Source organism: Adiantum capillus-veneris, chromosome 18 (genome assembly GCF_014529385.1).
Source record: "Adiantum capillus-veneris isolate H3 chromosome 18, ASM1452938v2, whole genome shotgun sequence".
Taxonomy (NCBI): Eukaryota; Viridiplantae; Streptophyta; class Polypodiopsida; order Polypodiales; family Pteridaceae; genus Adiantum; species Adiantum capillus-veneris.
This window is the reverse complement of record NC_140948.1, coordinates 73,290,296-73,434,474: the sequence shown is the minus strand read 5'-3', so window position 1 is coordinate 73,434,474 and position 144,179 is coordinate 73,290,296. Positions and strand designations below refer to the sequence as shown.

Genomic DNA, 144,179 nt, shown 5'->3' with positions numbered 1-144,179 from the left:
CATTGATTACATTTTTAGAGACATTTGATACATAAATCATGTAAAGTCCTCCAGACTTTACTCCATGTGCTACTGTCATAGAACCCTTGGATATCTTCCACATGTTCTGTCCAAAAGTGGTGACGTAGCCAGCATCATCAAGCAAACCTGTGCTGATCAAGCTCTTTGTAATTGTGGGAACATGTCTCACATTCTTCAGCGTGAAAGAAGAGCCATTCTGAAACTTCAATTGAACATCTCCAACACCTAAGATCTCACATGTCTGCCCATTGCCTAGCCGAACATGATCTTTAGTGGTCACATAAGAAGTAAACCACTCCTTGTTTGGAGACACATGAAGTGATGCCCCTGAGTCTATTATCGAGTCACTCAGTGCATTTCCATCAGATGCTGTAAGAAGAGCTGATTCCATTGTATTCTTCAAGAAGTAGATGTCTCCTGACACTAGACTGTCATCCTTTGCAACAGTGTTTGTCACATTTATTTCTTGAATCTTTACTAAGGACTTGTTCTTCTCACCATGGTCTTCAGCTTTCTCTTTGCCTTTTTCTGCTTTCCATTCTCTGCAGTCTCTTTTCATGTGACCCTTCTTGCCACAATGGTAGCATTCTGTGTCACTCTTGCCTTTAGCACTGCGGGACTTGCTACAAGACTGATTCCTCTTTCCACGTTTGTACTTTTCTTTGGTCCTTCCCCTGACAACTAAGGTTGTTCCTTCACCTTTGTCCATTGTCTTTCTATTGGTTTCTTCAGTAAGCAGACTTCCTTCTACACCTGCTATGTTCAAACCATCTGGAAGTGCATAATTACTCAAAGCTGTGCGAAAAGTGTCCCAACTTTCCGGCAATGTGATCAACAGGAACATAGCTCTAACAGGTTCATCAAACTTGACACCTTGAGCTGACAGCTGACTATAGATTGTGTTGAATTCATTCAAATGATTGGACATAGGTGTCCCTTCTTTCATCTTTAAGTCAACAAGCTTCTTAAGCCAGTATACCTGTGAAGTTGAACTTGCTTCTCATAAAGATCACTCAGCTTTAACCATGCTTGATAAGCCGACATCTCGTCTGCTACATTGAAGTAAACGCTTTCTGCCAAAGTCAGCATAATGGTAGAAAGTGCCAATTCATCCATTTCGCTCCATTCATTTTCGTCCATATCTTCTGGTTTTATCCCTTTGAGCTTTATAGGTTTTATCTGCTTCTTTTGTACCAACACATGCCAAATCTGCTTCTTCCACAATGGGAAATTGGTTCCATCCAGCTTCTTGATAATGTAAAGAGCAGTGTCCTGTGATCCAGCCATAGCTACGCTTCACAATAGTTTACTTTTCTAGAAAAAATTCGGCAGAGTTTCCCCTGTAAACTGACCTCTGAACCAATATCAACCTGTCAAATGAACCAAGAAAGCTTCAGATTCTGCAGAAATTTTGGCAGAGTCTCTTTTGTAAAATGGCTCTTGTGTACTAAAAACAGACCAAAAAACAGCTCAAAAAACACTGTCTCTCTGACACTGTAAGCTGCGGGTAAACCTGTCTTGCACCTGTATTGTCTCTCACTGTCCTGTCACTGTCCTATAAGCATAGATTGCGACAATGCCTCAACGGCAGTAAAGCAAAGATGCAATCCCAACTGTCTAACTCACAATCAATACATCCTAGCTCCAAGACCTGTATCACCGAAAGGATCTCAACATTCGAGAATCCCCCAGCTCAACAAAGGCTGCAGTAAATCTGACAGTACATATACTTCCCACAAAGTCATACATCCACAAATTTTCCACTCTATGCTGTAACCGCTGCGGTGGTTGTTTGCTGCGTGACTCACAGCCAGCAAACCCTCAACAGACATACATCATCTCTGACAATACATCCCATGTGGAAGTACCTGCAATGTCAGGATGAAATCTGGAATATCAAGCAGCAAACACAAGCTACCTGATGAACTAGTGGATGTCGCCTACAGTCTGTGTGTAGATGCGCCCGTGTCGTATGTGGCACGCCTCCAAGAACTGTGAGCCGTCCTTCGATGTGTAGACAGCCACAAATCAACACTCTGGGAGTGTCAATATCCTCAACACTTGCAGCCATAGGCCAAAAACCCCAAATTTGCAGAGTCGGATCTGCACCCGTCGAGACCACGTAGTCAAAAATGGCATGCGCAGACCTTTGTCGAAGCCGAACGGTGGTCGAGATGACCTCAGAAGGAAATTCTGACAACACCAAGCCCTTCGGGCTCACCCACGAGATTTGGGGCCGTGTCTTCGCCTGTCGAATTTCACTCCAATCTGAGTTGGTGGCTCTAGCCTCCTGCAGTGCTGCCTCGAGCCTCGATCTGAGCTCTGATACCAGTTGAAGGAGTACGAGCGGAAGTGCGACGCGAGAGTGAGAGAAGAAGAGCACGACGATATGGTGAACTCGCTCTACAGTAATGTGTAGAGCATAGTGAGTTCTTATTAGGTTTTTACAAAAGAATATGTGTACATACCCGACGGCCCGCCCACTTACCTGGGCGACCACATTGGGCTTTATACCCCAACAATGCATTGGCCAAGGTATACAACGTCTCATGGTAAAAGGGGATGCACTTCTCATTGTGAAGCAGATTTTAGGCATTTGGGCATGCAAGAATGAAAGCTTAAGGACAAAAGTTCATGCCATTCGTAGGATGTTTAATCAGTTTGAAGAAGTGCAACTATATCATATTCTTAGGAAACAAAATGAAGATGCCGATTTACTTGCACAACAAGCAGTTACATGTGTTGAGAAAGAAGTGCAGGTCATCATGGTGGCAGCAACTGTCAAGCAACCGAGATACCAGGGATTGGAGTCATTGACTCCCATTATTAGCTACATTTTGGAGGGTGAGTTTCCACAAGACTTCACGAAGGCTCAGAAGAGGAGACTCATGAAAAAGGCAAGCGCGTATCTCTTTCTAGAAAGATCCCTCTATCAAAGAGGGAAGGATCAAGTGTGCAGAAGAGTACCAACTATCAAGGAAATTCCAGCCATTCTTGAAGGTTTGCATGAGGAAGCGTGTGGTGGTCATTTTGCGCAGGAACTCACTGCAAAAAAGATTTTTCTTGCCGGATATGTTTGGCCAAGCTTGCACATTGACGTTCAACATTTGTGTAAAAGCTGCCACAATTGTCAGATTAATGGAAACAAGAGTCTGTTACATGGTCCACGTCAGTTAATCCTTGCAAATGGTCCATTTCAAAAATGGGGCATTGATGCTATGGGTCCATTGCCCAGGACTAAAAATGGAAAATTGTATATCTTGGTGGCTATAGACTACATGACTAGGTGGGTAGAAGCTCAAAGTGTGGCAAGAGTGAATGAGAGGACAGTTAGCAAGTTTGTGTACACTCACATTTGTTGCAGATTTGGCACACCTTTGGAGATTTTTTCTGATAATGGTCCAGGGTTTAGGAAGGGCTTGCTCACGGAAGTTTGTGATGAGCTTCACATTCTACATCGGCATAGCACACCCTACTACCCTCAGTCAAATGGTTTGGTAGAGAAGGTTAATGATATCATTGCAGGAATCATCCGGAAGATGGTAAAGAACAAGACAAAGCTATGGGATGACTTCTTGGATGGAGCATTGTGGGCCTATCGGACTACCTACAAGGAAGCGACAGAGTTTACACCCTTCCACCTAGTCTATCGTCAAGAAGCTTTGCAACCCATCGAGCTCAACATTCCAACAATGCGACTTCATGGAAAAGTAGCACAAGATGATTAAGAATCATGGATGGATCGACTTCTTACCTTAGCTGAGCTTGAGTGGAAAAGAGAAGCAGCATACGAGTGCTACAAGAGGAAAGCTACGCAGGCGAAGGAGAAGCTTGACAAGAAACTAAAGGACAAAGGCATCAATGAAGGAGATCTTGTGCTAAGGTATGACAATCGACTCAATAATCGTTTTGATGCCAAATTTGAAACTAGATGGCAGGGGCCATACATAGTTAAGAAGCCTTTCAATTCAAGTTACTATCAACTTATGGACTTGAATGAGAAAGAGCACGCGAGGAAGGTAAACGGGTATCGCTTGAAGCCTTATTTGAGTCGCCTTCTACCAAAGGATCTACCAAAGATCTTTCAACAGGCAGCTATCTCATGTAGGTATTGTTCCATGAAGCATGTTTGTAACTCAAACCAAAATTCTGAGGGGCCAAACAATGAAGATCTCGTCAAGGACTCTGAAGCACTCTCTTTGGAAAAGATGCTCTATGATGGTACATGAATATACCATCATCCTGGGGGAGAGCTAATGATAGCCGTTTTTCGGCTCTCCGTAATTGCCATAGTGAGTTAACCCACCCTACCAAAATCATCCAAACACTGTGGCTATCCCTACCATTTCACTGTATATAGGTGTGTGTGAGTTAGGGGACTTTTCCCATATCTTCTTAAAAACCCTTAATTAGCTAGTCACTGGGCTAGTTGAGCCAAAAAAATAATAAAAATAAAAAATATAAGTATATTATGGCCCATTTGTGTGTAAATATTTCATTGTATATAGGGCCTAAATAAAAGGATTTCTCATAATAATTTTGATATTTATTTAAATATTTCTACCTATGGTGTGTTATTTATGCTATGTACATTGACTCACCATTACCATATTTTTTCTTACCATCTTGCATACTCTTTATTCCATATAAAAATAATTTCATGCAAGCTTCTCTTATTTTTGGTGTAACTCCATCCCAACAAAAATCCAAAAAAACTAGTTTATTTATGTGTATATTTTTTCACTATTGTCATTTTTTCCTTCCTACATCTATTCTCTATTACTCTCATAAATTAGACCACAAAAAATATTTATCTTTTTATGGTAGACTTATAATGAGAGAGATTTATTTTGACCCCTTTATATTTTTTCCACCTATATTATTTATATTTGACATATATATATATTTTTTAGACCCCTCAATATTTGATTTTCTTAGTTGTACTATTCACTTATATCATGATCTCCACAATATCTTCAATTATAAACCTACCAAATAAGGTCAAGGGTATGTGGCATGCAGGCATGCACCATGGGGAGTTCACTCTTGGAGGTATTCAAAAGAATCATCCAAAGAAGAACCTTGTGCAGTGGAAAAAAACAGTCGGTTTTGCTGAATTTTTAAAGATCACATGCTCCCCGAATTTGAAAAGGTGATACAAACAAAAGTTGTAGCTCGTGAGCTGAAATTTTACCTCAAATTTTTTCATATTTTTTTGAGCTACGAGTTGTGAGCTATGATTTTATTGGTGGACCCCAGTTTGCCCATGCTATGCAGCCACACTTTCCACTTTATCATTTTCCTCTTTCACACACACTCCTCCCTCTCCTTCCCACTCCCAAACCTGCAACTCCCATGTCCTAATTCACCCTCTTCACCATTGCCACTTCTCTCACACCTCCATAGCCTTCATCCTCCATTTCTACACCCTAGGTGTCCCCCTTTCTATCTACATATATGTCCATATTACCATACTCTCTTTAGCTTTGTAAAGAACTTCAAAAAATCAGCAAAAATCCAAGGTTAACCTCTACAAATGAAGTCTTTATCATGAATTTTCCAAGGTTTGAAGATAACATAGCTTCATCGACACGCGTTACTTCGCCATGCTGACCGCTTCTTCTACCGGTGCTGTAAAGAGGCGAATGTCAACTTCTCCAAGCTTCAACCTTGCTTTACAAGCTTATCCGTTCTCTAACTTTTCTCATCATATATCTCACCATTTGGTGAATGATTTTGTAAATATTTTGTAGTGATAATTACTAACTACTAACCACTAACCTTATTGTAGAATGCACCCTCTACTAGAGAAGGCACTCCCAAATTATTCACTCAATCCTCTCTCCTTTCATCCTCAATAATTCTCTTCCCTTGAGCCCACATCCATGTGACTCAAAGGACAAGAGAGACCCACCCTCATTAAAAATAAATAAAAATATGCATAATCTTTTATTCCTTCAAATAAACTTGATTAGGCCTAATCCTAATCGGGGCTTCTAAAACCTATAAATAGAGCCCTTCTCTCCCTTGTAAATCATCACATGATCACACTACACCACACCATTCTCAACACATAACACATCACTCTTCAAGCCTAGTTGTGTAGAGTATGTGCATCGTGAGTGCTCTATTCCATCATTACACATAAATGCATGGAGAAGCTTGAAGTTAGTTATGCCATCTAGAGGAGTGGAGTGTATGCCATACTCTTCACCACACTTGTAGCCTACTCTTGTGCATAAATAAGATTTATAGTTTTGGGTGCAATTGTATGCTGCAACTACGACTCTTCTCTCCAAATTGACTTGATAAGTTGGCTCATCAGGTGGTTGAAGGTATAGTGTCCTTGAAGTTTGTTGTACCATTTCATGCTTGGTGGTTTGAAGGCTTTTTGAATTGTTTTCCTAAAAGATCAATTGTAGGAGGGTGCTCGGTGAGAGGGCTCCCGTGGCCCTAAGACAATTTGTGTATTGGCAACAAGGTCAAGTTTTGTGTTGTCTCTCTATTTCTCATCAAGATTTGTGTGCATCTAGTCTTTAAGGCTAAGACTGAGTTTCTCAAGTTGATTTGTTCTCTTTACCTCTCTCTGGCGTGGTGAATGTTTGTGTTTGGTGTGTGTGGCTATCTTGCGTTCCCCTCTCTTTGTGTGTTTGAGTACAAGGAGATATCACGTGCGTCCTAGTTCGCATCTACAACTAGGTGGTGCCCCTTTTCTTGTTTGGTTTCTGGCTGTGGGTTGTTTTTTAATCTGATTGTGCTTGCCCCATCCCCAATTGAGCAGCACGGGAGCCTCGAAGGGTGTTTAGAGGCCGCTCTTCTTGTTGCCCGCCCCGGACCGCCTCAATATCTTGGATGAAGCGTAGAGAACCATTCTTCTTTGGAACTGTGAACCACCTGTTTGAGTATGGAGCACAAGAAGGCTCCAAGATTCCCATTTTGATTTTCTCATTCAGTAGCTCTACTAACTTTGGCAAATGAGCCTTTGGAACCGGAACAGGCCGCAGATTCCAAGGCACATGAGGTATTGTGAAAATTACCATAGGAGCTACAATAGAAGGATCAACACATCCTATCTCATGTGGCTCAAATGCAAAAGCCTTACCATGCTTTGAAAGTATTTCTTTGAAGCACTTTGTCACCTCCTTTGTTAGAAACTCCTTGCAACCAATCTGCGACTCTTGAAAAGACTCCTTTGTGAAGGTATGCCCGATCTTTTTAGGATTCCTCAAACTTGGTTGTGAAGAAGCTTGCTCAATCTTTTCCCGATTGTTGGGTGGTAAGAGTGAAGCTACTGGTTTCACCTTCTTTGCTACACTCTTGTATTTAGTTTCAACATGGACTTCTGGGCCAATTGTTTGGTTTTCTTTAAAGGCTTCTATTACTTGATACATTTTCATAGAGCAAACTTCCACAACTTCATTTTCAAGATGCAAACTAGACCCCATTAGAGCATCAAGCTCACCCATAGTATCTACAAAAGAAACTTGTTCACACAAACCCAAAACATTTTCAGTAGGCTCTAGCAACCCACTCTTTTTCATGCCTATTTATACAGTATGCACATATTGCCTCTCACATCTCTTCAAATATTCAAGTTTTGTAAAACATACTCGTTGAAAAAGTTTCACCTATTTTTGGATCAGGCGAGACCCTTTTTCTTTCTGTACCACTGCAATCCCGCTTTACAATGGTACTTGGCCAAAACCCATCATTTCTCTATGATCATGAAACTCTTTGCTCACCTTTGGTAGAGGATGTTCTCTGAGGTTGTCACGATTTCTTTCGTGGTTTACACAAACTGTGAGGAATTGGACAGCACGTTTACCATCTTTGCTGCGTATCCTAGCATATGTTGAACCATCATCCATTACCTTAGTTTCCATTCGAACTCCCACAATCTAGGGTTGTCCAAGGATGAGATGATATGAAGATGTATCATGTACAAAGAAGTTTTGGTCAATCTTTACATCACCTATTGTCACCTTCACACCTGGACATGCTGCATACAATTCACCGGATGAATTGTTTGCCACTTTTACCATCCAACCATGATCTGTGTCCATCGGCCATTTGCACTTGTTGTAGAGACTCTTTGACATTATGTTTATTTCTGAACCATGGTCAATCAAGGCAACAAATGACTCTTCAAGATCACCTACCTTGACCAAAGTTTCTGTAGTAGCCCTTGCCTAGTGACTTCGTGAATAGTAGCTCCTAGGAATATCTTCAACTTCTTCATCATCATTTGAGAAATGCACTTGCTTCACTCTCCCACTAGATTGGTAGCATCCTACCATAGTTCCATCATCCTCCTCCTTATTTTGTAGCTGTATCCCTTGTGTCTTTGAGGTTTCCCCTTCAACCTGTGGACGAGAAACTTCAGCAAGAGTTTGTCTCTTCCTCTTGATGATGTCAATAATCTCCTCATGGAATTTACGCTTTGCAATGCCAAGAACTTCTCCCAGAGTAAACTCAATCTTGCTATTCAAGATCCTTTCCTCCAGGACTTTCTTTAAATCTGTAGCAACCTCAATATCATATTGTAGTTTATAAGTTGGGCCTTTTGTCTTACCTTTTGTTGGCTCTTTCTTCTTTCCTATTGTAGACTCCTCCATGAGTACTTCAGGTGGAGATGCTCCTTGTGTTGAGGGTGTTTGAGAAGGCATTGAGTCTCTTCTTCCCCCACTTCTAGAAGCTCTTTTTGATGGTCCTTCATCAGCATTCTCACGTCTGCGCTTCTCTTCTACAATTGCCTCATTTTGTTGGCATTTTGTAATGTAGGCATGCACTGACAATGAGTCCACTGGATCATTCCATCTTGTTTCTAGACGTATGCAATCACCTGCTTCATGTAGAATCTCTTTTGTAAGCTTTCCCTTTTTAGCTGATTGCATGACATTTGGCCAAATTTGACCATGATGGTCACTCACCTCTGCATCACAAAAATGATCAATTTTTACTCCATAAGTAGCTGTCTCAACTGAAGAGCTGGCACGGTTAGTTGCCATATCTTCAACTAAGGTTGGCATTCCCCCCTTCCCAAAGTTAGTTCTCAAGGATAGACCAATCTCTCTTAAGTGGATTTTACCATCCTTAAAAAGACAACATCTTTTGACAAAGCATCACTAAAATCATCACAATCCCTTCTTACATGGTCTGTACTATCACACCAAATACATCTATTAACAAACCCTTCTTTGGACTATTGTCTTTGCCTAGAAAGTGGCCCTGACAGTTGGCCTTTTTCTTCAATCTTTGCAAGCTTCACCTTCATGTCATGCATTCCCTTCACAAACTCATCTAGCATGGACTCATCAAACTTCGGAGTGATAAAAGTAGGCTTTACCATTTTGTCAGGAGTTGAGGTGGAAGGACTTGTAGTGTTTACTACCATCTTGTCCCTTCTTCTTTGTCGTTTGGCAAGCAGTGAGACAGCACCTTCAACCTCATTTCAGTCGGTCTTTAGTCCTTGCTCAGCATCTTTATCTTCAAGAAGAAGCTCCAAATTTTCTTGAAACTCTTTACCTGCAGCTTGTAAGAAAAGATCTGTCTTCTCTGCATCTAGTGTGGCCCTTTCTGTCCTTGTGAGTTGTGTGTAGCGCCACTCAAATTCCCTAAGTAGCTCTGTTTTATTGATAGTCCTTGCTTTGGCTTGACTACCCATTCTAAGAATGTCCTTTTGTTCACTCTCTCAAAGTCCTCCATGAAATATTCCTCCTTTAAAGCTACTTTGAGTTCTTCCCAATTTCTCCCATGCCCATCTTTAGTTCCCCTAACATGTTCTCTAATTTCTGGAGCAACAACTAGCTCAAAGCTTTGAATCATCTCACCTTCTGACACGCGATGCAACTCCATCTCCTTCACATACTTGCGTAAGTACTTGGTTACATCTTTGCCCATTGAATTGATCCATTCTGTTGACGACCGCTTGTATGGCCTTCGTTGCTGAAATCTCCCTTCTTTCAGTAGCATGTTGTTGTTGCATGAACATTGCAAATGCTTGAAACATTTGCATTGTTGTTGGGTTAAAAAATGCATACCCTATTGCTCAACATGATCACCCATGGTTACCCACAAACTCTCACCCTAGCAGTTTCGCGTCGGGTTCACCAAAAATATGTCGAGAAATTTGCGGTCTTGCCAGGAAAGCACCGGGCTTATGGCTGTGAGAGTTTGTGAGAGAACTCCAAAAAACTATATGAAGGGGTTAAACCATAGATGCCATGAAGACTAGGGTTTGGAAAGAAGTGCAATCAAAGAAGCCCCACTCTTTCTCTCTTGCACTCATAGACACAAAGAAAGAACACAAAAGAGAATTTCAAAATAACACAAAGATGAAAACATCAAGGCTATGGTCATATCGTATCATGGGTAGTATGAAAGGGTTAATAGATGAGTTAATGGCATTCAATCTTGGCTGACCAAATAGGCTACGAATTGTTCTTTGGAATTGTAGTTTTGTGCTTACCATATTATATATATTTTGTCTAGTAATTGGGATTAATTGTGTGTACAAATCCTCTTGGTTCATAGCAAGATAACTACGCTTACGTCAAAAGAAAAGTTATAGTCTATGAGAGATAGTATGATGGGATCCGGTGATAGAAGTATTTCATTGAGCCTTTCTGGGCCAAAGAGAAACACTATACGTTGTTGAAAGTGTATTTTACGACTAATCCATACGTTAATTCTAATAGATCATACAGAGTGAAAGCGATAGAAATTATTATCATGTGGATTATTCATCTAGGATAACTCTAGTATGTGTAAAATGTAGATATGAGAGAAAAGAAGGGAAGAGAAGAGAAGAGAGTTTCCCTCCCAAGCCCTATTCTTGCCCGTAGGCAATAAGGATACTCCGGGGAGAGATGTACCTGTAGCAAGGAGAACCTAAAATTTGTAGAGAGGATGAATTACTAAGAGTGAGAGAGATAGGTTTGGTCAAGGAGATGAGATTAGATATATATATATATATATGTTGGATTAGAGATGAAAAAGAAAACAACAAGGAATCAAGAAAACATCAATGTAGAACACATCTTACTTGACAAACCCTTCGGCACCATTATTGATGGAGAGAGAAGAAGAGGGGAGAATTCAAATTTGATTAATACGCCAAGTCCATGACCTTCTTTGATTAGAGTTTATCTTCCAAGGATAGCATGCAAGAATGGCTAGTCTTCCTCTAGGAGAAAGTGTAGGCTTAGGCTTATGTTAATGGCTAAGTACAATTTGGCATTACTACTCACTCCCTCATGAATTCATCTCATCAATGGCTTGAATGCTTGAGTTCTTTTCAAGGAATAAGAGGTCCCCTTTTATAGATGAAGGGAACCCCCAAGGGTTTAAACAAGAAGAGAGGAGCCAGTGTGAACAGAAATTGGAAAAGTTGGAAATGAGCTGTCCCTGCATGATGTGGGCAGACTGGGGTCCAGTATTTTGATCATATCTCCTCAATCGTGGCTCCAAATAAAAAAGTAAAAATATGGGCAGAAACTTCAGCTCATTACCTACGACTTCCTTTTTATATGCATTTTTCAATTCGGATTGGAACCTTGTGTAAAAAAACATCAAAATAGGGTACAGTTTTGGCAGCAAAAGTCTTCTTGTGGTCCCCTTAGCTTAGACTTTTATTTGATTCCAATGGACACCTCATGCCATATGAAAGCATGACATTGCTCCTTGACAAGGTTTTGTAATCATGCTTGCAATAATGCATTAAAATAAGGGTATCTTTGAAATCATGCCACCTAGTGTCCCACTAGGATTTGATTCCCTCCTAGTAGCTATTTTAAAAAAAATATAAGAAAAATATGAAAAATACATAGAATATATATATATATTGGAGTTTACCCTAGATATAGGATCTAGCTAGGGTTTGAGATAATAATGAGATAGTAGAAATAAAGAATCAATGCTTTTTGACCCAAGTAAAAGAGGCGGAGCTACTAACGCTTTTTCCATAGTACTTTTTTATGGTAAAGTAAGAATACGTTACCCTTGAGATAAATAATAGGATGAGATAGAAAGCTTATTGTTATACTGACATATGCATATGTACATTATAGGAGATATAATTATGTATCTAAAATGTTACAAGATAGATCTTGTAGCATGCGTTCCCACTATGTACGTGTCAGTACGACAACGTACATACTTGCAGTACGTGTGCGGTACGTCGGGTGGTGTATGGACTTACACGGGAGCAGGACAGCCGGATGCACACGATCACAGTCAGCCAGTGGACATCAGTTGAGAGCGGTTTTCTCTCGCCTTTTGTAGTCTTTAGACTAGGTTCCGTTGCTTAAAGGCACAGTCGCCTTTAAGTGGGAGGTTGTTGGGGTATAAGTGCATGTGCCTTGCCCGGCCGCCCAGAGTCTGGGCGCCTACTGACTTGTATACCTTATACATAGCATAAGTGTATAGGGGGTTTCTCACTCTTTGAGTTTCCCCACCCATATCTGTGTGTCATGTGTCTCCTTCTCTCTCTCACTCTCCGTCTGTGGTGCTCTCCGATCCCCTTCAACATCAACCTCACCAAGTCCATAGACCCTTAGCCATACCTAGTTTCATCCAAGAAGAAAGTGACATAAAGTCATGGGAAAGTGGGCGTACTCACTTCTTAATGGAAAGAATGTTTACAGAGGGACTACTTGATCCTATCGAAGAAATGGAGATCCCATCTTCCCCACGTCAAGGGACTGAAGTCCAAAAGGTGTCGTTAAACATTGCCAAATTGATGGATTTCATGTCTTCCGAAGTAAGAACCACCATCATGTCCAAACTATATAAAGATCCTGAGCTAGTCCAAGCTCTTCGAGCCTTCCTCAATGGAGAACTAAAGTTTGGGCTACCACAATTTGCACAGATGGATGGAGCTGGGGAGATGCCAATGGAGGAGGAACACTTAGATCCACAACCCAACCTCAACCTAGATGAGAACCTTGTTATAGAAATACTTGTTAACAAGTTGGGACAATACTTTGAGGGTGATGAATCCAATGCGACCATACCAATCACTACTAAGGGATTAACTATGAAGGGAATCCTTGATGGGGCGTTGGGGTTAGCATTGTGACTAAAAATTGATGGGAAACTATGGGAAGACCTCACCTTGCGACCACAACCATAGTAGTGAAGATGGCCAATGGGTCTATTGTTAACCTTATTGGGATGCTAGAAGATCTCAAGATCAAGGTCTTTGGACATAAAATAAGGATTACCTTTATTGTTATGGATTTCTCCAAACACACTATGGTATCGGAGATGATATTAGGACGTCCTTTCATGAGGGAAGCAAAAATGGTGCATGACTTGTCTAAAAACCATGTCTACTTACAGTTCCAAGATTCTGTCATTCGAGTGGATCTTGTGACTGGTCGAGCACATCCCCTAGGAAACAGGTTTATAATTGATCATAGATCTGACACCACAGTTCACTTGGCCCCATTGCAATATTGTTACACGTGTAAAGAGGACACTGATGTTGGGGAAGATTCTTCTTATATGGATGTACTACCTGGGATGACTGAGTCGGACAATGTGGATTGGGTCCACCTAGCAGAAACCATAGACACTTGGGGAAATAGGGGGATGACATGGGTAACACCTGAGGGGGATAAAATGCCACCACTCGTACCCTTAAACATGCTAGAAGCAATGCATATAGCTTCTGATGACCTACAAGATGAAAGTTTGACTGGCATTGGAACTAGTAGTGCCTCACAAGACTATAGCCCACACGATTTGGGGTCAGAATCATCAATTTAAATTGACTCTGAGGACGAAGAATCTGAGTTAAATCTTAGTGAAATGTGGGGACAAACCATTCAGGTCCCAGTGGTACCCTAGATGACAATCTATCCAAGGGAGCAGAAGACACAAGTAGTGATTCATCTAGTGACTCTTCACTAGAGATCTGTTGTAATCAAAAATTAAACCAGAAGAGTAAGAGATATAAGAGGCGACGATATCGAGTAAATGTGCATGCTAGAATAAATGAAAAGAAATCTATCGCAGAATGGATTAATTATATAGGGGCATGTGATGCTCATCGGAAGTTGGTGGATAACTGGGGTGAATACCTTCAAAGCGTTATGTGGTGTAGTCCACAACCCATTGACATCGCACAACTAGAGGCTACAGAGAAGCCAAAGTTGAGCCGTACTGTAAGGAGATGACAAAATCGAGAGTTAGCTCAACAACAAAAGGAATCAGAAGTTAAATCACAGTCCATAGAACAACAGGACCCCACAGACTTACACCCTGCACCTGAACATTTCAAATCCTATACCACAGAGGAACGTAAGGTTGTGTATACAAAGGCTCAACAAAAACCTATCGATGGGAGCAATGGAGTCTATAACGGTCCAGCGATAGTTAAGGAAATAGAGTTAGCAGACCCAGGAGAAGAGTCTAAACCTGTTTTCATTGCCCAAGATCTGATCGAGACTGAGGAGTGTGTACTTAAAGAACTTCTCAAGGAATTCAGGGATATGTGTCTCCAATAGTGATTGTGCCAAAAAAGAATGGAAAACTCAGAGTGTGCGTGGATCTCAAGAAGGTCAATGCCGCCACTAGGAGGGACCATTACCCCTTGCCATATTCAGAACATGTGCTTGAAAGAGTTGCAGGGAAGGAAGCTTATAGCTTTTTAGATGGGTACTCTGGCTACAATCAAATCACAATTGCGCTGGAGGACCAAGCTAAAACAGCCTTTATAACTGAATTTGGAGTGTTCGCATTTAGTGTTATGGGTTTTGGCTTAACCAATGCCCCGGCTACCTTTCAAAGATTAATAAACACTGCTTTTAGAGAATATTTGAGGGAGTTTTGTGAAGCTTTCTTAGATGACCTTTGTGTTTATTCCTCTTGGAAAGAACATCTATCATGCTTACGAAAAGTGTTTGAGAAGTGTAGATAGTATCACATCTCCTTAAACCCTTTCAAATGCCAATTTTGGGTTAAGCATGGAGTCATTTTAGGACATATAGTGTCCAAAAATGGGATTTCCACAGATGAGAGCAAAATTAAAGCCATTGATGAATTGCCACCACCTACAAACTATAAAGGAGTTCAAAGGTTCATGGGCCATGTTGGTTATTACCGATGGTTTATTTTAAACTTTGCCGAGATAGCTCGTCCTTTGTACAAGCTTCTTATCGAGTTCCAATGGACTGCGGAGTGTGACCATGCTTATGAGTCATTGAAAAAGACCTTGACTAGCGCTCCTATTCTACGAGTGCCCGATTGGAATGTAATTTTCCATGTGTATATTGATGCATCAAACTTTGCTATTGGGTGTGTTCTAGCTCAACCAGGAGAACATAAACTAGACTACCCCATTAGCTTTGCAAGTCGTCAATTGAATGATGCCAAGAGAAACTACACCACTACAGAGCGAGAAGGTTTAGGTATGATTTACGCAGTGAAAAAATTTTGCTACTACCTTCTAGCCAACAAGTTTGTGTTCTATGTTGATTATCAAGCCTAGTAAATAAACCTTGTTCCACGAAAAGAATTACACGATGGTTGTTAATTCTCCTTGAGTTTGATTTTACCGTTGTGGTGAGACCTGGTAGAAGACATGTCATGGCTGATCATTTGTCTCGCATACCCAATGGTGAAGCCCCTACTGGAGTCGATGATGAGTTTCCCGATACTTCTCTATTCCTAGTCGAAACCATACCTGAATGGAGTGAGAAAATTGTGAACTTTCTAGTTAATGGTTTTTCACCCAAAGAGCTTCGTAAAGACATAGCTCGAAAACTGTTAAAAGAATGCGAACCCTACTCTCTCATTGCAGGAACTCTCTATAGGCTAGGGAAGGATGATATTCTTAGACATTGTGCCCGTGAGGATGAGTATTTATACATACTGCAAGCAGCCTACATGGGTATAGCCGAAGGACATTTCTTAGGGAAACTAATAGCTAGAAAGGTGTTGCAATCAGGCTATTGATGGCCAACCTTATTTAAGGATGCATCACTTTTTGCAAAAGGATGTGATGAATGCCAACGTTACAAGATCACACAAAGAAAGGGTAGGATGCCCGTACATCCTGTTAAAGTGACTCAACCATTTGAAAAATGGGGTTTGGACTTTGTAGGCCCAATTAGTCCGAGCTCGTAGCACTCAATCTCGATATATTATCGTTGCCACTGACTATGTGACAAAGTGGACGGAAGCCAGGGCGACACGTAAGGCCGATGCGAGATCAACTGCCAAGTTTCTCTTTGAGAACATTATTACAAGATTTGGTTGTCCCTTTGAGATTGTGAGTGACAATGGTACTCATTTTATAAATGGAGTAATAAAAGAACTCACTACCAAATTTATGATAGCTCACCATAAGTCCACACCTTATTATCCACAAGCAAATGGCCAAGCTGAGAGAACCAATAAGACCTTAATCTCTATCTTAACCAAAACAGTGGAAGCTCATCGCATAGATTGGGATTTAAAGCTTGCATCGGCTCTATGGGCTTATCATACTGCGTACAAAGTTGCTATTAACTGCACACCATTCAAGATGGTGTATGGCCAAGAAGCGGTTATGCCATGGGAGTTTGTCGTTCCTAGTCTTCGAGTAGCTTCTCAAGAAGGTTGGGATGGTAACCCCTTAGTTGAGCGATTATATATCCTTGAAAGGCTAGATGAAGAGAGGCAATTAGCTGTGCAAAATGCACTTGTGGAGAAAGATAGGAGGAAGAAATGGTTTGACCGTCATCGAAAGAACAAAGATATCAATGTTGGTGATAAAGTCCTTATGTATGGAGTGTGTAACGAAAATAAAAAGTTGAAATATGCAGGAAAAGGACCATATAGAGTATGTAAGATCACCCCACAAGGAACCATTTGTGTGGAGACTCTTGATGGAGTTGAAACCATTGGATTCCTCAATGGGAGCAAATTTAAAAGATACTATGATCCTTTAAGCCAAGAGGAGCCACGTGCCATCCATACAAAAAAGGCAGCCAAGGCACAAATAGAATTGAAGAAGATACAAGCTCAAGCTGAGGCTAAGGAGCGACAACAACGCACAAGACGAAAACGAGAGGCTAACCTTGGAATCACACATGCATTCCACATGGAAACCGACAAGGATTGGTTGGACTCTGACACACCTCTATGATACCCTATTGAGCTAAACAGTACCTATGGAAAAGTGCTATATAACGCCTTATTGGACACGGGTGCTAAATATAATCTGCTATCATATGGGGTGTGGTGTCAGTTAGGGAAGCCACCTCTATCTGAGAGTATTATCCAAGTCAAGGGTGTCAACAAGAAAAAAACTTTGGTTTTTGGAATATGGCACACTTCTATTAGTTATGACAATGGGGTTGTAGCTCAAGATTTTTTGGTCATGCCTGTTGGAACTATGGAGGGTAATATAAATCTAGGACGCATGTGGATGATAGCTACCAAATGCACTATTGATTGGGGGACAGGGGGTGTCACAACACAGAAACCAACTCTTAGCCCTGCCACGCAAGCCATAGTTCCTGAGATATTGCCTTTTAAGGAAATAAAACCCAAAACATTGCATGTCCAAGATGTTGAACCATATGTCCCCATAGCACAAGACCCATCCCAATATAAGAAAGAAAACATACAAGTGGGTCCCTAAAACTTCTTTAGCAACCATAACCAGTGCTAAAAGACAGGAGCTTGGTAAGAGACGTCCCATTCAGCCCAAGAAATGTAAAAAAACGTTGCGTTGGATTCCTCAAAAACTATTGGAAGCCCAAGGCTACTATGAAGGAAATGATCAAATCTGGGTGCCAAAACGTAAATTGTGCTCTTACTTGTCACCGGGCCCATGTGAGCTCAATCATGTGGCTCCAAAACAAATTAAAGATCGTGGAAAGGAAAAAATCACAGAATGCTACACACCTGCTCCAGAGCTAGTTTGGGTACCAAACAAAGAACGATTTGTTCCACCTAGCTCAAGAACAGGGAAATCAAATGAAGTTTCTTGCTCTTCAATTAGTTCCTATACGGAAATAGAAGCTTCAACACAACCTCCACCTACCATTATACATATCCATACAAGCAAGAAAGAGTTTGCACCTCCCGTTGTAAGTTCACCACCTACAACAATGTTGCAAATAAAATCATGGGAGAGTATCTTACCACCCTTGCAACTAGATGAAACGCATAGGGCGTTCGAAAACTATTGGTTAAAGCATTCACCTATAACAACTTAGAACAACTGGTTTCAAAGGGTGACGACAACATTCCAAAAGGTATGATCTACCCAAGGAAGGGGGGAGTGTTTGTTGACATCCATCATTCACTTGCTTCCCTCTCAACCTTCCTCCCTAACCTCTTAATCTCCAATCTTAGGGAATGTATATATAAAGCCTTATACTCACAAAAACAAGATAAAAAGTAAAAGAGCAAGAGCCATAACACAAAATCATAAAAACGCATTATGCACAAGAACATGACCCTTGTAATATTTGCACTCTAACCATCATCTATTTGCGTGTACCGATATGGCTAGTACACTAGAGTCATCCACTCCTGCCTTGGGTGAGAGGTACCCTCGTTACTTTTCAGAAATGTTTCACATGGTCTTTCCGGTGCTTGCATGTGAATGGGATTTGGTAGGTACGCTAGCATGTGAGAGGAATTTCAAGGAGTTAGAATGGCTGATACATCTCTTGACCACGACTGACCCATACTTAGTAGAGAGCGTTTCTCCCATTGCACAAGCCTACCCTTTTGACCAAGATGACTATAGGCGTCTAGTGACCTTCTAAGTAAACATGGGTACCTATGATGAAGAAGAAGATTTACATGACTACACGGATGGCACATATGGTCTCATGGATGATGACTTTGTTTATCTCGACGAACGAGGATAGGGGTTTAGCCTTAGGGTTTTCCCCCAATCTCTACAATATCTTATTCCCTTGACTCTCTAGGGGGAGTGCAAATAATTAGGTTAGGGTTTCTTACGTTTTTTTGTTGTGTTCAATAAGTGTTGGTATCTTTTCCCACTAATGTGCCTCCTAGAGCTATTCTTTTGTGTTTCCTAGTGTATACAGAAACGTGTTGCTGTGGTTAGGATTTGGACCTTCATGGGATCTTTCTCTGGTTCACACTTCAAATCAAGTGCGACCATCAACACAAACAGGTGTTTCTTGTCCATTAGCATTACCCCTTCTCTTTTTTGCATCCATGTTTGTTTGCTTTGATTGTGATTGGTAGCATAATATTCAGTGCCTTTGTTTAGTACCAAACATTAAATTCAATGTAATTTTTTGTCATAGTCACTTGTCTAGGTTTAAAAATCAAGCAGTCCCCATTGTTATTAAGAGAAACCTAAAAATCTCACACACACACACACACACATTCTCTCATTGTGTGGAGTGCAAAGTGCAAGAGCTCAATCTCCTTCTCCAAGCTTGTTGAGAAGTGGAGAGCTACACCAACACTCTTGGCTATGGAATGCAAATCCAACCAAGCGCCATGCTTCAATGCTTAAGCTTGCCATCTTCTTCATCTTCATTACTATTCTATTATGCTATGCTAAGCAAGAAGAGTGATGCTAAGTGAGGAACTATTTCTTTCTCCTATGAATGATTCTTCTTCCTCTTCCCTACCCTCATTCCCCGCTAGTTCTCTCCACCTTTGAGGGTGTTTGAGGCCTTGCGACTAAGACTTAGTGTTGGGGTATAAAGCCCAATGTGGTCGCCCAGGTAAGTGGGCAGGCCGCCAGGTATGTACACATATTATTTTGTAAAAACCTAATAAGAAATCACTATGCTCTACACATTACAGTAGAGCGAGTTCACCATATCGTCGTACTCTTCTTCTCGCACTCTCTCTCGCGTCGCACTTCCGCTCGTACTCCTTCAACTGGTATCAGAGCTCAGATCGAGGCTCGGGGCAGCATTGCAGGAGGCTAGAGTCACCATCTCATATTGGAGTGAAATTCGACAGGCGAAGACACGGCCCCAAATCTCGTGGGAGGGCGCGAACGGCTCGGTGTTGTCAGAATTTCATTCTGAGGTCATTTCGGCCACCGTTCGGCTTCGACAAAGGTCTGCGCAGGCCATTTTTGACTACGTGGTCTCGACGGGTGCAGATCCGACTCTGCAAATTTGGGGTTTTCGGCCTACGACTGCAGGTGCTGAGCATATCGACACTCCCAGAGTGTTTATTTGTGGTTGTCTACACATCGAAGGACGGCTCACAGTTCTTGGAGGCGTGTCACATACGACACGGACGCATCTACACACAGACTATAGGCGACATCCACTAGTTCATCAGGTAGCTTGTGTTTGCTACTTGATATTCCAGATTTCATTCTGACATTGCAGGTACTTCCACATGGGATGTATTGTCAGAGATGATGTATGTCTGTTGAGGGTTTGCTGGCTGTGAGTCACGCAGCAAACAACCGCCGCAGCGGTTACAGCATACAGTGGGAAATTTGTGGATGTATGACTTTGTGGGAAGTCTATGTACTGTCAGATTTACTGCAGCCTTTGTTGAGGGTCGAGTGAGGTTTTATTGAGCTGGGGGATTCTCGAATGTTGAGATCCTTTCAGTGATACAGGTCTTGGAGCGATCCCTCGAGCACCCTTAGATAGGCAGCTAGGATGTATTGACTGTGAGTTAGACAGTTGGGATTGCATCTTTGCTTTACTGCCGTTGACGCATTGTCACAGTCTATGCTTACAGGACAGTGACAGGACAGTGAGAGACAGTATAGGTGCAGGACAGGTTTAGCCGCAGCTTACAGTGTCAGAGAGACAGTGTTTTTTGAGCTATTTTTGGTCTGTTTTTTTAGTACACCAGAGCCATTTTACAAAGGAGACTCTGCCGAAATTTATGCAGAATCTGAAGCTTTCTTGGTTCATTTGATAGGTTGATATTGGTTCAGAGGTCAATTTACAGGGGAAACTCTGCCGAATTTTTCCCAGGAAAGTAAACCACTGTGAAGCGTAGCTATGGCTGGATCACAGGACACTGCTCTTTACAATATCAAGAAGCTGGATGGAACCAATTTCCCATTGTGGAAGAAGCAGATTTGGCACGTGTTGGTACAAAAGAAGCAGATAAAACCTATAAAGCTCAAGGGGATAAAACCAAAAGATATGGACGAAGATGAATGGAGCGAAATGGATGAATTGGCACTTTCTACCATTATGCTGACTTTGGCAGAAAGCGTTTACGTCAATGTAGCAGATGAGATGTCGGCTTATCAAGCATGGTTAAAGCTGAGTGATCTTTATGAGAAGCAGAGTGCAGCTTCACAGGTATACTGACTTAAGAATCTTGTTGACTTGAAGATGAAAGAAGGGACACCTATGTCCAATCATCTGAATGAATTCAACACAATCTATAGTCAGTTGTCAGCTCAAGGTGTCATGTTTGATGAACCTGTTAGAGCTATGTTCCTGTTGATCACATTGCCGGAAAGTTGGGACACTTTTCGCACAGCTTTGAGTAATTCTGCACCTCCAGATGGTTTGAACATAGCAAGTGTAGAAGGAAGTCTGCTTACTGAAGAAACCAATAGAAAGACAATGGACAAAGGCAAAGGAATAGCCTTAGTTGTCAGGGGAAGGACCAAAGAAAAGTACAAAGGTGGAAAGAGGAACCAGTCTCGTGGCAAGTCCCGCAGTGCTAAAGGCAAGAGTGACATAGAATGCTACCATTGTGGCAAGAAGGGTCACATGAAAAGAGACTGCAGAGAATGGAAAGCAAAAAAAGGCAAAGAGAAAGCTGAAGACCATGGTGAGAAGAACAAGTCCTCACTGAAGATTCAAGAAATAAATGTGACAAACATTGTTGCAGAGGATGACAGTCTAGTGTCAGGAGACATCTACTTCTTGAAGAATACAATGGACTCAGCTCTTCTTACAGCATCTGATGGAAATGCACTAAGCGACTGGATTATAGACTCAGGGGCATCACTTCATGTGTGACCTCCAAACAAGGAGTGGTTTACTTCTTATGTGACCACTAAAGATCATGTTCGGCTAGGCAATGGGCAGACATGTGAGATCTTAGGTGTTGGAGATGTTCAATTGAAGTTTCAGAATGGCTCTTCTTTCACACTGAAGAATGTGAGACATGTTCCCGCAATTACAAAGAGCTTGATCAGCACAGGTTTACTTGATGATGCTGGCTACGTCACCACTTTTGGACAGAACATGTGGAAGATATCCAAGGGTTCTATGACAGTAGCACATGGAGTAAAGTCTGGAGGACTTTACATGATTTATGTATCAAATGTCTCTAAAAATGTAATCAATGTAACCGAGCAGCTGAACGTTTCTTTGTGGCATAGCCGGCTAGGACATATGTCCAAGAAGGGAATGGAAATCTTGTCTCGTTCTCGTTATTTGCCTGGATTTTCATTTAATGATTTTGAATTCTGTGAACATTGTCTGTATGGTAAGCAAACACAGCAGCCACATAAGCATAGAAGCAGTAGAAGAGATACACAGTTGGCACTTGTTCATAGTGATTTGTGTGGACCTATGCCTAACCTATCTCTAGGGGGAGCTTCTTACTTTATGACATTTATAGATGATTACTCGAGGAAAGTATGGGTTTACTTTCTTAAGCACAAGGATGAAGCGTTTAGTGTTTTCAAAACGTTTGTGACACTTGTGGAGAATCAGAGTGGCAAGAAGCTTAAATGATTACGCACTGACAATGGTGGAGAGTATGTTTCAAAGGCCTTTCAGGACTTTTGTGAGTCAAAAGGTATAAAACGTGAACTTACTGCTCCTTACAATCCTCCTCAAAATGGTGTTGCTGAGAGGATGAATAGGACCATACAAGAGAAGGTCAGAACTATGTTGTCTAATGCACAGCTGCCAAATGGGTTTTGGGCTGAAGCTGTATCAACAGCTCTTCATCTTGTAAATAGATCTCCTAGCAAGGTTTTGCAGAAGGATTCAGTGCCAGAGATGGTATGGTCAGGCAAAATGCCCTAATACAAGCATCTCAGAGTCTTTGGTTGTGAGGCATATACTCACGTTCCAAAGGAATTTAGGAACAAACTTGAGCCAAAGAGTAGAAAGAGCATCTTTCTAGGCTATGGTAATTCTGGTGAGATGGGGTACAGACTTTGGGATCCCGAATCCAGAAAGGTTGTCCGCAGCAATGATGTTCACTTTAATGAATCCAAATATCATTCTACACCAGAGAGGGTTGAAGAGATTAGAAGAGTTGTCTTCCAAGAAGATGGACCTGCACGTGCAAGACAAAATGTCAGGGCTCAAGAGGAGCAAGGACAGGATAGAGTGGAACCACAGGTTGTGGTTGAGCCTGAGCCACCTATTGTGCGTCGATCTGGACGTATCACGCAACCTCCTGATAGGTTTGTTCCATCTATGAACTATGTCATGTTGACTGATTCCAATGAGCCTTCATGTTACAAGGAAGCAGTGCAAATGAAGGACTCCGGGAATTGGCAATTGGCCATGCAGTCAGAGATTACAGCTCTGCATAAAAACAAGACATGGAAGCTAGTTAAATTACCACAGGGCAAAAAGGCTCTACCTTGTAAATGGGTTTACAGGTATAAGATCACTGCTCATGATAGTCAGCCAAAGTACAAAGCAAGGCTTGTTGCCAAGGGCTTTAAGCAAGAACAAGGCATTGACTTTGATGAAGTCTTCTCTCCAGTGGTCAAGATGACTACATTGAGATGCTTTCTTGCATTGGTTGCCATATTAGATTTGGTGTTGCACCAAATGGATGTCAAGACAGCGTTCTTGCATGGTGATTTAGATGTGGAAATTTACATGCAGCAGCCAGAAGGGTTTGTTGAGAAAGGCAAGGAAGATTGGGTATGCCAGTTGTTAAAGAGTCTTTATGGCTTAAAACAATCACCGAGGGCATGGTACCATAAATTCCACAAGTTTATGCTTTCTCAAGGCTACAAACGTAGTGAGTTCGATCACTGTCTATATACAAAGAAGGCTAAGGATGGTAGTTGGTTGATCCTTATTTTGTATGTGGATGACATGTTGATTGTTGGCAAGCACTTGGAAGAAATTTCAGCTTTGAAGTCAAAGATGGCAAAATCGTTTGACATGAAATACATGGGTGAGGCAAGTCATATACTTGGTATGCGCATGGAGAGAGACAGATCAAAGAAGTTGATTTGGTTATCTCAAACAGAGTATATTGACAAGGTTTTGCAACGTTTCAATATGGAGAAGGGAAAGGCACTGAGTGTTCCATTGCCACCATATGTGAAACTTAGCAAACAAGATTGTCCCGTGTCTGAGGAAGAACAGGCTGAAATGGATAAGATTCCATATGCGTCTGCAGTGGGTAGTTTGATGTATGCAATGATTGCTACTCGTCCAGACATTGCATTTGCAGTGCGAGTAGTAAGTCGATACATGTCAAACCCAGGCAAGAAACATTGGGAGGCAGTGAAAGGAATATTGAGATACCTGAAAGCTACAAAGAGTATGCGTATATGCTATGGGAGTCAGGAGCTAAGTATAAAGGGTTTTACAGACTCAGATTATGCAGGTGACTTAGACAACCGAAGGTCTACGTCAGGGTATGTCTTTACATTGGCTGGTGGAGCAGTATCATGGCGTTCTAGATTACAAGATTGTGTTACTCATTCTACTACAGAGGCTGAATATGTTGCAGCATCAGAGGCATGCAAAGAATCAATTTGGCTTAATCGACTAGTAACAGATTTGGGAATCAAAGAAGAGATGCCTGTGTTGTATTGTGATAGTCGAAGTGCTATACAATTGGCTTGCAATCCAGTTTATCAATCAAAGACAAAGCATGTGGATGTGAAGTATCATTTCATCAAGGAAATGCTCGAGGATAAGCAACTTCAGCTTGTCAAAGTTCACACCACAGAAAATCCTGCTGATCTACTTACAAAAGGACTTCCCTCAGAGAGCTTTACGCATTTTCGCAAGCAGTTAGGTGTAGGGTAGTACATCACTTCTCTACATATCTTGTATATTAGCTTGTATAGTAGCTTCTCTCACACTTAAAGTACCACATTGGACTTTAAGTGGGAGGTTGTTGGGGTATAAAGCCCAATGTGGTCGCCCAGGTAAGTGGGCGGGCCGCCAAGTATGTACACATATTCTTTTGTAAAAACCTAATAAGAACTCACTATGCTCTACACATTACAGTAGAGCGAGTTCACCATATCGTCGTGCTCTTCTTCTCGCACTCTCTCTCGTGTCGCACTTCCGCTCGTACTCCTTCACTTGGGATAGTTAATGCTTTTTGAAAATTTTATGTTATGCTCGTCATGTATGAAGCTTTCCATCTTCATAGCATCACCAAGGTCATAAGGAACACAGAAATTGTATTGTACCAAGTCTCTCTTGATGGGAGAATCTATAATACAAACGCCTTTTGGAGGGGGGACCGGCTCCAAGTAAATCCGGTCCTCAACTATTGTCATGTTCTCTAATTATCTCTCCAAGTCAATCAAGTACTATGTTCATGTTGCTACCATCAATTAAGTTCGCCCTCTATGTTCTCAAAGTGATCTCACAAAAATAATCACTTTAATTCTCTTAATTCCGCTATTCTCAAAGTTCATAGGCCATTTCCATTACATTAGTATCAGAGCATTTGGTTCCCTCTTTCTTGCTTAAGAAGAGAGGTCCTTAAGTAGCCTATTAACGGTTGATTTTGTTAATTATATTAGGGTAAGTGGATTTGGGATCTATTATAGGTTTTGTTGAGCCCACTATGTGGGATATGGTGCACACCTCGAGAGCTTTGGTGTTAATAATGGGGTCTTTTTAGAATTGCCTACGGCTTTACCATTTTTGAGCCATAAGAAGTCCAAAAGGAGCTATCCCTCAAGAATTCTGCTATGTTAGACCCATCCTACTACTCTCTATAATTAACCAATTCGAGCAGTGGGTGTAGATACTTAAGTGCTTATTTTCAAAGGCTAAGAGGAGTAGAAACTAAGGTATTGAATTGCCAAAGAATACACTAAGTAAACACATAAGTATAATTAGCATGGCTGACAATAACCAAGAGAGTAAAATGAACATTGATAACTTTGATTTTGCACGGGAAGGTGCTAATGATGATGCCCCCATGTTTATCAATTATCTTGTTACTAGGTTACATCAAGCTATGGGAAGCTATGGGCAACCCTACTTTGCAAGACGAAGTTACTCTAAATAACTTCGTGCTTATGGGATTTTCCTTCCTCTCCAAGAGGAGAGAGAGCTTAGGAGGCCTCTTGATGAGACCCCCAAAAGAATACTCTCTCCCATACGAGAGGAGGAGTCCAAAGAGCAAGAAAACAATGAATCCCTAAGTTCCTCTGAAGATGTGGCTCCACCAAGACGACGGTCTAGACGTTCGCCAACTCCTTCCATGAGGAAACAGTAAACACACAGTCCTTCTCCTCGTCACTCTGAAAGGGAAGAGAGGAAACAAAGGAAGAAAAGGTCAAGAAAGAGGTCACCTTCTTCTTCACCTTCCTCCTCTCCCGACGAAAGCTATGGCTATTCTCCTAGAGAATACAAGAGGGGAGGGCATCACAAATCATACCCTGCATGGCAAAGATCACAAAAGCTCATGAAGTTCAAAGAGGGAGGAAAGAGTGAGTCTTTTCTCACCTATGATGGCACCTTTGGTGCCACCGACAAAGTATTGGCCTTCATCCAACAATTTGATGCGGCCTTTGGAGACGAGGGCTTCACGGAGTCCTCCAAGCTACGCCATGTAGCTATGCACTTCCAAAAATCGGCTCGTCAATGGTGGGCTAGCCTTAGTGGAAATGGTGAAGCCCCAAAGACATGGAAAACTCTACGAGTTTCTATCATGAAGCAATTACTTGCAAGCGATGCAAAAGACAAAGTACTTACCGAATGGCCCAGTTTGAAGCTTCTCTCACATGAATCCATTCACAAATATGTGGACAAGTTTTGGGATTTACCTCTCAAGGATATTGTCTTCCAAAAGATAGACTTTGTCCAAAAAAAGCAACAATTTTGTGTGGGATTACCTGAAGAAATAGCCGAGTATGTCAACTCCCAACGGCCTGGTTCTATCACCGAAGTAATCCACCACACCATGGTTGGTTCCCGCATCAATTTCCAACAAGGGGCTAGACGGATGTCAAACCCATGGAAAACAAAGACAAAAATGATGCAAAGAGGAAAACCAATGCCCAAAATTCTTCCCAAGGCACTTCCTACAACAACATTAATAGGTCCAAGGAGAAGGGAGTTTACAAAGGTTTTAAAAAAAATTCTCTCATGAAGAGCTTGAAGCTTTTTGTAAGGACCATAAGTGTTTTAAGTACGGGGAGCATGGACATGCCTATCGTTCGTGCGCCAAGAGAAACGCTCGCAATGAGACTCCTAGGGCTTCCACCATTGAAGCTCCAAAAGAGGATGCTCATTGCAAATGATCATCTCTCTCCTATGCTTGGGAAAAGATAAGGGACCATGATGCCTTCATCTTGTTTGACCCTGGCTCTACTTACAACTTCATATCAATGGAGTTGGCCACCAAGTTGGGCAATCAAGCTTTTGAGATGGGAGATATTATAACGGCTGACACATCTTTCAAGGGACAGAAAGCCTCTGTTACTCCGTTGATTGGGAAGTTGAGGCTTCATGTCCAAAGCTATGTCGACAAAGAAAACTTTTTTATCTCTCCTCTCCAACATGAGGATGCTATCCTAGGGGCACCATGGTTATGGCTGCCAACATGAAGTTCCCTGAAAGGAGAATCTATTTCACCCACAAGGAAAAGAGCATGTACATAGATGCTAATGATTCGTAGAACACCATATCCCTGGTAAATACTCTTGCTTTTGATAATTGAATGAAAAGCTCTATTTTTGCATATACGATTTTTGTTAGAGAATCTGCAAATGATTCTGATGTTTTCACAAGTAACAATAAAGGGAATCAAGAGGAATTAGAGTTGTCTAATTTCCTAAATGGATTCCAAGATGTTTTCATGATGACATCCCTAGTTAGCTTCCTCCAAAACGAGGGGATGATGACCATGCAATAGAGCTTCTACTATGATGCTCACCACCTAATAAACCTCCTTATTGAGTTTCACAAGGTCAAGAAGAGGAGATCATGAGGCAAGTGCATAGAATTGGCGGAAAAAGGGATGGTGAGGCCTATCTCCTCTCCATTCTGTTCACCAGTACTTTTAGTGCAAAAGAAAGATGGCACATGTCACATGTGTGTCAACTATAGAGCACTAATAGGATCACCAAGAAAAAAAAAAAAAATTCCGTGCCACGGGTAGAAGATCTATTTGATAAGTTACAAGTTTTGGCCTGACAAATGCTCCATTCACATTCAAACTCACGATGGACAAAAATCTTCAGGCCACTCAAATTCTCTTGAGGAGCACAAGTGACACCTCCAGGTAATCTTTCAAGTTGTGAGAGAGAATAAGCTTTTCATTAATTAAAAAACAAGTGAATTTCTTTCTACAAGAGATTCAATATTCAAGTCACATTATCCCTCAAGATGATATCCGTATGGATCTGTCAAAGTTGGAGATAATAAAAGCATGGCCTAATCCAAGGAATCTACATGAGCTAAGAAGCTTTATTGGTATGTGTGCATACTATAGACGCTTCATAGAAAAATTATCTCAAATAGCAGGACCATTGCATGACTTAACAAAGAAGAATGTTAAGTACTCATGGATTGCTAAAGAACAAAATTCATTTGACAAGCTCAAAGAGAATCTCACCTCTCAACCAGTCCTCATGCTTCCGGATCTCTCAAAGCCATTTGAGGTCCAATGTGATGCTTGTGGTCATTGCCTTGGAGCAGTTTTGCTTCAAGAAGGGCATGCCATAGCATATGAGAGATGAAGGCTCAATGTTGATGAACGGATCTTGGGCATATACGGAAAAGAGCTTTTAGCTATTCTACATGCTCTAGACACATGGAAGCACTATCTCTTGGGGGACTCCATTCATCCTACGAATGGATCACAAAGCCTCAAGAAATTCATGACGCAAACCAAGCTCTCCGACAAACAGATGAGGTGGGAAAATTTTCTTTCGTAATTTAAATTACATATTGCTCACATTGCTGGCAAGCACAATCAAGTGATCGATGCACTTTCACGACGGCCAAGGGTAAATGTGGTGTCTATAGCAACTCTCAATGATCTATCTTTTATGATAGATGAGTGTGCTACTATCCAAGACTTTAAGTAAGTAATTACAGCCTTTGCATTAGGGAAGAAAAAAGAACGGCCATTCACCTTGAGGGATGATTATCTTCCAAACAAAAATAGGCTATGTGTTACTCACCCATACAATAAGAAAGTCATGTATGAATCCCATGCTTCTCCTTATGTGGGGCAAAGAAGTGAAGGGGATCGGGGAGCACCACAGACAGAGAGTGAGAGAGAGAGAAGGAGACACACACTATGTGGGTGGGGAGACTCAATAGAGTGAGTAGCCCCCTATACACTTATGCTATGTATAAGGTATACAAGTCAGTGGGTGCCCAGACTCTGGGCGGCCGGGCAAGGCACAGACGCCTATACCCCAACAACCTCCCACTTAAAGGCGACTGTGCCTTTAAGCAAGGGAACCTAGTCTAAAGACTACAAAAGGTGAGAGAAAACCACTCTCAATCGATGCCCACTGGCTGGCTGTGATCGTGTGCATCCGGCTGTCCTGCTCCCGTGTAAGTCCATACACCACCAGACGTACCGCACACGTACTGCAAGTATGTATGCAATATCTGCATATCTCCCTCGTGCACTATGCCATCATCAGTCAACAAACGACTGACAATCCCAACTGCAAATGCTCCCACTGCAGCTGCGATATCCGGTCTCAAGATCAACATCTCATACATGAGACCACCGAATGCCGATGCAATGCTAGCGGGCCCTGCTAGCTCTACGGAGCATGCATCAACATATATATCCCTGGCAATAGGCATCTCTGACTGACAAGGCGTGTCAGCCACATGCATCTCCTGACTGTCCACAAAAGACGCATCAACCTGTCGTGCAACCTCAGAGCAAACCAACTGCTCTAGGTGTCTGCTGGAAGACATATCCTGCACAACTATATCCCCATGCTCATTGTCGAGCATAGAAAGGAATGATTGCATAATCGCTGACATCTCTGTCTCCTCTGCAATCATCCACTGCAAACATGACCACTCAATCTGTTGTCACTCACTAGAGCTCTCATGCTCTAACTCCGTATGCATAGACTCTTGCACAACGCCCTCCTGTCGTGACTCACTAGAGCAAGACCGCTCTACCTGTCTATCCTGCATAGAAGTATCTCGCACAACTGACTCTCTGCTTTGCTCAGTCACTAGCAAAGCATGCATGTCTGACTCTGTCACCTCTCTGTGTGACTGCTCAAGTCGTGCCCCAGCTGTGTGCACAACGAGCTCACTACTGTGCACTCCATGCAAAGCATCCTGCAACCCACAAGCAAAAGAGGCTCGCCTGCTCTCTCGTTGTCTACCTAGCTGCATGATCACAGAGACAACATTGTCTCTCCCATGATCCACATGAAATGGGTAACCTGTACCACTCCTGGCACCTCTCGCAATCACTAGCGAACCCAAATGCATCACAAAATCTCGCTCTCGTAGAGAAATCTGACATCCACAATCTCTAAGCTGACCAATCGAAATCAGACTCACTGTCAAATCTGGTACATAGCGCACATGTCGTAACAAGTAAGATGCACCACTCGGTAATGACAGTCTCACATCTCCTGCACCTGCTCTGATACCAATTGAAGGGGATCGGGGAGCACCACAGACAGAGAGTGAGAGAGAGAGAAGGAGACACACACTATGTGGGTGGGGAGACTCAATAGAGTGAGCAGCCCCCTATACACTTATGCTATGTATAAGGTATACAAGTCAGTGGGCGCCCAGACTCTGGGCGGCCGGGCAAGGCACAGACGCCTATACCCCAACAAGAAGGATTCCATAATCTACTCTTCAAGGAGTAAAAATGCATTTATGTTGGTCTACCATGAAAAGTAAACATACAAGAGTATGTTTCAAAATGCGTGGTATACCAAAAATTGAAATTTGATCGAGGGAAGCAACTTGGATTGTTTCACGCGACAGGCTTAGCAAGAAAACACACTCTATGCCAGTCAAAAAGACTATTAAGACACATCAAACAGCAACCCTCTTTAGATCTCAAATTTTCAAGTATCATAGCTTGCCAACATCCATAGTGTCGGACAAAGATCCTAGAATGACCAGTAATTTCTAAGAGGGTCTCTTTGAGAATCTAAGAAGTAGTTAAATTTCTCTTTTGGCCTATCATCCACAAACGGATTACCAAAGTGAAGTAACTAATCTAACAATTCTTGAATCTACTAAAACCCTATGTCATGGAAGTAGATCAACGTTCTCAATGAGAGAAGTACCTACCTCTTATAGAGTATGCGTACAATGACATTGTACATACTTCTATGGGGAAAGCACCTTTCGAGGTTAAAGAGGGAAGATCCAAAAGTCCCTTACTATTTAAAGTATATGGGAAGATCTTTTTTGTTGTTGATGAATATAGCCGAGACTTACAAGAATATTTTTCAAAGATTAAAAAGGTTATATCCATCTCAAGGCAAAGGCAAAAAGGGTTGCTGCTAATAAGCACTGAAGAGCCTTAGCCTTTAAGGAAAATGATTGGGTCTTTGCTAAAGTTTCTCAAGGCTCGTCTAAGGCATACTCCGGGCAAGAATCCTATGGGCTACTAAGAGTAGTATGCTAAACTAGCAAAAAGATACTATGGTCCTTTTTAAATTCTTAAGCCAACCAATGAGATGGCTTATCAATTAAAGTTGCCCAACCATTGGCTCATTCACAATGCTAACCATGAGAGCCTACTCAAGCCTTACAAAGGAGAGCCACAAAAAGAACCAATAATTGAGGACCCGCCACAGATCGAAGATCAAGAAGAGGTGTTCCAGCCCGAATCGATTCTTCGACACGAAGACAAGGTACTAAGAAACGGTAAGATTATCCAATGATATCTTGTTAAGTTTAAGGATTATCCTTTTAAAGATGCTAGATGGATGCAAGGAATACATCTTAAGGATAGTATGAACCTTGTCAATGTTTATAATGCTGCACTAGAGTAAGCAAATGTAAATGCTTTCTAAATGAACAATGTTTTTATCTTATAAGACTAATCCTCTTTTGTACACAAATTTAAATAGTATGCATGCTTAGAATCATGTTTGTGATGACGAAATCACTCAAACACCAAGTAGAATTTGTCACTCTACTTTGGGACTATGATATGGACTAAAGAGCAGACATGCTTGTGGAAGCTACGTCTCCCAAGCACCAAAAGGACTAGTCATCCATTCTAGAATGATGCCGTAGGGTGAAAAGGGATCCTCTACCCGCTCAGAAACGTAAACTAAGGACTAAGGCTTTATCTCTTCTACCTTATAGTCGAGGATGACTATGATTTCAAGAGAGAGGTAATGTCACCAAATCTAATATCTAACCAACCCAAATGATTTTCTCATATTGAACTGATCATTTAATGTGGGAGAATAAACAAGAGCAAGGGTTAGAATATAGACATGTGCTTATGGGTCTGTCTCAACACGGGGACAAGGTTAAAGGAGTCCAAATGAGAGATGGCCTATTAAAGAGCAATGCTACCTAATGGAGTCTAAAGACCTTACTAGAGTTATCTTCATTAAAGACCTCCAAAAGTTAAGTGTTTAAAAGTCCTTTGATCTTAGGCAAGCTAGTGGAGTCTAAAGACCTTACTAGAGTTATCTTCATTAAAGACCTCCAAAAGTTAAGTGTTTAAAAGTCCTTTGATCTTAGGCAAGCTAGGGCTAACCTTGAGGTGGGAATCCTACCCAAGCATGAGGTGCTTGTCCGCTTCTAAGTGTTAGTGGGAACTTTGCCCAAAAGCTTGAGGTGCTTCTCGCACGTTTAAATGACTAAGGTTCTTGAAGTTTTTAATTCAAAGATAAACTCTCAAGAGGTATCAACGTTTCTATGCTTGATTGACTAAGTGCTTGAAGTATTCAATTCAAACCAAATAACTTAATAAACATAAAAGACACATGTTCAATGATCCTCCACATGTGGCCTTCATGATGTGCTTGAATGCTATTGGGCAGGTTTTAAAGGGGTCCAATGAGAATTTACATACATAAAAATAAATAATTAAGTTCTTTCTCTCAAAGAGGAAAAAGATGACACGTGTACAAATGAAATAATTAAATAATACGCAAGAGAGAGAGAGAGAGGTGGACCAAGCATGAGAGGGGGGTATACTCTCCCACACACACATTCTCTCATTGTGTGGAGTGCAAAGTGCAAGAACTCCATCTCCTTCTCCAAGCTTGTTGAGAAGTGGAGAGCCTACACCAACACTCTTGGCTATGGAATGCAAATCCAACCAAGAGCCATGCTTCAATGCTTAAGCTTTTCATCTTCTTCATCTTCATTACTATTCTATTATGCTATGCTAAGCAAGAAGAGTGATGATAAGTGAGGAACTATTTCTTTCTCCTATGAATGATTCTTCTTCCTCTTCCCTACCCTCATTCCCCGCTAGCTCTCTCCACCTTCGAGGGTATTTGAGGCCTTGGGACTGAGGCTTGGGATAGTTAATGATTTTTGTAAAGTTTATGTTATGCTCGTGATGCATGAAGCTTTCCATATTCATAGCATCACCAAGGTCACAAGGAACACAAAGATTGAGATTGTACCAAGTCTCTCTTGATGGGAGAATCTAAAATACAAACACCTTTTGGAAGGGGGACTGCCGCCGGCTCCAAGTAAATCCTATCCTCAACTATTTCATGTTCTCTAATTCTCTCTCCAAGTTAATCAAGTACTATGTTGATGTTGCTACCATCAATTAAGTTTACCCTCTATGTTCTCAAAGTGATCTCACAAAAATGCTCACTTTACTTCTCTTAATTTCGCTATTCTCAAAGTTCATAGGCCATTTCCATTACAAGGGCATCTACCAAGTGTTAATACACGAGGATGATTGGTTCGCCCCATTGAACAAGCAGTGGAAGAAGCAATGGATGGAGGCTAGATGGATTGAGATCAGGAAGAACATTAGGAGTCCACAATGGCCTAGTTTTATGAATATATTTCTATGGAAGGTATTTGGGCCTTGCTGACAGATGTCAAGCTACAAGCATGCGGTATCGGGTCTGGGTTCAGGATGCACATTGGCTAGTGAAGACCTCGCCCACCTGTTCATAGAATGTCCGGCTATTAGAGGCCTACCAAGAAAAGTGTGCAAATGGATACAAAGAATGTGGAAGATAGGGTTTTTCCAGAAGGATCTATGCCTTGGTGGGAAATAGTTTCGAAGTTTTACACTGCTTATATGTACTCAAATTGTCAGATACTGTTTCTTCAGTAATATTTAGAAGCCCAAGAATTGTTGCGTATTCCATAGCGACCTATTTGTGGCTAGATTTTTAGAGATTGTACAAGAGGTAAGGAGATAATATGTGTGGTAAGTGAAAGGTATAACTCAGATGATCGGATTAGGGTGATTGGTAACAGTACTCTATCGGGTCTGATGTAACCCTTTGTCCATCAAGGCTCAGCAATGAGCTTGAGGCTGCTTTGCAATTTTCTTTATGAAATTTTAATACAACCACCACTCACAATTATGAGTTTTGTAAAAAATAAAATAAAATAATATTGTCAGTGATGGTCTATGAGCCAGCGTTGAAACTCTAGAGTTGAAGGTGGGAGGTGAACGGTGAGGTTTTGAGCAGGTTTGGACATCCATAGGGTTTGCTCATGGTTCTCCAGGCTAAGGTCACCGGAGTACTTGGTCGTGCTTTGGATGCCAATAAGCTCTTCTGCAAGGGTGCTTGGCTTAGATCTCTCTAGGCTCGAGGCTTGTGTTGCTTTCTCTGGGTGTTTTTTTTTTTTTTTAGAATTACCTACAACTTTAAAATTACAACACACACACCAACCCTCGTAGGTGGAACAACCCCTTGTGTCTAAGGTCTTGGGTTCAAACCTCCTTGATAGCTCGTGTGACATGTAGCACTTAGGGGCTGTTCCCCTAGTCCATATAACGGGTTGGCCATTCTTTTCCGGCCGGGTGCTTTGCTTCTTGCGATAATAAGCGCATATCTTTTTATCGATCATAAGTGCTTTCGTGGTGAGCACTTATAAGCGTTTCTTTCATAGCGATTATAATTGCTCTCGTGATGAGCAATTATAAGCGCTGGTTCTCTTGGCAGTAGTAAACGTTGTTTTGGGTGGTCGACTTTGACTAGTGGGGCATTCTTCCTTAGGCTCTGGTGTCGAAAGATGCTCTCCTCTATGCCATGGCCCATGATGGGGAATGGTGGAACACAAAGGAAACTGATGGGAGTGAACCCTGTGGTGTTTGGTGATGAACAACGTGTCGCGGAGCCGAATTTTGTCTTCAGTTCAAAGGGTAGCAAGCGTGCTTGTAACAATAGTTTTGATGCTAGTTGGCACGAGAAAATCTTGAAGCCCTCTTCTTTCGAAAAGTAAACTTTGCCCGAGGAGATGCTTCTTGGGGCGGTTTTGCTCAGTGAGAATAAGGAGCAAGACGGCTATGTTATGAATGTGGATTTGAGTTTGAAGTTGGTTTCACATATCTTGGAGGCTTGTTGTGTCAGATCTGTGGTTCTGTATTTCACGGGCCAACAGACAACCACTCAAGGCTTATGGGAGTGGGCAGCTGCGGTGCTAAACAGTTGGAATGAGATCAGCCACATTACAGCTATGGGCAAAGGGTTTTATGTGGTGGCGTGTACCTCTGAGAAATCAGGTCAAGATCTGTGATAAGAGGAGGAGTTTGGGGGGCATCCTTTTACGCGTATGTCATGCCGTGAACGTTGGAGTTCTGTACCAATGAGAAGATAATGGCTTTCTACCCTGTGTGGGTTAGGCTCAAGAGTCTTCCTATTTGGCTTCACGATCATGTTCTATGTAGTTCCAAAGCTATCTTGCATAGAACCAAAGCCCCTGTGCAGTACCAAATTTGGTGTTCAATTCCCATGTTGGGACAAGTTCTGTTTATCCTGAGGCTGGCATTTTTGTCCTTCCCCAATGCTTGCCAAAAATGTCGTAGAATTGGTGACTTTGCAAGGAGCTGACTTGAGGAGACACTGATTAGAAGGCGAGCGATCAAGTCAACTTGGAGGCGAGTCACCAGAGAAGGTCAGGCACCTATGGTAACAGAAGAAGGCATTCCAGTGAAAAAGCTGATACTCATATCGAAAACGAGGAGTCAATGAGGAAGGATTCTGGTTCCCTGGCAACAGAGAAACAAGAGGAAATGATTATGGTCGAAGAATTTTCACATGAGGTCTTGAAGGATGATAAATCTCCAACTCACACAGCCATTGGTGAAGACACTTCTAAGGCTCAAGATTGATCTTATTAGCCAACTAATCGACGTTTCTAGACCAGCTTACTCAAAAAAAAAAGTAATGAGATGCCATGTGGCAGTGGGGTATGTTAGGGGATATGGTCCTTCCCGCTTTCAAATTTATCTTTATATTTTGAATGGCATGGTGGGCAAGGGGGTTGATGTGGCAGGTCACTTTCCTTGGTAGAATTCCCCTGGCCGGAATTGGTTGTAGAGGTCTCTCTGCTTCGGCAATGTGTTCCCAAGTAGCTACTTTTAGTCTCATGGTAGCTCCCTTTGTCAGCTGATGTATGTGAACTGGTTTCGCAAGTGTGGTTTGGGTTGATACCCTGACATGGGTTGAGCATGGCTTACTATAAATTTTTTGGTTTTAATATAAATCTCGCTCACAAATTGTGAGCTTGGCCAAAAAAGAAAAAAGCATTAAGATATTAGTTACTGAGCTCATGAAATCATCAACATTGTGCACCAACTACATCAAGAAATTCTTGCAACAGGTCAAACAAGTTTGCAATTGTTATTAAAACCTATGGTAGCTGCTATGGAATTGTGATTGTGCAAACCAAATTTCCTCTCTACTTTGGCCACTCGCTAGAATTATGATGGTCCTAGATCTTCTCCATGCTTTCAGTTTGAAAATAGTACATGAACCCATTAACACTAATGTCTACTGTCCACAACCTGGATAGACACTTACAACGTGTTAGACGATAAACATCAACTAGATAGGATGGATCTAAGAAACCACCCGCCACCATAACTCCCCACCAAGCAACGAGACACAAGACATCTCCATGGTTCATGGCACCAAGGCTGAAGACAAGCCTCCTCCACCTATTCAATTTGTGAAACTAATGGTGTCCATACGACACACCTAGAGAGAAGACAATTTGCGCCTAATATTAAATAATTTGGTTTGTTTGTCCATCTGGCTCTTGCGGCAAGCTTTGAGGGGGAAAAATCTCCCTCTATCTCTGTCGCCTTCGACGTGACAGATGCAACAAAACTTGCTCTAACTCCTCCACGCGCAGCAGACTGAGAAAGAGGCAGACACTGCGTGCAGAAGCAGGGGAGAGGCAACAAGGCAATGGCATCACGAGGGGCAGCGACAGAAGAGCAGCATGACACCATAGCGAGGCACGTGATCTGTGGCTCCTCTATTGACAGGCAGAACGAGAGACGCTCCGCCTCGCTTTTGTGCGTGATGTCCAGTCCTCTACTCCTCCCCCTCATCATACTATCGAGCACACACCTGCAACTGCAACTGCAGCTTGTAGAGCACTACGGAGCACCTATCGCATGGCCTCATCCGCGCTTGTCTTGACGCACAGGTCGACCTCTCTCTCCTCGATCTGTCCCCTACCCTTTCCACATCAGAAAAGATTTTTTCTTCTTTTTTCATTTCTCTCCTCGCCCTTGGGATAGTTTCCTACGACTCTTCTTCTTCCTCCTCCTCCTCCACGTGTCATCTGGCCTCTTTTGCCTTGCAAAACATCTCTCCAGATTAGCAACGGTCTAAGCAACCTACTACATTATCCAGCTACTGCTATATATATTGGCACACCAGTAAAGAAAGTCGAAAGTCAGTTTCTTTACCAGCTACTCCGTTGCTCACGCACGTGCTACACCTGCAGCGCCAACCCGACGCTTGAAGCTGAGCAGCCCAGACCTTTGCCTGCCATCGTGCCTGCCCAAGTTCACAGTCCTCTGCACCTGCGACCCTATTCCCATCCTCTTCACTAGCATCACAAGCACGTAACAGAGACGGACACAGCCTGCCCCACCCCAGTTGCCCAGCACCTGCTGTGCCTTCAGCGTGGAGTAGCAGACCCCTCCCTCCTCACGCATCTGCTCCGCCTGCATCGTACAGCAAGTCACGCAAGAGAGAGAGAGAGAGAGAGAGAGAGAGGGATTCTAGGAGCTCTCTCCTGCAATTGGCACAAGCGGAGAGAGAGTGAGAGAGACAGATAGCTCTTGGGCTTCTCGCCATGCAAGAGAAACAGAGATAGAGGGAGATAGGGGGCTCGCAAGCAAGAGACCACCGCCTTCTTGAGAGGAACCGCCCACCGCCTTCATGAGCATCGGAAAACTTCTCGAGAGACCCAGAACAAAGGTCGATCTCCACGTCGCACCATGTCCAATGCCCACTTCGCAAAAATTTCTCGAGAGACTCAGAACAAATGTCGGGCTGCACGTCGCACCATGCCCAGTGCCCACTTCGCATGCACCAGCTTCGCAGCGCTTACGTCACCACATGTGATTAAAAAGCTGGTATCTTCAATAGATGCTCCCTATTCACAATCGACCACACATACAGCTACATACATATAAATAAAAATAATATATGTAAAAAAAGAAACCAAAAGATCCCCCCGCGAACCCGCGCCTTCTGCAGCGTCGCCTTCTCCCCATGGTAGCGACGCAAGGCACAGCAGGAGAAAATAAAGCTGAGAGAGAGAGAGAGAGAGAGAGAGAGAGAGAGAGAGCGCTATGCGCAGCAGAAGTGAGAGAGAGAGAGAGAACTCTGCACACGCAGTGCTCCAGGTTGCCCCTTCCCCCCCCACTCTGTATGACACACACACACACACACAAAGAGAGAGAGAGCTTGCCTTGCATCTGAGTGAGAGAGAGAAAGACAGAGAGCCACAGGAGAGAGAGAAAGAAAGAAGCCCGGGAGCCGCCCACCACCTTCACAAGAAGCTTCGACGAGCTATGGGAGTTGAGAGAGAGAGCTCTAGCACAACGTGCCGGAGGGAAGCTCGGCAACCAAGATTTGATGCTGGGGATCCTCCCTTGCTGGCTGCCAATATTGACCACGTCGTCTCCATCCGTAGCTCCGCCAGCGAGCCAGTGGAAGAGCAAAGCACACTGTTGATTGGATGGCAAGAAGCTGTCGCAGAAGCCGGGGGAGGTGGGGCGTGGGCTACAACGGCTAGCCAACCACTTGCTGGCCAAAAAGGGCATGGGTGAAAAGGGCATGGGACACGTAGGCTTTCGCCCCCGCAAGATTCACTTTGGCTGGTCGATTGACTCGTTATGCTCGTGCTAAGAGACAAAGACAGTTCCGGAACTGATCAGCATGTGGAAAGAGAGACAGAACGTCCACTGGATTCGATTTAAAAATTGGCATATAATAAACTTTGATTCACAGACATACGACATACAATTATAGACACATACCATATTTGGCTCAACGTTAAATAAATTATTTCTTAGAAGATTCCCACCCCTTGTCTCCTCGGTGCCATCAGACCTCCCCTCATCAAGCCTCGTGCATCCTCGCCCTGAATAAGAGAGAGTGCATCCTCGCCCTGAATAAGAGAGAGAGGCTCTCAGATCGCTGCACACAAAGAGAGAGTCGATGTCCCTGGTTCCTCCCTATCCCTCGCCCATGCCTACCCCTCCATAGACACTCAGTGTCGTGAAAGTGAGGTAATTGCAACTGGAGAAATTATTTCCCCTCCCACCAATATTGCAGAGAGAAACAACCCCTATAATCTCCTCGTGAGAGTTCTCACCCATGCAGTCAACGTCTTGCATAAGGCCACACGTCTTCAAGATGAGGGCACATATAATTTCATAAACAACAAAAAGTAAAAGACCTAGACACAAAACCGCCATGCATGCATGCAAAAAAAGAGAGAGAGAGAGAGAGAGAGAGAGAGAGAGAGCAGCCAAACGTCAAGATGTTTTATTGAAAGAGATCTTGCTTTTACATTTAACAGATATAAGAATAGAGATTAGAGGGGGCATACTGGCATACATTTAAATAAAACCCCTTAGGCCTATTTGTTCCCAAGATTCCTCATCCACTTGCACTCCCCGTGCCCCTCTTTTGTTGGCGCTCTCTCCTCCCCCGTCCGCCCCCGTCCCCTGGCTGTTGTCTCCACCCCGTTGACGCCAGGGGCCTCGCTCACTCTTGGCTTTGAAGTCCCAGCCATGCAACAACCCCTGACCCCTCTACACACACCAGCTCCAAACTTCGTCTTCATCATCTGCGTGATTTCCAAACAGGCGCAACCCCCTCCCTCTCTCTCTCTCTCTCTTTTGATTATTGCACTACCTTTCAGCACTCAAACAAAACGTGATGGTGCCGGCTCTCTCTAGATATTGGACTCTCAAGGATGTGGCACCCTTGAGAGTCGTCCAAGTGGCGCGCATGTTGACTTGCTGGGCCGGATCAGCAGGTCATTTTCGACACTTAGTTTTTTTCCAACGGCCTTGGTTTGCACAAAAGGCCAAATGCTCAATCCAACTCGGGTACCCGCGGCGAGAGACGTGATGCTCAACCACTAGCATAGCCACGGTGGTTTGTTCCAAGCCCGTGTTCAAACGGTTATATGGTTTAAACCGGGGGGGGGGGGGGGGGGGGGGGGGGGGGGGGGGGGGGGGAAAACCTTTTTAAATGGGGCCGGTTGCCGGTGGGCGGACCTCCCTGCCACGTCGGCAGAGAGTCCGATATCTAGGACAAGCCGATGGTGCCCTGGGCTTATGTGTTGTGCAACCATGGAACTAGCCATGCTCTGCTTTTGACGCAGGCTCTCCTACTTCTCCCCTTGGGTTGATGGTTAAACGAAGACCCTAGCCTAGTGCAATCGTCGAAGCAGGCGTGTTGGCCATGGATGCACACATCCCCTACCTCCCATATATATATATATATATATATAGCAAGAGAGAGAGAGAGAGAGAAAGAGAGAGAGATCTATGCTCTCTGTCTCAAGCCCGTCTAACGAGCCCATAGATGGGGAAAGACCTCAGCTTCCTATTTAGGTAGGCGACGAGAGAGAGAGAGAGAGAGAGAGCGCATCTCCCATTTAATTTGTGCTTATTTGAAATTTTTTTTATTGCAGCGGCCCTTGCAATTAAAAAAACTCGTCAATTGATCCCTCTGCGCTCCTCATTTGCCCACCACCCTCATTCCCTTCGCATTGCATCCTCCTCTCCTGCACGTCCCCTGCTTGTCTACCAGCCGCCTTCCTTGCACAACTGATGGCCGTGATGCCCGATACCTGGCATCGGATCTCTTTTGATTCCGTGCAATTTTTTATTTTCTACAAGTGGGTATCCCCTACTCATTGATTACTCATTTTCTAAAATCGTAGGTACATACTACTCATGGTAGTCATCAACAAGACAAATTGACCATAAACTCCGTCATGGATAGGATTGACTTCATACTAAACCATTCCCACTAATGTTATCCAATGTCCCAACAGTGGGTGATCGAAGGACGAGGCATCAATTTATGCCCCCACAAACACACATAGATACACATGCACATTGAATGTACTTTCATGCAAATCCATGTATGAGTGTACTATATTACAGTCATACGCATATGAGACTACTTTGATACAAAATCACTTTTCAAAAATGTATCATATCATGTGAGGTGCTTTAAGGATTATTTTTTTTTCATTCTTTTTTTTTTTTTTTTTGGGGGGGGGGGGGGGGATCTGAAGAGATGTTTAGTTTATGTATTCATTGAAAAATGGTGGGATCTTTTAAATACCCCATTGTGGAATCTTGTCACACTTATAATAGTACTGATGGTAGTTAATAATGTCCTAAAGTGCATAATTTTTTAATGGGTGACCTCCTCAAGAATACAAATTGAACTCAATACTCATCTTTGTGTTTATTTTGTATATCTTTTCACAAAATTTTGGGGGGATTCAGATCAACACACTAAGGAACACCATCCAATGACAACACATGTCCTCTTGCTCCTTGATTCATATCTCAAATCAGTTTTACCAATTGGAGAGCTCATTACCTAGAAATGAACTTTTAAGGCTTTTATTGTTGCTTCCAAAGCAAGCCATGAGCATTTAGAAGTATAAAGAACCTAGTTGATTTGTGACCTTACTTTTGTCATTTTTACACAAATTCATTTTGATCGCTTTTACGTAGTACATCACAGATCTACGCTTGTTATGATCAATGAGTACCGCCAACACACATATTCCAAAAGCATGACAAAAAGACTTTTGAAACATGGATAACATACATGTAATGTGTTCAACGCTCAATCCCACGGAAAAACCCAATGCTTTGACAAAGTGTCTATTGTTTACAAAACTTAATCAAACATGTAAACATCATCTAGCTCCAACCATAAGCCAAGAAGCTTTCAAATGCTAATCAATCTCCATACGAGCACAATCAAAATTATCGCAAAATATATTTATTCAAGTGTTCCAAATTGCAAAATTCAATCTTACTTCTTGGTCAAAGCTTGCAAGGCAACCTAATAGATATTGCTCTACAATCAAGCAAGATGATGTGAGTGTTGATAGCTTGATACCTAGTACAAGCATCACAATTTAGAAAATTAGCCCATTAAGTTTCATATGGCAATACCAATTTCTCTACCCTGCTATGACATTGTACTTATTGTGTCATAGTCAATGCTCACGATCAAAAGCCAACGCTACTTTTCTTCACTTTTACTTCTCCATGCAACTCAATATACATACTCTATAAAGTAAAGTCACATGATTGTAAGGAAAGAGGATGTCTTCATGCAGAGATACCCATCTTTTTATTGGCCCTACAAGTGATATAAGCGAGTTGTGACGCTCATTGTTGCCCTGCACACTTCTATTTCTCAAATGACATGCATCTCTTGGATTTGTCCATTCTCGGTATGGACTACACAAAGGGATAGATATGGATGGTGAGAGACTCAAATATCATTCCACATGATGACGACACCCTGGGCTTTCAAACTAGGCATAAGGCTAACACTTGAGACTTCCTTGGTAACAAATTGACATTGGTCAAGTGGTTTGCTGCCAATTGCATGCCAAAATACATATGGAAGATGCTTAAGGGCTGTTGGGACTACTTTTACTAGATTACGATATTGAACTGAGCCCAAAAACACTTGTTAGTAGAACATTGTACTATCCTTTTTAATTCATCCTTTCACAAACTCTTGTTATTTTAGGGAGCTCATGTAGCTATGTTGTCATGATGATGGCACAAATACTTGCATCCCAACGTGCCTACATCCTACAAACTATTCAATTGTCACGTGCACACCCATTTCCTCACATCACAATCAAGTGTGATAATGGAGATGTGAGAGGTTAAGGAGATGATAAGCACTTTGATACGTGGTCAAATCAAGGTTCTAGGCTTTGGTATTCTTATAGTCTATCAAAAATCAGGCCAACACATACGATTATATCTATCCTAACAAGTTTGATTAAAGAAATGCATACCAGGTAGAAACAACACGTGCCACAAGTTTACAATTTCCTCCATATGCAATTTTCAATGGCTTAGCTAAGAACCTAGAGGATGAAGGTAAAATAATTTTCCTTTTTAGAAAACAGGTTTCAATTTAACTGAATGCTTTTTTAACAATCAAATTTTCTTCAACTAATTATGAGCACCTTTTAGCAATTCATCTCTGATGCTTTGCATCAGCTAGTTTTACAGGATTGTGCCCGCACACCCACACCTGCATGTTGCAGGGGTTGAACCATAGCGAGCAAACCTCGCCTTTATCACTAGGCCAACTCCCCTTGACCTGTCGATTGGACATTGCACTCAGAAGATAGGCCCACAGCATGAATTGTTTATGGATGCTTCTACAACCATTTACTTAGTATCTTAAATTCAAGTATCATGCTGGTACTATCCTCGAAATTCTCCGAGCCAGCTCATGCATCTTGGTTCTCCCAGATTTGGTTCCGAAGTCCACAAGTATATTATTTTCCTTTCGGATGAACTTACCAAGGGTGATATATCTTTGACTCAGTTTTAGGCATAGCTAAAGAGAGCGGCCATTTTCCGTTCCTGTTTCCATTCCCATTGAAGTCCCTATCTTTGTTAGTGTGTTCCATTATGCATTCCGTGTGACTATGTTCATAAGTAAGGAGTATTGTACCTTTGAAAACAGATTTGTTCAAGAGCATTACTTTGATACTTTTGCCCATAATCAGAAGAATGTATATCCTTCACAATCTGGGCTTTGTTCAAAGGCCATGCCTTTTGCCAACAATCCGAAGAATGGGCATCCTTTGAAGTTACAATTTTTGTAGGACGGGACGCCTTTGATGCTCTGGCAAGTCATGAAAAGAAGAATGTACATCCTGCATAATCTGGTAAGCCCTAATGATTACGACTACAATAATAGGCGCATTTAACCTTGCACCTCACGTGCTCTAGCGACCCGACATTAGCAAAGCTTGGACATGGGTGATTAGATTTTCAAAAGCAGAGTCACCATCCACCATTGACAGCCTCACGTATCGATCAGTCATACCGCACCTTGCACCACCACGTGCAACAATACCTGCCTCCTTGAAGATTTCAAGACAGGACTTGTCCTCTTCTCTTTGACAATGGATCCATGCAAATGCTGTACAAAGCACAACAATTCATGTCTTCAATAAGTCATAATGGCTTCTAACCAGGTATTTGCGGGCAAGCAGAAGTGCACAAGCAAGTTTGTAGGGCATAAATGGGTAGGAGCCTATACCTGGGCCTGGTCGTACAATCTCTTTAAAGAAATTGCAGTATTTTGGATCACGGTCTTGTGCGATCAGAAAACGGTTGGATGCTTGAAACAGTTGATTCATCCTATCCCATCTACTTCGCAGCTTTGTGTGCGCAAAGTGGAATAGAAGTTGCTGTGCTGCATAGTCTGTCGGAACACCATCAAGACCCACATTTTTGGCTTTCTGATAACCTTCCCTTGCTGACCGCAGCAGTTGTGCAGCTCGTAGTTGAGCTTCATGAGATACACCCACAGAATTTAGCACCACAAACAACTGCATCTTCTGATACACCTCATGATCTTTGATGATTGCCCAGCTGCAGTTGGGTAGTTAATGTTTACTTAGTCATTGGATACTACTTTGGATTACTTTAAGAGCCCCACCAAAACACTGCAGTTTTTTTGCTTACCCGATACGGCTGCCTGCGTGACCGGTAGTCTTTGAGAGGGTGAACAACATCAAATCATCATCCAGGGGGCCTGTTATTGGAGTGTAGTGTGGCCAATAATAGGCATGGTCATAAACAGTCCTTGTCCTTGGGTGCTTCAAAGCTCCTGTCCGAATAGATCCATCTGGGTTGTTGGGTGAAATGACCACCTCTAATGGGATCCAATTTTCGGTGTTTTGTAAAGTCAAAGAAGGCATTCCCCATGTAACAGTACCTGGCTTTATTGTCTTTACTTGTCGTTCATATGCCTGAGCATCATTGTCAAACATGAGAGAAGGCCCAAATCAGACCAAGAAGTTGTAAGGCAAGGAAATCCTGCTCTTTACATGCTGGCACAAGCAGGGCTAATTTTCAAGAATTAGCCCCAGTGACAGTAAAATTCCACTCAAAAAAAGGATGGTTAAATCGTCCTTAAAATCAGATAAGCAATAGGATAAGTGGATCGTTGATACATCATGGCCGCTCTAAAATAGGGAAAAGAAAAAACTATTCCAAATAGATGGCTTAAGTATTGTAAACTTTAGAAAATAGGAATCCTAACTCTCATCAGATAAAATGTCACTTTCCTCAGCATCAGCACTAATAAGTGAGACCCCTCGTGCATGAAAGTGAAAATCCTGTGCAAAGTTTATTTTTCTCACATCATAATATGGCGGGGGGATTACGACGTTGACAGGAAGCCCTTCTGCTTCCATAGAAACGGTCGAGTATGCAGCCATCATTAATTGCATTTCCCCTGTTCCAACCACCAGGTATCGCCCATCAATAACAGCATTCCCTACTAGTTTATGCAAAGTTCGAATCTCCTTCTCTAACCCTGGTATTAATCGTTGGGTCAACTCATATCCTATACGGTACCATCCGGGGATGAGGACTGCACTTGCTGCAGAATTTTGTCTCCAATAGGGTACGAACATTAATGGATCTCCACTGCACAAGAACACAAATGTAAAGCATGAGCTTTACATCGTCATGCATTGCAATACCCTCTCTCTCTCTCTCTCTCTCTCTCTCTCTCTCTCTCTCTCTCTCTCTCTCTCTCTCTCTCTCTCTCTCTCTTTGCATTACATAAAATCAACCATAGGTCCATCTACAAGATATATGAGAAAAATCTTGGAAGATATACAATGAGATCATGGGGAAAAATCCCTAAACAACCATAAAATGCATCTAGGGAACCGATGTCATGTCAGAATAGGCAGCAGAAGATGCAATGAAGACAAGAACTGGCCTACGATCCAGTGGACACCTCGACTCTGATCTAGAACATCTGCAATGCCACATGCATGAACAAGGCAACTGTGGAGAAGAGAGAGGTAGAAAGAGACAAGACATCTGAGAGAGAGAGAGAGAGAGATTGATTTGGGAAAGGCTCTCCATGCTGATAACAAACTGCTCATACAAGTGACCAAGGGTGGTCCGACCATAGTAACATGGAATGGCAGGTCGGGGTCGGGGACGGGGACAGGGATGGGGACGGGAAAAGTTAGGGAACATGGACGGGGTTGGAACGGCAAAAAAAAAAGAGTTTTTTTCGCAGTTTTTGACCTACACACATGCCACACACATAGAGCATCGCTTTGACCACAAATTTACACTAAATAGACCAAAGAACAAGAGTCATATAGACGCAAACGTACTAATAAAACATCGAGAAATGAGGACCCAAAGGGTGGCTTTTATAGCCATTGGGGTGCTTCAAAGTCCAAAAATATGGCTGTTGGAGAGGAATTGGCCGTTAGAAACGATCAGTTTTTCAAATTTTAAAAAAAGTTGATTGCCGTCCCCTCCCGTCCTCGAGACGTTTTGGTTGCGTTCCCACCTGGCAGGCAGTTTGCCGCCCGTCCCCACCCATCCCCGTCCTGGAATCGGGCATCCCCTGTCTCCAGGGTCCGTCCCCTCCGTCCCCTGTTACTATGGGTCCGGCATAGATCTCACATGCCCCAATGGATAGACCCGAGATACAATTGCGACTGCTATTGACACTGCCAATTGGTCCTGCACATGAGACCTCTAGCAACAATAGGAAACCATTGAGCAAGCACGAGGAAAACAAGTCCATTCTCCTCCTAGCATAGGAAGACATGCCTTGAGGATCATCGGAACTAGGACTGCTGCTCTAGGCGCATGGAGAACTGACTGCAACGGATGTGGAAGGCCCATCGTGCACCTAACTTGCTGCCCCTCCTATTGCACATCTCCCTAACCTCTGCTCATGGCTGGCTGTTCAAAAACGCTTGGTGTGGAAGGCTGCCCAAAAACGCTAGGGCTGCCCCCTCCTGCCTGCCGACCCACAGTCTCCTGCTGCCCACTAGGGCACCCAAGGGAAGGCGCGCTGATCTGCATGCCTAAAAGCTACTCTCCTAAGGGCCTACATATAGCTCCCTCCCATCAGCTGCCGACCCACACTCATGACACCAAGTGGAAAAAGACCCTATAATAGGGATAACTGCCAGAAATGGAGTATACAAGCCCATAGGGCCTGGGAAAGGCAAGGTAACTACTGGGGGAAAATAGCCTAGGTGTTAGTCCTTCGCCGGATCCATCCTACATACATGGCATGACACAAGCCAAATTTGGCTTGACACAAGCCAAACTTGGCATGACACAAGCCAAACTCACACCTAGACAGACGTAGTGAGCGGACATCGGGCTCACCTCCCAGCCATAGAGCCAATACGGGCTCACCCCTCCACATTAAACGCTTCAACAACCACAAGTCAGACATCGGACCCTCCGCAGAAGAAATCAAAGAATGACGGCAAATCAAAGGCAGCTCGTATGGAGGATCAGAAGAAGAACCTTTGTTTCGACTGCCATCCGGCCACTTCTGTGGCGACAAGGCGTGTCCTAAACAAAGGAGGAAGTCGATAATCTCCGCACCGACGACTACCTCAATAAACATCGTCGAGAATCCAGGTACTTTTGTCTTTTTTGATTCAGAGATTCTTCATGTAAATGCATGTAGTTGCCTGGTTTGTCGCATTAATAAGGCTGTATTTGGCCCGCACCATCGTCTCCCCCTTGAAGGAGAGATCAATGGCCACGCTGTGACGGTCTTACTCGACAACGGCTATACTCATAATTTTATTTCTTCTCGTGTGGTACAGGCACTTAAGTTCAACACGTCACCCGCAGACCATCCGTATGTGGTCCGTTATGCGGAATGTAGGAGCGATCAATGGACTAAGGTTGTGCCACGACTGGACCTCCGAATTCAGCGTAACCACAAAGTCTTGTACTTCTGCATCAAAATGTTATTTTAGGCATGCCATCATTTTATGATAAGACAACTTCTTTGTCTATCGATTATGCATCGCATACAGTTTTCTTTGAACTTGACATGGTGTATACCATGTGGTCGAGGGATCTCCTTTTTCCTTGACCGCCGATTATGATGTAAATCTGCTTTCAGCTAATGAATTCAATGCGTTGTCTCACGATTCCAGTGTGCAACTTGCAGTTTGTTGGATTAAAGACTGTGTTGTTAATTTCTCGTCCCAATGTCATTCTCTTGTTTTAAAAAGTGGTGTTACTACATTGGAAGTTCCTGATTCTCTGTGTGCTCATGATGTAACTGTTCGAGGTTTCATAGGTATGAAACATGTGTCAAATATCTTTTGAAATATAAGAAACACGGTGTTATAAAAACTCAAAAATATAACCATATTCAACTAATCCAATAAAATTTCCTATAAACATGGTTCAAAACCCTCTACCTTATAGACACAATTAAGCAAAAAAAGTCAAAGAACACGTCACGTGATGCATCTCATTGGCAACTACTATCAATCTAGTAAAATTTCAAGATTCAAACACACACAACTACAAAGCTAGAGCATGTCACAAACTGTAATCTTTGAAATATTGATATGATACAACATAGAAAAAAAGATATCTAAGCTATCAGCCAATGAGCTTTCAAATCCTCAAAATAAGAATACTTCGTATTTGGCAAGCAAGAGAAGTGACGCTCGCTGCTGCTGCTCTCCTCGCGCGCTTCACCCACCCTACCTCACCATCGTGACAGCCAGCCCTTCCCCCCCCCCCCCCCCCCCCCCCCCCCCCCCCCCCCCCGCACTCCCCCGTCGCCACGCTTCCCTTCTCACCTCGCCACGCTGCCCCCTCCCCCCGTGTCCCGCTGCCCTCTCTCACGTCCGTGTGCCCCTGCCCGCCATGTTGTCCCCCCCCCCCCCCCCCCCCCCCCCCCGTCCCGTTGCCCCACCCCGCCTTCATGCTCGAGTCTCTGTCAGAGCTGGTTCACAGCAGCACCAACTCGCTTCCCTCGCTTCGACTCCCCTTCGTTCGCCCTTGCAGCAGCAGACACAGGAGGATTCTGCTCCGCCAGAGAGGGACTCCACTGCAGGTCCCTCGCCCAACCTCGCAGAACCCACCATCGGACTTGCTCTCTCGCCGACAGAGCAAGCGAGCTTAGAGGCAGAGGTGGCGCGCCTTTAGGCCACCTCTGTTATCTGCAAGATTCTCGGCACCAGACCCAGCAGACGGAAAGTGCGTGATCTCCTTCACGCACGCCTTCTCGTAGAGGTGGGCAAGATTCTCGATGTTGAGCTTCTCGGACGTGGCTACTACCAAATAGAGTTTGAGACTCCCGAGATGGCGTCCAAGGTCATTGCGATGAGCCCCCTAGCCATCCGAGCAGTTCCAGCACACTTTCGACAGTGGCGCCACAATTTCGACCCGCTATCAACGTTCTTGTCGAGGAGGCACACCTGCCCATCTCAGTCTGCTTCCCCGGCCTGAGGAGGGAGTACCTTCCGCTCCTTTCTAGGATAGGCTCAGCGATTGGGACTATCCTGGAGACACCTCGCACGGCAGCCTCTGTAGCTGCCAAGGCAACCGACATCCCCACTTCTGGTTCGGGACACCCACACTCTCCCGAAGGTCATCCTACTATCTCGGGTGAGTGGAGGTTGGTTCCCTCAGAGAGTGGAGTATTCAGGCCTCCCGAATCAGTGTTTTATTTGTAGTCAGATGGGCCATCTTGCGAAGGCCTGTCCACGGAGGAGACACCGACCTACACCAGAGGCTCAGTCAAAGCCTTCAAGGGCTGGCAAGCAGCAACAAACAAAGTCACAGGGTACACAAGCAGAGCCACCCTCCGAGCCTAGGGCTCAAGCGGAGGAGGGCTGGCCGTAAGTTCGTGGTAAACATTGACAAGGGCCACCACGCCAGCCTCGCACTAAGAGTGGTCCCCATACTCCAATCCAGCAGCAGTGGGTTCCCACAAGAAACCGTTTCGACCATCTTAACAGGACGAGGTCCCTGCTCCACCCTCCACCTCAGCCTCACCTCCGACAACCCCTCCTCCCCCGAGTTCCCCTCCTCCCCTCCACCTCCACCTCCTCCCTCCGCCTCTCCCCCCCCCCCCTTCCTCTTCTCCTCCCACGAGCCCCCTTGCTTCCACATCTCCTATCGCTCCTTCCCCGCAACCTATTTTGTGAGTCTATTCGTAGACCGTGCATGCCCAGTCACTTAGCATAGATGCATATCCTCCGATTGCACACAGCATGATCATCAGAATCCATTAGCATCAGTTAGGGGAATTTTCTAGTGCATTTAGCCTATTTTCCTATTTATTGGGATTTTCACTTATTATTTTTAAGTGACTTTCCAACAAAAGTAGGTAGGGCAATTTTGCTAAGTTAATATATAAGCAAACCAATGTTCACACTTTCTGGCAGAAGAGGTAGCAGGAGCTTCCCGCTCAACAAGCAACTTCTCAACAGTAACCCCCAAAACCTCTGGCGTTTTGGATTTCCCCATCCTCGCCTACCCTCCAAGACCTGGCGTTTCTAGCAGTACTTGATCGCCAGCCTCCCAACACCCTAGCGATTGCAGATCCCTGTGATCGCCAGCAGATTCATCAGCATCATCGTTTTTGCTACTTCAGCCATTAGCGTTTTTGTCTTCAACAGGCCAGCGTTTTTGGCAAGGTACAAATTCAGCCAGCGTTTTTGTTTTCAGCCTTCATCAACATCAGATCCACAGCGTTTTCAGCCTACTACACAGTAGCAGATCCCCCCCGGATTGGTTGCAGATGTTCCCCCATTTTCAGCCATAAAAACGCAGCCAAAACAGTCATTTTCAGCCACCAAAACAGTCCCCGAATTCAGCGATTAGAAGATCTCAGATTTCAGCCATCAAGTCGTCGTCGTCGTCACCATCGTCGTCATCGGCATAGACCAAGTTGCATAGTCCATTGCATACGCATTGTACACCTTTGTGCAATCAAGACATAGACCACTCTCGCCGACGAGAGTGGGGCCTTCGGAGGAGGGTTTTACAACCTCTCGGTGCCGTATCTCTTCTCTCTCCTTCTCTCAGTCTCATTCACTTGCACACACAATCCACTGACTTTGTTCGTGACCACAGCACCCTACAAGACGGAAAGCTCTCTCTTTCCCTAAGAACTAAAAGGAACCTTGAGCAATAAAGATCACTAATCTTGAGAAAATACAACATTTATTCCGCTGCACCTAACATTGGTATCAAAGCTTTGGAAGTGTTCTGCATTACTCAAGGAAAGAACCACAAGATTTTATTTTATTTTTTGCTTGTTGCGATCGCACGAACAAGTTTACTTGGGCGTGGCGATTCCTAATCGTGTTTTGTTGAAGAGTGACAAGAATCCCAAGAAAGAAGGGCTTTTCCAACCTCCCCTTGTGTCTCTTTTCACTCATTGAGAGCGGACCGTGCACTTAGCGGCCGGCCAATCGACGTGAGGTGGGAAAAAGCAACCTTGGTGTGAGCGCAAGGCCACCAAGGAGTGCGCCCGCAGAAAAGGGTAGAACTCGGGTGAAGAGAAGATCCTTCTCCTACGCGATTTGCAAGCGAAAGAAAACCTCAAGAACCCAAGTTCCTCGTGAACTTCAGAACCCAAGACCCTCAAGAACCCAAGTCCCTCGTGGACTTAAGAACACAAGAACCCACAAGAACCCACGATTGCAGAATGGTCATCACTCGAAGCGGAATGGATACTTCGCTTGGAGGTGATGAGCATGAGAGAGGCGAAGAAGAATTTTCCCCACCAGGAGGTTTTTCCGACCCTCCCCCTTTTTCATTTACGACAAAGATTGCACTAACTCCTATGCAGGAGTTGAAACAAGAAAGAGAAGCAGACAGAAAAGCCTACGAAGAAGACATGGCATCCATCGAGCTTAAGTACCAAGAAAGAATGGCAGCCATCGAGCTTAAGTACCAAGAAAGAATGGCAGCCATAGCGCGCGAGAGCAAAGCAAGACAAACAGATTTTGATCGCAAGATCAAAGCACAAAAAGAAAAGAGCGACCAACACATGAAAGAGTTCTTGCGACTCTTTTCTATTGTGCAGGCGCAATTCGCACAAGAGCAAGAAAAGGAGACTCTCTCAGTCTCTACTTCTCCACAGCATGACACACAGGATTTGCATGATTGTGTGAAGCATGATGAATTGAATGATAATGATTTGCATGATGATTTGAAGCACAATGATAAGCATGATGATTTGGATGCCAATGATTTGCATAATGATTTGAATGACAATGATAAGCATGATGATTTGGATGCCAATGATTTGCATAATGATTTGGATGACAATGACAAGCATGATGATTTCCATAAGCAAGATGTGATTTCTCACAAGCATGATGAGTTGCATGAAGATAATGTGATTGTTCACAAGGATGATGTATTAGTGGATGCTTTTCCTAACGAAACTAACCTCGTTGTAGATTCGATCAATCACGAAGATCCAATCTTGGCTTTCGAGTGGAGGTCTAAAGAACTCCCACAGAACGATTCGATCATTCAGGAAGAATCGATCCTGGCTTTCGAGTCGAGGTCCACAGATCCCCCACAAGAAGATACGATAGATCCCGAAGAAGCGAACTTGGCTCTCGAGCCTTGGTCCAAGGAACCCTCACAGGAAGTATTATGTGTTCGCATGATTGATACGCACGCATTGTTCGAGTGTTTCATTCATGACGGTTTCCTGTATTTTAGTCAGCAGCGTTATGTGATCCCTTTTCCTAGGCATGACATATTGTATGTTGAGCACATTTCTATCATGGATGAGCACGAATGTATGTGGATTGTTCATGAAAAGCTGAAAAGTTTGTATGTAAGGAAGCCGCATTCCATGTCTCTTCCTTGGCATGACACAGTTTCCGAACGAGCACATGATCGTATGAACACCAAGCATGGGCATTTCCATTGTGATTTGCCACAGTTGATTGATTTCGATCAAACAGAAAAGATTCGACCTCATTGTTTGCATGTGTTTGATGAACGGGTTGTCACTCCGTCTCTATGTTCATCTACATTGCATACACACTCTTTAGAGAAGACAAGATTTTTTTCCTTCACTTTACATGGAATGGGTATGTTCATGGTTTTGTGTTGGAGATGGTTTCAAGAATTTTTAGCCATGGAGATTCTTCAAGACGAAAGAAGCAGGACTCTAGACAAAGTTGAAGCAAGAGAGGAGATTCAGAAGACTTTGTGTCGCTTTCGGCGCGGCCCAAAGAAGCAAGCGTTGCAGACCTTTATGAAGTTCAAGTACCGCACGACCCACACATCAAAGTGGGCCGACGAAGAGTCCCTTCCAGGATTCCAGATGCTGTTGGCGATCTCCCTCGACGCCATACAGTTCGGTACCAGTAGCTCACTTTGAAAAGGAGGGGATGTCACGTGACACATCCCAACCCTATGTGTCCGTGGACAAGCTACACCATAGAAGGGTTCAATCAAGTCTAGATTAGCAGTGATCTGGCATTTTTGTGAGTCTATTCGTAGACCGTGTATGCCCAGTCACTTAGCATAGATGCATATCCTCCGGTTGCATCCAGCATGATCATCGGAATTCCCATCAGAATCCATTAGCATCAGTTAGGGGAATTTTCCAGTGCATTTAGCCTATTTTCCTATTTATTGGGATTTTCACTTATTATTTTTAAGTGACTTTCCAACAAAAGTAGGTAGGACAATTTTGCTAAGTTAATATATAAGCAAATCAAAGTTCACACTTTCTGGCATAAGAGGCAGCACGAGCTTCCCGCTCAACAGGCAACTTCTCAGCAGTAACCCCCAGAACCTCTGGCGTTTTGGATTTCCCCATCCTCGCCCACCCTCCAAGACCTGGCGTTTCTAGCAGTACTTGATCGCCAGCCTCCCAGCACCCTAGCGATTGCAGATCCCTGTGATCGCTAGCAGATTCATCAACATCAGCGTTTTTGCTACTTCAGCCATTAGTGTTTTTGTCTTCAACAGGCCAACGTTTTTGGCAAGGTACAAATTCAGCCAGCGTTTTTGTTTTCAGCCTTCATCAACATCAGATCCACAGCGTTTTCAGCCTACTACACAGTAGTAGATCCCCCCCCCAGATTGATTGCAAATGTTCCCCCGTTTTCAGCCAAAACATTCATTTTCAGCCACCAAAACAGACGGAAAGCTCTCTCTTTCCCTAAGAACTAAAAGGAACCTTGAGCAATAAAGATCACTAATCTTGAGAAAATACAACATTTATTCCGCTGCACCTAACATCACAAGACTTTGAGGTAGCTTGCTTCAGAGTTCATGTATGGTTCCTTGCAGCTAGAGGGATAGAGGCCCTGGACTTAGCGGTTGGCTTCTCTTTTCCCCTATGCGGCACGGACCAGTCTGAGTGGACTTTAAACTCAGTGTCGGAGTGGCTACAGGCACAGACCCTCGAGTTCTGTCATCACACAAGAGACCTAGGGGTTACAGACTTGGTTCAGACTTAGTGGCCGCTGGCCAAGTTTTCAGTGACACCTCCAAACTTAGCAGGATGTAGACACATTGTGATTCACTTCTTTGCTGACACACAAAACCTGCCATGTTATGTACGCATACATGAGGACTCCTGGACAGAGGAGGTTGCTTTGCGCACGGCTCGTTCTTCTTGGGCTTGGGCTAGACACTCTTTGAAGTCACGCCTATCTCGGGGACACTCAGATGCGGATTATTCCCCATCCAAGTATGCCTCAAAGATAGCACGGTTAGTTGTTGCTGCAGCATCAATTCTCTCTCGCTCCCCATGAGGATCGTCTCATGGAACGTGCACGGATTATGTGGGCCCCAATTTCAACGCTAGAGGGGCCGACTACGTCACGAGCTTCAGCAATGCCTTGTGGGAGAAGAGATTGACCTTCTTATGCTACAGGAGCATCATCTGTGTGGGAGCCGCATTAGACGTTGTGGTCAGCTTTTGCGTGGGCGGTATGAGACATTTTGGTCAGCTGCATTTGGATCTGGTGGCATCCAGGGAGGGGTATGTATGACTATTGCGAACTCTTGGCAGCAGGCCATTGTGGACAGAGGGATTATTGTGCCTCGCAGGGCTCAGTGGATCACTATGCAAGTTCACGGGTGCCTCTTGGGCTTCCTAAACATTTATGCGCCCATGTGGCAAGTGCACGTGCAGAGTTTTGGTCTCACATTGTAGAATCTCTGCCGCAGGCAAAGCAATGGTGCATTGGGGGTGACTTCAACATGTTGGAGGACCCCTCTGACACGATTCGAGGTAGCCATACTACTGTGCATGGAGTTGAGTTGGCAGCTTGGGAGAGGTTATGTATGACTGCGGGTTTCAGATGTGTGGCAACATTCTAGCTTTGTGAGGCCCCTTGTCACGTGACACATCCCAACCCTATGTGTCCGTGGACAAGCTACGCCATAGCAGGGTTCCCGTCAGTTCAGTCAATTCAGATTAGCAGTGATCTGGCACTTTTGTGAGTCTATTCGTAGACCGCCCATGCCCAGTCACTTAGCATAGATGCATATCCTCCGGTTGCACACAGCATGATCATCGGAATTCCCATCAGAATCCATTAGCATCAGTTAGGGGAATTTTCCAATGCATTTAGCCTATTTTCCTATTTATTGGGATTTTCACTTATTATTTTTAAGTGACTTTCCAACAAAAGTAGGTAGGGCAATTTTGCTAAGTTAATATATAAGCAAACACAAGTTAGCACTTTTTGGCAAAAGAGGCAACAGGAGCTTCCCGCTCAACAGGCAACTTCTTAGCAGTATCCCCCTCAGCATCAAGATCCCTCGCCATCCATCTCCCATCTCTAGCGTTTCCCCACAGCATTCAGCCTCGCCGTCAATTTGCATTGTCTGGCGACTTCCCACAAGCCATTCAGCCCAGCGTTTTCATTGCCAAAACGCCCCACTTTCAGCCACCGTTTTTCATGCAAAAACGCCAACATGACCTCAGCCTTTCTCAGTGTTTTCAGCCCCAACACTAACACTAGCCTACATGCAGTTTCAGCAGTGATAAAAACGCAGAATTCAGCCTATAGAAAGGTAGCAGTTCCAGTCCCTCTTGGTTGCAAAGGATCCCCAAGTTTAGCCCCGAAAAACGCAGCCAAAAACTAGTCATTTTCAGCCACCAAAACAGTCCCGAGTTTCAGCGCATAGAAGAACTCAGATTTCAGCCATCAAGTCGCCGTCGTCATCACCGTCGTCGTCGTCGGCATAGTCCCTTTGCATCTGTCCATTGCATTCGCATTGTACACCTTTGTGCAATCAAAGTAGACCACTCTCGCCGACGAGAGTGGGGCCTTCGGAGGAGGGTTTTACAACCTCTCGGGTGTCGTATCTCTTCTCTCCTTCTCTCAGTCTCATTCACTTGCACGCACAATATCCACTCACTTTGTTCGTGATCATAGCATTCTCCATAAGAAGGAAAGCTCTCTCTTTCCCTAAGAACTAACAGGAACCTTGAGCAATAAAGACCACTAATCTTGAGAAAATACAACATTCATTCCGTTGCACCTTACATTGGTATCAGAGCTTTGGAAGTGTTCTGCATTACTCAAGGAAAGAACCACAAGAACCACAAGAATTTTTTTTGCTTGTTGCGATCGCACGAACCCAAGTTTACTTGGGCGTGTGGCGGTTCCTAATCGTGTTTTGTTGAAGAGTGACAGGAATCCCAAGAAAGAAGGGCTTGTCCAGTCTCCCCTTGTGTCTCTTTTCACTCATTGAGAGCGGACCGTGCACTTAGCGGCCGGCCAATCGACATGAGGTGGGAAAAAGCAACCTTGGTGTGAGCGCAAGGCCGCCAAGGGGTGCGCCCGCAGAAAAGGGTAGAACTCGGGTGAAGAGAAGATCCTTCTCAACGCGGTTTGCAAGCGAAAGAAAACCTCAAGAACCAAGACCCGCAAGAATCCAAGCTCATCGTGAACTTAAGAACCAAGACTCCCAAGAACCAAAGTTCCTCGTGAACTTAAGAACCCAAGAACCACAAGAACCCACGACTTCAGAATGGTCATCACTCGAAGCAGAATGGATACTTCGCTTGGAGGTGATGAACATGAGAGAGGCGAAGAAGAATTTTCCCCACCATGAGGTTTTTCTAACCCTTCCCTATCCACGACAAAGATTGCACTAACTCCTATGGAGGAGTTGGACCAAGAACGAGAAGCAGAAAGAAAAGCCTACGAAGAAGACATGACAGCCATCGAGCGTAAGTACCAAGAAAGAATGGCAGCCATAGCGCGTGAGAGCGAGCAAGCACGCTTGGAAGCCAAAGCAAGACAAGCAAAATTTGATCGTGAGAACAAAGCCCTAAAAGAACAGAGCGACCGACAAAACAAAGAGATGTTGCGACTTTTTTCTCAAGTACAGGGGTACTTTGCACAGAATCACGAAAAGGAGACTCTCTCAGTCTCTTCTTCTCCAAAGCAGTATACACAGGATTTGCATGATTATGAGAAGCATGATGAATTGAATGACAATGATTAGCATGATGATTTGAATGACAAGCATGATGATTTGGATGACAAAGATAAGCATGATGATTTGAATGATATTGCTAAGCATGATGATTTGGATGCCAATGACAAGCATGATGATTTGCATGATCAAGATGTGATTTCTCACGAGCATGATGATTTGCATGATCAAGATGTGATTTCTGATGAGTTGCATGAAGATGATGTGATTGTTCACAAGGATGATGTGTTAGTTGATGCTTTTTCTAGCGAAGCTAACTGTCACAAAGTGATGACGTGGCGGACAGCAAAAACCCTAATTTCTGCCAGAAACCCTAAAATTCCTGCAAACCCTAATTTCTGCCAGAAACCCTAGTTTCCGAAAATCGCGGAGGCGGATTATTAAAAATAAATAAATAAACAAATAAAAATTGGAAAATGATGAGCGACGCAAATTTCGCTTTTTCTCTACTTAAATGAGAAGGAGAGAGAATGCTTTTGCTTTCATGTTTTGACTCTCTGTGAGAGAGAGAGAGAGCAATTGTTTTTGATTTGAAGCTTTTGGGGCTCTGCTTTTGGGCATCTCTTGTAACCTTTAAATTAGTGGTGAGGGCCTCACTTCTCAGAGCATCTGGATGCAGAGTCTGAGAGTGAAACCCTAACCGCTCTCTTGTACTTTGATGATTGATTAATATAAAAAGAAATACCGAAAGGGGCGCCAGTCTTTGGGGCCAATATCTCTAGGCACGGAACTCCGCCGGGCCAGTGCAAATCTATTGTGATCTGTGAATTGTTTTAAAGTGGTTATTTGGTGCTGTCGCGGTTGATTCTTGACTTGGAGTGTCCAAGTCTGTTACAGTGGTATCAGAGCACGGCCGATTTCTCTTCTACGGGAAATCCGATCCCCGAAATTTTTTTTCCGCGGCACCTATGGCTTCAGGCAATGATCAGTCGACTCCCTCTGCATCTGGAGATGCGGGCTGGGATCACAACGAAGATTCAGACAGAGAGTATGGCCCGCCTCGGCCTACTCAGGCGGAGCAAAGAGAGATGGAGCGTCGTCAATTGATTGGCGATGCAACAAAGATGATGCTCAATTTTGCCAAGGATCCGAAGATGGCAAAATATATGAACCAGACCTCTTTGGAAGAGGTACAGATAGAGTGGCAGAGAACCACAACACCACTCCCGAAACCCGCTCTCAAGAAACCTTCTGCCTCCAAGAAATATACGGAGAAGGAACTGGAGAACGTGGTTGATGCACGGATTGCTCAGCTTTTCGACGTGCAAAAGAAAGCCAAAAAGTACGGCAAAAAGCAGAAGAAAAGCACTGACTTTCCAAGGTTATTTGGGTCGTAAGTCGACTTTTGACAAGGCAAAGAAACAGAAGAAGCGTGTTCGATTTGAAGGAGTACCCAGTTCTTCTTCTTCTTCTTCTTCTTCTGACAGTTCTTATAGCTCTTCAGATTCGAGCGAAGAAGACAGAAAAGGTAAAAAGCGAAGCAAGAAACAAAGCTTCGGAAAGGGCAAGAAGAAGGCTACATCTCGCCCAGAGACTGACACTTCTACTGAGGACTCGTCTACAGACAACCGAGATTCCGATGACGGAAAGTTTTATGCAAACAAAAAGAATTTTTACAAAGTCAACCAGTATGACTTTCTCGACGAAAAAAAGCAAGAAAGTCCGAGAGTTTAAGGAAGGTGGCCACTCGATCAAGTTTGATACTTTTCAGAATACTCAGATGCTTCGAAGGCTTTGTCTTTTATTAAGCAGTTTGACATCGCTTTCGCGGAAGGACACTATTCAGAGCACTCCAAGATTCAGAGAGTTGCCTCTTACTTTAAGAGGAATGCTCGTACTTGGTGGTCCACGCTTCTTTTAAACAAGACTGCACCAGTTAAATGGCTGAACTTTAAGAAGCTTTTTATTTCTTCTTGGTTGACGCAAGAATATGAACGAGATGTACGAGCTGCTTGGAACCATCTTCGGATGACCAAGAAAGATACAATCAATGCTTATTGTGAAAGATTCTGGAACTCTTTTCTACCCGCCTCTTCATTCAAGAAGATCTCGTTCAGAGAACAGATTGAGCGGTTTACCTTGGGTCTACCTACAGAGATCCGAGATCACTGCTTGGAACAGAAGTCAGCTTCTATTCAGGAGTTGATGAGTCATGCGAAGCCGGGCTTTGCCATTCACTCTGGCAGTCTGACCTACCCCACAGATGAGGCCATGACACAACGAGCGGAACAGACTTCTGGGAATGAAAGTAGAATGAAAAAGAGCAACCCAGAGAAAAAAAAGATGCACGACCCAAGCTTACTCCTGAGGAGAAAGCTCGCTTCATCAAAGAGGGGAAGTGCTTTGGATGCGGGGAGCATGGACATATCTCCGCGAAGTGCCCTGATAAGGCACAGAAAGAACAGAATGATAAAGACGACGACAGGTCTGAGAGTTCGAGAGCAGCTGAGGAATGTGGCAGAAAAGGCAGATAGAAAAGCAGAACTGGTACCACATGGCGTGGGACCTGCACCGAATCTAATGAATGAAAGTAACCCGCAGTGGAAGAAAACGAGGAGATCCTTGTTCCTGAACAGATTTTGGCACATAATGATACGAAGAAAGGTAAAGTCCGAAGGCGGTTCTTGGTTAAGTTCAAGAACTTTCCTGCATTTGATGCGAAGTGGATGGAGGAGGAGGACCTAGCAGATACTCCTCGGATTGTGAAACTTTACCTCGATGTTTTGGTTTAGCATAGTCTACTCCAAACGGAACCCAGAAACTCAGCTTGGCCGAAGATCTGGTGCAGTGGGATGCACAAGAGGGGAGTTACTCCGCTCCTTTGTCAACAGATGCCTCGATTTTGATACTAAAGTCACTGATGTCTCTTTGAGCTTCAGGGATACTGAGAGCTGACAGTATTCTGCTGGATGACTTTATGAAATGGAATTCTTGATTATGATACTGATTTGTTCTTGACTTCTTGTGAGTGCAGGAACTGATAGCCGAAATGACTGCAGCATTTTGGTCTGATTGATCTCGAATAGACATGGTTGCAATAGGGGTTAGTCAATCGGACATCGATGAGGTCCCGATTGGACCTAGATGTGATTGCTAGCTACATTGCCGATAAATCATGGTCTAAGATCCGAATGAATGTTGAATGTCATGTGATGTCTGGTGATGTCCTGTGATGTTGTCACGAGGACGTGGCAGTTATTAACCATGTCACAGAGATGTGGCAACTGCTAACCTTGGTTGTTGGTTTCTTTCCAATGGGATTTATTTTATTTATTTTGAGACGCTCTTTTTGAAGTAGCAAACGGTCGGACATTGTATGGCCAATGTGAACGGTAGATTCACCCGCAGACGGGAAGTGGTCGGCACTGGAATTCGTATGGTAAGAGGATGTCTAGGCTCAGAGCAAGATCATATAGGTCCCCCCGTCGCACTTAGCAAGTTGGTGGATACTAGGAAGTGAACTCAATTAAGGCGTAAAGTCAAGGTGGGACTACCAACACAAAGTATCCGACAGTTGGGCCACATTGCATTTTTGGATGCGGTCCCAATGAGGATAGATGGTCAGAAGACCAGTGGGAGCCCAACGGAAGCATCTCCTAAAACTTAGGGAACTGCTATTTTGGGCCACGAAATGTGTTCGCGTCATTACCTTCGGTATGACTAGGGGAACACTTTACAACTCTGCCGCGAAGTCAACTGACGCACCAGTTGAGATATGTTTAGCAGGGAAAGCCCAAACTCGGAAACTGGGCGACGTGTCAGCTTGTGAGCGATTCTGCCACTCTGGGAGGCAAAAACGAGCTGCATATCATCAAAGGGGGCGCCATTTTCAGCCACAGGCGGATTGCAACAGGTACAGAAGCTATGGAATGCTTACCTTGCCCTCTATGCACAGTATGGTGACGGGAGTGATGCCCCGCACGCTACATACTGCTCTCTTTCTCCCCTACGTGCAGTTATGTGATGCCCCACAAGAGGGCTACTCATTTGACTGATGTACAGTTGTGCGGGTTCATGCTTTTGTGCTGAGGCAAGAGCCTCCTTGAGCAGGAACAGGGGTAGCTAACTGCTGCTCCAAAGCAAGCACTGGTGAGGGTCATAACCTCACCGTACAGGTGCAAAATCAGCGCTGTGTATGCGCTGTAAATTCACTGTTTTTCAGCCATACGGACGCCAGGATTATTGGGAATCGTGCCCCACTGGCAAAGGACAGTTAGGGGACTGTTTGGGGCTGAAAACAGGGCAAAAACCAGTAAATACAGCGTGCTGAATTTACTATTTTTGGACAGGAATCAGAGGGTATACGACAGTGCAAGCGAGTTCCAGCAGGGGAATTGATTTCGCGCAAGTTTTGGGGCTGTTATGCTGCCGAAATTTGGCCAAATCAAATGGTATCTAGGTGGATACACGTGAAGGATTCCCAGGACCTTACCTTGTAATTTACCCTCCTAAAGAATAAAGAAATACCGAAAGGGGCGCCAATTTTGGGACCTACAGGTTGTCGGCGTCTGCTCGGAGCATTCTAGCTTCCGAGCCGTGTGTGTGTTTAAGTGTTAACTCTCGTCGCAGGTTCTCTTTGCAAAGTGCTATGTGTGTGTATAAAGTAAAGAATTTCGGGTGAAAGCCAACGCCTACCGCCCTACGGGCCGGTTTCATGGTTCCACTGCCGGGATATCAATCACTTTTTCCTCAAAGAGTGAGCCTGGATTGTTCAGGGTAAAGACACACAGTTCAAGAACACGGGGATTACACTATGGCCGACAAGGGGAAGGGAATTATGGAAGAGGGTTCCTCTCCAAAGGACAGGCAGGAGATTCCTATGGTTTTTGAGATTGGCGAGAGCTCACGGCCACGTCAGTCTGTACCTCCTGTCAACGTGAATGTCCCTCCAGTAGTACAGGGCTTTATGACAGGGCAACTTGAGGATGACGCGTTTAAGACTCAGTTAGTTGCCGCGGTGAATGTCTTTTCGCAGCTGGTGCAGAATCCGAGGTTTATGGAATTCTTGCAAGCGCCACCAGTGCAACATCAAAATAGGCAACCTACGCCGCGTACAGAGCTTGTTGAAGCTCAAGCCCAGGTACTTCATGAGGCGCAGGAGGAAAGGGAACACTCGCATGTTGCGGAGTCGGGGGCTCCAAAGCAGATTCCTCCCGTGCTTGAACAGGTGGCTAGAACGCCTATTCCACAGGTTATGCCAGTTCAGCCCGCCACCTTTCAGAGCCAGCATGCTGTCTTGAATGGACAGGGAGCTGGATACCAGGCTATGCACTCAGTTTTTCCACCACCCACGGTACATCCTGGGTATTTCGGGGGTGGATCAGTGTTCCAAAGTATGGCTGGTTATGCGTCTGGAAGTCAGCCATACATGCCAGGAACAGTGTTTGGGGGTATGCAAGGCATCATGCCAAACCCCATGTATGGTACTATCGGCATGCAGCAAGGTTTCCACGGCAACCAAGGCCAGTTTGGGGTGCCACAGGGTCATTTTGGCATGGCTGGTTTTTCTGGACAGCAGCCAGATATCGCACCTCTGACGCAAAATGTGAATGGCCAACACGTGCCGATCATGCCTAGTACAGTGCCCATGTTGCAGACCATTCCGTATGACAATTTGGGGGCACTAGAGAAGCCGAAGGCTTACAAAGAGGGTGGTGCAGCAGTAAAGTTCAGTACCTTCAGTGGTTTCGAGGACAAGACAAAGGCACTCACTTTCCTCCAACAGTTTGATACAGCTTATGCGGGAGGGAATTTTACAGAGGCCTCGAAGGTTAGGAAAGCTGCCACTTTCTTAAAGGACAATGCGCTTACATGGTGGACGACATTGTTAATGCAAGGACAGGCACCCGCCACTTGGGTTTACTTCAAGCAAATGTTTGCATCTGCTTGGCTATCAAATGAATTTGAAGCCGATGTCTTGACAGATTGGCACCAGCTTACGGCAGCTTCGTGCAAGAGCTTGCTGGAGTACAATAGGAGGTTTTGAAAAGCATTACTCTCAGTGACCTCCTACAGATTTGTGCCACTGACAGAGCAGATAGAGAAGTATTGTTGTGGGTTGCCTAAAGGGCTTCGCGATTACTGTACAAAGAATAGAGTGGCTACCCTTACTCAGCTTATGGAAGTTGTGAACACTGGTCTTGCCTTGTTGAAAGGAGAGGACAGTGGATTTTCGAGCAGTGATAAAGGAGGGCAGCAAAAGAAAAATTCAGCGAAGAAGCCCTTTGTGAAGACGGCTCCTGATGCGTCACAGGGGTCAGAACAGGCCACCAAAGATAAGGATTCAGCTGGGACTTCTGGAGCGCAGGCAAAGAAACAGAAAAGGAAGCCTTTTGTGCGCAAGTCGCTCGAGGAAAAGAAGGTCCTAATGGCTGAAAACAAATGCTTTATATGCGAGCAGCCTGGTCATATTTCTATCCATTGTCCACAAAGGAAAAGGCCAGCTGACTCAGAGGATAAAGAAGACCAGAAAGGCAAGAAGCCTAAACCCACGGCAGGTTTAGTGCCAGACATGGTGGGTGACAGGCCCAGCACAGATGCCAGTGAGTTATGCAGGGCATGGGGTAAAGTTAGAGATCAGACGGCACTCATCTTCTTTGATCCAGGTGCCAAAGCCAACTTTATCTCACCAGAGTTAGCTATGAAGCTCGGCATCAAAGCTGAAGAGATGGGGTACACAGCAGAAGCAGGGTTGGCATGTCCTGGCCACTCAGAGTGTGTTACTCCCATCATTGGAAAACTGCGTCTGCATATTCAGTCGTATGTGGACACTGAAGAGTTCTACATCATGCCGCTGGAAGGTTGTGACGCCTTGTTGGGGATCCCGTGGATGTTCCGAGTGCATGGAGTCTTGGATGCCTACAACAAAAAGATCACTGTACAGCATAGGGGCAAAACTCACATCTTGGATGTAAAGCTTAAAGGAGAGTCAGTCCCTATTGTATCTGCTTCTGCTATCACTTCTGTAATAAAGAATCATCTTTCTGTGTACTTGATTTTTGCACGTGATGTCTCAGATAGGGATCAGTCAAATTTATCTGTGTTAGATAAAGAAAGGTCAGCATTTTTGCAAAAGTTTAGTGACTGTTTTTCTGATTCATTACCGTCGCAATTACCGCCAGAGAGACCTGAGGACCATCGGATAGATTTGGTGCCAGGGTGTAGCCCACCAAATAGACCTCCCTACAGGGTTAGTGCGGCGCAGCAGAAAGAGATTATGGGCCAGGTTGAGGAGTTATTAGAGAAGGGGCTGATTCAGCCTAGTTCTTCACCCTTTTGCTCCCCAGTGCTCCTAGTGCAGAAGAAGGATGGCTCATGGCGCATGTGTATTGATTACCGTGCGTTGAATAAGAATACCATCAAGAATAGGTTTCCTATTCCTCGCATTGATGATATTCTCGATCGTTTAGAGGGTGCTGCAATTTTCAGCAGGATAGACCTGAAGAGTGGGTACCATCAGATTCGTATAAGCCCAGAGGATGTGCACAAGACTGCGTTTAGAACGACATTTGGTCTTTATGAGTTTCTAGTGATGCCGTTTGGGCTAACAAATGCTCCTGCCTCGTTCAACAGAATGATGGACCGGATTTTCCGCTCGAATCAACAGTTTGTTGGAACATTCTTCGATGACATGATTGTGTATTCGAAGAATGAAGAGGAGCATAGGCGTCACTTGACCATTGTGTTCGAAGAGCTGCGCAGTCACACGTTACTTGTCAATCCTAAGAAAAGTGAATTCTTCCTCGAAGAGATCCACTTTCTGGGCCATATAGTCTCAAAGGATGGTGTAAGAATGGATCCCGCAAAGGTCGAAGCTATCAAGACATGGCCAGACTTGAAGACTGTGCACAATGTCAGAAGCTTCTTGGGATTGTGTTCCTACTATAGAAGGTTTATCAGAAATTTTGCAGAGATAGCATCGCCTCTTCACGCATTGCAAAAGAAAGAGGTCACTTTCAGATGGACCCAAAAAGAGATTTCAGCTTTTAGTCTCTTAAAGGAAAAGTTGACTTCAGATCCAGTTATTGTTTTGCCAGATCTCAGGAAGTCATTTGTGGTCCAGTGTGACGCGTGTGGCAGTAGCATCGGAGCAGTGCTAATGCAAGATGGACAGGTAGTAGCCTATGAAAGCCGAATTTTGCAAGGGCCAGAGAGGACTATGCAAGTCTATGAGAAAGAGCTCTTGGCCGTGATTCATGCGCTTTCTAGCTGGAAGCACTACCTCTTAGGTGCTGATTTTGTTGTCCAAACAGATCATCAAACCTTGCGATACTTCTTGACACAGTCAAAGTTATCCGAAAAGCATATGCGATGGGCAAACATTCTTTCCATGTTCCACTTCCAGATTATGCATGTGGAAGGCAAGAAGAATGTTGTGGCTGATGCGTTATCAAGAAAGCCACAAATTTCAGCTGTGTCAATTCCTTATCATCATGAGTTAGATGACATGAAGGAACAGTATACTGCTGATGAAGATTTTGCAAGGATCTTTGAACAGTTACAAGAGGGGCAACATCACGAGCACTACCTCCTCAGAGATGGTTTTATGATGATGCATGGCAGACTTTGTGTCACTAGGCCACTGCGACATAAGGTCATGGAAGAGAGTCATGTCCCACCGTATGCAGGGCATCGTGGCATTGATGCAACAGTTAAAGCGGTAGAGACGTTCTTCTATTGGCCTACCTTGAGGAGAGATGTGGATGCCTTTGTGCGAGCATGCATAGTTTGCCAAAAGGTCAAGTTTGACAGGCAAAAGGCACCAGGGTTGTTACAACCACTGCCGATTCCGGATAAGCCATGGGAAAGCATTGCTATGGACTTTATCTTTGATCTTCCAAGGACACCAACAGGGAATGATGGTATATGGACCATTATCTGCAGGTTCAGCAAGCAGGCCCATTTTATCCCTGTCAGGAAGAAGATAAAATCTGATCAGATGGCACGCTTGTTCATGTACAATGTGTTTAAGTACCATGGTATGCCACAATCGATTATCAGTGATCGTGATCCTCGCATGACCAGTTTGTTCTGGAGAGGATTGTTTGAGAACATGGGTACTACGCTCAAGTTCTCGTCTTCGTTTCATCCACAAACTGATGGACAGTCAGAAGAGGCCAATTCTACTGTCTTAGATCTGCTGAAATGCTATGTGTCAGATAATAAGGGCAAGTGGGAACAGTATTTGCCTATGCTTGAGTATGCGTACAATAATACGGTGCATTCGTCTACTGGCAAAGCACCTTTTGAGATTGTTGAAGGCGGCAAAAAGGTTCCTCCCATTTTGCATACAAAAGACAAGATCTTTGAGGCAGATCGATATGTTGAGAACATGGATGAGATGTATAAGAAGATTAAAGTTGCCTTGGAGAAGACTCAGGCAAAACAGAAAAAGGCTGCTCATCGTCACCGTCGTGAATTGCTACTATCACCTGGTGATTGGGTTCTCCTAAGGTTCGAAAAGGCAAGGTTAAAGAAGATGAAGGGCAAGGAACGGCTGTTTCCTAAGCTCAGCATGCGTTACTATGGGCCTTTTCAAGTGCTTGACAAGATCAGCGATGTGGCTTACAGGCTGAAATTGCCTGATGCATGGAAGATTCATAATGCGTTTCACGTGAGTCTTCTAAGACCCTTCGTGGGTGATGTGCCAGAAGATATGCCAGTTGAGGATCAGCCAGAAGTTGAGGAACTTGATGAGATCCTGGTTCCTGAGCAAGTTTTGGCACATAAGGACAGAAAAGTTAAAGGACAAGTTGCAAGACGCTATTTGGTGAAGTTCAAGAACTATCCGCCTATGGATGCAAAGTGGATGGAAGAGCATGAACTGTCAGAGTCACCAAATGTATTGCAGCTTTACCTTGAAGCCTTTGGGTTACAACCTACTTATGCCCCAACCCAACGTGTGCAAAGGAGGGGTAATGATAGAGCTAGTACATCGAATGTACACATGAGTTCAGTGCCATAGATAGAAATGGCAAAAGTATGAAGGCCTCATTAAGTCATTTGTATCTATGTATGTTACGACCTTTCTTGCGGATACATGCGATGATAAAAGAGTGTTGATAGCACAAGATCATCAGTGGCGTGTATTTATGGTATGCAATCGAGGACGTTTGCGATTTCAAGAGGGGGGTATGTCACGAGGACGTGGCAGTTATTAACCATGTCACAGAGATGTGGCAACTGCTAACCTTGGTTGTTGGTTTCTTTCCAATGGGATTTATTTTATTTATTTTGAGACGCTCTTTTTGAAGTAGCAAACGGTCGGACATTGTATGGCCAATGTGAACGGTAGATTCACCCGCAGACGGGAAGTGGTCGGCACTGGAATTCGTATGGTAAGAGGATGTCTAGGCTCAGAGCAAGATCATATAGGTCCCCCCGTCGCACTTAGCAAGTTGGTGGATACTAGGAAGTGAACTCAATTAAGGTGTAAAGTCAAGGTGGGACTACCAACAAAAAGTATCCGACAGTTGGGCCACATTGCATTTTTGGATGCGGTCCCAATGAGGATAGATGGTCAGAAGACCAGTGGGAGCCCAACGGAAGCATCTCCTAAAATTTAGGGACTGCTATTTTGGGCCACGAAATGTGTTCGCGTCATTACCTTCGGTATGACTAGGGGAACACTTTACAACTTTGCCGCGAAGTCAACTGACGCACCAGTTGAGATATTTTTAGCAGGGAAAGCCCAAACTCGGAAACTGGGCGACGTGTCAGCTTGTGAGCAATTCTGCCACTCTGGGAGGCAAAAACGAGCTGCATATCATCAAAGGGGGCGCCATTTTCAGCCACAGGCGGATTGCAACAGGTACAGAAGCTATGGAATGCTTACCTTGCCCTCTATGCACAGTATGGTGACGGGAGTGATGCCCCGCACGCTACATACTGCTCTCTTTCTCCCCTACGTGCAGTTATGTGATGCCCCACAAGAGGGCTACTCATTTGACTGATGTACAGTTGTGCGGGTTCATGCTTTTGTGCTGAGGCAAGAGCCTCCTTGAGCAGGAACAGGGGTAGCTAACTGCTACTCCAAAGCAGGCACTGGTGAGGGTCATAACCTCACCGTACAGGTGCAAAATCAGCGCTGTGTATGCGCTGTAAATTCACTGTTTTTCAGCCATACGGACGCCAGGATCATTGGGAATCGTGCCCCACTGGCAAAGGACAGTTAGGGGACTGTTTGGGGCTGAAAACAGGGCAAAAACCAGTAAATACAGCGTGCTGAATTTACTGTTTTTCGACAGGAATCAGAGGGTATGCGACAGTGCAAGCGAGTTCCAGCAGGGGAATTGATTTCGCGCAAGTTTTGGGGCTGTTATGCTGCCGAAATTTGGCCAAATCAAATGGTATCTAGGTGGATACACGTGAAGGATTCCCAGGACCTTACCTTGTAATTTACCCTCCTAAAGAATAAAGAAATACCGAAAGGGGCGCCAATTTTGGGGCCTACAGGTTGTCGGCGTCTGCTCGGAGCATTCTAGCTTCCGAGCCGTGTGTGTGTTTAAGTGTTAACTCTCGTCGCAGGTTCTCTTTGCAAAGTGCTATGTGTGTGTATAAAGTAAAGAATTTCGGGTGAAAGCCAACGCCTACCACCCTACGGGCCGGTTTCAGATGTCGTGTGATGTGACTGTCGATTTTGTACATGTGCTAGATGTGTGTTCCTAGTACGTAGGTACTAACAGTCAGTGTCTGCTAAGACGGTTTATGGCTTTTGTCGGTTTTGCAGGCGTAATCGCGGTCGATTACAATGATTTCAAGAGGGGGGTATGTCACAAAGTGATGACGTGGCGGACAGCAGAAACCCTAATTTCTGTCAGAAACCCTAAAATTCCTACAAACCCTAATTTCCGGAAATCGCGGAGGCGGATTTTTTTTTAATTTTTTTTTTAATTTGGAAAATGATGAGCGACGCAAATTTCGCTTTTTCTCTACTTAAATGAGAAAGAGAGAGAGAATGCTTTTGCTTTCATGTTTTGACTCTCTGTGAGAGAGAGAGAGAGAGAGAGAGAGCAATTGTTTTTGATTTGAAGCTTTTGGGGCTCTGCTTTGAGGCATCTCTTGTAACCTTTAAATTAGTGGTGAGGGCCTCACTTCTCAGAGCATCTGGACGCAGAGTCTGAGAGTGAAACCCTAACCGCTCTGTTGTACTTTGATGATTGATTAATATTAAAAGGAATACCGAAAGGGGCGCCAGTCTTTGGGGCCAATATCTCTAGGCACGGAACTCCGCCGGGCCAGTGCAAATCTATTGTGATCTATGAATTGTTTTGAAGTGGTTATTTGGTGCTGTCGCGGTTGATTCTTGACTTGGAGTGTCCAAGTCTGTTACACTAACCTCGTTGTAGATTCGATCAATCACCAACAATCGATCTTGGCTTTCGAGTCGAGGTCACAGATCCCCCACAAGAAGATTCAATAGATCCCGAAGAAGCGATCTTGGCTCTCGAGCCTTGGTCAAAAGCAGGGGAATTTTGCTAAGTTAATATATAAGCAAACACAAGTTGGCACTTTCTCGCAGAAGAGGCAGCAGGAGCTTCCTGCTCAACAGGCAACTTCTCCGCAGTACCCCCCTCAGCATCAAGATCCCTCGCCATCCATCTCCCATCTCTGGCATTTCCCCACAGCATTGAGCCTCGCCGTCAATTTGCATTGCCTGGCGACTTCCCACTGGTCAGCCCAACATTTTCATTGCCAAAACGCCCCACTTTCAGCCAGCGTTTTTCATGAAAAAACGCCAGCATGACCTCAGCCTTTCTCAGCGTTTTCAGCCCCAACACTAACGCTAGCCTACATACAGTTTCAACAGAGATAAAAACGCAGAATTCAGCCTATAGAAAGGTAGCAGTTCCAGTCCCTCTTGGTTGCAGAAGATCCCCAAGTTTAGCCCCGAAAAACGCAGCCAAAAACTAGTCATTTTCAGCCACCAAAACAGTCCCGAATTTCAGCGCATAGAAGAACTCAGATTTTAGCCATCAAGTCACCGTCGTCGTCATCGGCATAGTCCCTTTGCATCTGTCCATTGCATTCGCATTGTACACCTTTGTGCAATCAAAGTAGACCACTCTCGCCGACGAGAGTGGGGCCTTCGGAGGAGGGTTTTACAACCTCTCGGGTGTCGTATCTCTTCTCTCTCCTTCTCTCAGTCCCATTGCACGCACAATATCCACTCACTTTGTTCGTGATCATAGCATTCTCCATAAGACGGAAAGCTCTCTCTTTCCCTAAGAACTAAGAGGAATCTTGAGCAATAAAGATCACTAATCTTGAGAAAATACAACATTCATTCCGTTGCACCTTACACCCCTAGACAACCTCGCCTTCTCTCGTTCGGACTGCAGAGTGGGAGGAGTGAGTCTATCTCGGATAGATCGCTTCTAACTAGTGACCACTTCTGTGACTTGTCTGGGACAGTTTGCATTCTAGCTGGGACTTCTTTTTCGGACCATGCACCAGTGATCCTCACAGTGACAGATAGACAGAGAAGGGGGAGCATGATGCTAGGCATCCTTGAGAGGGTCTTGCTGGACTTTGCGGTCAAAGAGCGAGCAACGGCTCTTTAAATAGAGGGCTTAGACATGCAAGACTCTCCTGCTGACCGAGTGGCCTCTGGACTTGCTCGGCTTAGTCGGCTATTTACTGGCTGCAGCGAGAGAGGAGCAGCAGCGTCTCCGAAGAGGCGTTGCTTCCTTGTAGAGGATGCAGGAGCAGCATCCAGACAGTCCCTGGTTGGAGGAGCAGTTACAGCAAGCTCGCCAGGAGCTCGCCAGCACAGAGGAGAGGCGCCATGAGTTTGCTTTTCATCGACAGGCATCTCAGTGAACCTAGGTGGGTAACAGAGTGACAGGGGCTTTCTCTGAGACAATGGGACCCCGACATGCGCATGCCAGGGTCAGCCAGTTGAGGAGGCTTGTCGGGTCAATTGCTTCAGAGCCAGAGGACATGCGTGCAGTTGCTACTGACTTTTACCGTGACCTGCTGTCAGCAATGTCTCAATCAAAGCCTCAGGATACATGCAGAGAGCAAGTTTGGGCACAAATGCCTTGTCTTGTAACTGAGGAGATACACCAGAGGCTTGAGCTGCCTCTTCAGCTAGAGGAGCTCCACGCGGCCCTTAGAGCACTTCCCTGTGGTAGCTGTCCAAGTGAGGATGGTTTGACTCCCAGCTTTTTCTTAGAGTACTGGGACTTGCTTTGCTCAGAGCTCTGCAACGCTTTTCAGTACATCCTACACACAGGAGAGATGCCTGACAACATGATTGAGGGCCTGAATTACCTCATTCCCAAGGAGGTGGCTCCTTGGATGAGATTCAACAGTGGCGGCCCATCACCATCCTCAATTCAGCCTACAAAATTCTTGCCAAAGCTCTGAGTTTGAGCATTCAGCCACTTCTAGAGAGCATTATACATGGGACACAAACAATTTTTGTTAAGGAGCGTAGTATCCTTGACAACATCTTTACTTTTTTAGAGGCTTCTGCCCTCGCGCGCCTCCATGGTGAGGATCTACTTCTTCTCGATTTTGAGAAGGCCTACGATAGAATTGACTGGGACTTTTTGGAGGGCACTCTACACAGGATAGGCTTCTCAGATGCCTGGATCAGAGGTGTGTCAGCTCTTTACAGAATGGGCACACAGTCACGTACTTTTGGCAGGTGGTAGAGGTGATCGTTTCATGCTCACACGTTCGGTCAGACAGGGTTGCCCTCTTGCCCCCTTCCTCTTTTTGTTCTATGCTGAGATAATGAGCAGATTTTTGGTTTCATAGCAGGTTGGTCTACGTGGCTTAGCGCTCCCTATTCGGGGCGAACGAGCTATTGAATGCTGAGTTTGCAGACAACTCAGCTTTGTACTTGGAGGGCCAGGTGTAAGGTGCAGCGGAATGAATGTTTGAACTTTGTTCAAGATGTTCAAGATGATTGCTCCGTAATGTGCTCAAGGTTCCTTTTCTGTTCTTATGGAAGGGAGAGCCTTCCATCCTTAATGAGAGTGCAATGATCACGAACAAAGTGAATAGACATTGTGCGTGCAAGTGTATGAGACTGAGAGATGGAGAGAGAAGAGAATACGACACCAAAGACCTTGTAAAACCCTCCTCCGAAGGCCCCACTCTCTATGGCGAGAGCAGTCTACTTATGATTGCACAAATCTCTACAATGCTTGGACTTGCCGACGACGATGAGGACGACGACGAGACGGGCTGAAAACTGAAAACGCTAAGGGCTGAAATCTGCAAATCTCTAACTGCTGAATTCTGACTCTATGTCGATGACGATGTTGATGACGACGATGCGACGACAACGCACTGAAAACGCAGATGCTGAAATCTGCGTTTTCCGGGCTGAAACAGTAAACCTTGCGGAAACTGACCGTGCGGCGAGGAACTGCTGTGGGAAGGTGAGATCTGCGAGGTTCAGGACTTGATCTGCGGTGTCTAAGGGCTGAAAACTGAAAACGCTGGGGATTCTTGATGTTCCGTCGCGGTGAATCTGCAAAACGCTGGGTTATGATGCAGATGCAAAAATGCTAGGGCTGAAAATCTGCAAATCTGTCGCCGATTGTTCTGCAAATGCAAAACACTAGGCTGATCTGCTGTGCACCAAAACGCCAGGGCTGATCTGATCCAAAAACGCTAGCTTTATACTATGAAGCAAAAACGCTAGGGCTTGGGGTTCTGCTAAGAAGTTGCCAGTTGAGCGAGTGCTCCTGCTGCCAATTAGTGCTAGTCTAGGTTTGCTTATATACAAACTTACTCAATTTGCCCTACCTACTTTCCAACAAAAGTCGCTTAAAAATAATAAGTGAAAAATGTCAAAAATAGGAAAAATAGGCTAAATGCACTGGAAAATTCCCCTAAAGGATTCTGATGGATTTTGATGGGAATGCTTATGAACACGTTGTATGCAACAAGAGGATATGCATGTACACTAAGTGTCTGGGCATGCACGGTCTGCGAACAGACTCACAAAAGTGCCAAATCACTTCCTATTCTAGACTGTCTTGACTGAACTGAACCCTTGTCATGCTGTAGCTTGTCCACGGACACATAAAGTTGGATGTGTCACGTGACATCCCCTCCTGTTCAAAGTGAGGTACTGGTACCGAACTGTATGGCGTCGAGGGAGATCGCCAATGGCATTCGGAATCCTCGAAGGGACTCTTCGCCGGCCCACTCTGATGTGTGGGTCGTCTGGTACTTGAACTTCATAAAGGTTTGCAATGCCGCCTTCTTTGGGCCGCGCCGAAAGCGACACAAAGTCTTCTGTGGCTCCTTCAATGCTTCAACTTCGTCTATAGTCATGCGTCTATCGTCTTCAAGAATCTCCATGGCTGAAAATTCCTGAAACCACTTCCAACACAAAAACATGAACATACCTATTCCATGTAAAGTGAGTGGAAAAAATCTTGTCTTCCTCAAAGACTCTGCATGCAATGTAGATGAGCAAATAGACGGAGTGCCAAACCGTTCACCCCACACACGCAAACCATGAGATCGAATCTTTCTCTGCGGATCTAAAGCAATCAACTGTGGCAATTCACAACGGAAATGCCCATACTTGGTGCTCATACTTTCATGTGCTCGTTCTACGAATGTGTCATGCCAAGGAAGAGACATGGAATGCGACTTCCTTACATACATACTTTTCAGCTTTTCATGAGAAATCCGCATACATCCGTTCTCATTCATGAATGAAACGTGCTCAACGTACAATATGTCATGCCTAGTAAAAGGGATCACATAAAGACGCTGGCTAAAATACAGGAAACGATCACAATTGAGACACACGTACAATGCGTGCGTATGAATCATGCGAACACATAATACTTCCTGTAATGGTTCTTTGGACCTAGGCTCGAGAGCCAAGATCGGTTCTTCCTGAAGGGGTTCTTTTGACCTAGGCTCGAGAGACAAGATCGATCCTTCGTGATTGATCGAATCTACAACGAGGTTAGCTTCGCTAGAAAAAGCATCAACTAACTCATCATCCTTGTGAACAATCACATCATCTTCATGCAAATCATCATGCTTGTGAGAAATCACATCTTGATCATGCAAATCATTGGCATTCAAATCATCATGCTCATCATTATCATTCAATTCATCATGCTTCTCATAATCATGCAAATCTTGTGTGTCATGCTTGGGAGAAGAAGGGAGTGAGAGAGACTTCTTTTCCTGATTCTGTGCAAAGTACTCCTGCACTTGAGAAAAAAGTCGCCACAACTCTTTCATGTGTTGGTCGCCCTTGTCTTGTCTTACTTCGTTCTCGCAATCATATTCAGCTTGTCTTTCATTGTTCTCGCGATCAAATTGTGCTTGTCTTTCTTTGGCTTCCAAGCGTGCTTGCTCATGCTCATGCTCACGCTCTATGGCTGCCATTCCTTCTTTGTATTCACGATCTATGGCTGCCCTTCGTTCTTCGTAGGCCTTTCTTTCCGCTTCTCTTTCTGCTTTTCTTTCTTCGCGTTCTAACTGTCTTTCCATAAACAATTGCTCCAACTCCTCCATAGAAGTTAGTGCAATCCTTGGCGTAGATGGGGAAGGAGGAGGGTCGGAAAAACCTCCTGGTGGGGAAAATTCTTCTTCGCCTCTCTCATGCTCATCACCTCCAAGCGAAGTATCCATTCCGCTTCGAGTGATGACCATCCACTGAAGTCTTGGATTCTTGTGGTCTTGGGCTCTTAAGTTCACGAGGAACTTGGGTTCTTGGAGGTTCTTGGTTCACGAGGAACTTGGGTTCTTGGGGGTCTTGGTTCTTGGGGTTCTTGAGGTCTTGAGGTTCTTGTGGGTCTTGAGGTGCTTGAGGTTCTTCTTTCGCTTGCAATCTATGTTAGGGAAGGATCTTCTCTTCACCCGAGTTTGGCTCTTTTCCGCGGGCGCACCCCTTGGCGGCCTTGCGCTCACACCAAGGTTGCTTTTTCCCACCTCATGTCGATTGGCCGGCCGCTAAGTGCACGGTCCGCTCTCAATGAGTGAAAAGAGGCACAAGGGGAGGCTGGACAAGCCCTTCTTTCTTGGGTTTCCTGTCAATCTTCAAAAACACAATTAGGAATCGACACACCCAAGTGAACTTGGGTTCGTGCGACCGCAACAAGCAAAAAAATTCTTGTGATTCTTGTGGTTCTTTCCTTGAGTGATACAGAACACTGCCAAAGCTCTGATACCAATGTAAGGTACAGCGGAATGAATGTTTAAACTTTGCTCAAGATGAGTGCTCCGTAATGTGCTCAAGGTTCCTTTTTTGTTCTTATGGAAGGGAGAGCCTTTCGTCCTTAATGAGAGAGTGCAATGATCACAAACAAAGTGAATGGACACTGTGTGTGCAAGTGTATGAGACTGAGAGATAGAGAGAGAAGAGAATAAGACACCAGAGACGTTGTAAAACCCTCCTCCGAAGGCCCCACTCTCTATGGCGAGAGCGGTCTACTTATGATTGCACAAATCTCTACAATGCTTGGACTTGATGACGACGATGAGGACGACGACGAGACGGGCTGAAAACTGAAAACGCTAAGGGCTGAAATCTGCAGATCTCTATCTGTTGAATTCGGACTCTATGACGATGACGACGATGTGACGACGACGCGCTAGAACACAGATGTTGAAATCTGCGTTTTCCGGGCTGAAACTGTAAACCTTGCAGAAACTGACCGTGCGGCGAGGAACTACTACGGGAAGGTGAGATCTGCAAGGTTCGGGACTTGATCTGCTGTGTCTAAGGGCTGAAAACTGAAAACGCTGAGGATTCTTGATGTTCCGTCGCGGTGAATCTGCAAAACGCTGGGTTATGATGCAGATGCAAAAACACTAGGGTTGAAAATCTGCAAATCTGTCGCCGGTTGTTCTGCAAATGCAAAATACTAGGCTGATCTGCTGTGTCGTGATGGCGCCGGGGCTGATCTACTGTGCACCAAAACACCAGGGCTGATCTGATCCAAAAACACTAGCTTTATGCTGTGAAGCAAAAACGCTAGGGCTTGGGGTTCTGCTGAGAAGTTGCCTGTTGAGCGAGTGCTCCTGCTGCCTCTTCTGCCAATTAGTGCTAGTTTAGGTTTGCTTATATACAAACTTACTCAATTTGCCCTACCTACTTTCCAACAAAAGTCACTTAAAAATAATAAGTGAAAAATGTCAAAAAAATAGGGAAAATAGGCTAAATGCACTGGAAAATTCCCCTGAAGGATTCTGACCGGAATGCTTATAATCATGTTGTGTGCAACCAGAGGATATGCATCTACATTAAGTGTCTGGACATGCACGGTCTGTGAACAGACTCACAAAAGTGCCAGACCACTTCCTATTCTAAACTGTCTTGACTAAACTGAACCCTTGTCGTGCTGTAGCTTGTCCACGGACACATAGGGTTGGATGTGTCACGTGACACCAGGAGGCCAACCTTCACAGGTGTGAGCAAGCTCTTGAGGCTTTTTGTTGTGCATCAGGCGCACTGATCAACTGGAGAAAGACAGTGGCTTTCTCGGTTGGTAAAGCTCCTACGCCTGATTGGCTGCCAGGTGAGGGTTTCACATGGATTCCCCAAAGGACTGCAGTTCGATACTTGGGCTGTCAGGTTGGCTTGGACTTGTCTCTTGAGCAGCAGATTGCTCCCCTCCTCATGTCCATCAAGAGGAAGTTGTTACATTGGAGCTCCACACGACTTTCTCTGGCAGGCAAAGTCGTAGTGGCCAACCAGGTGTTGTTGGCTACTATGTGGTACATCACTTCTTGTTGGATCTTTTCGAGTTCTTGCATCAGCCAAGTAGAGAGGCTGATCAGGAATTTCTTTGGTCAAGGCGCAACACTCAGATAGCCCAGGCCAAAGTGGCCTGCCAGGTCATCACTCTACCTTGTTCTCGGGGAGGTTGGCGATCATAGACCCAACACAAAACAACACAGCAAAGCCCTTCTTGGCAAGTTTGTTGTCAGAGGATTGCTTCCAGGGGAGGAGCCGTGCAAGGAGTTTTTGCTTCAACGGCTTAGTGCTAGAGTGCCTCAGGTTGGAGGCCCTTGGAGACCATCGACCAGGTGGATTTTCACAAAGATGCGTAGAGTTGGCCTGAGCAAGAGATTGGAGGAGTGTTTTGTTGTGAGTATACTCCGCTCCTCAGAGCAGCTGCGAAGAGCCCTGGAGCAGCATTAGCCTACTTGCACGGAGGAGCGCCTGAGACAGCCCCTTGTTTGGAAAACCATGGTTCACACTCAGAGAGGCCACTTGGTTGGTAGTAGGCCTCATGTTTCTTGGGGTCCCATGGCACATGGTCCAAAACGCACTTTAGGTGACTGGCTACAATTCTCATGCTTGTCAGAGGAGCTTCAGAGCATGTGTCAGGACATCGCAGAGGCATTACCAGCTGAGTGGCTCACATCTCTCGAGTCAGCAGCGCCCAGATGGATGGGAGACTCACGCAACTGGAGGTCCTCATCGCAGTTCGGGCTTGCTCAGAGACTATACCCTCCCTGTTTTTCGAGCTACAGGGGGAGGGTCGTTTACACCGAGTTTCAGTAGAGGCCCCACAGGTGGCAGAGTGTTGTTTTCAAAGAATCCGAGTTGTGGGCATATGTGGGGGGACTTGTGTCATAGATCCTGACCCAGCATGTTAGGTGCAACGGAATGAATGTTTGCACTTTGCTCAAGATAAGTGCTCCGAATTGTGCTCAAGGTTCCTTTTAGTTCTTATGGAAGGGAGAGCCTTCCGTTCTTAATGGAAAGTGCTATGATCACAAACGAAGTGAATGGACATTGTGCGTGCAAGTGTATGAGACTGAGAGATAGAGAGAGAAGAGAGATACAGCACCAGAGACGTAAAACCCTCCTCCGAAGGCCCCACACTCCTCGGCGAGAGTGGTCTACTTATGATTGCACAATCTGGTACAATGGTGATGCATGAGACTGATGCAAGTCTAGACTATGTTGACAACTACGACGGTGACGTCGAGACCGACACTACGGCTGAAATCTGCAATCTTTCTACTGCTGTCCAAAAACGCTATGGGCTAAAATCTGCAACAATCCAAAAACGCTGATTTGGGGGGCTGTTTCTGTGGGTCTTTGTCACTGAAAATCTGCAGGTTTAAGGCTGAAAACTGAGGTTCTTCATGGCTGAAAACTGATGGTCTTACCGGCTGGAAACTGAGGTCTTTGTGGGGCTGAACCTGCTACTTCTTCATGGGCTGAACTAGAAGGTCTTTATCTGCTGAGAATCTGCAATCGTTGGACCTCAAAACGCTAGGGTTGCATGTCTGCTACTGACCAAAAACGCTAGCTGATGGTGCATCTTCAAAAACGTTGGGCATAGGAAAAACGCCAGGCATGCGATGATCAAAATGCTGGGATGGCTTGGGTCTGCTGCTGGCAATCCTGGTTGGAAACGCTAGGCTTGATGGGGTGCTTGAGGGGTTCTTGCTGAGAGAGGGAGTACCTGCTGCCAAAGGCCTGTTGTGCTCCTTGCTCATTTGCCAAAGAATGCTAGCTTTGGTTTGCTTATATATTTTCTTACCCAAATTGCCCTACCTACTTTTGTTGGAAAGTCACTTAATTAATAAGTGAAAAATGCCAAAAATAGGTAAAATAGGCTAAATGCACTAGAAAAATCCCCTAACTGATTCTAATGGATTCTGATGGGAATATTGATGATCATGCTATGTGCAACCATAGGATATGCATCTATACCAAGTGACTGGGCATGCACGGTCTACGAATAGACTCACAAAAAGTGCCAGATCACTTTTACTCTAGACTGACTGGACTGACTCAACCCTTGTCTTGCTGTAGCTTGTCCACGAACACATAGGGTTAGCTGTGTCACGTGACTTCCCCTCCTTTTCATAAGTGAGGCACTGGTACCGAACTGTATGGCGTCGAGGGAGATCGCCAATAGCATCCGGAAATCCTGGAAGGGACTCTTCGCCGGCCCACTCTGATGTGTGGGTCGTGCGGTACTTGAACTTCATAAAGGTCTGCAACGCTTGCTGCTTTGGCCCGCGCCGAAAGCGACACAAAGTCTTGTGTGGCTCCTTCTGTCACAAAGTGATGACGTGGCGGACAGTAGAAACCCTAATTTCTGCCAGAAACCCTAAAATTCCTGCAAACCCTAATTTTTGCCAAAAACCCTAAATTTCGGAAATCGCGGAGGCGGATTATTAAAAAAATATATTTTTATTTTTTATTTTTTTTTGGAAAATGATGAGCAACGCGAAGTTTGCTTTTGCTTTTTTTTATAAAAAAAAGAGAAAAGACTCTCTAAGAGAGAGAGAGAACTGATGCTTTTGATTTTAAAAGCTTTTGGGGCTCTGCTTTTGGGCATCCCTTGTAACCTTTAAATTAGTGGTGAGGGCCTCACTTCTCAGAGCATCTGGACGCAGAGTCCGAGAGTGAAACCCTAACCGCTCTCTTGTACTTTGATGATTGATTAATACAAAAAGAAATACCGAAAGGGGCGCCAGTCTTTGGGGCCAATATCTCTAGGCACGGAACTCCGCCGGGCCAGTGCAAATCTATTGTGATCTGTGAATTGTTTTGAAGTGGTTATTTGGTGCTATCGCGGTTGATTCTTGACTTGGAGTGTCCAAGTCTGTTACAATGGTATCAGAGCACGGCCGATTTCTCTTCTACGGGAAATCCGATCCCCGAATTTTTTTTCCGCGGCACCTATGGCTTCAGGCAATGATCAGTCGACTCCCTCTGCATCTGGAGATGCGGGCTGGGATCACAACGAAGATTCAGGCAGAGAGTATGGCCCGCCTTGGCCTACTTAGGCGGAGCGGCGAGAGATAGAGTGTCACCAGTTGATCAGCGATGCAACAAAGATGATGCTCAATTTTGCCAAGGACCCGAAGATGGCAAAATATATGAACCAGACCTCTTTGGAAGAGGTACAGATGGAGTGGCAGAGAACCACAACACCACTCCCGAAACCCGCTCTCAAGAAACCTTCTGCCTCCAAGAAAATATACGGAGCAGGAACTGGAGAACATGGTTGATGCACGGATTGCTCAGCTTTTTGACACGCAAAAGAAAGCCAAAATGCACGGCAAAAAGCAGAAGAAAGGCACTGACTTCCCGAGATATTTGGGTCGTCGGTCGACATTTGACAAGGCAAAGAAATTGAAGAAGCGCGTCAAGTTTGAAGACCTACCCAGTTCTTCTTCTTCTTCTTCTTCTGACAGTTCTTCTAGCTCCTCGGATTCGAGCGAAGAAGACAGAAAAGGTAAAAAGCGAAGCAAGAAGCAACGCTTTGGAAAGGGCAAGAGAAAGCAAAGAAGGCTAAATCTCGCCCAGAGACTCACAGTTCTACTGAGGACTCGTCTACAGACAGCTCAGATTCCGATGACGGAAAGTTTTATGCGAACAAGAAGAATTTTTACAAAGCCAACCAGTATGACTTTCTCCAAGATAAAAGCAAGAAAGTCCGAGAGTTTAAGGAAGGTGGCCACTCGATCAAGTTTGATACTTTTCAGGATACTCAGATGCTTCGAAGGCTTTGTCTTTTATACAGCAGTTTGACATCGCTTTCGCGGGAGGACGCTATTCAGAGCACTCCAAGATTCGGAGAGCTGCCTCTTACTCTAAGGGGAATGCTCGTACTTGGTGGTCCACACTTCTATTAAGCAAGACTGTGCCAGTTACATGGCTGAAATTCAAGAGGCTTTTTATTTCTTCTTGGTTGACTCAAGAGTTTGAGCGAGATATACGAGCTGCTTGGAACCATCTCCGGATGACCAAGAGCGATACAGTGAATTCTTATTATGAAAGATTCTGGAGCTCTTTTCTACCCGCCTCTTCATTCAAGAAGATCTCGTTCAGAGAACAGATTGAGCGGTTTACCTTGGGTCCACCTACAGAGATCCGAGACCACTGCTTGGAACAGAAGTCAGCTTCTATTCAGGAGTTGATGAGTCATGCGAAGCGGGGCTTTGCAATTCACTCAAGCAGTCTGACCTACCCCACAGATGAGGCCATGACACAACGAGCCGAACAGACTTCTGGGAATGAAAGTAGAATGAAAAAGAGCAACCCAGAAAAAAAAAAAAAAAGGATGCACGACCCAAGCTTACTCCTGAGGAGAGAGCTCGCTTCATCAGAGAGGGGAAGTGCTTTGGATGCGGGGAGCATGGACATATTTCCGCGAAGTGCCCTATTACGGCACAGAAAGAACAGCATGATAAAAACGACGACAGGTCTGAGAGTTCAAGAGCAGCTGAGGAATGTGGCAGAAAAGGCAGATAGAAAAGCAGAACTGGTACCACATGGCGTGAGACCTGCACCGAATCTAATGAATGAAAGTACAAACTTTGCCGCTTTCGGGGCAAAGTGAAGGATCAGGAAGCTCTTTTGAAGGAGCCAAGGCCAACTTCTTTTCACTTGGAATTGGCGGCTCGATTTGGAACTACGCCCGACAGACTGACGCCACAGGCGGAGGTAGTTCGACTGGCACCCGGATGGGATGTTGCCATTACACCGAGCATTGGCAAACTTCGTTTGCAATGACAGGGGTGTTCAGGGCACGCGAGTGACGTTCTAGTCGGGATCCCTTGGTACCACAAGAACTACGCCGTGGTTGACTACCGAGCCGAGAAAGCGACTTTGATAAATGAAGGGCTTAGAGATTGTACTTGATGAACTTCAGTTTTCTTACTCATTCTTTTGGGAGAACTGAACGATGGATAAAAGTTGAATATGTTTTGACCTGAAGAAAAGAACGCCAAGATTTTTTATTTTTTTTTTCTCCACGCTCATGCCGATTGCTTTTGAGAGGGCCTGAAGATCATACCATTGATCTGATATCTGGAAGCACGCCACCGAATCGGCCACCTTATCGTGTGAGCCGAGTACAGAATGAAAAGATTATGAACTCAGTGAAAGACCTCTTGGAAAAGGGTCTTGTCCAGCCTAGTACTTCACCGTATTGCTCTCCAGTGTTGTTGGTTTTGAAGAAAGACGGATCTTGGAGAATGTGCATCGATTATAGCACTCTCAACGAAATCACCATCAAGAACAGATTTCCGATTCCTAGGATCGATGATATACTCGACAGGTTACAGGGATCCTCGTGCTTTAGCAGGATTGACTTGAAGAGTGGATATCATCAGATCTGGATAGCGCCAGGAGATGTCTACAAGACAGCTTTTCGGACGACTTTTGGGTTATTTGAGTTTTTGGTGATGCCTTTTGGCTTAACCAATGCTCCTGCGACATTTAACCGGATGATGGATAGGATTTTTCGAGAGTACAGGCTATTTGTTGGCACTTTCTTTGACGACATCATTGTTTTCTCGAAGAATGAGGCAGAACACAGAGATCATCTGCTCCAAGTCTTTTAGGCATTACGAGATCACACGCTAGTGATTAATGCAAAGAAAAGCGAATTTTTCCTACCATGGATACACTTTTTGGGACACATTGTGTCAGCAGCACAGCAGGAGTGCAAATGGACCCGGCCAAGATAGAGACTATCCGTGATTGGCCCGATTTGAGGAATGTCCATGAAGTTAGAAGCTTCTTGGGACTATGTTCGTACTACAGGCGGTTCATACGAAAGTTTGCAGAGGTTGCTTCCCCTTTGCATACCTTGAAACAGAAAGGAGTACCTTTTTCGTGGGGACCCACAAAGGTGACTGCCTTTCGGACATTGAAAGAGAAATTCACTACAGGACCAGATTTGACTTTGCCGGACTTGCAGAAGTCATTTGAAGTATTTTGTGATGCTTGTGGTCGTAGTGTGGGTACGGTCTTGATGCAAGAAGGCCATGTCATAGCTTACGAGAGCCGTTTGTTCTCTAGGCCGGAGATGACAACACAGATCTATGGGAGAGAGCTTTTGGCGGTTATCCATGCTCTTACTCAGTGGCGGCATTACCTACTCGGAGCGGATTTTACTGTCTTTACAGACCATCAGAGTTTGCGCTACTTCTTGTCACACAAGCAGCTTTCGGAAAAGCAGATGCGATGGGTGAACATCTTGTCACAGTTCCACTTCCAGATTGTCCATGTGCAGGGACAGAAGAATGTGGTGGCAGATGTTTTGTCTCGGAAACCGTTGGTTCTGGCTATTTCCGCGATACATCATAGGAGCTTCGAGGATATGGTCGATCAGTATGCCACAAATACAGGTTTTGCAGATATTTTCACACAGATACGGGATGGGGAGACAGTAGCTGGATACTCCCTTCGGGAAGGCTACTTGATGAAAAAGACTATGTTGTGAGTTACACAGCCGTTGAGGGAAAAGGTTATGACTGATTGCCACTGTCCACCTTTTACGGGTCACCGCGGCATTGCTACCACCATGAAAGGGGTAGAGAGAGATTTCTTTTGGCGGAGACTAAAGAAGGATGTGGAAGAGTTTGTGCGCAGTTGCTTGGTATGCCAGAAGGTCAAGTTTGACAGGCATAAGGCACAGGGATTGTTACAGCCTTTACCCATACCCACCTGCCCCTGGGAAAATATTGAAATGGATTTCATTTTATTTTTTTTTTTAATCTCCCGAGAATACAGAATGATCACGATGATTTTCCGATTACATGGCACGCCTGAGACGATTGTCTCGGACAGAGACCCCAGATTTATGAGTTTGTTTTGGAAGGCAATTTGGGAGAACATTGGCACGCGGTTGCAGTTCTCGTCATCGTTCCACTTGCAGACTGACGGGCAATTTGAGATTGCCAATTCAGTGATTTCAGATTTATTGAAGTCTTGTATCTCGCATCAGAAGACTCAATGGGAAAAGAACTTACCTTTTGTGGAATTTGCCTACAATAACACGATACACTCTTCGACGGGGAAGACGCCATGAGAGATTGTTGAAACTGCTGCGAAGGTTCCATCCTTCCTGAGCACGAAAGATTAGAAATTTGAAGCGGATGAATATTCGCGAGATTTGGATACGGCTTTTGCCAAGGTTCGCGAGACTTTACAGAAGTCTCAAGAACGACAGAAAAAGGCAGCGGATCGCCATCGTCGCGACTTGAAACTGAAGGAGGATGATTGGGTGCTCTTACTTTTGAGAAGGCACGCCTAAGAAAGAAGAAGGGAAAGGAGAGGCTTTTTCCAAAGCTTAGTATGTGATACTACGGACCTTTCCAGATTACTGACAAGATAAATGATGTCTCCTTCCGATTGAAACTGCCAGATACTTGGAGGATTCACAATGCATTGCATGTGAGTCTCTTGAAACCTGTTAAGGGTGATGTGCCTGATGATGGGGAGCCTGATGAGCAACCCAAAGTGGAAGAAAACGAGGAGATCCTTGTTCCTGAACAAATTTTGGCACATAATGATACGAAGAAAGGTAAAGTCCGAAGGCGGTTCTTGGTTAAGTTCAAGAACTTTCCTGCATTTGATGCGAAGTGGATGGAGGAGGAGGACCTAGCAGATACTCCTCGGATCGTGAAACTTTACCTCGATGTTTTGGTTTAGCATAGTCTACTCCAAACGGAGCCCAGAATTCAGCTTGGCCGGAGATCTGGTGCAGTGGGATGCACAAGAGGGGAGTCACTCCACTCCTTTGTCAACAGATGCCTCGATTTTGATACTAAAGTCACTGATGTCTCTTTGAGCTTCAAGGATACTAAGAGCTGACAGTATTCTGCTAGATGACTTTATGAAATGGAATTCCTGATTATGATACTGATTTGTTCTTGACTTCTTGTGAGTGCAGGAACTGATAGACGAAATGACTGCAGCATTTTGGTCTACTTGATCTCGAATAGACATGGTTGCAATAGGGGTTAGTCAATCGGACATCGATGAGGTCCCGATTGGACCTAGATGTGATTGCTAGCTACATTGCCGATAAATCATGGTCTAAGATCCGAATGAATGTTGAATGTCATGTGATGTCCGGTGATGTCTGGTGATGTCCTGTGATGTCGTGTGATGTGACTGTCGATTTTGTAGATGTGCTAGATGTGTGTTCCTAGTACGTAGGTACTAACAGTCAGTGTCTGCTAAGACGGTTTATGGCTTTTGTCGGTTTTGCAGGCGTAATCGGGGTCGATTACAATGCTTTCAAGAGGGGGGTATGTCACAAAGTGATGACGTGGCGGACAATAGAAACCCTAATTTCTGCCAGAAACCCTAAAATTCCTGCAAACCCTAATTTTTGCCAAAAACCCTAAATTTTGGAAATCGCGGAGGCGGATTATTAAAAAAATATTTTTTTTTTTTTATTTTTTTGGAAAATGATGTGCGACGCGAATTTTGCTTTTGCTTTTTTTTTATAAAAAAAAGAGAAAAGACTCTCTAAGAGAGAGAGAGAACTGATGCTTTTGATTTTAAAAGCTTTTGGGGCTCTGCTTTTGGGCATCCCTTGTAACCTTTAAATTAGTGGTGAGGGCCTCACTTCTCAGAGCATCTGGATGATGATTGATTAATACAAAAAGAAATACCGAAAGGGGCGCCAGTCTTTGGGGCCAATATCTCTAGGCACGGAACTCCGCCGGGCCAGTGCAAATCTATTGTGATCTGTGAATTGTTTTGAAGTGGTTATTTGGTGCTATCGCGGTTGATTCTTGACTTGGAGTGTCCAAGTCTGTTACACCTTCAATGCTTGAACTTCGTCTAGAGTCATGCTCCTTTCGTCTTCAAGAATCTCCATGGCTGAAAATTCCTGAAACCCTTTCCAACACAAAACCATGAACATACCTATTCCATATAAAGTGAGTGGAAAAAATCTTGTCTTCCTCAAAGACTGTGCATGCAATGTAGATGAACAAATAATGGAGTGCTAAACCGTTCACCACACACACGCAAACAATGAGATCGAATCTTTCTCTTATGATCTAGAGCAATTAACTTTGGCAATTCACAACGGGAATGCCCATGCTTCGTGCTCATACTTTTATGTGCTCTTTCTACAATTGTGTCATGCCAAGGAAGAGACATGGAATGTGACTTCCTTACATACATACTTTTCAGCTTTTCATGAACAATCCGCATACATCCGTGCTCATTCATGAGTGAAACGTGTTCAACGTACAATATGTCATGCCTAGGAAAAGGGATCACATAGAGACGCTGATTAAAATACGAAACGATCACGAATGAAACACTCGAACAATGCGTGCGTATCAATCATGCGAACACATAATACTTCCTGTGAGGGTTCTTTGGACCTAAGCTCGAGAGCCAAGATCGGTTCTTCCTGAATGATCGAATCGTCCTGTGGGGGTTCTTTGGACCTCGACTCGAAAGCCAAGATTGGTTCCTGGTGATTGATCGAATCTACAACGAGGTTAGCTTCGTTAGAAAAAGCATCAACTAACACATCAACTAACAAGTATGGCTGCGACTCTTTCTGTGTATTGACGCTCTATGGCTGCCATCTTTTCTTCGTGTTCACGCTCTATTTCTGCTTTTCGGTCTAACTTCTTGTCCATAAACAACTGCGGCAACTCCTTCATAGGAGTTAGTGCAATCCTTGACGTAGATGGGGAAGGGTCGGAAAAACCTTCTGGTGGGAAAATTTCTTCTTCGCCTCTCTCATGCTCATCACCTCCAAGAGAAGTATCCATTCCGCTTCGAGTGATGACCATTCTGAAGTCGTGGGTTCTTGTGGGTTTTTGTGGTCTTGGGTTCTTGAGTTCACGAGGAACTTGGGTTCTTGTGGGTCTTGGGTTCTTGGGTTCTTAAGGGTCTTGAGGTTCTTGAGGTTCTTGAGGTTTTCTTTCGCTTGCAAACCGTGTTTGAGAAGGATCTTCTCTTCACCCGAGTTCTACTCCTTTTTGCGGGCGCACCCCTTGGCGGCCTTGCGCTCACACCAAGGTTGCTTTTTCCCACTTCACGTCGATTAGACGGCCGCGAAGTGCACGGTCCGCTCTCAATGAGTGAAAAGAGACACAAGGGGAGGCTAAACAAGCCCTTCTTTCTTGGGATTCCTGTCACTCTTCAAAAACACGATTAGGAATCGACACGCCCAAGCGAACTTGGGTTCGTGTGACCGCAACAAGAAAAAAAAAAATCTTGTGATTCTTGTGGTTCTTTCCTTGAGTGATACAGAACGCTCCCAAAGCTCTGATACCAATGTTATGTACAGCGGAATGAATGTTTGCGCTTTGCTGAAGATGAGTGCTCCAAACTGTGCTCAAGGTTCCTTTTAGTTCTTATGAAAGAGAGAGCCTTCCGTTCTTAATGGAAAGTGCTATGATCACAAACAAAGTGAATGGACACTGTGCGTGCAAGTGTATGAGACTGAGAGATAGAGAGAGAAGAGAGATACGACACCAGAGACGTAAAACCCTCCTCCGAAGGCCCCACTCTCGTCAGCGAGAGTGGTCTACTTATGATTGCACAATCTGGTACAATGGTGATGCATGAGACTGATGCAAGCCTAAACTATGTTGACGACTACAACGGTGACGTCGAGACCGACACTACGGCTGAAATCTGCAATCTTTCTACTGCTGTCCAAAAACGCTATGGGCTGAAATCTGCAACAATCCAAAAACGCTGATTTGGGGGGTTGTTTCTGTGGGTCTTTGTCGCTGAAAATCTGTAGGTTTAGGGCTGAAAACTGAGGTTCTTCATGGCTGAAAACTGATGGTCTTACCGGCTGGAAACTGAGGTCTTTGTGGGGCTGAACCTGCTACTTCTTCATGGGCTGAACTAGAAGGTCTTTATCTGCTGGGAATCTGCAATCGTTGGACCTCTTCAAAACGCTAGGGTTGCTTGTTTGCTACTGACCAAAAATGCTAGCTGATGGTGCATCGTCAAAAACGCTGGGCATAGGAAAAACACCAGGCATGTGATGATCAAAATGCTGGGATGGCTTGGGTCTGCTGCTGAGGATCCTGGTTGGAAACGCTAGGCTTGATGGGTGCTTGAGGGGTTCTTGCTGAGAGAGGGGAGTACCTGCTGCCAAAGGCCTGCTGTGCTCCTTGCTCATCTGCCAAAGAATGCTAGCTTTGGTTTTCTTATATATTTTCTTACCCAAATTGCCCTACCTACTTTTGTTGGAAAGTCACTTAAATTAATAAGTGAAAAATGCCAAAAATAGGTAAAATAGGCTAAATGCACTAGAAAAATCCCCTAACTGATTCTAATGGATTCTGATGGGAATACTGATGATCATGCTGTGTGCAACCAGAGATATGCATCTATACCAAGTGACTGGGCATGCACGGTCTACAAATAGACTCACAAAAAGTGCCAGATCACTTCTAATCTAGACTGACTGGAGTGACTGAACCCTTGTCTTGTTGTAGCTTGTCCACGGACACATAGGGTTGGATGTGTTACGTGACACAGTAGCTCTTGAGACTGGCCACTGGAGGCTGTGGACTTGGGAGAGTTGTCCACTGGCACGAGTGCACTAGGATCCTGGGGAGTGTTTTTGGAGGGACTCTTTCTCCTCAGCCGACCATCTAGGTGTCTCTTTCTTTCAGTACACTATTCATCTAGGTGTCCCTCTCTTTCAGTAAACTGTTCGCCTGGGACGTCACATACTGGCAACGCAAAGAGAGGCTCGTCCTGCTGCACCACCTCATTGGCAGGAGGAGGGTCTCAGTTGAGTTCTTGTCAGCCTTTTGGGCGAGGTTATGGGACGTCAGACAACCATGGCGAGTCACTTTGTTCCAGTGGCTCGTTGCACATCGAGCTACAGCAATGGGGAGCTGGCTTGTACATAGTGGTCTCTCGGTAGCATGCGCACCTTGTGACCATCCTGTGGAGAGTCAGTGTCATTGTCTTTGGGACTGTCCTATGGCACAGCAGGTTTGGCTTCGTGTCCCGGCTGATGCGAGCTCTTTCCACAATACGGCAGTACACTTGGGGGGTAGCTGCTTGCTCCCACTCTCACGGGCCCGACACTACAGTTTGAGCTATCCTCCACCAGCAGGATGATAGTGATGCAAGGGGGTCGACCTGCACTCCAGCCTGCTACAGAGTTGTTCCAACCACCAGGTATCGCCCATCAATAACAGCATTCCCAACTAGTTTATGTAAAGCTCGAATAAATCTTGAAAGATATACAATGATATCATGGCAAAAAATCCCACAACACCCATAGGATGCATCTAAGGATCCAATGTCATGTCAGAATAGGCAGCAGAGATGCAATGAAGACAAGAACTGGCCTGCGATCCAGTGGACACCTCGACTCCCATCTAGAACATCTACAATGCCACATGCATGAACAAGGTAACTGTGGAGAAGAGAGCGGTAGAAAGATTACGTTGGCTTCTTTTTTGGCATTGACGTTAGGGCTCATTCTCTGGCATGCTTCCTGGAGAAGGTGCACAGTCTAGAGTACCAGCTTGTACTTAGTTGATGCAATATAAAGAATACCGAAAGCGGCGCCAAGGTTTGGGGCCAATACTCTCTGGGTGGAATTCCACCACTCCGTGTCGCGTGTCGTCTCTCTCTCTCAGTTCTGTTTTTATTGAAGTGCTAAAACTCTGTTCAGTCTGTTCTTTTCTATTGGCACGTGGTGCCCGTCTTGTGACAGTGGTATCAGAGCATCAGGCGTGTGCTTTTCTGAAAGCATACTAGTCCTACCAAAGTGCAGACAGAGCAAGATCGCACTTCCAAAGTTCATTGGAAATTTTGGCTTCGTGCTCCGACCCCGGACTTACTAGCCACTCCCACCCTTACTACATCGCGCATTGGGCGCGCTCCCGTCTTCACCACTCATGTCTTACAGGGCATAAGTCATTAAGATCATTTGCAGAGAAGGATCCAAGATTTATTTCAAGTCACTGTTTTTCTCAAAAGCAGTGCCATGCAGATGTTGATGTCTACAGCTACCAAGCAGCACACTCCAAGGACTTGGCAAGCTTTCAAGAAAAATTTTGCCCGAAGTTATATGGTTTCTGACATCTTCCTTTGGAGTGCAACTTCTGGCAGAGTGGGGTATCCTGAAATGCTTGCCATGGAAACCCTAGCAGATTATAACTTGAAATTTCTCAACATCTCTCAGTAGATGTCTCTTCACGAGCAGATGACCTTAGAGGTCCAGTGCGATTGCTATCTTGGGACTACCATTGCCGCCTAAGGAACACTGTTTGCCCAAGAGCTGATGGACCATGTTGTGTTCAGCTACGACCCTATAAAATGAACCTAACCCTAATTTTTCGGTGCAGGTTTCAAGATGGAAAGTCAGCCGACTTTTCCAGCTCGATTGATGTCGAGATTTCTTTTTAAGTTTGAAATATGTTTGAGAACTTGTTTGGTGATCCTATTTGGAATCTTTTTGATATGGATGGTATCTGTTTTGAACCTGTTTTGGTGCCGATTTGAAATGTTTTGACTCTGGTTTTAATACTGGTTTCAATGATTGGTGATTTTACTCCCGGGTGGACGGTGAGAAATCATGTTTGAGAATGCTTGTTCATACTCATGGCTCGGACCCTTGTCATTCTTTGCGGGAGGAGTATTGAATGATTGAAAAGTGTTGTTTTTACTCATTGCCCAGACCCTTGTTGTCACTTACGGGGGGAGTATTGTTGTTGTTTTTACTCATGGCCCGGACTTGTATGGTTATTTACGCGGGGAGTATTAAGAAGTCTGAGTAGTGGTTACTCTCAATACCTCCAAACGACGCAGGCTGCGGTCTGGGGGACGTTTGGTTGTAAAAAGCCTCTATATCTCATGGCCTGGACCTTTTTAGGTTATTTGCAGGAAGAGTGATGAGGGAGTCATTGAACAGCTCATGGCTCGGACTTGGATGGTTATTTGCGGGGGGAGTGTTCATCGGCGGCTTTATGTTTCTATGTCTTGTACCATGCATATGTGAGCATTTGCGTTGCATTGTGATGCCAACCACTGAATATTCCTAATTCGATGAGATTGCTTGGATAGGTAATTTTAGTGCATCAAGACATCCATGAAAGATCAGTACGGTCTGGATGTGATGGCTAATTTTACTACGCCGGAATATCAAGAGTTCCGATCTGGACGAAAGGAGAAGCTAACTCCTTGATCAAAAGAGCCAAAAGGAGAAGGTAACTCCTTAACAAAAAGAGCAAACTGATTGTCCCTAGGAATGTCCCTCGGAAATTTTTGAGCTAACTTGAGTTGTTTTGCAGATATGCTGTAATCGCGGACGATTACTCTCTTTCAAGAAGGAGAGATGTAACAAACTGCTGACGTGTCAAAGCCCTGAAGAATGGAGTCAACTTGCAGAGGCCAGTCGAGGGGCCTAAACCCTAAGAAGAACAAGTAACAAAAGAAGAAGTCCTACCAACTTATGGGACCCCGTCCGATGGGGCCCCAAGTGACAAAGGATTAAAATAAAGCAGGACCCACACACACACACACTGAAGAAATTGCGTAGCTGCTGATGACGTGGTAGATTTTTGAAAATTACGTTGGTTGATGATGTGGCAGGTTGTACGAATTTCGGCGTTTTGCGCTGGCTGATGACGTGGCAGGCTGTATGGATTTCCGTAAATTACGCTGGCAGCTTTTTGGCATTGCTTTTGAACCAGAAGCTTTTGAGTTTTGAAGGCTTTTCAATGTAACTGCTTTTCAAGCCAAGGGCCTTTAAATATGACGTTAGGGCTCATTCTCTAGCATGCTTCCTGGAGAAGGTGCAGAGTCTGGAGTACCAGCTTGTACTATGTTGATGCAATATAAAGAAATACCGAAAGGGGCGCCAAGGTTTGGGGCCAATACTCTGGGGTGGAATTTCACCACTCCAATGTCGCGTGCCATCTCTCTCTCTCAGTTCTGTTTTTATTGAAGTGCTAAAAGTCTGTTCAATCTGTTCTTTTCTATTGGCACGTGGTGCCCTTCTTGTGACAGTGGTATCAGAGCATCAGGCGTGTGCTTTTCTGAAAGCATACCGGTCCTACCAAAGAGCAGACAGAGCAAGATCGCACTTCCAAAGTTCATTGGAAATTTTGGCTTCGTGCTCCAACCCCGGACTTACTAGCCACTCCCACCCTTACTACATCGCGCATTGGGCGCGCTTCCGTTTTCACTGCTCATGTCTTACAGGGCATAAGTCATTAAGATCACTTGCAAGAGAAGGATCCAAAATTTATTTCAAGTCACTGTTTTTCTCAAAAGCAGTGCCATGCAGATGTTGATGTCTACAGCTACCAAGCAGCACACTCCAAGGACTTGGCAAGCTTTCAAGAAAATTTTTGCCCGAAGTTGTATGGTTTTTGACATCTTCCTTCGGAGTGCAACTTCTGGCAGAGTGGGGTATCTTGAAATGCTTGCCATGGAAACCCTAGCAGATTATAACTTGAAATTTCTCCACATCTCTCATTAGATGTCTCTTCACAAGCAGATGACCTTGGAGGTCCAGTACGATTGCTATCTTGGAACTACCATCGCCGCCAAAAGAACACTGTTTGTCCAAAAGCTAATGGACCATGCTGTGCTCGGCTACGACCCTATGGAATGAACCTAACCCTAATTTTTTGGTACAGGTTTCAGGATGGAAAGTCAACCAACTTTTCGAGCTCGATCGATGTCGCGATTGCTTTTTTAATTTGAAATATGTTTTGAGAACTTGTTTGGTGATCCTATTTGGAATTTGTTTGAAATGGATGGTATTTGTTTTGAACCTGTTTTGGTGCCGATTTGAAATGTTTTGACTCTGGTTTTGACTCTGGTTTTAACACTGGTTTCAATGATTGGTGATTTTACTCCCGAGTGGAGGGTGAGAAATGATGTTTGAGAATGCTTGTTCATACTCATGGCCCGAACCCTTGTGGTTATTTGCGAAAGGAGTATTGAATGATTGAAAAGTATTGTTATTACTCATGGCTCGGATCCTTGTGGTTATTTACGGGGGGAGTATTGTTGTTTTTACTCATGGCCCGGACTTGTATGGTTATTTACGAGGGGAGTATTAAGAAGTCTGAGTAGTGATTACTCTCAGCACCTCCAAACGACGCAGGCTGCGGTCTGGGGGGCGTTTGGTTGTAAAAGGCCTCTATATCTCATGGCCTGGACCTTTTTAGGTTATTCGCGGGAGGAGTGATGAGGGAGTCGTTGAACAACTCATGGGCCAGACCTGGATGGTTATTTGCAGAGGGAGTGTTCATCGGCGGCTTTATGTTTCTATGTCTTGTAACATGCATATGTGAGCATTTGTGTTACATTGTGATGTGCCAACCACTGAATATTCCTAATTGGATGAGATTGCCTAGGTAGGTAATTTTAGTGTATCAAGACACCCGTGAAAGATCAGTACGGTCTGGATTGATGGCTAATTTTACTACACCGGAATATCAAGAGTTCCGATCTGGACGAAAGGAGAAGCTAACTCCTTGATCAAAAGAGCCGAAAGGAGAAGCTAACTCCTTAACAAAAGGAGCAAACTGATTGTCCCTCGGAATGTCCCTCGGAGATTGTTGAGCTAACTTGAGTTGTTTTGTAGATATGCTGTAATCGCGGACGATTACTCTCTTTCAAGAAGGGGAGATGTAACAAACTGCTGACGTGTCAAAGCCCTGAAGAATGGAGTCAACTTGAGGGGCCTAAACCCTAAGAAGAACAAGTAACAAAAGAAGAAGTCCTACCAACTTATGGGGACCGCGTCCGATGGGGCCCCAAGTGACAAAGGATTAAAATAAAGCAGGACCCACACACACACACACACACACACACACACACACTGAAGAAATTGTAGCTGCTGATGACGTGGCAGATTTCCGAAAATTTGATGGTTGATGACCTGGCAGGTTGTACGGATTTCGGTGTTTTGCACTAGCTGATGACATGGCAGGCTGTACGGATTTTCGTAAATTACGTTGGCAGCTTTTTGGCATTGCTTTTGGACCAGAAGCTTTTGAGTTTTGAAGGCTTTTCAATGTAACTACTTTTCAGGCCAAGGGCCTTTAAATATGAGGTTAGGGCTCATTCTCTGGCATGCTTCATGGAGAAGGTGTAGAGTCTGGAGTACCGGCTTGTACTGTGTTGATGCAATATAAAGAAATACCGAAAGGGGCGCCAAGGTTTGGGCCAATACTCTCTCGGGTGGAATTTCGCCACTCCGTGTTGCGTGTCGTCTCTCTCTCTCTCTCTCTCTCTCTCTCTCTCTCTCTCTCTCTCTCTCTCTCTCTCTCTCTCTCTCTCTCTCTCTCTCTCTTAGTTCTGTTTTTATTGAAGTGCTAAAAGTCTGTTAAGTCTATTCTTTTCTATTGGCACGTGGTGCCCGTCTTGTGACATTGACTCCTAAACAAAAGAGGTCTACCTCCGCAACGACGACTACCTCGATAAGTATCGTCGATAATCCAGGTACTTTTGTCTTTTTTTTATTGAAAGATTATTCATGTAAATGCACATAGTTACCTCGTTTGTCGCATTAATAAGGTTGTATTAGGGCTGCACGATCTTCTCCGCGTTAAAGGAGAGATCAATGGCGACGCTGTGAAGTTCTTATTCGACAATGGCTCTACTTATAATTTTATTTCTTCTCGTGTGGTACAGGCACTTAAGCTCAACACGTCACCCGCAGACCATCCGTATGTGTTCCGTTATGCGAAACGTAGGAGCGATCAATGAACTGAGGTTGTGCCGCGACTGGACCTCCGAAACCAACGTAACCACGAAGTCTTGGACTTCTATATCAAAATGTTATTTTAGGCATGCCATCATTTTACAATAAGACAACTTCTTTGTCTATAGATTATGCATCGCATACAGTTTTCTTTGAACTTGACATGGTGTGTACCATGTGGTCGAGGGATCTCCTTCTTCCTTGACCGCCAATTATGATGTAAATCTGCTTTCAGTGTAAGGTGCAGCGGAATGAATGTTGTATTTTCTCAAGATTAGTGATCTTTATTGCTCAAGGTTCCTTTTAGTTCTTAGGCTAAAGAGAGAGCTTTCCGTCTTATGGAAAGTGCTATAATCACAAACAAAGTGAGTGGATATTGTGCGTGCAAGTGAATGAGATTGAGAGAAGGAGAGAGAAGAGATACGACACCAGAGAGGTTGTAAAACCCTCCTCCGAAGGCCCCACTCTCGTCGGCGAGAGTGGTCTACTTTGATTGCACAAAGGTGTACAATGCGAATGCAATGGAGTGATGCAATGGGACTATACCGATGGCGATGACGACGACGACTCGATGGCTGAATCTGTGCTTTTCTTTGGCTGAAATTCGTGGACTGTTTCGGGGCTGAAATGGATTGCTTGACTGCTGTGCTTATGGCTGAAAATTATGGCTCTTGTCGGGGTTACTCCTGAAGATGAAAACGCTGATGTTCTATACCTGAGGCTGCTTCCGTCAGGGTTCATGCTAAGGACAAAACGCTGGTCTGTTGTACATTCTTGGGCTGCGTTTCTGCTATAACTGAAGGCTGAGAGAAACGCCAGAATGGCAGTGGGTTCCTTGCTAGAAAACGCTGAAAAGCTGAGGTGTTGCTGGCGTTTTTGCTGAGGCTGAACTGATGGTAAAACGCTGGTTGGCTGTAGGTTAATGGTGCGTTTTTAATGGCTGAAGTCACTGCTGAATATCATGCAATGCTAGCGTTAGTGGACTCTTGGGGGCTGCTGCCAATTGGGAGAGAAAACGCCAGGCAAGAGAGGTTGTGAAACCGGCCCGTAGGGCGGTAGGCGTTGGCTTTCACCCGAAATTCTTTACTTTATACACACACACAGAGCACTTTGCAAAGAGAACCTGTAATGGGAATTAACATTTAATCACACACACGGCTCGGAAGCTAGAATGCTCCGAGCAGACGCCGACAACCTGTAGGCCCCAAAATTGGCGCCCCTTTCGGTATTTCTTTATTCTTTAGGAGGGTAAATTACAAGGTAAGGTCCTGGGAATCCTTCACGTGTATCCACCTAGATACCATTTGATTTGGCCAAATTTCGGCAGCATAACAACCCCAAAACTTGCGCGAAACCAATTCCCCTGCTGGAACTCGCTTACATTGTCGTATACCCTCTGATTCCTGTCCAAAAACAGTAAATTCAGCACGCTGTATTTACTGGTTTTTGCCCTGTTTTCAGCCCCAAACAGTCCCCTAACTGTCCTCTGCCAGTGGGGCACGATTCCCAATGATCCTGGCGTCCGTATGGCTGAAAAACAGTGAATTTACAGCGCATACACAGCGCTGATTTTGCACCTGTACGGTGAGGTTATGACCCTCACCAGTGCCTGCTTTGGAGCAGCAGCTAGCTACCCCTGTTCCTGCTCAAGGAGGCTCTTGCCTCAGCACAAAAGCATGAACCCACACAACTGTACATCAATCAAATGAGTAGCCCTCTTGTGGGGCATCACATAACTGCACGTAGGGAAGAAAGAGAGAGCAGTATGTAGCGTGCGGGGCATCACTCCCGTCACCATACTGTACATAGAGGGAAAGAAAGCACTCCATAGCTCTTAACCTGTGACAGGCTCTCAATGAAGCATCCTCCCAGCATAAATCGAGCGCCCCCTCTTCTGCCCTTAACCTGTAATGCATCTGTGTACAAATAGATGCAAAAAGGAGAAGATTTCCATGGCTGCCAAAACCTGCGTATCGCTGAAAACGCAGCAAAACAGCCCTGTAAACACGCATCTGATGCCTTCCAATGCTGAAAATGAGCTCCTTGGACCTAGACAAAGTCATGGGAAGCTCAAAAATGGAGAGAAATGGCTGAAAATCCAAGTTAACAGCCTCCAAAACTGCTCCAGAAAGTCAGTTACGGGTTCTGTTCTCCCAAACTTGGTAAATTGACCACAAAGTGCCACTTGGCACTCATACATGCAATTTCCCCGCATTGGGTTTCCTGCTTAAAAATCTCTCAACTTGTGCATCAGTTGACTTTGCAGCAGAGTACTAAAATGTTCCCTTGGTCATACCGAAGGTAATGACGCGAACACATTTCACGGCCCAGAATAGCAGTTCCCTAATTTTTAGGAGATGCTTCCGTCGGGCTCCCGCTGGTCTTCTGACCATCTATCCTCATTGGGACCGCATCCAAAAGTGCAATGTGGCCCAACTGTCGGATACTTTCTGTTGGTGATCCCACCTTGACTTTATGCCTTTATTGAGTTCACTTCCTAGTATCCACCAACTTGCTAAGTGCGACGGGGGGGGACCTGTATGATCTTGCTCTGAGCCTAGACATCCTCTTACCATACGGATTCCAGTGCCGACCAACTTCCCGTCTGCGAGTGAAACTACCATTCACATTGGCCATACAATGTCCGACCATTTGCAACTTCAAAAAGAGGGTCTCAAAAATTAAACAAAAATCATTGGAAAGAAACCAACAACTAAGGTTAGCAGTTGCCACGTCCTCGTGACAGGTTGAGGGATGGAGATGGCTGGTCTTGGAAACGCCAATGGATGGAGATGCCAAGCTAAGTGCTGATGGTGCTGACGGGGGTACTGCTAAGAAGTTGCTTGTTGAGCGGAAAGCTCCTGCTGCCTCTTCTGCCAGAAAGTGCTAACTTGGGTTTACTTATATATTAACTTAGCAAAATTGCCCTACCTACTTTTGTTGGAAAGTCACTTAAAAATAATAAATGAAAATACCAATAAATAGGAAAATAGGCTAAATGCACTGGAAAATTCCCCTAACTGATGCTAATGGATTCTGATGGGAATTCTGATGATCATGCTGTGTGCAACCGAAGGATATGCATCTATGCTAAGTGACTGGGCATGCACAGTCTACGAATAGACTCACAAAAGTGCTAGATCACTGCTAATCTAGACTTGACTGAACCCTGCTGTGGTATAGCTTGTCCACGGACACATAGGGTTGGGATGTGTCACGTGACATCCCCTCCTTTTCAAAGTGAGGTACCGGTACCGAACTGTATGGCGTCGAGGAAGATCGCCAACAACATCCGAAATCCTGGAAGGGACTCTTCGCCGGTCCACTCTGATGTGTGGGTCGTGCGGTACTTGAACTTCATAAAGGTCTGCAATGCTTGCTTCTGTGGGCCGCGCCGAAAGCGACTCAAAGTCTTCTGTGTCTCCTTTGATGCTTCAACTTCGTCTAGAGTCCTGCTTCTTCCGTCTTCAAGAATCTAGCTGAAAATTCCTGAAACCATCTCCAACACAAAACCATGAACATACCCATTCCATGTAAAGTGAAGGAAAAAAATCTTGTCTTCTCTAAAGACTGTGTATGCAATGTGGATGAACATAGAGACGGAGTGACAACCCGTTCATCCAACACATGCAAACAGTGAGGTCGAATCTTTTCGGTTTGATCGAAATCAATCAACTGTGGCAAATCACAATGGAAATGCCTATGCTTGGTGCTCATACTATCATGTACTCTTTCAGAAACTGTGTCATGCCAAGGAAGAGACATGGAATGTGACTTCCTGACATACAAACTTTTCAACTTTTCATGAACAATCCGCATACATTCGTGCTCATCCATGAGACAAACGTGCTCAACATACAATATGTCATGCCTAGGAAAAGGGATCACATAACGATGCTGACTAAAATACAGGAAACGATCACGAATGAAACAGTCGAACAATGCGTGTGTATCAATCATGCGAACATACAATACTTCCTGTGAAGGTTCTATGGACCAAGGCTCGAGAGCCAAGATCGGTTCTTCCTGAATGATCGAATCATCCTGTGGGGGTTCTTTGGATCTCGACTCGAAAGCCAAGATCGGATCTTCGTCATTGATCGAATCTACAACGAGGTTAGTTTTGCTAGGAAAAGCATCCACTAACACATCATCCTAGTGAACAATCACATCATCTTCATGCAATTCATCATGCTTGTCTTTTTCATCCAAATCATCATGCAAATCATTATCATGCAATTCATCATGCTTCTCATAATCATGCAAATTCTGTGTGTCATGCTGTGGAGAAAAAGAGATTGAGAGAATCTCCTTATCCCGAATCCTTTCAACCTTGTCCTGCATATTAGCAATGAGAGATGGAGAAGGAGCAATGTCCTCTCCATGAATGACAATAGGAGAATCACTGTCGACATTGAGAGTTATAGTGTTAGCCGCAAATTTCAGGAGAGCGTCATTATCACGAAACCATTTAATGCCTAAAATCATATCACATCCTGAGAGAGGAGAAACAACAAATCTTCTAGTGAAGGCAGTCTATTGAATTGCAAACAACACATCAAGGCACTCCTCCGTGATGAGAGCGTCCATACCGGGACGAAAGCCAAAGACCTCGATAGGAGATCTCAGACTAACTTCGAGGCAGGCTCTCTTAACAAGAGAGGAGCTGATCACATCATGCATACTACCTGGGTCAAACAATATGACAAAACGGTGCCCCGACGTACGACCATAACATTTAATGAGAGAATCATCAATAGGAGGGTCCTGAGAAACTTTGGGCACACCCGTGTTATCATTCATTGCATTGACAGATGTAGTGGGTACTGTGGGTTCTTTAGATTCATTCGATTCAGGCTTAGAACATGTTCGTTTTATGTGACCCTTAATGTGACAATGAAAACAACGACCTTACTTAGAATAAATGCTTTGTTCTTCCAACGTGATGTATCCTCCTACAATTCCTTGTGCTACCTTTTCATCTGGAGTAAGCTTAGGTTTAGCAATTGTGTTAGCCTTACCCTTAGATTCATTGGAAGAATTCTTTGATGAGAGACTGTTGGAAGATTGGTTAGAAGAGTTATCATTCTTACCAATCTTACCGTTCTTACCGTTCTGCGGGTTCTGAGAAGTCTGCGAGGTACTTGTGGAAGTTTTGTTCTCCTTAGGCTTTCCCTTGTTGTGCTTCATCTCCTGTGCGAGAGCAATCGCTACCGCCTTGTTGAGATCGATTGGATCGAATACCTCGACGTCGTACTTGATATACTCGTCCAATCCAAAGAGAAAAGCCTCTTTGCGCTCATCATCCGACATGCGTAGTTGGGTACCTAGCTGCAAAACACGATTAGAAAAAAACATAACCGGCATACCATTTTGCTTGAGAGCGCGCCAATCGTCCTTCAATCGTGCGAGGTACTGAGGTGGCATAAACCGCGCCTTGAGCTTGTCTTGAAAATCAGCCCAACTAAAAGAGAGGGGCGTGAAATCGTCGGCTGCCTCAAGGTGCGCGGCTAGCCGTGCCTCTTGCCATGCGTGGTACCAATTAATGGCATCACCGGCAAAGTACATAGCTACCGTCAAAACTTTGCTATTTCCTGTCTTCTTAGTTGTCGCAAAATAAGCATTAAATTGATGCAACCAAGAATGAATAACTGTAGCATCCATCTTACCGTCATACTTACTGGAAGTCAACTTTTCTGTAACTGGATGGTTGGAATCCGCGTCGTGGCTTGCGCCACTTGACGAACTTCCACGATCTTTGGGTGGTTCGGTCTTCGAGGCTAGGATGTGGGAAATAAATTCTTGATGACGAATCTCCCTTTGAGTCTCTCGTTCATCACGCTCGCGTTCGAAAGCAAGTCGATTTTCTTCTTGTTTTGCGGCAAGAGCAATGCGCTCACGTTCCTGAGCAAGGCGATTTTCTTCTTGTTTTGCGGCAAGTGTGGCGTTTCTTTCATCGCGCTCGCGGTCCTTGGCTTCTTGTGCACGGTCCTTTGTTGCTTGTTCTTCTGCTTTGCTTGCGAGTTGTGCCAATGCAACTCGATTCGTTTCTTGTTGTTGTGCCATCGTGTCCAACATCGACTTGACCATCATCTCCATAGGAGTGAGGACAACTCGTGGCGTAGATGGCGAAGGGGGAGGAACATCGACTTGACCATCATCTCCATAGGAGTGAGGACAACTCGTGGCGTAGATGGCGAAGGGGGAGGGTTGGAAAAATCTCCTGGTGGGGAGAATCCTTCGTCGCCTCTCTCATGCTCATCACCTGAATGCGAAGTATCCATGCTGCTTCGGGTGACGACCATGCACTAGGATCTTTGGTTCTGAAGTTCACGAGGAACTTGGTTCTTGAGGTTCTTGAGGTTTTCTTTTGCTTGCAAATCGCGTTGGAGAAGGATCTTCTATTCACCCGAGTTCTACCCTTTTCTGCGGGCGCACCCCTTTGCGGCCTTGAGCTCACACCAAGGTTGCTTTTTCCCACCTCACGTCGATTGGCCGGCCGCTAAGTGCACGGTCCGCTCTCAATGAGTGAAAAGAGACACAAAGGGAGGCTGGACAAGCCCTTCTTTCTTGGGATTCCTGTCACTCTTCAACAAAACACGATTAGGAATCGCCACGCCCAAAGTAAACTTGGGTTCGTGCGATCGCAACAAGCAAAAAGATTCTTGTGGTTCTTTCCTTGAGTAATGCAGAACACTTCCAAAGCTCTGATACCAATGTAAGGTGCAGCGGAATGAATGTTGTATTTTCTCAAGATTAGTGATCTTTATTGCTCAAGGTTTCTTTTAGTTCTTAGGGAAAGAGAGAGCTTTCCGTCTTATGGAGAGTGCTATGATCACGAACAAAGTGAGTGGATATTGTGCGTGGAAGTGAATGAGACTGAGAGAAGGAGAGAGAAGAGATACGACACCCGAGAGGTTGTAAAACCCTCCTTCGAAGGCCCCACTCTCGTCGGCGAGAGTGGTCTACTTTGATTGCACAAAGGTGTACAATGCGAATGCAATGGACTGATGCAATGGGACTATACCGATGGCGATGACGACTCGATGGCTGAATCTGTGATTTTCTTTGGCTGAAATTTGTGGACTGTTTCGGGGCTGAAATGGATTGCTTGACTACTGTGCTTATGGCTGAAAATGATGGCTCTTGTCGGGGTTACTGCTGAAGATGAAAACGCTAATGTTCTATACCTGTGAGGCTGCTTCCGTCGGGGTTCATGCAAAGGACAAAACGTTGGTCTGCTGTACATTCTTGGGCTGCGTTTCTACTATTACTGAAGGCTGAGAGAAACGCTGGAATGGCAGTGGGTTCCTTGCTAGAAAACGCTGAAAAGCTGAGGTGTTGCTGGCGTTTTTGCTGAGGCTGAACTGATGGTAAAACGCTGGTTGGCTGTAGGTTAATGGTGCGTTTTTAATGGCTGAAGTCGCTGCTGAATATCATGCAATGCTAGCGTTAGTGGACTCTTGGGGACTGCTGCCAGTTGGGAGAGAGAACGCCAGGCAAGAGAGGTTGAGGGATGGCAATGGCTGGTCCTGGAAACGCCAATGGATGGAGATGCCAAGCTAAGTGCTGATGGTGCTGACGGGGGTACTGCTAAGAAGTTGCCTGTTGAGCGGAAAGCTCCTGCTGCCTCTTCTGCCAGAAAGTGCTAACTTGGGTTTACTTATATATTAACTTAGCAAAATTGCCCTACCTACTTTTGTTGGAAAGTCACTTAAAAATAATAAATAAAAATACCAATAAATAGAAAAATAGGCTAAATGCACTGGAAAATTCCCCTAACTGATGCTAATGGATTCTGATGGGAATTCTGATGATCATGCTGTGTGCAACCGAAGGATATGCATCTATGCTAAGTGACTGGGCATGCACAGTCTACGAATAGACTCACAAAAGTGCTAGATCACTGCTAATCTAGACTTGACTGAACCCTGCTGTGGTATAGCTTGTCCACGGACACATAGGGTTGGGATGTGTCACGTGACATCCAGCTAATGAATTCAATGTGTTGTCTCACGATTCCGGTGTGCAACTTGCAGTTTGTTGGGTTAAAGACTCTGTTGTTAATTTCTCGTCCCAATGTCATTCTCTTCTTTTGAAAAGTGATGTTACTACATTAGAAGTTCCTCATTCTCTGTTTGATCATGATGTAACTGTTTGAGGTTTCATAGGTATGAAACATGTGTCAAATATCTTTTGAAATATAAGTAACAGGGTGTTATAAAAACTCAAAAATATAACCATATTCAATTAATCCAGTAAAATTTCCTATAAACATGGTTCAAAACCCTCTACCTTATAGACACAATTAACATTAGGACCAAAAACGACTCAAAAAGGGCTGTGTAAGGAATTGGTTAAATTACTAATTAGCAGAGCCGTTTGTGGTTAAAACGGCTCCAAATTTGTTCGTTTTGGTCATTTAAAGCATATCTACACAATCTAAAGCGTATCTAAGTACATATCTCTAAATATTCAAAAAGATATCGTTTTCTTCACATTCCTTTGTGGCTCACCTCGAAATTTGTTTTCATTTACTTCACTTAGCGGCAAATAGTTGTTTTCACTTTTGAATCTCTCTTTTTTCTCTCACCTTTCGCGAGCTTTTTCTCTTCTTCTCTGATGCACCTTGTTCTGCTGCTACATTATTTTCATTATACTTTTCTGCTCCTTCATTACTTACAATGACTAATACATCTTCCATTAGTGATAACCGCAAGTTTCACTTGAACATTAGCTAAGCCAGGAATATGCTACTACGCGGAGTGTCTATCAAAGACCAGTTACAACTGCAAATGAAGCACAACAACTTCGCAACGAGGGAAAGAAACACATTGATATATGGACAGATGGGAGCTTGTATCCACCGGATCCTAGCACTAGAAGGTATCCATCTTTTAACACACCTCATGATTTGATGAGATTTGTTGGTGATGGGGTTGATGGCTTACTAGGATATAGTTCTAGGTTATCTCATTTACACATTGATCATACACATTACATTCAATATCTCAAAACTGTTTTGTCTTCAAATGCAGTAAGAATTTTAGAACTTGAAAACCAAATAGCATCTCTAAAACAAGAAAATCACCAACTTCAGACTTTAAAAGAAACTCCAATAGGATTAAGAGCACAAGTAAAACGAATGAAAGATATAGTAAACTTAACAGAAGGTTCTGGACAAAGAAAAAAAAGATTAAAGATTACTAGAGAACATGTGACTAGTCTTTTAGGATTTGATATGTCCAATGGTTAAGAAAGGGTGAGATTTTTGAATGAGGTAATGAACAAAAGTGATATTCTTAAACTTTTGAAACTTCCTGAAAATCAAACTCAGAAAAAATTGGTATTTCAAAGTTTACTGAAAGATATGGGTTTACTGGTCCAACCTTCTCAAATGCAAGAAGTTTGTGACACAGTGGGGGTGAGTAGAAGGGGTTACAGGGCCATCTTTAAAACCTGGTTTCAGGTTTTAAAGTATTACAAAATTAAAGCTTTTGGGTTGCCTAGGCCTCATAATGTTGGGAAAGTTAGGACTCTATTAAACGAAAAAATACCCGAACATTTTGGAGAGTACTATCATATAGAAGGAACGATGTCATATGAAAAACAGAAAAAAAAATCTTCTTTTGAGTATAATGTTTTTAATAACATTTGGATGAGTATAAAAAATGTTCAATCTGCTATGGTGAGATACTATAATATGCAAGAAGTAGATTGTGAAGGAAAACTTATATTTGTTCTAAAATTGGATGAAGCTCAAATTCAAAAATGTCAAAAAATGGAAAGAGTATCCATATCCCTTATGAATAGAGCATTGGACTATAGCCAGGGTAAGCTTGATTCCCCATACCACAAAACTCAATCAGAAATGGAACTTTGGTGGATCGGAGCAGCTCAAATACTAGTAGAAAATCACGATACATTGAAATGGCTGTTTTTGCAGACCGATATCTCTTCTGTTATACAGGACCAAAATGCAGGTGAAAAACTCTGTGTAGATGGCATGGGTGACTTTTTTGTAGAATGGCACTTGAGTGCCGACCTAAAAGCATTAAAGTGCATGTTTTGTGTATGTGGAGGTGCCAATATCAAGTATCCATGTCTATATTGCATGGCAAGCACTGGAACAAAAGGATGGCTTGCAGAACACGAGATTGGAAAAGCACCATCGAAGAATAGTGTTAATGTCATCGACTACCCATCGTCTTCTATGATTTGGGATCCAATTCTAACAATAGATTTAAAAAATGTACATATATGCACGATGCATGCAGAGATTAGAATCTTGGACAAATTGCTTCGACTCCATCTTGACTATGCATATTCTATTAAGCCAACTAAACTTACAGACGAGTGCATAGAAAAATGCGAGGCTTTGCTCTCTCAAATGGGTTTTCATGGTGGTCAAGTGCATCTAAAAAAAGATCCCACTCTTTCAAAAGGAACCGGTGATGTTTTGCAAGATGTTTCAATGGGTGGAGCAAAAGCCATAAGATTTTTTAGTAACCATGACAAGAAACAAGTTGATGCTATGTGGAACTGCTGGAAGGATCTTTGTGTTATAACAACCAATGTCAAAAGTAGACCAAATGTAGCCAACAAACGCATGGAAGTGTGGAAGAAGCTCGACAATTTTTTGAAAGTTTTGAGACAACAAGTTAGCTCTGCTACTTATGCAGATGACTTTAAAAAGACAATAAAGCTTTTAATAACTGCTATTACAGATGCTTGGGGAGCAAAAGACGTCACATATTACTTGGTGAGTATTCAATTACTTTCTAAAGTCTGGATAGTATTTTACTTTGCATCCTATTGAGTTCAACTAACTTTTTTTTTTTTTTTAGCATATTCTGTACTTGCATGGACCATATTTTGCAAAACAAGGACCCCTTGCAACATGGAATACTCAGGGAATGAAAAAATCTCACTATCAAGCGAGGACTTCTTTTTTCAAATGTACGAGAAAAGGAGGTGGACAAAAAAGGAGCAATGCACTAAAGGAATTATTCAACTGGTTCTATAGGAGGCAATTATAACGGATGAGATCAAACAACCATGCTGTTCAACCACAGATCTGAGATTAATGCTTCACTTTGAAACTTTGTACTGAATCTTTCTAAAGAGATCCAAATTCAAAAAAGATATTTTGGTGCAAAAAATTGTCAAATTTACATCAGTTTTTGATTTTTTTTATATCTCCAGGCATGTCATCCCTATTATCTCAAAAACTTTCTTCTTTTATAGCCCCCAAGAAGGTTGACATTTGTCTCCTCAGCTGCTACTGCATAGCTAGAGTAGCAAAGAAAGTATCCTGCTCTTGAGACATTGAATCCTGCAGCATATCCAAACATTCGAAGTGTTGCTGCTCTCTCAAGTAGCATACTCTTGTTTGCATTGATTTGAAGGGGAGTGTACCCTAAAAACCATGACAATATCTTCAATGCAAACATTGGCAACTCAGGATCTTCAGAATACTGCATGTGGAAAGCACAGAAGGTGGCACTATCCAATGTAGACATGTAGTGCATGAGAGAGGAGGCATCCCTTCTTGAAGAGCCCTCTATTGCTTTCCCTCTCGAGCCTTTAGCTCTCCCAAGAAAATTGTCATTGTCAAGGAGTTCAATCTGCAAAACAAGACAATGAGTAATTAAAACTAACTTGAAAAAAAAGAAAGATTTCAGTAGAGAGATCACCTTTTGCAATTCATCTTCGGCAATGACTTTTTCTTGAAGGAGATTGCATGATCCGGTCATCTCTCTTATGTCAACTTCCTTTCCAATTTTTTTCAGCTTAAAGTCTCTGCCAAAAGATTGGATGCCAAGCTCAACAAGCCTCTTCTCAAAATCCTCATCTTTGAGGGAAGGTTTTTCCTCTTCCACTCTTCTCATGCATAGAGCAAGTGCATCAGGAGCAGGCAAAAAATCTTTATTGGATGTATGAAGATCAAGTGCCAAAAACTCCTCTTTTGACTCTTCTTCTGTGTCAATAAAATCTTTGGCCACCTCAGAAGCTTCAGAAATGGTTGCAATACAGTAGTCCTCCCTCATATTAAGCAAACACTGGATATGATGGAGAGGAATATACTCTTTCCCATTGATAAAAAAGTAGGGAAGGTTTGGAATAGTAAGGGAAGCTTCAGATACCTCTACCTCATCTGTTGGCTCATCAATGACACTACTAGCTCTAAATTGAGTAACATCAAAATTTGCACTCTCTTGCTCCTCAGCTGCAACATCAACTTCCTCCTCTTCTAGAATTTCACTTTTCTCAAGCTGCAAAACTGTGGAAACATTTTTATTTGTCGCCTCATCTGTCTCTTTCACTTCATCAGCTTTGCCTTGCATGTCAACTTTAAGGAACAAAAAGAAAAGAAGAGCAACTTCTTTTGGAACAAGGTTACAAGGTTTCAAATGTAATTGACAAAAAATGGTAGGTGGACAAACAAAGGAAGTCTTCTTAGAAAATCTTCCAAACCTCCTTGTTACTTTGCTCTTCTCAATTGAGTTTATAGTATATTCGGTTAGATGACAATAAGCCTTCCCATCTAAAACCAAACACTTGCCTTCAACTGCTTCTTCAAACTCTTTGAATTCTTCTGCCAAGAAGTCTTTCAAATGGTCTAACAAAGCTGCAAGATCAAACACAAGATTGAATATTTCATATGCTTTGGTGTACACCTCCATGTCACCACCATCCATCACAACCACCAATAGTTTCTCACTTGGACTCTCCTCCAAAATCTCCTCCCGGCCTTCAATCATGGTAGAGGAAAAGTCGACAGGTGAAGCTAGGTACAGGATACAGAAATACGTCCAACGTTTGCAAATGTACTAGTGCCAATGTACCACAGAAAAACGAAACCGGACCACGCGATATGCGCGTGACCCAAGCTTTGGAAATGCCTCCTGCACGTCGTGCGGGACAAAGCCACACAAACACCAAACAGACCAAACGACGCGATAGACGCTGGACCTAGCCTTTGGAATTGCTTCCCTGCGCGTCGTGCAGGACAAAGCCACACAAAACCGTAAAACAACACCAAACGACGCGATAGGCGTTGGACCCAACCTTTGGAACTTCTTCCCTTTGCGTCGTACGAGACAACACAAACAAGAAGTGATAGGGTCCACCAATGTGCAATTTGCAAAGATGAGATTGTGCGAGACGAAAGGATTACACAAAAATAGACGATATCTCGCGTCGTATGCGACAAGTGAACGTGCAACATTTTTAAAATTTGAGACCAAGCTTTATATATATCCGATATATGACCGTTAGTGACACGTGTCAGCCATGCACACGTGCCACGTGGCCTGCGTACAATGGTTGTCGTACGGACGGCCTTATGTATATAAACCCTTGTCACGTGCTCATTTTGTGCTTTCTTCTATACTCGACATTCGAGTCGTGTCGTCCTCAACTACCCGTACTTCGAGTCATCCGTCCACTAAGCCAAGCTAAGTTTCTTCTCAACGACGCGACCGGAACTATTGGGCATGTGGGCGCACCTTCTACTTTCTACCGCTTCCTGTACTCTAAGCGTCCCTTATGACGCGATAGGCGCAAGTTCCAGAGTCTCAGTGAACCTCTCATCGCGTCGTGCGGGGGATCGACTCGGCATAAAGATTTGACCTCGTATACCCTCAGGCTCTATACCATGTCCTAAGGCGTTTGTGTGCCTTCTACCGCATTGTGGAAGTCTCTTTCTCGAAATACTCATGGCTTCCCATACGACGCGATAAGCGTATGTTGCAACTGTTAGATGGGGCTCTCATCGTGTCGTGCGGAGGATTTTCTCGGCTTTAAGATTTCACCTCGCATACGGCGCGATACTGCTATGTTCTAAGGTGTGGTTGCGCCCTCTATTGTGTCGTACAGGGAGTTTTGTGAGATTCTTTTTGCATGTTCCGGTGGTCACATACGACGCGATACGGACCTATTCCACAACTTGGGTCACCCTTCTATCGCGTCGTGTTACCCTTCTCCTCACACACGGCGCGATAGAAACATCTTGAAGGTTGTGGCCTACCCCTCTGTCGCGTGGTGTGCTCTTTTACCCAGATGGCTAGGACTAAGCAAACTGCAAGGAAGGTCTACCAAGCCCCAACTGATCCAGAAATAGGTGATGTTGAGAAAGATGCAGAGAAAGCACCCCCTCCACTACCTCGTCAGAGGCCCAATGCCAGAAAAAGATTGAATTATCAGGTGAAGTCCCGAAGAGAAATAAGAAAAGCACAAAAGTCTACTTGTCTACTAATTCCAAAGCTCTCTTTCATGAGGGTTGTGAAAGAGATATCTGATAGACTTGTAAGCATGATGAATATCAAAACTTTTGTCTCGGTAAGATGGCAGTCTCAAGCTGTGATGTGCCTTAAGGAAGCTGCTAAAGATTTTCTCATAGACTTTATGAATGATAGCTACATTGCAGCTGCATTTGCTCACAGGGTCACACTTATGAGCAAAGATTTTGTGCTTGTGTCAAGGCTAAGGTACAAGTTTGATAAGGCTCTTGAGCTCATTCCTAGTGAGGATCTTAGAGCCTTCCAAATTTTAAACATCCCTCCTTCCAGGCAGCAAAAAGATTCTGGGGTTGTCATTGAGGATGTTACACATGAGTACGAGACAAGAAAGTCCCAGGATATTAAAGCAGGAAAGGAAGTTGAGAGGGAGCAAGACATGATATCCGAGGATGCTATCCTTAAAGAGCAAGCTGAAATTTTAAGAGCATCCAACTCTCTTCTTTATGAAAAAGTCACGGGCCAAATGGTGGTGGATGTCTCCTTGTTTGGAGATACTAAGGCATATTTGGACATATTACCTCAAGACACAAGTATGCTTGTAAATCCCAACATTGAGCTTGGTGACACAGTGCTCTATATCTCTCTCAGGTGTGTTGCTTTGCTAATTATTATAATGTGCATGTGCATGACAGACAGGCACAAGGGGCTCATTGTGGCTTGTGTTTCCTTTTCCAGGTGTCTTATGAGGGATCTTTCAGAGGCTCTAGCTATGCAAATTGCCATACTTGACCCTCTAGTGACACAGTGCCTTTTCAATAAGCAAGGAACCCTTTCAAGTTTTTTTGATGATTTTAACATGCTGACCTGCAATTACATATTATACCCCTATGTTGAAGGGTAATTCGTAACTCCTTACATGTTATTTTTAACATTTTGTGGTATTCTTAGCTAATTTGTTTTTTATTTTGTAGAGGACATTGGAGTCTTATTATCTTCAATCTTTTGAAGAAAGATATTATATTTATGAATTCATTGTCAAGTATCCATGGGAAAAGTAAACTATAAGTATGAAGCATAATCTATGCTTGATGATGGCCCATTGTTTTCTATTAGTAGCTTTTTGATTCAATGTCTTCTTACAATGCTGCCAAACTTATTGTTGGTCACCTGAGTACCACAAACAAGGATTACACTACAATCAAAAAGTGTCTTTACAGACAGACTCAACATCTTGTGGATGGAGGGTGCTTGCAAATGCATGGAGATATCTTGAGTCAAGGTGCCGGATGACTACACTCACTGTAAGCGTGGTTCATATATTTATTTTAATGTTTTATGTATGTATGTCATGTCCTTTAGTTCCTTTTTCTATTTTTTTCAGTTGCATGACTATCCAGAGTCTTGGGTCACGTGGGTGAGAGAGAAGGCTGTTTCTATGGTTTTGGAAACCTCAATAAATCCAAATGATCCAAATTCTCCTTTGCCACCAAAGAAAGGTAGAGCCACCAAAAGTTTGGATGCAAAAAAAATGGATCAAAAGAAGAAAAGTCCTACAAAGATCCATACAAAGAAAAAGGATCATAAGAAGAGTCCTACCAAGGTGAAGAGTCCTACCAAGGGGAAGAGTCCCAAGAAGAAGATCCCTGCCAAGGGGAAGAGTCCTACCAAAAAGAAGATCCCTGCCAAGGGGAAGAGTCCCACTAAGAAGACTGCCAAGGGAAAGAGTCCCACTAAGAGCCCTGCAAAAAAAAGAGCAGATACAAAGGGCCATCCATTCCGCTCACCATTGAAATTCAAGGTTCAAAAACGTCGTACACTTAAGAACAATAAGGGGGAGACACCTAGCTCACCTTTCAAGCTACCATTTATGTTGTCAAAGAAAGCTGCCAAATCACCCAAGACAGACAATCCTAAGGAGCCCAAAGCACCAACCCCTGCCAAGTCACCACCACCACCAACTCCTGAACTTTCACCCCCTTCTGAACACAAAAGGAAAAGGGTCTCTGAGGATGCAGAATCCTCTCAAGCAAAAAGAAAAGTGGAATTTCATGATTGAATAGTCCACAAAAGCTATGTACACTTTTGTTCATTTTGTCCATATGAACATATATATATACCCTTTGGTGATTCATAATTTTGTACTTCAAATACTTAATGCAACTGTCGATTCTTAAATGTGTAGCATGATGTCATGTAAGTTTAAAACAACATAAGTAGAGAAAAGATAAATATATTTGCAAAATGATTACAATATTGAACTTGTTTTTTCAAGTCCTTGCAAGTGGCTCAAATACAACTCTTTTTAGGGGAAGGCATGTGATGCAAGAGGTTGAATTCTCCATCCTTGTGCTCACCACAATTTCATCCACTTTGAATCTATACTCGAGAGATGTTTCATCAAGAAACTCAAGAGATTCTCTAACATCATTTAGTCTCCAATTTGTTGTTACTATCAGGCTTCTATACTCGGTGTGTGGATGTACTGTGACCTTTAGTTCAAACTCTGGACAATTTTCCTCAGAGTCGAGAGGAACCCAGCTACCTAATTTGCTTCTCCATCTCCTATAGTCGTAGCCCAGAACTAATGATTGACGACATAGTTGATATGAGATAGACATAGAATTTGGGCTTACTCTACAACTAATATTGTCACCAATATGGAAAGTTTCTTTGGTGCTCCATCCGTCTCCAAGAACATTATCAAGTTCAGTCATAGAAAGTCTTCTATTAAGCCACATCGTCTTTGTCCTCTGCAAATCCATTGTTTTGAAACATGCCACAAAGACATGTATAGGCAAGAACCATTGAACTTTAATCCTTCTTGATATCCTGCCCGGAGACATAGCTTTAAGGATGTCTTCTTTGATCTTGGATTTGAAGCTTGATATAGTACATGCATCAGGAGCTTCCCAATCAAGTGAACTTATGGTGGGAACGGGTAACTGATGTAGTTCTCCATATGCACCTTCTCGTGATGGAACTTTGTATTCTGCAAAATAGACAAACAAATCCATTGTTTTGTAAAAGGAAGGTGGCTTGTCAGCATACATAGCATCTGCAATCCCTTTATGCATTGCTTTGAACGTCCCACTCAGACTCTCCACAGGCTGCCATTCCACAGCTGTTGAAGGAAATATATCTGGAATGGAATCAAAAAATGAGAAAAACAATGGGATAATGAAAAAAATTCACTGTATCAAATAGTTTTTTTTGTACTTACAGTAAGAATGCAGTGTGGGATATTCTTCCCAGTCTAACACCATATCCTTGGCCATGTACACATGTTGAACCTTAGCTAGCCAGCCATTGTCGGTCACTTTGAAAGCAAGAACACGACCTTTCCAATGGTTTTTTACTTTATCGCGTTTAGTTCTCTTCACTCTGTGTACACCTTTGCATGAAGGAAGCATTGTTACCCAATCATTCACACGAAAAGATATGGACTTCCAAAGACCATCCTCTCTAACGTTATGAAAGTCACAAGAAGTTATGTTATGTGAAGGGCGACGTGCAAAAGACGCCATGGAAACTCAGAGATTAGAGAAGAAAGAAAGTATAGACGAAAACTAGAGAAACTAAAACCTCTCACAAACTAGAGAGCGAGAAAGGTATACGTTTGAAAAAAGTAGGTGATTTGTCATTAATGCTCTTGTTTTGAGAGCCTTCTGACATAGATTTCGTATCTTTTGACAATGCTTTTGTGAAATATAAAATAGAATAAAAGACGAGACTTCATTGCTTTGAGCCGCAAATTTAATGAGCTCTCTCGCCGAAAGCACCTAAATATAGCAGTTTCAGCCTTGTGATCAAGACATTTAGCGGTTCTCCGTCAAAATAGGACCACCAAAACCCACAATAGAGGAGTCAAGAGCGCCATACTTTTGTATACGTGTCGAATAACTATTGGACTATTCCTTAATCCTTAGATTAACAAACAGCCCTTTTTGAGTCGTTTTTGGCCCTAATGGCAAAAAAAGTCAAAGAACACGTCACGTGATGCATCTCATTGGCAACTACTACCAGTCTAGTAAGATTTCAAGATTCAAGCACACACAACTTCAAAGCTAGAGCAAATCACAAACTATAATCTTTTGAAATACTGATATGATACAACATAGAAAAAAAGATATCTAAGCTATCACCCAATGAGCTTTCAAATCCTCAAAATAAGAACGATGTGACTCTTGAAAACGCACAAAACGAGTGGGCACAAATTTCCACGATAGAAACCCCTTTCAAGTAAAGTAGGGTTAAGGTATAAAAAACGCATTTCATATGAAAGAAACGCGTTTCTATGCAACGCTGCAAGGAATGGCAATGATGTCGTCCTTGAGCCCTCAATCCCCTTCCGTGTGACTATGTGAACCCAGAACCACCACCGGACAAGAGGTGAAACTCTAACAATCTTCGTCAATTCTTTTTATCGGCTGTTCAAAACCTTTGTCAAAGTACCATTCTTCTTGGTCTTCTTTTATGAGACCTCCTTTTCAAGCTCACTAGTTCCCATTCCAATCACTCGGTATTCACCATGAGGCACAATTAACGAGCTCTTTAGAATTCACGGATAGTCTTGCCTTTAGTTGTATGTATCAAAAATGTAAAAATGGCTATATTCCTTGTTGTCTCAAGCATCAAAGCTGCATACTTGTCTCGAACGTTCTCCTATTAGACTAAAGGAATCTTGATCTTTTTAGCTGATAGGAAAAATAATTCGAACTCATAAATTTTACTAGTTATAGTTTTCGTATGCAAAACTACATTCTTTCTAATTTCAACTTTCTTTTTTAAAGCAAGCATGGAGAAAGGAGTAAGGTTGAAATAGTTGTGTTCATTTTCCATCGATCTTTCTACATGATGATGTTGGCATGTTTTGTACATGCTATCTCAATATGCTTTAGAGTTCTGATGATTGTTGTTCTTGATTTTCTTTGAGTTTCTTGCTTGTTTTATTTTTTGCGTCATTTTTGTTTTATGAGTTGGAGGGATGGCCTCTCTCTTGATTTTGCTTGCGGTTTCACCCTCTCCCTTGGAGCTCTCCTTGCATGACCATTTTTTATTGAGCGTCTTCTTGTCATTCTACAATAGAAGACTGGTTCCCACAAGTGATGCTCTCATCTGCTCTTCCTTGTTTTGCATGTTTTGCTTGTGTCATTTCCATGAGATTTCGAGTTTCCACATTTTAAATTTTTTTCTTTTTCATTGGTTTTTTTCTCTTTTTATTTCGTTTTTATATAGGGTTGGAGAGTCATATCTAGAGCTTTTGCTCAAATCCCGTTTAGAGTGAGGGTTTTTTCGCTTTAGGGTTATGATAGGACACTTCTTAATGGTTCTAATTGGTTCCAACAAATTGGTTCCACTAATAAGGTGTCACGTGACACATCCAACCCTATGTGTCCGTGGACCAGCTACAGCATGATCAGGGCTCAGTCAGTCCAGTCAATCTAGATTTAGAAGTGATATGGCACTTTTGTGAGTCTATTCGTAGACCATGCATGCCCAGTCACTTAGTGTAGATGCATATCCTCTGGTTGCACGCAGCATGATCATAAGCATTCCCATCAAAATCCATCAGAATCAGTCAGGGGAATTTTCCAATGATTTTAGCATATTTTCCCTATTTTTGACATTTTTCACTTATTATTTTTAAGTGACTTTTGTTGGAAAGTAGGTAGGGCAATTTTGCTAAGTTTGTATATAAGCAAACTAGAGCTAGCACTATTTGGCAGAAGAGACAACAGGTGCCAAGCTCAACAGGCAACTTCTCATCAAGACCTTGGCGGTTTCCCCCACCAAGCAAGAAGAAACAGAACCTCCCCTAGTGTTTTTGACAAGCCATTGCCTGGCGTTTTTGCACCAACACACCATCGCCAAAAGATCACAACAAATAGAGTTTTTGCATTAGCATCCTTGCCAACAGAAAACCTCAGCCTAGTGTTTTTGGGAACTTCAGCCTCTAGCGTTTTTGGTCCCAATTTCAGCCCCTTTGCAAATTCAGCATTCAGCGTTTTTCATCAATAAAGACCATCAAGATTCAGCCCTAAAGAAGTAGCAGATTCAACCCGGAAAGACCATCAGTTTTCAGCCTAAAGAGACCTCAGTTTTTAGCCCTAAACCTGCAGATTTTCAGCGTCAAAGAACCACAGAAACAACCCCCAAAATCAACGTTTTTGACTGAGTCGCAGATTTCAGCCCATAGCGTTTTGGACAACAGTAGGAAGATTGCAGATTTCAACCCTTAGGTCGACTTCATCATCACCGTCGTCATCGTCGACATAGCCTAGACTTGCATCAGTCTCATGCATACCGTTTGTACCAGATTGTGCAATCATAAGTAGACCACTCTCCCCGACGAGAGTGGGGCCTTCGGAGGAGGGTTTTACGTCTCTGGTGCCATCTCTCTCTTCTCTCTCCATCTTTCAGTCTCATAAACTTGCACGCACAGTGTCCATTCACTTTGTTTGTGATCATAGCATTCTCTCATTAAGAACGGAAGGCTCTACCTTCCATAAGAACAAAAGGAACCTTGAGCACAGTTCGGAGCACTCATCTTGAGCAAAGCGCAAACATTCATTCCATTGCACCTAACATTGGTATCAGAGCTTTGGCAGTGTTCTGTATCACTCAAGGAAAGAACCACAAAAATCACAAGATTTTTTTTTGCTTGTTGCGGTCGCACGAACCCAAGTTCGCTTGGGCGTGTCGGTTCCTGATCGTGTTTTTGAAGAGTGACAGGAATCCCAAGAAAGAAGGGCTTGTCCAGCCTCCCCTTGTGTCTCTTTTCACTCATTGAGAGCGGACCGTGCACTTAACGGCCGGCCAATCGACATGAGGTAAGAAAAGCAACCTTGGTGTGAGCGCAAGGCCGCCAAGGGGTGCGCTCACGGAAAGGAGTAGAACTCGGATGAAGAGAAGATCCTTCTCAAACGCGATTTGCAAGCGAAAGAAAACCTCAAGACCCTCAAGAACCTCAAGAACCCAAGTTCCTCGTGAACTTAAGAACCCAAGACCACAAGAAAAACGACTTCAGAATGGTCATCACTCGAAGCGGAATGGATACTTCGCTTAGAGGTGATGAGCATGAGAGAGGCGAAGAAGAATTTTCCTCACCAGGAGGTTTTTCCGACCCTCCCCCTTGCCCATCTATATCAAGGATTGCACTAACTCCTATGGATGCTTTGGAGCTGATGTTTATGAAAAGGAACTTAGAACGCGAAGCAAGAAATGCAGAAAGAATAGCAGAAATGAATCGCAGACACGCAGAAATAAAAGCAGAAATGGATCACAGGCACGCAGAAGACAAAGCAGAAAGAAAGGCAAGACAAGAACAACGCGAGCGACACATACAAGACTCTTTTCTCTAGTGCCGGCACATATGCAAGAGATTCAGAAGACGGAGACTCTCTCAGTCTCTTCTTCTCCAAAGCATGACACACAGGATTTGCATGATTGTGAGCAGCATGATGATTTGAATGACAATGATTTGCATGATGATGATTTGATTGACAATGGTTTGGATGATAAAGACAAGCATGATGATTTGCATGATCAAGATGTGATTTCTCACGAGCATGATGATTTGCATGATCAAGATGTGATTTCTCACAAGCATGATGAGTTGCATGAAGATGATGTGATTGTTCACAAGGATGATGTGTTAGTGGATGCTTTTTCTAGCGAAGCTAACCTCGTTGTAGATTTGATCAATCACGAAAAATCGATCTTGGCTTTCGAGTCGAGGTCCAAAGAACCCCCACAGGACGATTCGATCATTCAAGAAGAAGCGATCTTGGCTCTCGAGCTTAGGTCCAAAGAACCCTCACAGGAAGTATTGTGTTCGCATGATTAGTACGCACGCATTGTACGAGTGTTTCATTCGTGATCGTTTCCTGTATTTTAGTCAGCGTCTTTATGTGACCCCTTTTCCTAGGCATGACATATTGTTCGTTGAGCACGTTTCACTCGTGAATGAGCACGAATGTAAGCGAATTGTTCATGAAAAGCTGAAAAGTATGCATTCAAGGAAGTCACATTCCATGTCTCTTCCTTGGCACGACACAGTTGTAGAAAGAGCACATGAAAGTACGAGCACCAAGCATGCGCATTTCCATTGTGTTTTGCCACAGTTGCTTGTTTTAGATCAGCACGACAAAATTCGATCTCATTGTTTGCGTGTGTGTGGTGAACGGCTTAACACTCCGTCTCTTTGTTCATCTACATTGCATGCACAGTCTTTCAGGAAGACAAGATTTTTTCCACTCACTTTACATGGAATAGGCATGTTCATGTTTTTGTGTTGGAAGTGGTTTCAGGAATTTTCAGCAATGGAGATTCTTGAAGGACTCTAGACAAAGCTGAAGCATTGAAGGAGCTACAGAAGACTTTGTGTCGCTTTCGACGCGACCCAAAGAAGCAAGCGTTGCAGACCTTTAAGAAGTTCAAGTACCGCACGACCCACACATTAGAGTGGGCCGGCGAAGAGTCCCTCCCAGGATTTCGGATGCTATTGGCGATCTCCCTCGACGCCTTAGAGTTCGGTACCAGTACCTGAATTTGAAAAGGAGGGGATGTCACGTGACACATCCAACCCTATGTGTCCGTGGACAAGCTACAGCATGATCAGGGTTCAGTCAGTCCAGTCAATCTAGATTTAGAAGTGATCTCGCACTTTTGTGAGTCTATTCGTAGACCGTGCATGCCCAATCACTTAGTGTAGATGCATATCCTCTGGTTGTACGTAGCATGATCATAAGCATTCCCATCAAAATCCATCAGAATCAGTCAGGGGAATTTTCCAGCGATTTTAGCATATTTCCTCTATTTTTGACATTTTTCACTTATTATTTTTAAGTGACTTTTGTTGGAAAGTAGATAGGGCAATTTTGCTAAGTTTGTATATAAGCAAACTAGAGCTAGCACTATTTGGCAGAAGAGACAACAAGAGCCAAGCTCAACAGGCAACTTCTCATCAAGACCTTGGCAGTTTCCCCCACCAAGCAAGAAGAAACAGAACCTCCCCTATCGTTTTTGACAAGCCATTGCCTGGCGTTTTTGCACCAGCACACCATCACCAGAAGATCCTAGCAGATAACGTTTTTGCATCAGCATCCTCACCAGCAGAAAACCTCAACCTAGCATTTTTGGGAACTTCAACCTCTAGCATTTTTTGGTCCCAATTTCAGCCCCTTTGCAGATTCAGCATTTAGCGTTTTTCATCAATAAAGACCATCAAGATTCAGCCCTAAAGAAGTAGCACATTCAGCCCAAAAAGACCATCAATTTTCAGCCTAAAGAGACCTCGGTTTTCAGCCCTAAACCTGCAGATTTTCAGCGTCAAAGAACCATAGAAACAGCCCCCAAAATCAACGTTTTTGGCTCAGTCGCAGATTTCAGCCCATAGCGTTTTGGACAACAATAAAAAGATTGCAGATTTCAGCCCTTAGGTCGACTTCGTCATCACCGTCGTCATCGTCGACATAGCCTAAACTTGCATCAATCTCATGCATACCGTTTGTACCAGATTGTGCAATCATAAGTAGACCACTCTCGTCGGCGAGAGTGGGGCCTTCGGAGGAGGGTTTTACAATGTCTCTAGTGTCGTATCTCTCTTCTCTCTCTATCTCTCACTCTCATAAACTTGCACGCACAGTGTCCATTCACTTTGTTTGTGATCATAGCATTCTCTCATTAAGAACGGAAGGCTCTACCTTCCATAAGAACGAAAGGAACCTTGAGCACAGTTCGGAGCACTCATCTTGAGCAAAGCGCAAACATTCATTCCGCTGCACCTAACATAAGGAGCTGAAGGAGTCCGAAATCACCAATCCCACTAGACATTTCAATGATCTTGTTAGAGCACTAAAAATGAGAAGTCGAAGGAGAGTAGCATGAGTACCACTTAAGGTTCCTATGCATTCCTTTCCAAAGAAATATATGATTCCACATGTAATTGTGATCTTGCCAAGTGACTCATCCTCTTGTAGGGCTGATCAACCAAGTAAAAGGGCTTTTGTTGATTATCAATAATGACACGCAGCCCAACTATGATGTACATGTGCCTGGTCACCATATCATAAGATTTTGCTGAAAAGAAGCTTGTTCTAGCTTCTCCTTGCAATCTAAAGGTAAAGGTAAGGCCACAGCTTTTACCTTCTTCGCCACAATCTTGTACTTAGGCTCTGCCATCAGTACCAGGTCCTTCATTGACATTAAATACCCCCTATAGAGAAAACAAGCCCCTGTTGTTTATGAGAACCAATGTTCTCAAAAAGCTGGGGTTTAGTGTATTTTAACCGGCTAACATTACCGAAAATCCAACCTTGTGTAGAAGAAAACCGGAAAAATTTTAGTCTAAATATTGGCAAACGCTTCAAATTTTGACCTTGAGACTGGAAGTGTGCCCTTGTTTTTTTCTCTTAAGAAAAATGATTTTAGCAAGAACTATGTGAAGGTACCATCAAACGTAGTTAAAAGCGAGAACATGTTGAAGAGCTCAGACCTGTGCACAATAGCTTGGCAGTTAGGAACAACATGCTCGCAGTGAGAGCCAGTAAAGCAGTCCTCGCAAATGCAGGACACAGCATCATGTGCGCCTTGGAAGAACATCTCTGCATACACAACACCACGGCCAGAACAATTGAAAGACTCCGCAAACTCTGCTTCGACAGATGCAGTCCTTGTCCATGAGTCTTTGCTGTGAATAGAGGTCTCAGATACTGCTGGCCCCACATTAAAGTATACCCTGCTTGCCCACCATGCAAGCACAGCCAGATTGAAGGCTAGAGAGGCGCCCAGGAGAGGGGAGGTGGAAGTGGAAGAGGGCTGCCTCTGCACCATTGTCACCGTGTACGTAGATCTCTAAACGCCTGCCATGAAAAGGAAAATGGTAAGTCTATCTCAGCATTGGGTAATTGCTAATCACACGAGCCAATTTTTTACTTCGTTAGCATAGGAGGCAATTTCAAATCCCTGGCCTCTCCTTAACCCACGTGGCTCCTTTTAAAAAAAAAAAAAACCAGCGATGAAAAGCTTTAAAAAAAACTACACCGTTAAAAGCTACCAAGTGAATAAAATAAAAAAGCAGTATGCCCGCATAGCAACAAGTCGGACATAACTAGAAAGAGTATCGAAGATCTTTCAAACCTTAGTAATATTTCGCAGATCATCAAGTTGGAGAGTACTTCGGATGCTTGCCAACGTGATGAGCACTCCCAAAGCTCAGATATTTCGTACGATCAACCCATGGCAGAGGTATGTTCCACTAGTGCTACTGAAGCAGAAGATATCAGATTTCAATTGATGATCAGTTGGTCTAATTTGTAGTCGAATCACCAAAACTCATTGCCTTTGGTGGCCCGTTCAGCACATTCGTTTGTTGATGCTATCGGTTGAAGCGAAGGATACACAAAAAGCTGGCGCTAAGCTTATGATGGATGTTATCTTGAAGTAATTAAGCCAGGGTCTTCAGTGCTAGCTGCTTGCGCTTTTAGCAGAGAGTGTGAGGGGATTAGTGACAGACAGCTCAATGTCGAGGGAAAGGCATTGGAGAATATTGCCACGAGTGCAAGCCATGGTCTGATGAGCCGTTGGCAGGGCCTGCAAGTCACATATGAGGAGGTATAGGGTAGGCATAAGGGTGGAGCAATTAGAGGAAGACTATTGCCAATAAAGGTAGCAGTTAGTGCAAGTGATCGCACCCAAAAAGCAGCCAAATCACCTGACACCCTTGCATCTTTATTGCTGTCACTCTCTGTGTTTTAGATCATCCACACTGATGCTTGCTGCAGATCTTACACGAAAGGAGCATCCAAGGACCCCTTTCGGCAGTAGCCAAGAGGAACCTTAGTCTCAGTCAGATTTTAGCCAGCTCCATTCCCAGGAGGAGCCCCCCCCCAGAGGGCAATTGTCAGAGCCTAGAATTGACCATTTGATTAGAGTCATACTGTGCAGAATGTCGACTCTTGGAGCGCACTGATCCCGAAATATACGGAACAGCAGAAGGGCCAGGAATCTCTACGCTGTTTTCAGCAGATGCAAGGTGAGGGCATCTCTCCGGATGAAATCACCTATGCTTTGGTCTTAAAGGCTATCTTGACAGTAAAGAATCTCTCTATGTTCGTACCCTCACAAAAGCACAAACAGACCATGCGGGCATTCTCTTCGAGATGTCCTCTATTGGAACACGTTGATTGCATAGTACTGCCAGCATGGACGTGGCAAGGAAGCTCTGGACTGTTTCCAGGAGCTGCAAAGTGAGGGTTTCTCACTAGAAGAACTATCTTGGAGTCCTCATGCAGACAAATATGCAAGGACTTTCTCCAAATGCATTCACCCATGCTTTCGCGTGGAAGGCACGTGGCCTTACGCCAAGATCTGTATTTTTAGTCCATCATTCCTAGCCTCTCACATCGGGTGCGCATTCCAGCCGTTGGTATCCATCAACAATCCCCCATTGAGAAGGATTCAAAGCTGCATCAAATCTATCCGGAAGGTGCTTCATATCTAAGAGTTGCCGCAGGGACATTCCCCATTTGAGTTGTTATTAGAGTTTTCCATGCTCTGTAGATCCTCCCATCAATGGAGTTAGAGAAGTGGCAGGTATTGTGTTAGCTTTGCACTTTAATGCAAGGACAACAACTTGTCAAGCTACCTTCTTTGATACATCAGCAGAGGAATTCTATGAGTATGACCATGTGGATCTTTGCATGGTCGACTTTCAGAGCAGATTTTGGTCGGTATAAAAAAGGGATGCTTTCCTAGCGTTTTTAGACAAAGAAGGGGCGTTAGAATGAGTAGCTACCCAACATTTTTTCACTGGCTCGCTCGCGTTGTGCTGGCTACTGCAGATAAGCCTAGTGTTTTTTCTTTGAATTAGCCTATTCTCTCAGCCTGTAGCAGATCAGCTAGTGATCTCAGTTTTCAGCCCATTACCCGTCAACGGAACAACTCCTAACTGCCTTCGCAATCATTCCCCGTTGCAGTCTGGTGCTTCGTTAGCCCGTTGGGCTTCTCCTCAGCCATTTCCTCACCGACATCGATTGTCGATTTGTTGTCCATCATCGGCAATGCCAAGATCTGCATTTTGAGGCCTTCATTCCTCTCGCATCGGGTGCGCATTCCAGCCATCGGTGGCCCATTTGAGTTGTTATTAGAGTTTTCCATGCTCTGTAGATCCTCCCATCAATGGAGTTAGAGAGTGGCAGGTATTGTGTTAGCTTTGCACTTCAATGCAAGGACAGCAACTTGTCAAGCTACCTTCTCTGATACATTAGCAGAGGAATTCCGTGAGTATGACCATGTGGATCTTTGCATGGTCAACTTTCGGAGCAGATTTCGACTGGTATAAAAAAGGGATGCTTTCCTAGCGTTTTTAGACAAAGAAGGGGCGTTACAATCAATAGCTACCCAGCATTTTTTCACCGGCTCGCTCGCATTGTGCTGGCTACTGCAGATAAGCCTTGCTGCTTGGCAATCACAGCATATTAGCCTAGTGTTTTTCTTCGAATTAACCTATTCTCTCAGCCTGTAGCAGATCAGCCAGTGATCTAAGTTTTCAGCCCATTCCCCATCGACGGAACGGCTTGTAACTGCCTTCGCAATCATTCCGTTGCGGTCCGGTGCTTCGTTAGCCCGTTGGAATTCTCCTCGGCCATTTCCTCACCGACATCGATTGCTCGATTTGCTGTCCATCATCGGCAACGCCAAGATCTGCATTTTGAGTCCTTCATTCCTCTCGCATCAGGTGCACATTCCAACCATCCGTGGCCATCGGCAATTCCCCATCAAGATAGATTCAAAGGTGCATCAAATCCGCCCGGGAGTTGCTTCATATCAAAGAGTCCCCACCGCGGAGACATTCCCCATTTGAGTTATTAGAGTTTTCCATGATCTGCAAATCCTCCCATCATTGTAGCAGAGCGTCACAATTTGCAGCAGTTCGTTGCATGTCATCGCTTGGAATGTGATGAGATTTCCAGCCAAGGGCTATTGAGAGGAGATATTGTGCTTGGCAGTTCTTCGGTCGATATGTATGCCAAATGTGGTGCGCTTGAGAAAGAAAAAAAAACTGCTTGAGGAGCTTCTTCCTGGAAATTTGCCTCTTGGAGTTCACTAAATATTGTAATTCGTCTTTTTATTCCAATGTTCTTCATGCATCTCATTCAAACCTCTGACAACCCTAACTCTCGTGTTTCATTGCAAACAGATCAAGAGAAGCTTGGCCACATCTCCTCTACATTTGCAACAGTGACATATTCCAGCGTGCGGTGAGTAAGAAGTGCCACATTCTAGTCTTGAACACTGAGAACACAGTAAAAAGAACACACCAAAAATTGTATGTTGCCGTGGGAATGGCACGTTCCCTCGTATTATAAAAATTGCGGAGAACTGTGTTGTCATAATAATCAATATCTAATTCTCCTAAATGATTTTCTCATATTAAACTGATCATTTAATGTGGGGAAGTGCCAGGGGAGAAAAGGCTAGAATATTGGTTAAGCTAGTAGACCGGCCACAGTAGGGATCCAAAGGAGGGAAAATAGGGATCCAAAGGGGGGGCCATCTGCAAAAGATCCATGTGCAACAATGGGCTAAAAAGACCCTAAGGTTCAGCCCATTAAGACTTCCAAAATGCTAAGGTTCCAAAATTCAAAGGTTGTGTCCAAAGGGCTAAAGCTTAGGGGGAAATTGGATGCTTTGTGTGCTCTCCAAAGTCAACACATAACCCTACATGGGAGGGGGCGAGCCCTTCTTCTAGGGGATGAGAGAGAAAGCCACACACACACACACACACACACAGGCTCCCTTTACACAAAGGGAATGAGGGACACATGTCAGCTCCCTAGGCCAGATGCCCACAAGGTGTGCCCAGTTTCTATTGGATGACCCTTGAAGTGGACCAATGAGAATTAAGCTAGAGTAAATCTAGTTTAATTAATTTAAAAACATTTAATAAAAGAAACCAATGAGAATTAAGTCTCCTAGAAGACTATTGGGCAGTCTCCCAAGGGGTCCAATGAGCATTCAGGAGCCCAATGGCTTGCCTGATTCCTATTGTCCAGGAGGCAAAGGGGTCCAATGAGAGTTTAGTTTAATTATTTAATTACCTAAAGCTCTCACAAAAGGGGAAAGGGGGACACATGTCAAAAGGCTATCACTTATGCTGCTTAATTGTGATTGGCTTGACTTGGGGAGGGCCAATGAGGCTGGAGCAAGAGCAAATAGCAAGGGGGCTCGCCCAAGAGAGAGAGGGGGCTGATTTTTGCAAGGCATTATCACACACACACTCACACAATCTCATGTGTGAAGAAAGAGAAGACTATCTCTTCCCAAGCTTTAATGGAGAGCTCATCACCTACTCCAAGCTTGTGAGATAGAAGCCTACATCAACACACTCTTGGCATGTGGATGCAAATCCAACCAAGAGCCAAGCTTCAATGCATGCTCATCTCCTCTACCAAGCTAATTACTAAGCTAAGCTATGCTAATATGAGTGATTATGTGAGGAGATGTACATCTTTCTCGTAAGATACTCCTTCTTCCTCTCAATCTACTCTCATACCCTGCTAGCTCTCACCATCTTCGAAGGTGTGTGAGGTCTTGGGTCTGAGAATGGGGATAATTCAAGTTGTGTTTGCTTAGTGCATGAAGCTTTCATCTTCATTGCACTAGCTAGTCTTGAAGGAACACAAAGAATTGTATTGTACAATGTCTCTCTTGATGGGAGAAACCATAATACAAAGCCTTTTGGAGGGGGGACCGGCTCCATGCAAATTCTGTCCTCAGCTGTTGTCATTAGCTTAATTTCTCTCTCTTTTGAAAGTATTGTCGATGCTATCTAACTAGGTGTTATGCTTTTTGTTTCTCTCTCTCCACCCAAGCACTCTTGTATTCTCATTAGGAATCTATTCTAATGAAATGCCCACTATGTTCATGCTCATTTCCGCTACACACAAGTTATTAGGCCATTAAATGTTACATTGGTATCAGAGCTCAAGGTTTCTCTTTTCTTGCTCAAGAAGGGAGGTCCTCAAGCTAGCTACAAATGGTTGGTATTATTAATTGCCTGTGAGTAAGTAGAATATAGGGATTTTTCAGCCTTGCAGTGCGCCTGCCTTTGTGTAGTTAACGGGGCATCACCATCGAGAGCTATGGTCTTAATAGTGGAGTCCTACGGGGCTTGCCTACGGCTTTTAACCACTATTGAGCTATTAGAAGCTTGACAGGAGCCGGTGCTGTTTTGGTGTCGAAAGACCCTCTCTTCTATTCCTTGCAATTAATGGTATTCGAGCCGCGGGTACAGTAGCTTGAGTGCTTTTTCTAAAGGGGTAAAGAGGAGTAGCAACTAAGGCTTGAAGTGCCAAAGTACACCTAAAAAGTTTACACCTAAAAGTTGTTAGAATGGCTGACAATAGTAAAGAGAGTGAAATTAATGTTGATAACTTTGATTTTGCTCATGAGCAAGCTACTAATGATGCTTCAATGCTTGTTAACTATCTTGTTTCTAGGCTTCAACAAGCCATGGGCAATCCATCTCTCCAAAGTGAAGTGCAACGGCAGCTCCGTGCTCACGAGATTCTCCAAGCTCATCACCATGACGAGAGAACACCTAGGAAGCCTCCTTGTGAGACTACCAAAAGAGGTCTCTCTTCGATTCGAGAAGAAGAAGAGAATCCATATGAAGGGCTCAAGAATTTACTTCTTGATGATGCATCTCCTTCCCAAAGGAGAACTCAAGAGCCTCCACCGAAGGAACGAGAAAGAAGCGAGTCTCCCACCACCTCGGCGGAGATGGCTCCACGAAGACGGTGGGCTAAACGCTCTCCATCACCACCAAAGCGGAGAAGACCATCGTACTCTTCTCCTCACCACAATTCAAAGAGGGATGATAAAAAGCAAGAGAAGGAAAAGGCGAGAAAGAGGACACCCTCTTCTCCATCTTCTTCATCCTCTTCCTCTTATGAAAGTGATGGTGAAGACGACAAAGATCAAGACAAGAAAAAGGCGAGAAAGAGGTCACCCTCTTCTCCACCTTCTTCAAATTCTTCACCTTCTGAAGAAAGTGATGGTGCAACCTTTGAACCATCAAAAAGAAGAGGCCATAGGAAATCCTATGCCGCATGGAAGAGGTCGTCCAAGCTGAAGAAATTCAAAGAGGGAGGGAAGAGCATCTCTTTCCTTACTTATGATTGCACCTTTGGTGCTACGGACAAAGTCTTGGCCTTTATCTAGCAATTCGATGCGGCGTTTGGAGACGAGGGCTTCACGGAGTCCTCTAAGCTACGCCATGTAGCTATGCACTTTCAAAAGTCCGCCAGACAATGGTGGTCTAGCCTACGAGCCAACGATGAAGCTCCACGAACATAGAAAGCTTTAAGAGCTTCCATTATGAAGCAGTTTTTGGCCACCGATGCCAAAGACAAAGTACTCACCGAATGGCGAAGATTAAAGCTCTCTCCCAATGAATCCATCCACAAATATGTAGACAAGTTTTGGGACCTACAACTCAAAGCCACTGTCTTCAAAAAGTTGGATTTTGGAGAGCAAAAGCAACAATTTTGTGCGGGCTTAACCGAAGAAATGGCGGAGTATGTCAACTCCCAAAGGCCACGTACCATATCGGCGGTAATACACCACACTATGGTGGCCTCTAGAATCAATTTCCAAATGGGGGCTAAAAGAAATAATAAGCCCCCGAAAAACAAGGGTTCCAATGAGCCTAAGGGGAAGGACAATGTTCAAAAGTCTCCTAAGGGCAACTCCAACAAAGCTAAAGAGAAGGGAGTTTACAAAGGTAAGAATAAACTCTCTCCTGAAGAGCTTGAGCGTTATCGTAAGGATAACCGGTGTTTCAAGTGCGGTGAACAAGGGCATGCGTACCGGGCTTGTCCCCAAAAGAACAACCGCCAAGATCCTCCTAGAGCTTCCTTGGTTGAAATCCAAGAGGAGGAGACTCACCAAACTCACCACAAAGGATCTCCTCTATGCCATGCTTGGGGAAAGGTAAGAGAACATGATGCTTTTATTGTCTTTGACCCTGGTTCTACTCACAATTTTATATCTATGGAGTTAGCCACCAAGCTAGGCATACAATCCTACGAGATGGGAGATGTCCTATCCGCAGACAGTGCCTTCAAGGGGCAAGAAGCTTCAGTCACTCCCTTAATTGGGAAATTGAGGTTTCATGTCCAAGGCTATGTGGACAAAGAGGACTTCTTTATCTCTCCTCTCAAGCATGAGGATGTAATCCTAGGGGCACCATGGTTTGACTGCCTGGCTGCCAATGTTAAATTTCCTGAAAGGAGAATCTCCTTTAAGTTCAGGGAAAAAGACATGTATATAGATGCTAAGGAAATGGGTAACACTATTCCCATTGTACATACACCAACTTTCAACAAGTCAATAAAGAGCTCTATTTCCGTGTACATGATTTTTGTTAAAGACTCTCAAAATGAACCTAATGCTTTAGCAAAAGAAAATAAAAGCAACCAAAAGGAATTAGAGTTATCCAATTTTCTCAAGGGGTTTCAAGATGTTTTTATTGATGACATCCCTTGTGAGCTACCTCCTAAACGAGGTAATGATGACCATGCAATCGAACTTCTTCCAGGAAGTTCACCGCCTAACAAACCTCCTTATAGAGTTTCTCAAGCTCAACAAGAGGAGATTATGCGGCAAGTGCATGAGTTAGTTGAGAAGGGTATGGTTAGGCCAAGCTCATCTCCATTTTGCTCACCTGTGCTATTAGTGCAAAAGAAAGACGGCACATATCGTATGTGTGTCGACTATAGAGCACTAAATAGGATCACTATCAAGAATAGGTTTCCCGTTCCACGGGTAGAAGACCTATTTGATAAGCTACAAGGATCGACCTACTTCAGTAGGATTGACCTAAAAAGTGGCTATCATCAAATAAGGATAGTTGATCAAGACATTGTAAAGACCGCATTTCGCACCACATTTGGTCTTTACGAATACATTGTCATGCCTTTTGGCTTGACCAATGCACCAGCCACATTCAACCGCTTGATGGAGAAGCTGTTCAAGCCTCATCGAACCTTCACTGGAGTGTTCTTTGATGATATTATCATCTACTCTAATTCATTGGAGGAACACAAGCAACACCTCTAGGTAACATTTCAAGTTTTAAGAGAGAATAAACTTTATGTTAATCGAAAGAAAAGTGAATTTTTCTTGCAAGAGATTCATTATTTAGGTCATATTATCTCTCAAGATGGCATCCAAATGGATCCATCCAAGTTAGAGGTAATAAAAGGATGGCCTAAACCAAGGAATCTTCACGAACTAAGAAGCTTTATAGGTATGTGTGCATACTATAGACGCTTCATAGAAAAATTCTCACAAATTACGGGACCATTACATGACCTAACAAAGAAAAGTGTTAGGTATACATGGTCTGCTAAGGAGAACAATGCTTTCGAATAGCTTAAAGAAAAGCTTATCTCTCAACCTGTGCTTACACTACCGGACCTCTCAAAACCATTTGAGGTCCAATGTGATGCTTGTGGTGATTGCCTTGGAGCTGTTTTACTCCAAGAAGGGCATGCCATAGGCTATGAGAGTCGAAGGCTCGACCCTGTTGAGCAAGCTCTAGGCATATATGAAAAGGAACTCCTTGCATTTCTACATGCCTTAGACTCATGGAAGCACTATTTATTGGGGACTCCTTTCATTCTGCGAACGGATCACCAAAGTCTTAAGTACTTCATGACGCAGACCAAGCTCTCCGACAAACAAATGAGGTGGGAAAATTTCCTTTCGCAATTTCATTTTCATATTGCTCACATTGCTGGCAAGCATAATCAAGTAGCTGATGCACTCTCAAGACGGTCGAGAGTGAATGCGGTTTCCATAGCAACTCACAATGATCTATCTTCAATGGTAGATGAGTATGCTATTGATCCCGATTTTAGAGATGTGATTTCAGCCCTTGCATTAGGGAAGAAAGAAGAACCATTTACCTTACAAGATGGTTATCTTCTCTATGGCAATAGACTATGCGTTACTAACTCACTACATGAGAAAGTAATGTATGAATCTCATGCTCCACCTTATGCGGGGCATAGAGGGATTCAGTCTACCTTAAAGGGAATTGAAACATATTTCTATTGGCCTACCATGAAAGTGAACATACAAGAGTATGTTTCTAAATGTGTGGTATGCCAAAAGACAAAATTTGATAGAGGGAAGCAACTTGGATTGCTTCAACCCTTGCCAATCCCTAATTCACCATGGGAGAGCATATCCATGGATTTTATCTTTGGATTTCCTAAGTCTATCCATGGGAATACGGGAATATGAACGATAGTAGACAGGTTCAGTAAACAAGCTCATTTTATACCTGTCAAGAAGACTATCAAAGCCCATCAAATGGCAACCCTCTTCATTTCACAAATTTTCAAGTACCATGGCTTGCCAATGTCCATAGTGTCGGATAGAGATCCTAGAATGACCAGTAATTTCTGGAAGGGTCTCTTTGAGAATTTAGGGACAAGGCTAAACTTCTCTTCGGCCTATCATCCACAAACGGATGGCCAAAGTGAAATAGCTAACCTAACCATTCTCGATCTACTAAAAGCCTATGTAACGGAAGTAGATCAAAGATCCCAATGGGAGAAGTACCTACCCTTAGTGGAGTATGCTTACAATAACACTGTACATACTTTCACGGGAAAAGCACCTTTCGAGGTAATTGAGGGAAGATCAAAAAGTCCCTTGCTACTTAAAATACATGGGAAGATTTTTGCTGCAGATGAGTATAGCCGAGACCTACAAGAATCTTTCCAAAAGATTAAGGACGCTATCTCTATCTCACAGCAAAGGCAAAAGGCTGCTGCTGACAAGCACAGAAGAGCCCAAGCCTTTAAAGAAAATGATTGGGTCTTGTTAAAGTTTCCCAAGGCTCGATTAAGGCACACGACGGGCAAGAATCCTACGGGCCACCAAAAGTACTATGCTAAACTAGCAAAAAGGTACTATGGTCCCTTTCAGATTCTTAGGCCAATCAATGAGATGGCCTATCAACTCAAGTTACCCAATCATTGGCTCATACACAATGCTTTTCATGTGAGCCTATTAAAGCCTTACAAAGGAGAGCCACCTCAAGAACCAACTATTGAAGACCCACCGGAGATCGAGGACCAAGAGCAGGTGCTGTAGCTCGAGTCCATTCTCAGACATGAAGACAAGGTACTAAGAGGCGGTAAGACTATCTGACGATATCTTATTAAGTTTAAGAATTATCCTTTTGAAGATGCTAGATGGACGCAATGCATACAATTAAAGGATAACCTAAACCTTGTCAATGCTTACAATGCTTCCCAAGAGTAAGCAAATGTACAAAATGTTAAAAATGAACAAAGTTTTTGTCTTATAAGACTCTCTTTTTCTTTATTGTGCACAAAAATGAAGTAGTATGCATGCTTAGATCAAGTTTGTGGAGACGACATCTCCCAAACACCAAGTAGAGCTTGTCACTCTACTATGGAAGACTGATAGGACTAATGTGCAGACATGCTTGCGGCAGCCTCAGGCTCTCAAGCGCCAAATGGACTATTCATCCATTGTGGAATGATGTCGTAGGGTAACATAGGGATCCTCTACCCGCTAAGAAAAGGACTCATGATTATGCTTTACCTTCTCTACACCATAGTCGAGGACGACTATGATTTCAAGAGAGAGGTAATGTCATAATAATCAATATCTAATTCTCCTAAATGATTTTCTCATATTAAAATGATCATTTAATGTGGGGAAGTGCCAGGGGAGAAAAGGCTAGAATATTGGTTAAGCTAGCAGACCGGCCACAGTAGGGATCCAAAGGAGGGAAAATAGGGATCCAAAGGGGGGGCCATCTGCAAAAGAGCCATGTGCAACAATGGGCTAAAAAGACCCTAAGGTTCAGCCCATTAAGACTTCCAAAATGCTAAGGTTCCAAAATTCAAAGGTTGTGTCCAAAGGGCTAAAGCTTAGGGGGAAATTGGATGCTTTGTGTGCTCTCCAAAGTCAACACATAACCCTACATGGGAGGGGGCGAGCCCTTCTTCTAGGGGATGAGAGAGAAAGCCACACACACACACACACACACACACAGGCTCCCTTTACACAAAGGGAATGAGGGACACATGTCAGCTCCCTAGGCCAGATGCCCACAAGGTGTGCCCAGTTTCTATTGGATGACCCTTGAAGTGGACCAATGAGAATTAAGCTAGAGTAAATCTAGTTTAATTAATTTAAAAACATTTAATAAAAGAAACCAATGAGAATTAAGTCTCCTAGAAGACTATTGGGCAGTCTCCCAAGGGGTCCAATGAGCATTCAGGAGCCCAATGGCTTGCCTGATTCCTATTGTCCAGGAGGCAAAGGGGTCCAATGAGAGTTTAGTTTAATTATTTAATTACCTAAAGCTCTCACAAAAGGGGAAAGGGGGACACATGTCAAAAGGCTATCACTTATGCTGCTTAATTGTGATTGGCTTGACTTGGGGAGGGCCAATGAGGCTGGAGCAAGAGCAAATAGCAAGGGGGCTCGCCCAAGAGAGAGAGGGGGCTGATTTTTGCAAGGCATTATCACACACACACACACACAATCTCATGTGTGAAGAAAGAGAAGACTATCTCTTCCCAAGCTTTAATGGAGAGCTCATCACCTACTCCAAGCTTGTGAGATAGAAGCCTACATCAACACACTCTTGGCATGTGGATGCAAATCCAACCAAGAGCCAAGCTTCAATGCATGCTCATCTCCTATACCAAGCTAATTACTAAGCTAAGCTATGCTAATATGAGTGATTATGTGAGGAGATGTACATCTTTCTCGTAAGATACTCCTTCTTCCTCTCAATCTACTCTCATACCCTGCTAGCTCTCACCATCTTCGAAGGTGTGTGAGGTCTTGGGTATGAGAACGGGGATAATTCAAGTTGTGTTTGCTCAGTGCATGAAGCTTTCATCTTCATTGCACTAGCTAGTCTTGAAGGAACACAAAGAATTGTATTGTACAATGTCTCTCTTGATGGGAGAAACCATAATACAAAGCCTTTTGGAGGGGGGACCGGCTCCATGCAAATCCGGTCCTCAGCTATTGTCATTAGCTTAATTTCTCTCTCTTTTGAAAGTATTGTCGATGCTATCTAACTAAGTGTTATGCTTTTTGTTGCTCTCTCTCCACCCAAGCACTCTTGTATTCTCATTAGGAATCTATTCTAATGAAATGCCCACTATGTTCATGCTCATTCCGCTACACACAAGTTATTAGGCCATTAAATGTTACAGTGAAAACTCCCCCGTGAAAGGACACCAGCACGATTTCTTTTTTTTCTATAATATAAGAATGAAAGAACGCATGCAAATAATGAGATAACTCTCAGAACCTTCAACATTGTGCTATTACTTTTCTAACGCTTCGTACTTATTCTTTGCAAGGGACATTCGGAAAATCAGCTATCTCTTGCCTCTTCCCAGCTCAAAAGCCCACAATAGCACAATCCAACACCAGGTACATGGTTGTTTCAAACGCTTGCATTGTTCGTTGCTTGGACGTGACTAGTAAGTAAATATCACAAGGTTCTCATTGCATTGAATCATACAGATTGAGTCCTACTTAAGCCTTGAATGGACCATCACCAAAAGTGTAGGATACACCTCAGCAGATCAAAAGCGAGATATCGCACTTCAATCAGGAAGAAGGCCAGATTTCTACCGTGCTCACAATCATGGATTGATATCGTCGATATAGTCTACCAATGGAGTTCAGACGTTGCAACGATATTTAGACCTTTAAGCATATGCTTTGTTTGTGGTGTAGTTTTCATCCAAAGAAGTGCCTCTTTCGATTGTACTCGAGCTCCAGATGAGACATCGATTGTAATGTTTGCTAGCAGTCTATTGGTATCCAGCTTAGAGGCTACACAAATACAAACACAATGGGTGCAGTGCCCTACTTGTTGTTAGGAAATAAGACGTAGCTAAATAGATAATTGAGTAGATTACTTAATGGAGAGAGACAGATTTATATACACGAGATTATAGAGTAGAGAGAGAGAGAGAGAGAGAGAGAGAGAGAGAGAGTACACACGATATACGTGGTTCACCCAATGTGGGCTACGTCCACGGGAAAGCAGCCACTCAATGGCTTTAGTACTTCAAAACAAGAAGTAGTTTACAAAGGGATTATACCCTTAATGGAGCTCCCGCCTTGCTTCACTCTCACCACCTCACACTCACCTTGTTGCATCAACTTCACACTATCAAATGTGTGTAGAAATGGCCTCCTTTTATAGGCCAAAAGGGTTGCCCTCTCTTATGAGAGACAGCCATGTGTAGCCGCCCTTGTGCGAATAAGTCCAAATCGGACCCTCCAATCCGCCCATGTGTGGCCGCCCTTGAGAAGAAAAGTCCGCTTTTGAATTCCGCCACCGGCCACCGACCAACCGACCGGTTGTTTTCTGACCACTTTCCGGCCGCTGTTCGGTCATAATATTCCGGCGATTCTTGTCTGTGAAAATTTTGGTTTCCGATGAGTGATTTTCCTTCACGCACGATGGCTTCTCCTCATAATGGGGGCCTTCTAAATGTGCGCTTTTACCACAGAAAATTACAAGGGTAAATCAGGCTCCATACTTAAGAATCTCCCACTTGGAGACTGATCTCCAAACCAAACCTGTGACTGCTTTCCATTCTGGCTTCTTATCCTTGAATGCCGATTGAAGATGAGCAAAAGCTCAACTTCTCCTTGTTGACCACCTTTGTAAACATGTCTGCAGGATTTTCACTTGTTTGCACCTTTCCTAGCTTTAGTTGTCCCTCTTCCAAAAGAGTGCGTATGAAGTGATATCTCACCTCAATGTGCATTGTGCTTGAATGAAAGGCTGAGTTCTTCGCAAGATGGATAGCGCTTTGGCTATCACTGTACAAGACACAATTGTCTTGTTTGAATCCAAGCTCTTCTAAGAATTTGTGAAGCCACAGAATTTCTTTGCTTGCCTCCTCATTGCTACATACTTTGCTTCCGTGGTAGAAAGTGAAACCACTTTCTGCAGCTTTGAAGCCCAGCTTACTGCTATGCCTCCAACCGTGAACACATAGCCAATAGTGCTCCTTCGAGTATCTTTGTCACTTGCCATATCTACATCAGCATACCCTTCTAGAAAAATATCAGTTCCTCCAAAATACAAAGCATTTGTTGTTGTCCCTTTTAGATACCTAAGTATCCACTTCACAGCTTACCAATGCTCTTTACCTGGGTTGTCCATGAACCTACTCACAACTCCCACTGCATGTGCAATGTCTGGCCTTGTCCAGACCATAGCATACATTAAAGAACCTACCGCTGCAGTATATGGAACTTTAGACATATAGGCTATCTCCTCTTGTGTCTTTGGACACATATCCTTCGTTAGTTTAAAATGACCAGCCAAAGGTGTAGAAACTGGTTTTGCATTTTGCATTGCAAACCTTTCTAGTACCTTCTTGATGTAATCTTCTTGAGATAGCTTTATTGTCTTCTTCGTCCTGTCCCTTGATATTTTTATACCAAGTATCCTCTTTGCAGCACCTAAATATTTCATTGAAAAAGATTTGGACAGCTCCTCTTTTAGGTCTTTGATGTCCTGCATGTTAGCACTTGCAATCAACATGTCATCAACATACAACATTAGGATGATGAATTTCCCATCTCCCAAATTCTCCGTGTAGACGCAGTGATCCGAGTTGCATCTTGTGAATCCATGATCCAACATCCATCGATCAAACTTCAAGTACCATTGTCTTGATGCTTGCTTTAAACCATACAAGCTCTTCTTTAATCTGCAAACCATTTTCTCCTTACCTTTTACTTCATACCCCTTTGGTTGAAGCATGTAGATTTCCTCCTCTAAGTCACCGTGAGGGAATGCCGTATTTACATCCATTTGCTCGAGATTTAGATAATGAGCAGCCACAAGGCTTAAGACAAGCCTAATTGAGTTCATTTTTACAACAAGAGAAAATATTTCATTGAAGTCAATACCTTTTTTTTGAGAAAAACCTTTTACCACAAGCCTAGAGTTGTACATTTTCTTTCCACCTTCTTCTTCCTTTAGCTTGTACACCCATTTGTTTTGAAGTGCCCGCTTACCTTTAGGCAACTCAACCAACTCCCATGTTTGGTTGCGATGTAGTGAGTCCATCTCCACTTGCATGCTCTTCGTCCATTCTTCTTTGGATTCATGTTGCATAGCTTCTTCATATGATTCCGGCTCTCCAGAATCTGAGATCAAGAGATGGTTGAAGGAAGGAACAAACCTTTCTGGAGGTCTACTTGCTCTTGTAGATCTTCGGGAAATAGGTTGAGGCTCCTCATTTGGTTGACGTTGTTGCACATTGTCACCGTTTGCAGTCCTTGAGTCTTCACCGTCCTCAAGGTCCATGTACTCATCACCTGTTTCTTTTGTTTGTTTTCTTTCCAAGTAATCTTTGTACATATTTTGTTCGTTAAAAATTACATCCCTACTCCTTAAGATTTTACCATCTTCAGGATTCCATAGGCGATACCCAAAGCCTCCTTCTCCATAGCCAATGAAAAAACAATTTTTGGACTTTGCATCTAACTTTGATCTTAGGCTTCTATGTATGTGCATGAAAGCCTCACACCCAAACACTTTGAGAAATGCATAATTCACCGGTTTACCTGTCTATGCCTCTTCTGGAACTCCCCCATCCAATGCCGTTGAGGGTGACCGATTGATTAAGTACACAGACGTACTTACAGCTTCCGCCCAAAGCTCAAGCGGTAGGCCTGCATGTAGCCGCATGCTTCGTGCTCGTTCCATGATTGTCCTGTTCATCCTTTCCGAAATCCCATTTTGTTGAGGTGTCCTTGGGGTTGTCCTTTGCCTCCGAATGCCATTGCTAGCACAAAAGCTTTCAAAAGCTTGGCTGCAATATTGGCCTCCATTGTCGGATCTGAGGCATTTAACCTTGGTACCTGTTTCATTTTCCACAAAGGCTTTCCACCTTTGAAATATGGAAAATACATCGGATTTATTCTTCATTACATAAACCCATGTTTTTCTAGTCGCATCGTCTATGAATGTTACATAGTACAATGAGCCATCGAGTGATGGTGTACTTGCAGGACCCCAAACATCAGAATGAACCAACTCAAGTTTTTTATTTTTTCTTTCATTTCCTGATTTTTGAAATTTTACCCTCTTTTGTTTACCATAAACACAATCTTCACAGAACTCTAAGTCCACTTCTTTCAAACCTGGTAGAAGCTTCTTTGTTTGAAGGATTTGCATTCCTTTGGCACTCATATGCCCAAGTCGGTAGTGCTACACCGCACTGTCAACTTCTGTAGTTGCTGCACAAGCTGAAGGTTGCGTGCTAACAGTACACAAGTAAAGTGTACCGACTTTTTCACCCTTGGCAACCACCAAAGATCCCTTTGAGATCTTCCACCGTTTGTTTCCGAATGCAATGTTGTGACCTTCATCGTCCAATTGTCCTGTAGAGATCAAATTTTTGCGAAGAGAAGGAACATGCCTAACTTCTTTAAGCTTCCATTCATTTCCGTTAGCAGTTTTGACAGAAACTGTACCTTTGCCGACAATCTCACAAGCTTCATCATCTCCCAAGTATACATACCCAAAATTACCTTTGGTGTAGTCTTGGAAATGTTGCTTGTGTGGTGTCGCATGGAATGAAGCCCCGGAATCTACTATCCAGGAATTAGACACATTGTCTAATGAGAGAATTAGAGAATCTTGCTCTACTTTACCTGCCACATTGGCCTCCGATGTTGGCTTGTTGTCTTGAGACTCTGTCTCCTTCTTCTTCTTGGACCAGCAATCCTTCTTGACGTGGCCCTTCTTGCCGCAGTTCCAACATTCAAGAACTAACTTTGTGCGTGACTTGCTCCGCCTTGAGCGATCACGACCCTTTTGGTTTTTGAACCTCTCCTTAAGCCTTCCTCTTGTTTCCACTGATAGTGCAGCACTTGATGATTCTCCTGTGCTTCTCCTTCGAATTTCCTTGCTTAGGAGAACACCCACAACATCATCAAACTTAAGAGTATTTGTGCCAGAGATAGAATTACTTACAGCCATCACAAGGTTGTCCCAACTATCCGGTAGAGATGATAGTATAAGGAGAGCTCGCACTTTGTCATCGAAATTTATTTTCACTGATCGAAGTTGACTTATGTTTGTGTTAAAGTCATTTAGGTGTTCTGCAACTGAACCATTCTCTGCCATCTTTAGATTGAACAAGCGCTTCATAAGAAATACCTTATTGGATGCCGATGGTTTCTCGTAGAAGTCGTCAAGTGACTTCATCAAGTCCTCCGTGGTCTTCATCTCCGAAAAATTGAAGGCCACCGTTGACGCCAAGCTTAATCGGATTGTTCCCAGTGCCTTTCGATCAAGGACAATCCATGCTTCATCTGCCATTGTTGCGGGCTTCTTCGCAAGACCGCCTAGTGGCAAATAGAGGTCCTTCTGGTAGAGATAGTCTTCAATCTGCATCTTCCAATGTTGGTAGTTTTTGCCGTTGAACTTCTCAATCTTGAGCTTCCCTTCCTCCGCCATAACTCCCACTCAATTCAAGGAATCCTTTCCTTGAGATAATTTAGCTACGAGCAAACCTTGCTCTGATACTAGTTGTTAGGAAATAAGACATAGCTAAATAGATAATTGAGTAGATTACTTAATGGAGAGAGACAGATTTATATACACGAGATTATAGAGTAGAGAGAGAGAGAGAGAGTACACACGATATACGTGGTTCACCCAATGTGGGCTACGTCCATGGGAAAGCAGCCACTCAATGGCTTTAGTACTTCAAAACAAAAAGTAGTTTACAAAGGGATTATACCCTTAATGGAGCTCCCGCCTTGCTTCACTCTCACCACCTCACACTCACCTTGTTGCATCAACTTCACACTATCAAATGTGTGTAGAAATGGCCTCCTTTTATAGGCCAAAAGGGTTGTCCTCTCTTATGAGAGACAGCCATGTGTAGCCGCCCTTGTGTGAATAAGTCCAAATCGGACCCTCCAATCCGCCCATGTGTGGCCGCCCTTGAGAAGAAAAGTCCGCTTTTGAATTCGGCCACCGGCCACCGGCCATTGACTTTCGACCACCGGCCATCGGCCATTGACTAACGGTCACCGGCCAACCGACCGGTTGTTTTTCGACCACTTTCCGGCCGCTGTCCGGCCATAATATTCCGGCGAAAAAAATTCTCGGGGGCCTCCACCCCCGAGGCCTTTAAAGTTGCCCCTGATTCTTGTCCGTGAAAATTTTGGTTTCCGGTGAGTGATTTTCCTTCATGCACGATGGTTCTCCTCATAATGGGGGCCTTACAAATGTGCGCTTTTACCACAGAAAATTACAAGGGTAAATCAGGCTCCATACTTAACACTTGTGAGAACTCAAGTGCAAGTCGCAGATATTGTGTGCCCTTACTTCCAGACTACACAAGAAGAATATTGAACGGAAATCAACTTCACATACAACTACTGAGCGTCATTGATATATCTGTCAACGCCATCTTAACAGTGACAACAATTGCACGAGGTACACTAGACAGACGTTCAATATTGGATGGTTCTCTGCTATCATGGAGTAAAGAGCATAGAACAACCTTCACAGAGCAAGATCTAGCTACATCACAAGTGGCAGACATACTTGCATTCAATCTCGAAAATAACTTCATACTACAGACGTACATGTCAATGGCTGAACGGCCGAATAACAAGGTTGGCCTCTACATACTAAGACAAGATAGTGTGAGAAGGATCATTCAACAACAATGAGACAACACACCGTTTGCATTGATGGCGCAGCTTGACACAAGTTTGATGTTTGCTATCATCAAAAACATCGTTGAACCAGCCATCACCGCTAGCGATACTTACAAATTTGCTTCTCTGCAACTCCGTGGCCGTCATTAGTTGCTTGAGAGAACATTTACTTTCAAGCCCAACAGCATGCATGCCCCATCAAGCTCTACAAACGATGTCACAATAGAGACAACAACGTTTCCATTCTTGTTCCCTTTTGGGAAAGGCCCATGTGATGGTCAAATCAACTTCACTATATATGTAAAGTTACGTGCATCGACTCTGTTCTCCGTTTACACCCTGTACAAGCCATACTGCTCATAATGTACCAACTAAAGCAGGCACTTATGTTGGCTAACAATAGACACATGAGCTTGTTGCAAAAGGACATTGACAACTACAAGAGGGCCAATCGTACAACAACTAACGAAGATACTATGAGGCATGTGCTTCGATACAGCACCCCATCCACCATGCCAGGCTCCTAATCGTGGCACCGCAAGAAACTAAAGGACCTGATAGCAATGGTGGACGTGGGGAATGCCTGATTTCTTCTTGACTTTCATTGCCGATGAGGTCACAGACACAAGATGGCATGAGATTGACACGATCGAGCTAATTGCGCAGCAGTTAAATGCCTCCTTCACTTAGATAGATTGCCCAGTCGAATGCGCCCTCACCTTCCACTCTAAGTTCCAGATGCTTCTATCCAAATACATACTTGCAAAAGGTGTGTTGGGCCATGTGCAACACCACTTGGTTAGATATGAGGTTCAAAATAGAGGATCATTGCATGCTCATGTCATATTGTGGATGCATGAAGAAAAGAGCAACTATATGTTGAAATAGCTGCATACACCCGACAAAAACTGGCTCTGTGGTTTCACCAGAAATAAGCCGGCTCCGAGAACTTGTACTCAGTAAACAACTTCACAAGTGCCGTACCAGTTGTTACTACGGTCAAATAGATGGACTGTGTAAACATGGGTTTCCATTTCATGTGCAGTCAAATCCAAACCCAGTCTTCAACGAACAATATCATAGATGGAACTACTTCAGGCCCTGACATGAAGACATAAATGTTGTATCTTACTACCCTACACATCTCTCGCTATGGGGTGCACATATGAATATACAACGGGTCACCAATTCATCATTGTCCTACTACCTTTTGAAGTATGCACTCAAAACTGAACCAATGGGCCATCTCAACATCCGCTCAAAAGATGCAGAGCGCTTAGGCCTAGGTGGCCTCGACACTGTGAAATTGAAGCTGATCTCAACCTCTTTACTATCAAAACCTATCTCAGCAACAGAAGTGGCATTAAATTGTTTGCAAATCCCAATCATTTCAAAGAGCGATAGCGTCCACTATGTTGACTCATCCCCCCTGGTACTACGACAACGAATCATTTTCACAACAATAATGTCGTGCTGCACCCTGTTGATCTGTATTGTGCACGACCACGGCCTCTAGAGAAGCTTACATTTTACGACTTCCACAAGAATTACATAGTGACGAAGGGAAAAGAAAGGAGAAAAGGTCTTTCAGAGGAGAATACATATGGCCATTCACTCAGCGGCAAAGCTGACTAGTCTGTTTCATAGACTTTCACCCAAGGCATCATCCGGAGGCTTTCTTTTACAACGTGTTGCTAAAGAGCATCACCTTAAAAAATGAATCCCAGCAGCTCTCACCGAAGAACACGTCCAGGTCATACTATCTTGAGTGCAAACTTAGAAATATGATATTGACAGATGAGGACCTTGAGATGTACATCATAGAGTACACACAACGAAATATGCTCACGACAGATCAAACACACCAATTTCACAACATGATACTACAGAAGACATCCTCAACTAAATTTGCCTCATTTCAATCTTCAGATGTGCAAATAGACTACGAGCAATAGGACACGTCATCTCGTATCTCTGCACTTCTAAACGAGCTTCAAAATGTCCAAAACGCGTCACTGACAATTGAACAAGCAGAGATCTACAAGAAGCTCACAGCAGCAAAGGGTTGACTGCATGTGATCATAGGCACTCCTGGGAGTGGCAAAAGATTCCTCATAAGATACATCACAAGCAAACGCATAATGCAAGGGAAAACTGTCACACTCACTGCTTCCACCGGTGCAACAGCCACGAGGTTAAGTAGCATCGCAGCAACTGTCCATTACCAATTCAAGATACCAATGCGCACACAACAATATCCCCTGTCAATCTCCGAAACTGATGACAGATACATCAGTATTAAAGAACCAGACGTGATTATCATAGACGAGATTTCTATGTTAACAAAGCAAACTTTCGATCTCATAGTACGACAAATTGTGAATGTTACCAACAGCACACTGCTAGTCCCATTCAAAGATCAAAAGGTCTTCTTGTTCGGTGATTTAGCGCAGTTGCCGCCGGTATGCAGGCATCAAAGTGATCAGTGTTATTCGTGCCACATCACAAGCTCCACTTATCGGTCCTCTGCTACTATGTACATTATGTCTTGCTCAGTGCTCCATGCAAAAGATATCTCTTTCATAGAGTTCCTTAATACAATAAGAGTCAGGCTCCCCCCAAAGAAAGAGATTGATGATGCGCTCGATGACCGCATCATAAAGCAGGAGGAAATAGAACAACACATGGATAGGAACATGACAATCATTTGCACACACAAGAGTGACGTTTGATATTATAATAACCTTTTCTTGGAACACTTCCATCGGCGTAGTCACATCATCCAAATCGGCCTCAAAACAAATGCACACAACGTCCCTGAGCTCCAAGCATGGCTTGAAGATCCTGACTTCCACGCAATTGACATTATAGCAGAAGGAGCAAAGGCACTAATAACAGAGAACATAGACTTAACAATTGGAGTAGCCAATGGATCGTTATGTCGCGTAGACGAAATCCTCCAAGATGAAGATGGCGGCGTCAAAGCAATCAAAGTGACACTGGACACATCCAAACAGGAACTTACACTTTGACGGTCAAAGCATAGCAGGCGGACATTCAATGGACACTGGTACCATAAGTCCACATTCCCAATAGCTCTCGCCTATGCTATGACTTGACACAAGTCCCAAGGCGCAACAATCAACACAAACATCTTGCTCATTGTAAAAGAAGTTTTGGCCTTGGTCTTCTGTACGTGATGTTGTCACGCATCACTGAGCGAACACGCTACATTTACTGCAGGTCCCTACACCAGAGATGTTCACACCATCTAGATTTTTGACCATCTAAACGTGAAAGTTTCCTTCCCCTCTTCAGTATCAGTTCCTCTTTCTATTAAACTGATTGAGTCGCCTTGTAAATGCCTTGTATATAAAACAGAATTTTTTGTTCGACTGCTTATCTTTTCTTGTGTCGACTTATGATGTTCAATATGTTACATTGCTGAGACATATTCTCTATCAACTCTGCTCACTTTGATCCACCTTTTGCAAATTTTACTGCTCTTCCCTTCCTCACTTCATTCATTTGTGTTTAAATGATTATCATATCTTATGCTTCAGAAATAGTGTAAGAGACCACCAAAACAATTATTTCTATGTGCATGCAACTGAATAAAAAAATGGATCACAACACACTATATTCTGCACGCTTGTCTGATCTTGCATTTACCTATATATACACATGCGATTCAATCACTCATCTTATTGTGCATCTCTTCAAGCAATACACGAACAATGCAAACGAAATGCAACCCATGATACAACCTAAGAGATTCTACCTCACGACTAAGCATATGAGATTGGATAACTCAGCAGGTAAGAAACCCCATGCGTACATTGAGGGGTTCCATACTTCTCAAGAGCGTCGCAACTTCATGAATAAGTGCGCGCAAGATATAAATCTCTAAACCAAACAATGGCCACACCAAACACAAACAGGATGAAAACATGTACTATTCGAAAAGAAAAATCTAATGCCTTCAGTCTGTCATGCTAACTAGCTTGCTTCTACATCCTGCAGGTCTCATGAAGCAAATACTTGAAGAGCTTGATATCCAGTATGAGGAAGATGAGAGTATGCTGCGTAATGTTGAAGCACAACAACTTCTTGACACAAACACCGAAGGAATTACATTATATACAATGGAGCAGCTGCGGTTTGGGTACAACATTGATTTGGCTGAACTTTCAAAAGCTACTCAAGAAAATTGTGCCGCTATCTTGGAGAATTTCATGACTTCGGCAAACCACATGCACGATGCAACTAATCGACCTATCACAATCCAAAAGGTAGCATGGCACTATAGCGGACACAAGACAGTAAGTTATGGCCAACCAGCCTCCCCATACGAGCCAGTTGCAACCGACCAAGGCAAGTATGGATAACAAGTATCACTAGCTTCCATTCATTTCTCCCTAGCACCATCATTTTTTTGCTGACCTAACCAATCTCCATGGACTACAAATCTAGACACTCATCAACAACCAAAGACAACATCGTTCTTCCACCCCAAAAAAAGCAGCGGTGCTGG

At 43.9% G+C, this 144,179-nt stretch overlaps 3 protein-coding genes across 3 annotated transcripts; all 3 read right to left on the bottom strand.

The window, feature by feature from the left end:
• Window positions 1-43,823: 43,823 nt before the first annotated feature.
• On the bottom strand, window positions 43,824-120,760 carry LOC147435867 (tryptophan aminotransferase-related protein 3-like). The gene is made up of 7 exons (XM_086488786.1): window positions 120,342-120,760; window positions 46,032-46,320; window positions 45,352-45,638; window positions 44,924-45,258; window positions 44,713-44,803; window positions 44,330-44,503; window positions 43,824-44,238 (listed from the first exon to the last, which is right to left on the bottom strand). Exons 1-7 carry the CDS (start codon window positions 120,677-120,679, stop codon window positions 44,172-44,174), a joined length of 1,581 nt encoding a protein of 526 aa, XP_086344912.1. The 5' UTR covers window positions 120,680-120,760; the 3' UTR covers window positions 43,824-44,171.
• LOC147435869 (uncharacterized) lies at window positions 106,589-107,963 on the bottom strand. Its single transcript, XM_086488061.1, has 2 exons — window positions 107,300-107,963; window positions 106,589-107,230 (listed from the first exon to the last, which is right to left on the bottom strand). Exons 1-2 carry the CDS (start codon window positions 107,948-107,950, stop codon window positions 106,823-106,825), a joined length of 1,059 nt encoding a protein of 352 aa, XP_086344187.1. The 5' UTR covers window positions 107,951-107,963; the 3' UTR covers window positions 106,589-106,822.
• Window positions 112,114-114,165, bottom strand: LOC147435868 (uncharacterized). The gene is made up of 2 exons (XM_086488816.1): window positions 113,067-114,165; window positions 112,114-112,985 (listed from the first exon to the last, which is right to left on the bottom strand). Exons 1-2 carry the CDS (start codon window positions 113,368-113,370, stop codon window positions 112,114-112,116), a joined length of 1,176 nt encoding a protein of 391 aa, XP_086344942.1. The 5' UTR covers window positions 113,371-114,165.
• Window positions 120,761-144,179: the final 23,419 nt, after the last annotated feature.

Excerpts from the sequence above, each read along its gene's own strand:
- LOC147435869 (XM_086488061.1), bottom strand. The coding sequence starts at position 107,950 with ATGCAAGGCAAAGCTGATGAAGTGAAAGAGACAGATGAGGCGACAAAT. Across the intron at positions 107,231-107,299 it reads CCGAAGATGAATTGCAAAAG|ATTGAACTCCTTGACAATGA; the intron begins GTGATCTCTCTA and ends CTTGTTTTGCAG.
- LOC147435868 (XM_086488816.1), bottom strand. The coding sequence starts at position 113,370 with ATGGCGTCTTTTGCACGTCGCCCTTCACATAACATAACTTCTTGTGAC. Across the intron at positions 112,986-113,066 it reads TCCCACACTGCATTCTTACT|ATATATTTCCTTCAACAGCT; the intron begins GTAAGTACAAAA and ends ATTCCATTCCAG.
- LOC147435867 (XM_086488786.1), bottom strand. The coding sequence starts at position 120,679 with ATGGTGCAGAGGCAGCCCTCTTCCACTTCCACCTCCCCTCTCCTGGGC. Across the intron at positions 45,259-45,351 it reads CACGCAGGCAGCCGTATCGG|CTGGGCAATCATCAAAGATC; the intron begins GTAAGCAAAAAA and ends ACCCAACTGCAG. Across the intron at positions 44,504-44,712 it reads GTTGCACGTGGTGGTGCAAG|AGCATCAAAGGCGTCCCGTC; the intron begins GTGCGGTATGAC and ends ATGACTTGCCAG.